General features: G+C 39.7%; 11 protein-coding genes, 3 non-coding genes and 1 pseudogene across 35 annotated transcripts in view; 3 read left to right on the top strand and 12 right to left on the bottom strand.

The window, feature by feature from the left end:
- Window positions 1-1,956: 1,956 nt before the first annotated feature.
- Window positions 1,957-9,610, bottom strand: mrpl52 (mitochondrial ribosomal protein L52). Of its 2 annotated transcripts, XM_053629505.1 has the most exons (6): window positions 8,467-9,610; window positions 5,264-5,333; window positions 5,081-5,148; window positions 4,741-4,805; window positions 2,659-2,827; window positions 1,964-2,493 (listed from the first exon to the last, which is right to left on the bottom strand). In XM_053629505.1, exons 1-5 carry the CDS (start codon window positions 8,498-8,500, stop codon window positions 2,678-2,680), a joined length of 387 nt encoding a protein of 128 aa, XP_053485480.1. In that variant the 5' UTR covers window positions 8,501-9,610; the 3' UTR covers window positions 1,964-2,493; window positions 2,659-2,677. The 2 variants fall into 2 exon arrangements, with proteins under 2 accessions (XP_053485479.1, XP_053485480.1); XM_053629504.1 differs by having other exon boundaries at window positions 1,957-2,827.
- Window positions 9,611-9,985: 375 nt separating this feature from the next.
- On the top strand, window positions 9,986-19,488 carry ajuba (ajuba LIM protein). Its single transcript, XM_053629442.1, has 9 exons — window positions 9,986-10,493; window positions 10,577-12,770; window positions 13,837-13,938; window positions 14,124-14,191; window positions 14,329-14,391; window positions 15,614-15,744; window positions 15,977-16,028; window positions 16,267-16,335; window positions 18,780-19,488. Exons 2-9 carry the CDS (start codon window positions 11,243-11,245, stop codon window positions 18,909-18,911), a joined length of 2,145 nt encoding a protein of 714 aa, XP_053485417.1. The 5' UTR covers window positions 9,986-10,493; window positions 10,577-11,242; the 3' UTR covers window positions 18,912-19,488.
- A 39-nt stretch (window positions 19,489-19,527) lies between these two features.
- acin1b (apoptotic chromatin condensation inducer 1b) lies at window positions 19,528-47,906 on the bottom strand. Of its 4 annotated transcripts, XM_053629431.1 has the most exons (18): window positions 47,733-47,906; window positions 45,341-45,406; window positions 44,890-45,001; window positions 43,029-43,105; window positions 37,640-39,383; window positions 37,035-37,555; window positions 36,648-36,709; window positions 29,745-29,883; window positions 26,156-26,201; window positions 25,538-25,668; window positions 25,142-25,288; window positions 24,845-25,010; window positions 24,428-24,573; window positions 23,255-23,362; window positions 22,588-22,695; window positions 22,121-22,466; window positions 21,532-21,629; window positions 19,528-21,332 (listed from the first exon to the last, which is right to left on the bottom strand). In XM_053629431.1, the coding sequence occupies exons 1-18, from the start codon at window positions 47,868-47,870 to the stop codon at window positions 20,976-20,978; spliced, it is 4,512 nt and encodes a 1,503-aa protein (XP_053485406.1). In that variant the 5' UTR covers window positions 47,871-47,906; the 3' UTR covers window positions 19,528-20,975. The 4 variants fall into 4 exon arrangements, with proteins under 4 accessions (XP_053485406.1, XP_053485404.1, XP_053485407.1 ...); XM_053629429.1 differs by having other exon boundaries at window positions 37,035-39,383; window positions 47,733-47,905; XM_053629432.1 differs by lacking the exons at window positions 36,648-36,709; window positions 37,035-37,555; window positions 37,640-39,383; ... (2 more) ...; window positions 45,341-45,406; window positions 47,733-47,906 and adding an exon at window positions 31,922-32,650.
- Window positions 36,876-36,976, bottom strand: LOC128610835 (small nucleolar RNA U6-53/MBII-28). The gene has a single exon (XR_008386439.1). It is a non-coding gene; the product is annotated as a small nucleolar RNA U6-53/MBII-28 (small nucleolar RNA).
- Window positions 43,296-43,394, bottom strand: LOC128610833 (small nucleolar RNA U6-53/MBII-28). The gene has a single exon (XR_008386437.1). It is a non-coding gene; the product is annotated as a small nucleolar RNA U6-53/MBII-28 (small nucleolar RNA).
- Window positions 45,762-45,862, bottom strand: LOC128610834 (small nucleolar RNA U6-53/MBII-28). The gene has a single exon (XR_008386438.1). It is a non-coding gene; the product is annotated as a small nucleolar RNA U6-53/MBII-28 (small nucleolar RNA).
- A 602-nt stretch (window positions 47,907-48,508) lies between the features above and the next one.
- Window positions 48,509-63,178, bottom strand: efs (embryonal Fyn-associated substrate). Of its 3 annotated transcripts, none has more exons than XM_053629436.1 (8): window positions 62,792-63,178; window positions 61,839-62,118; window positions 58,881-60,155; window positions 58,165-58,281; window positions 56,407-57,327; window positions 53,253-53,327; window positions 52,595-52,810; window positions 48,509-51,349 (listed from the first exon to the last, which is right to left on the bottom strand). In XM_053629436.1, the coding sequence occupies exons 2-8, from the start codon at window positions 61,848-61,850 to the stop codon at window positions 51,167-51,169; spliced, it is 2,799 nt and encodes a 932-aa protein (XP_053485411.1). In that variant the 5' UTR covers window positions 61,851-62,118; window positions 62,792-63,178; the 3' UTR covers window positions 48,509-51,166. The 3 variants fall into 3 exon arrangements, with proteins under 3 accessions (XP_053485411.1, XP_053485409.1, XP_053485410.1); XM_053629434.1 differs by having other exon boundaries at window positions 52,595-52,852; window positions 62,792-63,177; XM_053629435.1 differs by lacking the exon at window positions 62,792-63,178 and having other exon boundaries at window positions 52,595-52,852; window positions 61,839-62,770.
- Window positions 63,179-66,708: 3,530 nt separating this feature from the next.
- On the bottom strand, window positions 66,709-71,872 carry LOC128610270 (E3 ubiquitin-protein ligase TRIM39-like). 11 transcript variants are annotated; one of them, XM_053629498.1, is made up of 10 exons: window positions 71,646-71,872; window positions 70,107-70,151; window positions 69,890-69,964; window positions 69,701-69,805; window positions 69,461-69,499; window positions 69,150-69,223; window positions 68,461-68,496; window positions 68,299-68,325; window positions 68,086-68,112; window positions 67,230-67,368 (listed from the first exon to the last, which is right to left on the bottom strand). In XM_053629498.1, the coding sequence occupies exons 2-9, from the start codon at window positions 70,147-70,149 to the stop codon at window positions 68,095-68,097; spliced, it is 417 nt and encodes a 138-aa protein (XP_053485473.1). In that variant the 5' UTR covers window positions 70,150-70,151; window positions 71,646-71,872; the 3' UTR covers window positions 67,230-67,368; window positions 68,086-68,094. The 11 variants fall into 11 exon arrangements, with proteins under 11 accessions (XP_053485468.1, XP_053485467.1, XP_053485466.1 ...); XM_053629497.1 differs by having other exon boundaries at window positions 67,253-67,391; window positions 71,646-71,871; XM_053629496.1 differs by lacking the exon at window positions 69,150-69,223 and adding an exon at window positions 67,689-67,800 and having other exon boundaries at window positions 67,266-67,368.
- Window positions 71,873-74,449: 2,577 nt separating this feature from the next.
- dhrs4 (dehydrogenase/reductase (SDR family) member 4) lies at window positions 74,450-79,114 on the top strand. Its single transcript, XM_053629501.1, has 9 exons — window positions 74,450-74,578; window positions 75,959-76,074; window positions 76,269-76,446; window positions 76,535-76,636; window positions 77,856-77,926; window positions 78,036-78,087; window positions 78,233-78,367; window positions 78,519-78,574; window positions 78,821-79,114. Exons 2-9 carry the CDS (start codon window positions 75,962-75,964, stop codon window positions 78,933-78,935), a joined length of 822 nt encoding a protein of 273 aa, XP_053485476.1. The 5' UTR covers window positions 74,450-74,578; window positions 75,959-75,961; the 3' UTR covers window positions 78,936-79,114.
- Window positions 79,115-79,154: 40 nt separating this feature from the next.
- On the bottom strand, window positions 79,155-88,404 carry tinf2 (TERF1 (TRF1)-interacting nuclear factor 2). Of its 2 annotated transcripts, none has more exons than XM_053629445.1 (11): window positions 88,122-88,404; window positions 87,223-87,425; window positions 85,806-85,904; window positions 85,248-85,349; window positions 84,966-85,076; window positions 82,846-82,969; window positions 81,840-82,701; window positions 81,602-81,660; window positions 79,782-79,864; window positions 79,539-79,659; window positions 79,155-79,445 (listed from the first exon to the last, which is right to left on the bottom strand). In XM_053629445.1, exons 1-10 carry the CDS (start codon window positions 88,171-88,173, stop codon window positions 79,540-79,542), a joined length of 1,815 nt encoding a protein of 604 aa, XP_053485420.1. In that variant the 5' UTR covers window positions 88,174-88,404; the 3' UTR covers window positions 79,155-79,445; window position 79,539. The 2 variants fall into 2 exon arrangements, with proteins under 2 accessions (XP_053485420.1, XP_053485418.1); XM_053629443.1 differs by having other exon boundaries at window positions 79,550-79,659.
- A 1,321-nt stretch (window positions 88,405-89,725) lies between these two features.
- On the bottom strand, window positions 89,726-95,469 carry LOC128610263 (E3 ubiquitin-protein ligase TRIM39-like). 3 transcript variants are annotated; one of them, XM_053629469.1, is made up of 7 exons: window positions 95,289-95,469; window positions 94,657-94,743; window positions 91,849-92,327; window positions 91,392-91,548; window positions 91,255-91,290; window positions 91,010-91,060; window positions 89,726-90,456 (listed from the first exon to the last, which is right to left on the bottom strand). In XM_053629469.1, the coding sequence occupies exons 2-7, from the start codon at window positions 94,718-94,720 to the stop codon at window positions 89,909-89,911; spliced, it is 1,335 nt and encodes a 444-aa protein (XP_053485444.1). In that variant the 5' UTR covers window positions 94,721-94,743; window positions 95,289-95,469; the 3' UTR covers window positions 89,726-89,908. The 3 variants fall into 3 exon arrangements, with proteins under 3 accessions (XP_053485444.1, XP_053485445.1, XP_053485446.1); XM_053629470.1 differs by lacking the exon at window positions 91,010-91,060; XM_053629471.1 differs by lacking the exons at window positions 94,657-94,743; window positions 95,289-95,469 and adding an exon at window positions 92,741-92,983.
- Window positions 95,470-100,682: 5,213 nt separating this feature from the next.
- On the bottom strand, window positions 100,683-106,774 carry LOC128610253 (E3 ubiquitin-protein ligase TRIM39-like; annotated as a pseudogene).
- A 3,326-nt stretch (window positions 106,775-110,100) lies between these two features.
- On the top strand, window positions 110,101-112,826 carry cideb (cell death inducing DFFA like effector b). The gene is made up of 5 exons (XM_053629503.1): window positions 110,101-110,241; window positions 110,614-110,728; window positions 111,092-111,241; window positions 111,485-111,681; window positions 112,173-112,826. The coding sequence occupies exons 1-5, from the start codon at window positions 110,216-110,218 to the stop codon at window positions 112,318-112,320; spliced, it is 636 nt and encodes a 211-aa protein (XP_053485478.1). The 5' UTR covers window positions 110,101-110,215; the 3' UTR covers window positions 112,321-112,826.
- Window positions 112,827-113,326: 500 nt separating this feature from the next.
- On the bottom strand, window positions 113,327-119,001 carry homezb (homeobox and leucine zipper encoding b). 2 transcript variants are annotated; one of them, XM_053629440.1, is made up of 3 exons: window positions 118,930-119,001; window positions 117,746-118,036; window positions 113,327-115,618 (listed from the first exon to the last, which is right to left on the bottom strand). In XM_053629440.1, exons 2-3 carry the CDS (start codon window positions 118,025-118,027, stop codon window positions 113,747-113,749), a joined length of 2,154 nt encoding a protein of 717 aa, XP_053485415.1. In that variant the 5' UTR covers window positions 118,028-118,036; window positions 118,930-119,001; the 3' UTR covers window positions 113,327-113,746. The 2 variants fall into 2 exon arrangements, with proteins under 2 accessions (XP_053485415.1, XP_053485416.1); XM_053629441.1 differs by lacking the exon at window positions 118,930-119,001 and adding an exon at window positions 118,371-118,923.
- Window positions 119,002-120,085: 1,084 nt separating this feature from the next.
- Window positions 120,086-121,896, bottom strand: part of LOC128610252 (E3 ubiquitin-protein ligase TRIM39-like) — a 12,709-nt gene continuing 10,898 nt past the window's right edge. For both annotated transcript variants that reach the window (XM_053629450.1, XM_053629451.1), the window contains one exon: window positions 120,086-121,896. This exon is cut by the window's right edge and continues 21 nt beyond it. In XM_053629450.1, the coding sequence (XP_053485425.1) occupies window positions 121,370-121,896 (527 nt within the window). In that variant the 3' untranslated portion in view covers window positions 120,086-121,369.

The following is a 121,896-nucleotide window of genomic DNA, read 5'->3' as shown; positions in this document are numbered from 1 at the left end:
AACCTCAACACTAATGTGTGTTGATTGGCACTCCTGTAGACCCACACCCACAAACACATACATACACACACATGGCAGGAAGCACTTTGCTGAATCAGAACTTTTAGCCCAAACCATGACACCATAACCTTGGCTGAGTCATATCCTCTCCATGCACGTGGTATAAGAGTACGAGGCTGGGGGTGTATTGGCATCACAAGCCTTAAAGTTAACTAAAAAAAGCTAGAATACCACATCAGAGACACAGGGGTCTCACACTCTCTCACTCATACAGACACACACTTAGGATTTTACACTGCACTCTGGTTTTACTCACTCCTTTTTTCTTTCTTCCTGTCCCTCTTGCATGTGTGTCTTAATGGACTGGTCTCTTTCCTCTCTAGCTCTCGTCCATCCCCCCAACCCCTCCTTAACCTTCCCTTCTGCACAATAAGCAACATCTGGGTCTCGTTGTGAACAGACCAAAACAACAGGAGGGCAGAGGAAAGGGGGGGGGGGGGTGGAAGGGGTTGACTATAGTAGCCAAAACGTTTCAGTCCAGGAAACATAAAGAAGATAAATATAAATTCAGAGCTACAGCTTCAAAGATCTTGTGTTTTTGTGTCTGGGTCACAGACCAACCAGATACTGAATGCTGAGTGAGTCTGGAGTTCAATCATAAAGGGTCGAATGGGTTTTGGTGGTCAGTTCAGCTTTTATGCGGAGGACATATGAGCAGGTGTGAAAACATTTTTTGTAGGTCTGTGTGAAGAGAGGAAGAACGATTGCATGTAGGTGAGCTGAGAGTGAGTTCAATGTCAGCTTTTTTTTTTTTTTGGGGGGGGGGGTCTTTTGTGTCAGACCCACCCTCTAAAAGTAAACAGTCCCATAGTGCTGACACAAAGTGGTGAAGCCAGATCCCGAGTCCAGTAAAACAGAGAAAAAATTCTGCGATTCAGCGACTAAAGCTATAATTATGGAGAAAGGCTGCTGAAATCAGCAGGAGGACGTCGGAGGTTGAGAGAGAGAGAGAGAGAGAGAGAGAGAGAGAGCGCACTAAGCGAGACAATCACAGACAATGCTCATAAGCAAAACTGTATGTCTGAGAAGTTTACTCACAGTGCTGTCTATGGAGATGATGATAACTCACAGCCTTCTCCAAATATAAACCTCAAGACTATAAACACTTCAAAATTCCATGATGCTCAATCCATTAAAGAACTCTCTCTCAGAAAACTAATCATAAATGTACAAGTTTTTAGTTATAGAAACAGTAACTGCTATTATACTGTATTATACTGTAACACATTTTCAGATTTAGACACTCAGCTTGGGCCACGGTTCTGAGTTTGCGTCCTCAGATGATACAAATCCTGTCACCACAGAAACATCTTAATGACTTTCTCAGGCAAGAGGCAATATGGCAGACTCTAAAAACATTCCTTTCCTTAGAGCACACATGAGAGCTAAATATATATATGTGTGTGTGTGTGTGTGTGTGTGTGTATATATATATATATATATATATATATATATATATATATATATATATAAAATATATAATATATATATATATATATATATATATAAAATATATAATATATATATATATATATAATATATATTATAATATATATATATATAATATATATTATAATATATATATAATATATATATATTATAATATATATTATATATATATTATAATATATATTATATATATATTATAATATATATTATATATATATATAATATATATTATATATATATATATAATATATATATATACACACACACATACACACACACATACACACACACACACATAATTAAATGTTTTTAAACCTGTAATAATCATATGACTAAGCAACGACAGGTTTACAAAACTGAGATTTGCAATGTTACTATACACTGGATCTGGCTGATTTCTTCATTTCAGGGTTCTGTTTAAAAAAAATTTCTGGCCCAGAAAGTAAGCTCTCCCCAAGAGGGGTTGTTGGAGAGTTTGTCAGTGTTTTCATTGCAAATGCAATTCATATTATAAGCAACAAATGCATCTAAAAATTACAAACTGCTCATTTAAAAAGTTTATTTAGTTCAGCACTTTTTAAAATTGGATTAGAGTTCTTGCGTCTGCTTTTCGTGAAGCCGTGGTTTAATGGGTCCTGGCACACGTGTGACAAACGTGTTTTCATCACCGGTGGCTCCGGGAGAGGAATTCCTTGTTACAAAATAGAAATAAATCTTAAAAGTGATTTTTAGACTGTGTTGAATGGCTGTTGTATTTTGCGGTCTAGACAAATGTAATTCAACTGTGCATTTCACATGGAATATGGACGACAACCAGAAGCAGTTCCTCAAGAAAATCACATGAAAGGTGACTCGACCAGATGGAGATTTTCTTTCCCCCCCTTACTGCTGGCATTTTTGCTCCTGTCTCAGTGAGGGAGAAGGCAGGAGGCTAAAATGGCGGCTTTGGGGGGATTTTACAGCAGAATGGTGAAACACTGCAGCCTGCTGGATAAAAGAAGTCCATCAGAAACTTGCTACTACATACACATGATGGTTGGATAAAGTCACATAGAAATCTCTTAGCAGGGTTAGATATTATAATTACATATTATCATACAAATAGCTCACTTTCATTTAATAAATGTTAGTAACAATGAAGTACTTAACATTTGTCATTTTTCAGTGTTTATTTGTTTTTGCTCTTTAATAACAGTTTTCCTTTAGGTTTAAGCATAGAAGATTTTAGCTGCTCCCTCGCACTCTCCTGCTCCTCCTTTTCTGCCCTCCATGTCCTTATCCCCTGGTCCACCTCTGCACTCAGGTTCACTGCTCTCCTCTGTAAAGTGAAAGACACATCGACCAGCCCTTTGCTTATTTCCTTCTGAATAACTGAGGAGTAAAATCAAACAGTTGTGTTTAACAGCTCTTATAAAATTTTTAAAAAAAAATCAACAATAGGGTGGTGTGATGCTAATACCTCCCTTAAGTTAATTATTTACCAAATACAAGCACAACACAAAGTTTCTCATATACCAAAGCAGATTTTATTCATCAATGAATGTCGTTTTTTTTTTAAAAGAAGTTTATAGTTATGTTTAATTTTGTTAAATGTCTCCGAAATAAGTTAGTTCCTGTCATCACAACTATCTCACGTTACAGCAGCTATAAACAGTCGTTCCTTTATGAGCCCCTACTCAAGATTTATCGTGAAGTTAGTAAGTCAAAAAAACAACAAAGAAATGCAGCTTTTCATGTTACCAAGAAGCCGTAAACTCTGACCTCTCTGACTGTTACAAAGTGCTGACACTGGAGACTCCTTCCATTAATGTTAAATAAACATCTCCTTACAGAAAAGCTCACCATATCAATTATTTAACAAAGAAAGACGTGTATCATAACAACACATTATTCATCAGTTTATTATTAGCCTTAGATTATGTTTCTTTTCTGCCATACAAGTCCCTGTAAATGAGCTGTTACTATAGAAACAATAACTGAGATTTGCCTTGCAGCCAGCACAGCTGCTGTTATGGAACATTTGAGAATTCAACAGTGCTTTGGTACAAATACATACACTATCAAACTGATCATTTATGCACATTGTACACAGCAAAACAGGGCATGGACTAATGATTTGTTACACATTACATAACTAAAAATGCTGCTGGCATTTCTTATTAGGGACAGTATTTATGGACTAATCTACTAGTCACCATTCTTCCTGTTCTGTCTTCTCTCATGGTTTAGAACATTTATTTAAAAGAAACCATGAGACATTTTCAAATATTAAAGGCAAAGTCAATAAAGTCGTGCTTTTGCATGTCTATTGCTTTGAGGTGATGTGCTCCACCTTCCTACTAGAAAGCATGAATCATTTTTAAATACTCTTTTAACTTGATCAAAATGCCTTGAGGAAAAAAAAACTAAGTCCTAAACCTATATTAAGTATTTAAATAGGATTTTACATAATAATTATAATAAGAGGTACTGACAGCCTTGTTGAAATATCAATTCTCATTATTTATCAGCTATACTACAGATTCTATTTGGCTGGAAGCTGTGCGTTCAGACTGTATAATGCACAGGTTTTTCCAGTCTGTTTAATCACCGTTGTAAATGAATGCACTGTCTATAAACAGTTGTAACCATAGTAACACACAGTCATAGCTTCATACAGTAGTTAAACTCACAGATTCATTATTAGTAGAGATGCGGCACAGACATAATCTCTCTCATTCTCTCTTTCTCTCTCACTAATAACTATTTATTATAATTCAGTCAAATAAATGTAATCTTACCACACTACTTTAACAGGTAGAATTCTAAATCTAACGACCCGTATATAAAATAACTAACTGTTATTTTTTATCCTATCAGTCAAATTTTGCACTGCAAACATCAATGACAGCTTTAACTTGTCAATGCTGGCAAGTGACCATGCTGTAAGTGGGATAATCCATGGCTAGGTGTGCGTTACACTATTTAAATGCACTCAGGTGGTTCTTTGCCTCCATGTCGTGCATTAAAATTGTATAACACACCCCAAGTCATGGATTATGCCTTACAGCATAAATACATGTTTTTATTTAATATAAATTTCCTATCATTATTTCAGTTCACTTTCAGTATTCACATAAGCCATTGAACAGCTGACACTAGGCTCACTGCACAAAGTTATAATGGAAAAACTACTGCAAAGGATTATTTTTGAAAAAAGAACACAAGGACACAATCTGTCAAAAAACTCACTGCAAAGTCCTCCCTCTGCTTCTGCCTCCTGACTTGTCCTTTCAGTGGAGGTGCAGGTCTGCCATCTACGGAGAAAGACAGATACACAAACCAGCCGAATAATTGCAAATGTACTGCCTCGGCTCTATTTTCCCAGAGACAAAGCAGCACAAGTTTACGCACGAATACAGATAAGGCTGCATCGTGCAAATGACAAAAGCATTTAGCAAAACCATCATACATTTTTCAATGTGCTTAAAATACATGCGTGTATACACACATGTTTTTAAATCAATCATGTGACCTATTACAATATCAACCAGCACAAGTTAAATCTAAACAATGTAAAATCTAAACTCACCTGCGAATGACCAGTCGGGCAGATCTGTTAATGGACCGTACTCTGATCCAGTCCAGGCCAAGCCGTTCCTGTAGATATGACACACGGAAAGTCATTCTCTGTAATCTTACTCTAAGGTGAACTCATCAGATAAGGACGCAGAAAGAAACAGAAACAAATCACAAGGGACTTTTGATTACTTACTCCAGTCTCCACTTCTTCCCTGCATGAACCACACACGTAGATGAAAATGGGCGCACAGTCTGCCTTAAGACTTTAAATAAAAGAACAAAATGCACCTTTTTTAAAAAAATAATAAAGGTCATAAAAATGTAGTAAGAGATTTTAATAGAAACGTAAGTTTATGCTCACAAAGTCCAGTACCGCATCCATATAACAGTACACATGAAATGTGCTACAAAACGCTTTCAATCTATTCTAACACAATGTGTGTTTAACATTCGAATAGTTGGATTTTATTAAGGCTTTCTGTAATATAATGTAATGACCTGAGCTGTAATTACTCTATAAGGAGGATCCATAGATTTTTCCCCACTGATTGCAAAATGTGTGAGAATCCTCACTTATATGTCTTGTGTAAAGTGTTCCTTGAATGTATGATGCTCAGGAATATTACTGGGTCTACTTATCCTGCTAGGTAGATAGATACTTTATTCATTCAATGAGGGAAATTTCTTTGTTACAGCAGCCATACAAAACAAAATGCACCAATGAAGAGCATGAAGAATACAAACCAGATACAGAGCAGGAGCATTAAAATAGAAATATGTATAGAAATATAATGTGTAAGATATAGATGCACAAAAATAAATAGCCTAGAACAAGCTAATTTCACATTCTCGGATGATTTTTTTTTTCTTTTTTCTTTTTAAATTCATAGTTGTCCGTGGGGGTTGGGGGGAAACAAACGACAAAACAAAACAGCCTTTAATGATTTTCACAAAGTTTTCATTGCTGTAGCTACAGGGTGAGCTCCTCATTTTAAATCCTACCGTCTGCTTCACTACACATCAGCCAAGACATGAACTGAAGATAGAGTATTTTTTACTAGGTGGATTAATTACCATACACACATGACAGACTTTACACATGCATGTAAATACACTGAGGGAATCATAGAAAAATTCAGAAAAGTCCAGCGCAGAGCTCTGATTTAGCACAACACACAGTCACCTCATGGTTTTAAATATATGAAGATAGTAAGACTATCCATCCATCCATCCATCCATCCATCCATCTTCTGTACTGCTTATCCTACACAGGGTCAGGGGGAGCCTGGAGCATATCCCAGGGAACTCGGGGAGGAATTTTAGCCTAGTCATTAGTCAGGTTTTCAAGCAACAAAAACATGGGACTAGGCAGCACACAGGAGCTTTGTATCCTGGTCAACTAGGTACAACTTTCATCATCTGTCCACCCAGGCTGAATCAGCCTGTTACTGAAGGTACTTCTCAAACTCATAATTACACTGTGAAGAGGATAGTAACTACTGTCCACCACTGTCCTCTCTACTACCACCGTCCTGTCCTGTCCACCACCATCACCGTCCTGTCCTGTCCACCACCATCACCGTCCTGTCCTCTCCACCACCACCACTGTCCTGTCCTCTCCACCACCACCACTGTCCTGTCCTCTCCTCTCCACCACCACCACTGTCCTGTCCTCTCCTCTCCACCACCACCACTGTCCTGTCCTCTCCTCTCCACCACCACCACTGTCCTGTCCTGTCCTCTCCACCACCACCACTGTCCTGTCCTGTCCTCTCCACCACCACCACTGTCCTGTCCTCTCCTCTCCACCACCACCACTGCCCTGTCCTCTCCATCACCACCACTGTCCTGTCCTCTCCATCACCACCACTGTCCTGTCCTGTCCTCTCCACCACCACTACCACCACAGTCCTGTCCTCTCCACGACCACCACGGTCCTGTCCTCTCCACCACCACCATGGTCCTGTCCACTCCACCACCACCACGGTCCTGTCCTCTCCACCACCACCACAGTCCTGTCCTCTCCACCACCACCACAGTCCTGTCCTCTCCACCACCACGGTCCTGTCCTCTCCATCACCACCACAGTCCTGTCCTGTCCTCTCCACCACTACTGTCCTGTCCTCTCCACCACTACTGTCCTCTCTACCACCACAGTCCGCTCTATCACCACTGTCCTGTCCTCTTCGTCACCACTGTCCTGTCCTCTTCGTCACCACTGTCCTCTCCGCCAACACAGTCCTCTCCGCCATCACTTTTAGAGGGTCAAGATTTATCCTTATGACAGAACTTGCATTCTTGATGAGTGTATTCAGAATGTAGGACTTTTTCTTTACGCCTCCACACCAAAAAAAGGCATTTGTTGCAACACACTGAGAGAACATGTAGAGCAACTTTACACAAACACACACACAGGCTGAAGGACCTGAGCATCTTTAAAAAGTAGAGTTGGCTCTGGTCCTTCCTTCAGAAAGCCTCAGTGTTCACTGTCAATTCCTGTTTAAGGCAGCAGACTACAGATACATAATGTGCTGGATCTCAGTTAAGAGATTATCACTGCATAATTCATACACAGTTCAACACCCAACAGTTAGTGTGGAAACCTAATAAGGTGTAATCCAATCCAATTCAATTTGTATAGCACATTTAAGAACAGACATTATAACAAGGCAGCTTTATAGAAATCTGGATGTAAATTTAGATCCATTATGAGCAAACCAGAGGTGACAGGTGCCATGAAAATCTCCCTGAGTGATATAAAGTGTAAATCTTCAGAGGAACCAGATTCAAAAGGGAACCCATCCTCTTCTGAGTGAAGAGTGTCCTATTTAGGTTTAAAAATTATCTCAGTGATCACCAGCGCTCTTTCTGGAGATCTGCTTTCTTATTGAGTTCAACTGTAGCACTAATTCAGCTGAGCTGATCTGGCTAATCAAGCGGACTGATTGTCTGGATTCAGGAGAGTGGTAACTCTAACCTCAAATCCCATCTCTGACAGGTCAGTTATTCCTGTGCAAACATCCACCTCAGTTTAATTTGAATCATCCATAGAGCTTTTTCAGTCATTTGACCACATCGCTTACTATAAGGAACCGTACAGCAGCCATAAAACAGACCGCTGTAGAAAGTGATCTCGAGGATCACTGCTGATCAAACTGAATCACCCAGTATGCGGTTTTGGATCAAGCCTCTACCATGTAGCTTGTATCCTGAGCAGCCAGTGCTAGCTCACTAGCTTGCTAACATGCGCACCATTTAACACGCGAAAATATCAGGCCATAATGAATATAAACTTAGAGTTAAAATTCACTTCTAAAACACATCATCACCTTCATGAATGTGCAGTCCAGGAGCTGCTCTAAAGCGTATATACTTTCTGAATAACATCTCTCTCACCTGAAGTACAGAACAGCTTCAAGGGCGCCGCCATTTTGGATTCTGAAGGATCCCCCTGACAACAATTACGGCAAGCCAGAAAAGTCAAACTGGTTTAGTACTACAACTTGCTTCTGTGGAGAAAGTTAAATTATTCTTCTACCACTAGATGGCGTAATATCCACAAAAAAATAATACCGCACTCATTCACTATTTGCATTTTGAATTAAACTGTAACTAATTGAATTGTTTTGCTTTTCTAATTTCTAATTTGTTCCGGATGACCTTACTGCAAAGTGTTTAAATAGAATTGTGCGTATTTGTTTGGGAATAATATTTCACGATCAACATTCCTCGCTGTTCTATTACAAAGCTCTGTCCAAGTGCCATTGTATAATAATGTACATGCAAAATGGAAGAAGTATAATTTTTTGTTTTGTGAATTGTAAAAGTCGGCTGTAGATGTACACGGTCTCAATCTAATTAGTTTCATTAAGAATTGCTTTTGCAATCTCTCTCTCTCACTCACACACACACACACAGAGCAGAGACTTGTTTTCTCCCGACAGCTTGTACTCTTCCTCTCGCATTCTTGCTGTGTATCTAGCCGTGCAGTGCTGACTGAAACATCCCCTGTGTATGTGTGTGTTCTCTCTAACAAGTCCCCACTCGCTGATAACGCGCCTAGCGAGGGAGAGGCACACACACACTTCTGTTAGCCTGAGGAAAAAAGCAGACACACACAAGACAAGAAGAAGGGGGCTTCGGGGTAGGGAAAATGTCTTTTTTATAAAAACACCACTGTAGTTTATGTTTGAGAAGCTGAATAAAAGTGTCCGTGTGGTAACCGGTTTACTGCCATCGGAATTTATGCCACTGGTAACTATGGAGCAGAGACTGGCATTTTTAGAACACACACACACACACACACAGTTACATTGTTACGAGCCCGCAAAAGCACATACACACAAGCGACCGAATCACAACGTTCCCGGGCACTCGGATGTATCCCTCCGCACATTCCACAGACGAAAGGCACGATTAACTAGGCCTTAGGGTCGGAATAACAACAACAAGAAGTAGACTAGAAACTGGTCTGCTTTCCTTTCGGGTTTCTCGAGATCTCTCACACATTCACTCTTTATCAGGCTCGTGAAACTTTCACGCCACATCACACAGAAACACCGACATCTCCACATGACTCCAGAATGTGAATGCACGTTTTTGCCAAACGACTTATTTTTAAACAATGAATCCGCATTGCTTCTTCTCCACTTTCGTCTCTTGCAACTACCAGCCGTTCATACAAACAAATCGTGTTTTTTTTCACATTAATAGCGGTTGTATTCAGAATTCATTATTATTATTATTATTATTATTATTATTATGATGATGATGATGATTATTTTTAAATCCGCACTAACAGGCGACATCAATCTGAGAAGTTTAGATGTGTGACGAAATTGTGGGATGCTTAAATCCCTCCGCGCTGCCCCGAAGAAAGATGTTCCGGTCTGAATAAAAAAAAAAAAAAAAAACGCTACAGAAGAAGAAAGAAGGGGGAGGTAGAGAGAAATTGCAGCAAAGAAAGAAAGTTAATCGGCGTTGTTTCATTTTCAGATTTTTTTTTCCTATTTAAACAAAAAAGACACGCTCGTTTTCCTCCCAGAAGGTTTGGATAAGTGCTCCGACGCGTCTGCGACTCTTTCGCACATTTCTTTTTGTCCCTCTTGTTTGAGGTTTTCCACTATTTTTTTATTTTTTGGAGTTCATTTTCTCTCCAGCAGGATTGGAAATAGTGGGAAAGCGCCGAGGAAGCGGGTCAGTGTTCAGGTACACGTTATTTGTTGGTTTACAGCGTATATAAGGCTACTGTGTTACTGCTGAAAACGAAGCCTTTTCTCTTAAAAAGGAAAAAAACAAAGCAAAAAAGCTGAGGAGAAAACGACATTTTTTTCCTGCCTTCCCCGTGTTTGGAGTCAGTTAGCTGAGACGGAGCGGGTTGAAAACTTTTTGACCAGAGAAGTAGCTTGTGAGCTGACTTAAAGGTATCATATACTACCAACAACACTTCTCTGAAACTATGGACTAAGTGGCAATTATTAGGAGACTTTTTATTTTTCTTTTCCAGCTGCATCAAGAAAAACAAATCCGACCCGAGAGCAGCCTGAGTGTGACCCGCTACATTCATCGCGCTTCAGTCAACAACTACACACGAAATAACTTCGTTAGTTTTAAAGACTAGTGTGCTTTTAAAAGCTCGGACGTCTGGCCTTGGGACGCACGTAAAACGTGTCGTTTTATTATATGTGAGCAGAGGCATCATTAACCCGCTACCAAATGGATGTGCATGCTTCCCTTCTCTCAGGCAGAAGCATGAGATTCGCGACGTGGAAACTTTCAGGCCACATCAAACATCTCTTCAAGTCTCATTAATCCGAGATGTAGCCCACATGCCAGAACGTGTTTTTTCCCCTTTAACTTATCTTTATTTTATCTGAGATATTTATTGTTAGTTGAACATACAAGACAGGTCTTGAACTGTTAATTTTATTATTATTTTTATTATTATTATTATTATTATTATTATTATTATCATAATCCTTTTTTTATTGTCATTTCACCTGCTGTAGATCTAGAAAGACTTGAACATTGTTCGCTTTGTGTTTACACTGTATTTATGATCCTGTATTTAAGCTGTAGTCTTTCAGGTGTCATTTCGGAAGTGTTTGATTAAGATTGATTGATTGATTGATTAACACTTATTCAGGCTATTTATTAGATATTTGGAGAGATCATGGAGAAAATCGGCAGCAAACTGAAGCAAAAGTTTAAACTGGCCGATTCGGGCAGCGTCAAGTTTAGCAAAAAGAAAACAGACCTCTCAAACACAAATAACAACAGTAATAGTGTAAATAGTACAGCGCAGGTCGTGACACACTTGAACCCAGTGGCGAGCCCGTCACCTGCAAGTACGTCTCAGTTCAGCCTCACCTGCTCACCCTCCATTGAGACGTGTTCAGGTGCCAGATCGGCAAAGGTGGTCAACTCTCAGAGGGTGTCGTCCTGTGTTGCCTCCGCCACCTCACCAACTGTACCGGAAGAATCTGGGCCTTCGCTCGAACACCACCCAGTGACGCTTGCACCTTTGCGGCGACGCTCGCCTCAGCAGCGTGCGTCTTGCTACCTGCCGGACACCGTGGAAGGCCGAGGTTCCTGTGATCAGTCCAGGCGTACAGATTTGCTTCAAGGTGAACATGCCGACCCACAAGGTGCTTACAGCCCGAATACACGAGCCGCCCTGAACCAGCGCCGGTATTCCCTGGAGCTTCAGCAGCTTGTGAGACGGCAGCAACTCCTTGCCCAGCCTCCACTGTCTTCCATGCCACCTCCGTACCCGACACCTGGCCCAGTCAGCCGCTCAGGCTCTGCCGAACCAAGCTTTCTGCCTGAACCAGAACGCCACAAGCGCTTCTCCCTGCAGGAGGCGCTGTTCTACAAGCGCTGGAGCTCTGGTGGGGAGCCGTGGGACAGCGGCAGGCCGGCGTCGCTTTCGCACCCTCCAACAAGGAGCCATGAAGGTGCTGGGGCTACCTGCCTCTTTCCTTCCGGACCAGCATTGAGCCCCTGCTCTTCCTTTAGCCTGCAGGAGTCAGTGTTAGCCAGCCCACGCTCAAGCTTCGCCAGCAGCACAGCTAGTGGAGGTGGAGGTGGTGGTGGTGGAGGAGGAGGGGGCGGCGGCGGCACAAGCGGAAGTCCTATCGGAAGTCCGTGCAGCAGTAACCGCACCAGCGGCATTAGCTTGGGCTACGACAGTCGCCACGTGTCTGGCCCTGCCCAGCCGCTGCACTTCTCCTCCACACAGCTAGGTGGTGCCACCACTGGGCATGTGTACACAACATCTGGCCCTGGGAAAGCAGGAGCACCCCCGATAGAGGTGTGGAGGGACTATCTAGAACGAACATCAGGGATCGGAGGAGGTTTTCAAGATGGCCGTCATTCGTACCCGCCAGCGGGCAGTTCCCCAGCAGCAACAGAGTGGTGGAGTGGCGCAGAGCAACGGGGGCCGAGGACTGAGAGCACAGGGGAGCGGATGAGGCACTCAGACCTGCCAGGTACCCACTACCAACAGGAGCTGACACGCCTCCTACTGAGGGACATGACACTGGAGGGAGAGGAGCAGCTGGGAGGACTAACCTTGAGGGAGCAGCCTCTGTCCACCTCTGCACCTCCTGCAGCCAGTGTATCTGTGGCTGCGAAACCTCAGGAGGAACAAGTGTCTCTGAGGGAACCACCGTCAGCCTTGGACAGACAAGAATTTTTTGGTGAGGATGTTTAACCTTTTCCCACTTCTGCTATTCAGTCTAGTGAAGGTTTAAGGTGTGAGTTGCATGAAGCAGCAGTGTAGTGAATGAAAATGATAGTCAGGCTTGCAGTGACTTGTACAGGCCTCTACACACTGACTGGGAGCAAAAAAATTACCGCCAGTGTTAAGGCAAGTCTAACCACGGAACTGAGTCAATCCAACGAAGATCCCAGTTTAGAGCAGCGCAGAAAAGAGCAAACATATCTATTATGGCTGTGCCCTCCGCCCAGGCCTCTAACCAGCCTACATACCTCACTCATATGCCCATGAGCAAATCTACCGCTCCTCTGCCCAAAGCTACACACAGGCATTTCTGAATAGACTACACACAGTCAAAAATATCTCCTACGACCACACATAATGACTATGCATGGGCCTAATTACAGACTGCATGTTCATTGGGTCAGAGCAGAGTGCTAGGAGAGGCACGGTAGTTTGGGTAGGGGAAGTGAGCACGAACGTGTGTGTTCGCTGCATGTAATGGCATGCACAGGCGTGTGTTCCTGCAGTTCAGGTATTTGAGTCCTGAGGGAAGGCTCTCTCACTCTATATCAACAGGGTTGGGTGTGTGTTTGATTCCATTGTTATGAGAAATAATCCCCCTTGAAGTCGTTAAAGAATCCGTGTAAAAGTGTGACTGTGTTTGTGCTCTGAATCCATTTTAGATGATAGGGAGTCTAATAGGTTACCTAACAGAAGGGCATTATTAGCCCAGATTTTGCTCCTTTTTTTGGGGCTGTGTTTAAACACTAAACAAACACACTGGTCGTTATTCAGCCTGAAGAATGCATGACTCACATGCCACAGAAATGCCATTTGAATCCAGATAGGATTTTGTGTTGTGTTATATGAGTAGGCCATTGTTTGGCTGATGCCCTAATGTTCCAATTTAGAGAAGTGTGTGTGTGTGTGGGGAGGGGTGTTACTTTGAAGTACAAAACACTTTTTTTGTGTGTGTGTTTGAACTGAATCAAAGGGTATCATGTACTGTTTGTGCTAAATATATTGTTCTTGCTCTGTTTTAGGAACGTGTGTGAAGTGTGGAAGAGGTGTGTATGGTGCAGATAATGCTTGCCAGGCTCTGGACAGTCTCTATCACACTCGCTGCTTTACCTGTGTGTCCTGCGGTGAGTCAGCCATCAGCCCTCACGCCATTTTTATATATATAAATATATACTATATCAGCTCAGACTCTAGCCTCTGACACTAGCTTAAGTAATCATGAAGATGTAAATCTGAGTCAAAGACAGCGAGGGAGAACAAATCCACCTGTCCATGTTGACATGGTTTTGCCTCTGTGTCCGTCTCTCAGGTCGCACACTTCGAAACAAGGATTTCTACAATGTCGGTGGATCAGTGTATTGTAAGGAGGATTACATGGTAAGGAAGATTGGAACTGAAGACTTGTTATTGTCGAGTTGCACAACACGTTAGCGTGATTCATCATACATGCAGTCAAATTAGTTTAGTACAACCTTTTATAGTTACTCACCTTTGTATTTCCCCTCTTCTATCAGTTTTCTGGCTTCCAGGCAGCAGCAGAAAAATGCTGTGTGTGTGGCCACCTGATCCTGGAGCAGGTACGCATCTCTCCGTGTGTGTGTGTGTGTGTGTGTGGATTTGGACCATTTGACTATAACGCTGGTGAACTTCACCATTCCACTGACACGTAGCTGATAAGATGCTAATTTTTGGACTGATTATTTAGTTTTTGCTCCTTTTCCCATTAAGCAGTTTACCTTGCACCACAGTGCTGAAATTCATTTATGGAAGGCGTATTTGTAACAGTCGGTAAAGTTTCTGCCTCAGTTAAACACCTTCAGGGACAGAGGACTTCACACTTTCTGGTTTCTCTGTAACATAACAAGCTCTGTTTTTATTCCTTTTTTTGTGTTTTTAACATGGAGAGAGAAATAGATAGTGTAGTGACGGAACAGTTATGTTTGGGCTAACTGCTATCGTATAAGTGATAACAGGAATGAATTTTCCACAACATGAAGTGTAATTTCTCATTTGTAAGTCGCTTTGGATAAAAGCGTCTGCTAAATGAATAAATGTAAATGCAATTATACATCGTGAAAGTATAACGTGTCGTTCTCGCCGTGCTTCCAGGGGGTTTCCTCCGGGAACTCCGTTTTCCTCCCCCAGTCCAAAGACATTCGCTGTAGGCTATTTGCATCTCTAAATTGTCCTTAGTGTGTGAATGTGTGTGTGATTGTACCCGGCAATGGGTTGGCACCCAGTCCAGGGCCTATCACAGGGGACTCCCCACAACTTGTGCCCCGAATCCCCTATAATAGGTTTCAGGCTCCCTGTGACCCTGTATAAGATAAGCGGTACAGAAAATGGATGGATGATGCGTCATTCTTGAATAAATGAGTAATTGTTGGCAAATCACTGTGGTGTAAGAGGAATAAAACACTTCTGGGCGAGCTGATGTTGGAAAATCAAATTCGGGGTGGTAACAGTAACTCAGGCCACATCACACTTCCAGACTGTTGATTATATTTCTAGAACAGCATGTCCTGAAGTGTTTTTATTCATTACTTACTCACGAACGCTAAGCAAAAAAAAAGCATGTAAATCATAATTCAAATTAGAATTAAAATCGCATCATGCTGTATACTGCAATGTGTTAATATCATGAGTTGATATTTTGCCATATCTCCCACCTCTAGTTTATTCACAAATATTAAGTCATCACAAGGATATCAAGATGAGCTACATATGTGTGTGTGTGTGTGTGTGTGTGTGTGTGTGTGTGTGTGTGTGTGTGTGTGCATGTGTGTGCATGTGTGTTAGATTCTGCAGGCCTTGGGGAACTCGTATCACCCGGGTTGTTTCCGCTGCACGGTCTGCTCGAAGACTCTGGACGGCGTGCCTTTCACAGTGGACTACCTCAATAACGTCTACTGCGTTGCAGACTACAACAGGTGAGCACAGGAGCTACGTGACTGACTTTAGATGCGTACAAACGTTTAATGTGCTGATTACATTCATACAAACGTAGAAGAGAACGAGTCTGACTATACCATGCCACAGTAACGATGATGCACTTTGAGGCGTGAGTAAAGGAAGCGGTCTAGACATCTGGTTTCAGCCTTTTTCAAATAAAACCGTATGCACTCGTGGTCTTTCTGTTGAGGTCATTATTTTGTGTTCCAGGACATTCGCTCCTAAGTGCGCTGCCTGTTTACAACCGATTTTACCTGCTGAGGTAAGTAATGGCTCCTTGGCGAGGGATTCTTTGCTTTTACACCAAGTGTATGCTGTCGAGTATTTGTATAGAAATGGTTCCCAGGTCGAGTTTAAATTTGCACGAGCCTGCACAGCTGTATTTTTGTGTTTTTCTTGCTTTGACTCATCAGGTGAATCAGGGGTGATGGCATGTGACACTGGGATTACACACTACTGTCTCAGAAAGCTGTTCTGACCGTGTTGGTCTTGTGTTTCAGGGCAGTGAGGAGATTCTCAGGGTGGTATCCATGAACAAAGACTATCACTTTGAGTGCTATCACTGTGAGGTGAGTTGTATGTTATGCTTTTATTCAGTCCCTCCAGGATTTCACGGTTTTCTGATCACAGAAACAAACGCAAAAATCAAGCAAACTCCACAATGTTTGGAGGACTTTGCAATTTTTTTTTTCCGAAAATTACCGCAGATTTGGACCAACGTGACATCACAACATCGCACGTTTAGCAAAAGCCCTCTTCAAGCATGAGTACAGCTAAAAAGGTCTTAATTACCAACAAGCATCACTGGGGAAAGACCACGCAACACAGTTTCATGTGATTGTAATTTTGCCAATTCCAATAGTATTCCACAAAAAAAAATCAAGCATTTTTGGCCGCAGCAATCACAAAAACATCCTGCACTAACTTATTTATTATATACTCTTGTTTGGAGTTGTAACCTGAATTTGAAGCTCTCTAGTATAACAAGCAATCAGGTGATGAGTTATAAATTAGATCTGAGCTGAGGCTTCATGATGACCGCTGAATTATTCAGCCAATATAGGAACAAAGAAAATCTGATTTTGTCATTTCAGATAAGCTTTTAAAGTATTTCTGTTGTTGTCATGTCGTACATTACAGCTCTAGATTTTTTCTCTTTCTTTCAAATGTATGCATATATGAATCAAATCAGCCTGCCTCATAGTCGTGACTGGATCTTATTAAAATACTAAATATAAACAAATAAACATCATCGCTCCATTATTAATTTACCATCACAGCATGCATAAATACCATATAAATAGGGAACTTGTGATTTAAATGTACCAGAGGTCATAAAACTGGCCAATTATCTAACTTTAGTTAAGCTCGCAGATGTTACAGCTGATTATATGCTATTAATTGTGGTAATACTGATAAAAATGTTAGGCACACGGTGTCAGTGGTTAGCACGTTCGCCTCACACCTCCAGGGTCGGGGGTTCGATTCCCACCGTGACCCTGTGTGTGTGGAGTTTGCATGTTCTCCCCATGCTGCAGGGGTTTCCTTACATGAATGTAAATGTAATTATACGTTGTGAAAGTATAACGTGTCGTTCTCGCTGTGCTTCCGGGGGGTTTCCTCCCCCAGTCCAAAGACATGCATGGTAGGCTGATTGCCATGTCCAAAAGTGTCCGTAGTGTATGAATGGGTGTGTGAGTGTGCCCTGTGATGGATTGGCACCCTGTGTACCCCGCCTTGTGCCCGATGCTCCCTGGGATAGGTTCCAGGTTGCCCCGTGACCCTGAAAAGGATAAAGCGGTATAGAAGATGGATGGATGGATGGATGGATGGATGTTGAATAAAGTTTCCAGTTTAAGACAAATAAACAGAAGAGCCTATCCCAGGAAGCATCGGGCACAAGGTGGGGTACACAGGGTGCCAATCCATCACAGGGCACACTCACACACCCATTTATACACTACGGACACTTTTGGACATGCCAATCAGCCTACCATGCATGTATTTGGACTGGGGGAGGAAACCGGAGTACCCAGAGGAAACCCCCGCAGCACGGGGAGATGCTTGTGCAGCACAAGCATTAGAGTTTTAAAAAAATATTTATTATTATTATTTTAATTTATGAAACAAAACCAAAGTACGTTCTTTATTCTTGAGCAGTATTTTTGTATACAATCTAGGAGCTGTGTTATGTCATCAGTTCTCCTGTATATTTGGGCGTGTTCCCCCTAATGTGAAGGAACGGCCTCAAGCCATTTTGACCCACTGACACAAGCTTGAAGTCTTTCTTTGGATTTCTCGTTCTCAGTATTGTCTTTCAGCAACTCATCTTCTTTTGAAAAGTCAGAACACACTCACATCGAGGGCCTTGCTCACTCGAATGCTCATCTTTCTTTCTCATTAACTTTATGGGTACATGCATGCATTAGCCTTTTTCCTGATGATTCTTACACATCATGTTAATGACCGTCATTAAAGACCAGCGAAGTATTTCCTGAGGCAGCCGTGCATGCAGAAACTCTCAGATGAGTTAAGCATGCTTAAGATGATTTTAGTACCTCGCTTTATCTTCCCACCTACTTTCAACAGCACACTCATACAGCACACTGTTGTTGAGTCTTCCTGTTTGTGTTCGAGATCAAATTGCACGTTTATCCTCACTTCCTCAGTTTTGTGTTTTATAATGAGTTATTCATGATTCAAACTATTAGCTTTAAACTCCTTTTTTTTTCCATTAGTCACTCTTCTAGTTGTTTTTTTGTATGGTTATGTCTTAAACAGCAAACAGATGCATAAAACAGCTGTACACATTTATAGCACTTTCACCTAAAATAACCCAAGTAATTAATTTGTTGCTGATGGCCCAATAATTATTCTGAAGCCAGAAATAAGTTCGACTCTCTTTTTTTGTTAAGCCCCCTAACAAGTGTTTAATATAACCATGAACCAAAAACAACTTTTACTTCACAGCTTCTCACTGTATGTTGTTTTCTCTCCGTGTGTGTGCGTGCAGGAGTGTGGGAAGCAGCTCTCTGATAAACCAGGCTCGCAGTGCTTCCCCCTGGACTCCCACCTCCTCTGCCACTCCTGTCACATGAGCAGGGTGTGCGCCTCTCACAGCCTTCCCTCACACAACACACACTGAATGGGGGAGAGACCGGTGTTCCGTTGGACCAACCTACACTGCTTTGTGATTACATATGCATATTTGTGACCCAAGATTATTTGTCACTGTGTTTTTAAAGTATTTGCTCTTTCCTTGTGTTTTTTTCCCCCACCACCACCTGCACACACATGCTGCAGATTGCAACACTGAAAAGAGGTGGTGTGATGCTATTGACTGATTTCTCAAATTTGAGGTCCTACATTTCAAGTGTGGAACTAGACGGAGGCATGTGTCCCTCTAGTGGCCAGTAAGATCATGATTCACAGAATCCTGCTGATTTTTAAACTTTGGGTGCAAGGTTGGAGCAACCTTACTAAGTTATTAGGGAGAATGAAACATCATGTTGAGCTACTGTTTATATTCTCATATCTGCTGTAGAAAAAAAATTACAAGGGATTATTCTTAACTTTTTTTAAAAAATATTTAATATCACTAGCAAAGATTTTGCACTTAAATGAACATGTTTACCTTAAGAGATTTTTTTTTAAAGAAATGTTTCTGCAAAAGAGTAAAAACATTCCTGTATCTGTCTTTATTAATAAACTTCTTTCTATCTCAGAATCAAGTCTTTTTGCTGTGATATGTAACAGTTTGCAAGGCATTTTAATTTATGAATGTAGCACACTGATTATTTTTTAAGGCCATTTATCTTTTTTAACCTGGGCTGTTAAAGTATTTCACCAGACTTGTCATATCCACTGTTGCATTACTGAATCACTACTTGTTAAAGGAGAATTAACATGCTGTCTTCTTTGTTTTTAAATAAACCCATGTCAGACCAGTCACCAAACTGTTGTACATACTGATATAGTGCAGTTAAGCATTCTAGAAGGACACACCATCTGTCCACTTCCATACACACACTCAAAACCTCCAGAACAGACTAGTGTCACTTAGATCAACAAGGCAGAGAGAAATGACAAGATCTTAATTGGCTGCTCACCTTAAAAAGATTAAGAATCATCCAAGTCCAAATACTTTAAAAAAATAAATAAAATAATATTCACCAACCACCTTTCCTTTAGTCACTTTTTTATTCTTTGTACATTCGGCATACTCAGAAAAAAAATAATCAAAAAGCAAATAGGAATTTCTCTTTTTCAAACTTAAAAAAAAAAAAAAAAAAAGTTAAAACATCATTAAAACATGTATCGTTCCTCTCATCTATAACTGTTAGTTTCCTCCCTTATCTCAAACTCTGAGTACAACACTAAAGAACTGAGAGGACTACAGACTCCCAAACAGGAGAACATGGGGAGAGACAGGGCGATGCGGAGGGAGGTGGCAGTAGGACAGGGAGAGACGAGATGTGTTAAACACCTGTTATCCTTCATAACAGCACCGTTCTAGAGTTAACACCGGACAGATACGCGGGTAGTCAGTGTACTGTTCAGTGCAGCAGGGCCTGAAAGGATGAAGCCATGGTCCAAAACACACAATTAGCCCGACTCCATGGCCAAAATGTTTTGCTTAGGGGGATCTTTCGGTCAACCAAAGTTAATTAAAAGACTCAGAAAGAATAAAATAATTCTTTGATATAAGGAAGTACGCCACAACTGACTCCAATTAGAATTTATAAATAAAAATAATCAAGGGCTTTAAAAAAAAGACAGAGAAAATGATGCGTTAAAATAAAAATCACCCTGCTGAAAGGTGTAACCTTGTCCGTGTGTGTGAATGCGTAACTACGAGGAAATGAATCTGCACGAGCCCTTGATACGAATCCGTTTAAGACCAGAGAAACAGTAATCAACTGCAAAATCACAAAAGGGGAAAGATTTCTACAACACAAAAAAGGAACTAATAATAAAAAATGTCCTGAAACAAGGATATACAGCAGATGTGACTGAATGTGTGAGATGCTACCAAAAAAGTGTATGCATATGAAACAATGAAGATTTTCAGGGTTGGAACTTTCGCTTCATAATTTGGGGCGCAGTCGGCAAGAACGGGTGTCCATCTTCCTCCAAGTACCACACACACACACGCTTGTATTTGCGCTCGCTCGCTCTCTCTCTCTCTCTCACACACACACATACACACTCAACGCCTTCTGTCCCTGGAGGGATTGCTGTGGCTTCGTGAGCGTCTGCTGCCCCCCGCTGGCTTGGAGTCGTTGCCTCGGCCTCTGTTGCTGTCTCTCCTTTTCTCTCCCTCTTTCTCTCTACCCCGTTCCCGCTCCCTGTCTCTTTCCCTCTCCCTCTCTTTGTCCTTCTCTCCTTCAGATGGACGGCTTGAGCCTCCCCCACTGCTCACCGCGTTCCCCCCGTCTCTCTCTCGGCCTCGTGCCCTTTCCTTCCTCTCCTCCTCGCGCTTCTTGTCCTCCTCCTCCTGGAGCTCCTTCCTCCTCTTCTCCCGCTCCTTCATCCTCTCCGCTCGTTCCAGGCTCTTCTGAGTCGCCTGTGGAGAGAGAGAGAGAGAGAGAGAGAGAGAGAGAGAGAGAGAGAGAGAGAGAGAGAGAGAGAGAGAGGGGGGGGGGAGTGTGTCAAGGGCGTGCGAAAGCACGTAAATGTGAAGCTGTGTATGTTTTAAGGTTGTGTGCGTGAGTGAGAGAGAGAGACAGAGAATGTGCACAAGTGTGTGTGTGTGAGAGTCTGACCTGTTCTTCAGTAAGTGGCAGCCAGTAAATACATGGAGCTGCTTTGGTTTTGCGGAACAGATCATCCAGAAGTTTGGCAGGAGGCTCCTCTGGTTTATCTACAGCAGATAAGAGAGAAAAATTCAAACTCGGAACACAACAGGCAGAAAATGTATGTATTTTAAAGTGGAACTTCTCACAATGTGAACCAAGACATTTAGCCAGGATTTGTACATATTTTCTAACTCTAAAACGCTAGATGTTTTATGATCTTTTATCATGTTTGGAATCTGCATTAACAGTATATCTATTCAGCAATCAAAGAAAAAAAAAACCCTCAAATGGCTCCTGCTAATAATTATTATACAGATTTTTTAAGCCACTGGCTTAAATTATAGGAACAATTTGACTATATACACATCAACAGTAACACACACACACACACACACACACACACACACACACATATACATATTATATATATACACATATACACACATACACACACACACACACACACACATATATATAAATATAAAATAATAAAAAAACACCTCATTCACTCACAACTACAGCAAACATTAATGAAAGAATGAATTTTAAACCCTACCCTTTTTCTCAGACTTCTTCTCTTTGCTCTTTCCTCGCTCCTTGCGTCTCCTCTCCCGGTCACGCGATCGTGATCTCCTGGCTGCTTCCCTTTCCTCCCTGGTGAAGTCTCGCACCTTGTCTCTGTCCCACTCCCTCTCCGATCGTGTCCTTTCTCTGCGCTCCATCTCTCGCTCCCTCTCGGCCCACTGGTCCCTCACGTTCGTAGTTGCTCCGTCTCTCTCGCGCTCACGCTCGCGCTCTTTCTCCCGTGTCGGGGGCATGAGTGGAGGAGGGGCTGCGGGGCGGTTAGGGGCTGGAACAGCTCGTGGATCTTCACCAGTCAGCAGCCCTTTATGGAAGTCCAGCTGGAGGGTGAGAGGGATGTGTGAGAGAACAGCAAGGGGAGAGAAAAAGAGAAACAGCGGTCGATCGGACTGTTGATTAAAATAGTTTCCTCTGTATCTCTTGAAACAGAACTGTGCGTACCTCCTTCTGCTCACAGAAGTCCACACGGAGCACTTTGGGGTTGCTAGAGGGCCATTTCACGCCGTGGAGAGCTTCACGTGTCGCAACAGCCTCCTCTGTACTGGCATACTAAACCACAGAGATCAGAACATTACATCAGACAGCCAAGTAAGAGAAATGGTGCAAACCACAAACGTTACGTATTGTTCTCAATTTGTGGTGAGCTTTTTTGTCATTTTATAGAAGACTACTCAATCCCGTTACTTACTAGCCATGTTCAGTGTTAATAGAGTAGACAGGTGACATTGGAAGGGGAAATAAGCTGATACATAAACAGATCTATCACACAAGGTTTAGGAAGTCTTCTACTATCCAATTATAGATGATCACAATCACATAAGTATGTGATTAGTCGACTACCTGCATCATTAAGTCATGTTTATTAATCTCAGATTTGTTAATGAGATTTGTAGAAAACAATCCTATAATAATGAGTACAAAGGTGAAAACAATAGCATCAGCCATCTTGAACCAGGAAGTACTTTCTTTCACAATATTTTGGGTGACAGATTCGATTCAATTTGTAGTTTTGAACACGCCGTTGAGATCTGTTCAGATCCCCGTACAGAACCAAACGCCGCCAATGTCCTGGAACGCAACTGTAAGATTAGAGAGAAATCAGACTTACGGTGACGTAGCAGTGGGATTTGATTTTATCGATCCAGAAGCCGTCCTCCACAACCGCACCGGTCCGATTCAACAGCTCCTTCAGCTGGCCTAAAGTAAAGGGGCGAACCTACACGCACACAAACAGATGTGGAGTCGAACCTGAACGTGTTTTAAAACACTTACACACCTCCTTTCATTTCATAATGATGCATTCCAGTACAATGACATACAATGCACTCCTTCAGCAGAATCCTCCTGATCTGAGATTACAATATTTCCTAATTTGAGTTTTACATTTTAAATCTTGCTTGTAATTAAAAATAAATAAATAAAGTTGTTTCAATATCTCAAAAAGCAGAGTTGAAGTGATTTTGGTGATGGTGTAGTTGGATGTGTGGCTGACTGCTTGTAGAAGGCCCGCGCTACATATTTTGCTATGGCAAAGCTGGATTGTTGAACAAGTAGAAGTAGACAGGGATGCCTCTACCATCAACAACTCTAGTCCTTGTTATCCGTATGCCAGAAATACCCTTCAAATATACTTAAAACAAGAAGGAAGCTACTACAGAAAAATTATTTTGGATCAACACTAAAATCTAATCAGTTCATCAGCTGGTTACCATAATAATAATAATAATAATAATAATAATAATAATAATAATAATAATTTAAAACCTGGTTCTCGAGATTTCACGCTAACGTGAATCTCGGACAGACAGTGCAAAAATTTTTTAGACAGCCAGAAAACGGACTCAATTTCTGTAAGCAAGATCACAGGGGCGATGTTTAAAAAAAAAAACAAAACCAGGAAGCAAGCTACTGGGGGAAAAAAACTATTTAAAAAAAACATTTGACCCTGCTGTGACCTTGACTATGTTTGGATCAATTCCAAAATATAGATCAGTTCATCCACTGATTGTGGCAATTATACCATAGAAATACTACAAACATTAAACCGTTGTTTGAGATATCGCACTAAATCTCATGTCACACGGACAGACAGACACACAAATGAACAACCTGAAAACGACCACCTAGTGGTGAAGGCATAAAAATATATACTCTAAACATGAAGATCTAAGCAATGTACACAATGTTTCTGAAACTAATCAATTCCCCTCTACAGCACAAACAGTACGCATTTATGTTAAACATCTATGGGCTTATTTCTTACACACATACACACACTCACCAGGTTGCAGACGTGGATGATGTTGGATGTTTTGCCACGGGGAGGTGAGAGCTGACGGCCTGTGCGCACCGGGTCATCGATGGTGATGGACACAGCCACTTTCTGCTGACTGATGGAGCGCCGCACCACTGAGTCGTTAGGGGTCACTGGTGAAAAAATGTAAGCAGGGGGTGGGAAGAAAAAAAAAAAAGATTCAGCCAAACCATTCATTAGAAGCAAATACCAACTTTGAACAGATTCTTGAACAGATGGAAGACTCCTCCTCCCGGAACAGTCTGAACAGCATGGATATTAAGATCTGATACCAACAAGATTGCTAAACCATTAATGTCATTAACTGCACATATAAAACAAAAGTTGAAAGGAACAGCCATTAACCAAAAAAAAACAACAAACAAATAAACAAACTAAAAATACCCTTCTTAGTGTCACCCTCCTGTGTTTCCATGGCAACCTCTGATGAGCTCTCCCTCCTTGGTTTCTTTGGGGGTTTCTCTTTCTCTCCTTCTGGCTGCTCTTCCTCCTCGTCTTCATCCTCCTCCTTTTCTTTCTGCCCATTCTCTTGACTTTCAGATGGAACCACCTGGGTACAGAACAAAAGCTAAAAACCTAAAGGACATATTCTATACATAATACCATATTTAGTGACACAGTGCCTGGGTTTTCCTGACAGCGGATAGGTACTGTGTGAGATCTGTCAGACCGATAGTGTACCTGTGTTACAGTACGTCTGATCTGAAGCCCCTGGTCCTCATCACGCTCAGGCTGCTGACTTGAGTCCTCGTCCCCGGAGAAACGACCCTCGTCTGGGTGCAGGTCCACGACGGCCTCTTGCAGCGGCTTAAGGTCTGGGATTAAAGACTGGAAACACACACGACTATACATCACACCGTCATAGAGCTACACTTAATGTTAATCTGCAAGTAATCACTGATGCAGACATGCACAATGTTTTTATTCTCATAACACTTCTGTAATACAGTAGCAGATTATTTATATTCTAGGTGTCACAAATGCTCGGACCAAGTCAACAACTGCATGATTTTATGCGAATCAACTGACTGATTACAGATGGTTCTGTAATAATGATCAACTAGTAATATCTCCTACCTTCAGTGATTCAGTGGTGATGCTGATTGAGGGCTTTTTGGCAGTGACTGCTGTACTAGAGCCCCACCGCCTCTTCCTGCCAGCCCCGCCCCCAGACTCCGCCTCCACTGCTGCTCCCTCTGGCTTAGCAGCTACAGCATAAAAACAGCGGCAAAATTAACGTGCGTGTAAAACACAGAGAGAAAAGACCCCAAAGCATCCCTCTATCTGGGGGCCTCATACATGGTGTCTGCAGTATCAAAGACTTTCCTCAATGCTACTACAAATATAATTTAAGACCTAATTTGTAGTACTGACAAAAAAAAACTAATAGACATTCTACATCGAATAGAATAAAACCATCATCATTTATGTCACACCATCAAAGTGTACAAACTTTACAGCATAGTCTCCAGAATGTCTGATGACAGACAGATTTTAAGCACCCAGAGGATTTGGTTTTCTCCAACCACTTTTCCTGGATTTGCCCATATTAGCACCTCTGTGTATGCTAGATAAGTTATGAGCAGGTAGCTGTGATTGACCATGTATTATTCCAACAAATTAAGACTTAATGACACAGATGCACCCTGTCACAGAAGACGTTTCTTTTAATTAAAATAAAAATAAATAACTTACTCGTAAGTGAAATCTTGCGTGCAGCAAAGGCTTTTGGAGTGGTGCTCTGAAAAGACAGAGGACGACAAACAAAAAAAAAAGACCCAAGTGGGTTCAGGGAGGGGCGAGACAGAGAGAGGGAGGGAGGGAGGGGGAGGACGACGACACAAACACCGGGCAGGAGGAACAGTGGGAAAGAGGGGAGGGTGATAGAAGAGAAGGAAAAAGAACAGACATAACGCTATCAATAAACCAACATTAGATGAACGAATCATGTGACAGACAAGAGGCTGTCCAATAAACTGCCACACTGTCTGTCAAATAAACACTAAGTTCCTTCAAATATAGGAACTTACAGGCTATGAAATTCATGCTTGACCCATACTTTCTAGTCCTATCCCTGTATAGTGCCAATAAGGCTATAAAACCTCAACACCCCCAACTTAATCTACTGTCCTTCACACACAAAATAAAACATCAACCCTCAATTTTAACCAAAAAGGCACTATGATATCTGTTTATAAAAGATAAATACATCTTGGGTTTTTTTTTTTTTTTTTAAAAGAAAAGGGTATTTCCTGGTACCATTGACACCTGATTCGTCTCTGGCTTGGCTATGGCCCAACCGCACGGCAGTGTGCACTGTATCTAGGAAACAACGGTCCAATCGGAAGAGGCTGAGGAGTGAGGACGAGAAATGCTCACAAACCGAGCGTGCTGATTGGCCGGCTGATTTGGAACTGCCTCTGGACTTTTACTTTTGGTGGGAGTGATTTTTCAATGTGTGGCTTTTTTTTTTTTTTTAACTGTGATTTCTGAATCATGACAAAGTCTTTGACGCAATAGTGATTTCTTATGAATCAGAAACAGTCTTTGATGGTTTCAGAAGGAGATGATTCAGAGAGCATCCTTCTATCTGGGGCCCTCATACATGAGGTGTGGTGCATTCATGCAACCGTGTAAATACAGTCTCTGGGATCCGTGGTGTCCACACAGAACAGCTCTCCCATTTCTTTTTACACAGCATGCGAGAGCAATCAGTGTAACGGTACAGTCTAAAAGAATTGCTTTAATAAAGCAAAACTAGTCCATAATCCATTTGGCAGACAGTGTACACCACAGTGGCATTTTTAAGCTCCAAGCTGATGCCGATTAAAGTCCTTAGTTATTTCCCTTCAGGCAGACACTAATCCACTGAGACAGCATTACGTCACAGGCTGATGAGTGGACTGGCCACATACTTCCTGAACATATGCAAGCTTGGGCTTTGAAACGGGCCACGTCCAGACACCACCTTGATTAACCTTGAGCTTGTGATGGTTACTGGTATTCCGGAAAGTTCATTTGTGGTGTGGTTCCTCAAAAAACGTCAGTGCCCTCTGGCAGACTGCTCACATGTAAATCACAGCAGCTCTCAATCTCTCGGGAAACAGCGAACGAGTCCGTGGTTAATTCTTAGCCCTGGAGCCTTGTTCATGTGTTCTAGCAGAGCAGAGTCATGTGCAGCTCGACTCATTAAACCGCTGCAGATCGGTCTGTATGGGGTGTGAGAGAGCAGAGCAGAGTAGAGCAGAGCTGATGCTCAGAAGGTGTCGGAGTTCATTAAAGTCCATTCATGAAGACATGCTGTTCAGCGAGCAGGACAAACACAGGTGGCCATAGCGCTTAAACCACTGTGTGCCTATCAGGCTGCGTAGAAAAGTCCATTCGGCATGTGAGCTGACTCTGGATCTGTAGGTGGATCACAGGGGGTGGGACTAGAGGAGGAGTCTTGGCAAAATGGCTGCCACCTCGACCCACCCAATCAACTCTCTAGCCTTCTCCCAAGCAGTCCTATCAGGGGCCACATCAGTTTGAGCAGTGAGCAGCGGGGCCAATCATCCGCCAGGATTCCATCAGGTGAAGGCTAAGTGTGCGGTGGCGACTCTGCCTGAGGGGGCTAGCTCATAGCTCGGCACGTGATGGAGGTAGAGGAGGAGAGGTGGCGGTAGTAACGCAGGTACCAGTATGAGCAATGGAAGAAGGGAGGGCACCTTCATAACAAAGCAATCAGTGGGTTTTTAAAAAACACAACAGTTCATACCACTAGATTAAGACAGAGGAGCAGCAGAGAGAAAGAGAAGAACAACAGAAAATGTGTGAGACAGAAGAAATGAAAGGATAACAGGAAAAAAATATGATAAATGGAAGGAATGATAGAGAGAAAGCTAGTGAGAATAAAAGAGAAAAAAAAAGAAAATAGAGAAAGGAGGTAGAGGAGAGTCTGGCTATCTCTCTCAATACATTGTGTCAGGCTTTTTTTTCTTCCCTTTTCTACATTTAAAGCACTCTCTCACTCACACTCCCTCTTCCTCCCTCTCTCACCCACACACATGGGCTGCTCAACAACTTCATGATGACCCTATTTTGAAACTATTTAAAACACCAACAAAATATGACACCTGCGCTTTGATCCCTTTCCAGCTTATTAGTTTCTGACTCTAGGTCTGCATTTCTAAACCCATAAAGTCCTGGCTGATCATTTAGTTATTCATCTAAAGCCCTATTCAGATTTGATTAGTTTATCAGGGATTTTGTGCATTACCTTATTACTCCTCACTATGATATTCACAAAATGGCATCCAAGTGGTTGAAGAGGCAGCAAAGTAGAAAAGACATGCTGGCACTCACTTCAGCTTGGGGCAAACCAAAGTTCCAGCCACAGCTTGAAAACATTTCGCGATGAGGGAAGTGTTTATTATTTGGTGGGAGGGTCACTGAAACGTGAGCTACGAGACTAAATAGGGCAAGTAGTAGCAGTCAAACATCTTTTATTTCCAACGTGAGGCGATACCTGCAAGGAAAATCATGGACATGTATCTGGACGAGACTAAAAGTATCAGGCGGGTTTTGAGAAAAACGGTAGGTAAATCTGGCCTGTCATTTTCTTCAAAAAGAAATTACCCCAGGACCCCATGTAAATTTAATCACGTCTGAATGGGGCTTCAAAAATGATGTTAACTAATAACTAATTAAATAATAAAATTTTAAAAAGCGTATTTAATAGTTATGAGAGGAATGCAGTTTAGAAGACATTCCACACAACTGTACGCGTCTGTAAACATACTCAACACTGTGTACACACACGGGCCGGCCTGCTTCAAGAGTGCATCGAGCTCTTTTAAGCTCTTCTGTTGACACACATCTTTCTTCATCACACACACTCACACAGCATCTAACCTAACTGTAGACTGCATCTAATTTCACACACAGTTAGCCAGCCTCAACCCCTGACAATATAATAACAGCTACAGAAAGGGAGGGAAAGAGCGAGGGAGGAAAGCTTGCTCTGAGAGAGATACTTTTACAGCTTTAAAAAAACAACCAAAAAAAAAAAAAGTAAAAAAAAAAAAAACAACCAAAAAAAATAATCATTTTATTCATCTTGGCTGTTTTAATTCTGCCCATAACTCTTCAGCTAATAAAGTTTAGATTTATGTTTGCCAAGTACTACTTATCTCTTAACTAAATAAAATAATAAGCACTTGTAAATGCCAATTTGAATACATTTAATAATGTAGCCATACACCCTGCCCCTGCTCCTTCGCGTCTTTCCAGAAGGTCTCATTACCTCATCGGGACGGGACTCGCTGGTCTCAGGCGCCTCCTGTGAGGCAGGATGAGCCAGTGCACTCTCGGACTCAGGTTGTTCCTGGAGCTCCATAGAGACGGGACCTGTGGGCTCGGCAACCGTGGCCTGCTTTACATCCCTAGAGAGAGAGAGAGACAAAGATGCAGAGAAAGGGAGAGAGAAATGTGACAATGACTGCACCAAGTGTTATATCATCACAAGGGGAGTGAGGAAAATATGAAAAAAGTGGGAGGTAGGAGAAGACAGACAGAATTAAAAAAAAGGCACAGAGACATAGACAAGAAATACAAAGCTAGAGAGGACTCTCACTACGACCAGCGGTTTCCCCGAAGCTCAAGTTAAACAAAGCACTGAGATTTGATTGACCTCGCATATCAGCTGAGAATTACACGAAGTGAGAGATGTGAAAAAGAAAAACAAGAAGAGAGAGAGAGAGATAAAGTGACTGAGGATAGTGATCTGGGTTACTATAACTATAAATAACTCAGCAGCTAAATGATACCCAGGCATGTCAGGGTCAAACACACATACACATTCACAAAGACAGATTACACACACACACGTCAAACAACCGTAACAGACGGATGTCACAGCAGACCAAAAAAAAATAAAAATAAAAATTCAGCCTTGTCAATGAAAAATTCATCCAACCTCACCAACAACCAAACATGTCCAACTATGGTATAACGACTGGACAGAAGGCATCCAGCACAGGCAGACAACAGATGTTAGCGCGAAATGGATGCCAGGGACAATAGAACAAATCAATAAACAGTAGCATACACCATTAGGGGAAGAACATCAAACCTCATTTAGCCATTATGTCACACTATCAGCTGGAGATCTGCTGGCCAAGGTAATCGCATTTAATCGCCCCTTTAAGCAGCCTCTGCCATGACCACTCACGCATTTGCTCTACTCTTTCTAACACTAACACACACACACACACACACACACACACACACCCCTCCTGCTGTTCACCTCAATACCATGAACAGGTGTGCAAGTGAGTGCAGTCCCTCTGAGACGACAGCACTGACTGATTAGTCTCCAGAAGACAGGGGCCCCGTCCCATTACATTTTCATCTTTACATTCAAAAAGTGGACCTAAGGCCATGTGCTCATAGCTGGAAGATAGAAGACGAAGGGTCTTGAAGTAAATCAGACACAGTAAGAAAAATTACCACATCAATAAGGCATCATTAATCACTAGCGCTGAACTAAAGCTGAATCTACCGTTCCCATAACAGGGGGACTAATTTGTAAAAGCATGACACGTAGATAAAATAGTGCCACAAAGGAACATTTCCCTAGAAAGCAGTGCGGCTGTGTATTTTATATTAGTGCAGAACACACATTTGTGGGGATTTGCTACCAGCGCCAGCAACTAATCTTTTCTCCCTGGGGGGCTGCACCCCAAACCGTCTCCTTAACAACCGAGGGGCTGTGTTAGGGATCTGCTCCTTCGCTCTCAGGGGCAGAATCTAGTAACAAAGCCCATTAAATCTGATATTACACTCGTGTACATATGTCCATCAGCTAAAACAGAAACATTTACACCTTGCAGCTGATCGGACAACTTGTTTCAGACGACTGTAAAGGGGGGAAGATTAGGTAGTCATGCGAGACGCTGTGCCACTTAGGAGGAACATTCCCGAAAGTCTCACGATTTCCTTCATATCAAAGTTGAGAAGTAACAAAGCCGGGAAGCGCAGAGCAGGCGCTGTTTTATTAGGAAAGCCGAGACGCAGCACGGCGATAAAGACGACATTAACAAGACGATCTTTATTACCGATTCACGGCTTCACGCCACTCGGATCGCTTGATCAGAGATGTTCACATTACCATCCGGACGCTAATGGCTACAAATCCCCCTTCCCCCATCGCCAAGGCCACGCTCTTCCTTCCCACCCGCAGCAAACCGCGACAAAAACAAGAAATAAATAAATAAATTAAACCCTCCGCCGGTTTTAAAACGCGACACCACCCACCCGCTCCGCGTGCCGGAAGATCAGATTATTGTAAACGCTCGGACTTGACTCGGATTATGTGGGGGAAAAGCGCCCTATACAGTCTCACTGCTACTGTGTAGCAACCGCGCTAGGACATTTCAGCCTTCTCCCCTCTCCGTGTCTCTGTCTCTCTCTCTCCCTTACCCTCCTTTATTTCCGTCGGACAGCATGTCGACGGGCTACAACTCGATGCGCTACGGTCTTGCGTCTGTATCTGCCGCTCACGGCCGCGTGCGAACGACTCGAAACCTTAGGCGCGCTGAGAGACGGCCGTTTTGTGCAATGCGTCGGTCTACGCGCAGCAGCGTTCACTTAGCGGCCATGTTGAACAGAGCTCGGGGGAGTGGGAGGGGCCAGTGAGAGGGCGGGGCCACACTTCCGACTCAGCCACGCACGCCGGGTCGGGAGCTGGCCGCGCTGAATGCCTGATCAAAAAGTACAACCGACAAGGTTTCTTTTCATTACTGTAAAAGCACGCGGGTGTGTTTCCGATTTTTTTAATAGACAAATATACACAATAGAACTAAAGATATCTGCGCAAAAAATACCACTTAAAAAAAAGCACAATATATCTCCAATCTATCAAAAGGTCATCAACAGAAATGCAGATGAATCAGTCATTCAGTCGCTTCCGCATATCCGGATCCCCTCCGAACGTCATGAAACCTTACTGACTGACTACTGACTGACTACTGACTGACTACTGACTGACTACTGACTGACTACTGACTGACTACTGACTGACTACTGACTGACTACTGACTTCCATCAGCTCGGTTTTCATCATCTACACTCTCAGAAAAAGGCACTAAATTGTACATTTCCTTGTCTCTGAAGTAGTACCCTCAAGTATACACTGTTTACTCAAGAATGTGACTATGCACTGTGTTACTCATCAGGTACAGGCCGAGAGCCACTATAATAATAATAATAATAATAATAATAATAATAATAATAATAATAATTATTATTATTATTATTATTATTAACAACTCAGGGACTTCTATGCTGCTAGTGGTGATAATGTCCTACTCACCACACACTACACCACTGTGGTGTTATATTTAATGTCCTGTGTTGTATTGTTCCCATTGTTTGTATGTATTATTGTCCACTTTACTGTATGTATTGTGTAGTCTATTGTGCACGGCCACTTTGTCTCCCTCAGTTTTTACACAAGTTGGCGATTGTGTACACTGCTGTGTGCGATTTCTCAAACGTTGCCATGGAGAGCATTATTTCTTTCTACTGTTCACTTCTCTAATGTCCTCTCTACTTTTGTACTTTTAATGTTTATCTTTTACCTAGAAAAGTGCATGCCAGTTTACTCTAAAAGGTGATTACAATCCTATAACGTGCCTTAATTTAAAAAAAAAAAAAAGGTTAAGTTGCACAATATCCATATTTTCAAGTGAAAGATACCCATTAAAAGATACAAAAGATAAAAAAGGTACCACTTCAGTGAAAAGCAATAGGTACAGTTTATTACCATTTCCTCCCCCTAAAACCTAATTGCGGTCATAGCTGGATATACAATAAGTGTATCTATTCCTCATCACCAACCACTAAGTTACATAAACGATCATTCACAGCATATCTGATGTAAAAATAACTCATGATTCATAGTGCTGGCCAGAGGAGGATTGACTCCCCCACCCCGCTGAGTCTTTGTTCCGCCCAGCTCCATCTTGTACACTGTCACTATTGGCTTGCTCACTAACAGTGAATGCACAAATATCTGTAAAGAAACTGTGAGACTTTAGAACACACAAAGAAAATAGTATATACACTGTGCTTATACACTCCACTTCCTGTTTCTTCTTACATGACATTTGAGCTTCATAACATGAACGACTCTTGAGATTTGTGTGGTGATTAGACCCTGCAGGTGTAATAGCTAAAATATAAAGCAGAAGCACATTTACAACAGTATACACCTGCTGTAATCGTTATAATAATTTGCATACACGCCCTATGATTAAATATGCCAATCAGTACCTGTCAAAAAAAATTGACAGAATTCATGGCTCAACTCTGAAGTACTGTTATTTTTGCACAGGCACAACGATTAGTCAGCGCTCAACTCTATAGCTCATCTCTGCTTTTATCCTTCCACCAAGTGTTTATGTGCTGCCACTTTCAGCCTGGTGTGCTGCTGGAGAGATTATTATTTTAGACAAGATGAAATAATTAAATTAAATCGTTATTACAATGCTCAGCAGGAAAATGCAGATTAGGATTTTTCTTAAAAATTTTATTGCCCTACCTCAACGTCCCCTACATTTTATCTCAAACTCCTAAAACTTATTTTCTGTATGACAGGACAGACTGTACCAGTTTCAGTTCTGGTGAAATATGAACTGCAAATTGTTTGTACAACCCCTAACAGGAATTTTCAGACCCGGATTTCTTCAGCTTTAGCTGATATAGAGTAGCATAAATACACAAAACATATGACTGGCTGTTGAAATTCCTGCATCAGTATATAAACCCGATACAGAGCAAAATATTCTGATTCAGTGCAACATATCGCTGTTTAGACAATGAAAAGATATGTAGGATATGATGCATATGGAAAACATCATCATCAAAACCCTAGGCAAACTGCACGGTGGCACTCGGCCTCATATATCGAACTGGATCCGAAAGAATTTATTCATAAATTGTTTGCAAGAGCATTTACACAACCTGGTACCATTAATGTTTATGTACCCAGAGCCGCTAGTATATTATATACACACTTTGCAACTACACTTGTTGATTTACCGAGTAAACCTACTAATACTTTAAATAATACCATCCTTACTTATGACTGTGTGTGTGTGTGTGTCAGGGGTCATTTTAATGTGTCTTTCTGCACATATTAAATGTGGTTCGATTTAATAGTTACCAAATTCTATTCATTCATAAAAAATATATATAAAAAAACAGATTTGCATAATTTTGCTTACAGTAATTTTTGTGTTTGGATATTTTAGAAATGCAGGTTTCAACAAGAGACTGGATTGGTTGACTAAGAGGGCAAAACCACCCCTGTGCATTATGTTTGCTGTCTTAACCATGAGGATGACATTACTCTCCCCCCTGTCAATTAGCCAACTGTGGGCATAAGTTAGCTCATGTATAGAGATAGTACGTGTGCCCAGTGATGTTGCACGGGCAGAATTTCCAAATGATATGGTTTGCTTTTAAGCTCCCACACTTGGATAAAGGTCATTTAAATCTGCAGGGTGTCCCAAAAGTCTCCATACATAGGGGACCATCTTTGCCAGCACCACATCGGATGGTCTGAAACACTTCCAATCTTTTCGAATTTGCTAACAAGTTTGGCAACGGTGTTATGTGTGACATGCTCACCATGTTTCCTGTTAAAGTCCATCGCAACCTCGCGACAGCTTCCCGTTCTCAATACGTTCTTCTTTTATCAAAGGCATCCTTAATAATATATATAATTTAAATTGTATGAAAAATGATGGAAGAGAGTTAATTTCCCCTATCTATGGACACTTTTGAGATACCCTGTATATCAATAGCTTGTTCTCAATGATGCATAGTGACACTTTCAGCAGCCTCAGACTGTTTCTAACTGACCTGTGCTTGAGCGTTTAGTGAGGAGAGGCTCAGGCACATGCCATTCATTCTTCTCTTTATGAGAAGCCGAAAACACGCTCAAATTTCATCAAGAATATATCTTGGTTGAGATGCCTGTATGATTCAAGCTCCAAGCTATGAAGGTAGCGCTGCCTCTTCTAGTGATCAGTGTGAGCTAAATTAACATTACTAGCCATTCAAATCAGATATGCTATGCTTATTTATTCAAGGCTTGAAGTTTTTGAAGTTATCCAGGTCAATCATATGACCAGAAGTCTAAAAATATAATGTAATGCAGAAATGTATAACAAGAATTAACAAATTAATAATTGTTTTGATGAAGTGGTATCTAGTATCCCTTCACCCAGGTATTATTCGTATCTGTGGGGAAACACTGAATAAGTGTTGGCTCTCATCCTCCTATACTGGGTGAGTAAACAAGTGTGCATATTCATGCTGGGACCCTTGCGATGTCCCTCTCAGTCAGTCAATACAGAGAGGTAATAGAGGACACCAGTTAGGTCATGGAGACACAGTGGAGCATTCAAAGCTAAGAGCGTGAACACAAATTAGCCCTCAAACTCACAGGCTGGAGCAGGGAGTGAGCATTTGCAATAATACTGTGAGAAATTATCACTACCTGTTGTATTAAGTGAGCATTTACAGTGGTGCTTGAAGGTTGGTTAAAACTTTCTATATTTCTTTATAAATATGACCTAAAACATCATCAGATTTGCACAAAAGTCCTAAGAAATAGACAAAGAGAAGCCAATTAAACAAATGAGAAAATTATTATACTTGGTAATTTATTTATTGAGGAAAATGATCCAATCTGACATATCTGTGAGTGGCATAAATATGTGGGTAGGTCCTCAGAAATCTCCATTGTTCGTGCCATGATACACTTCCACAAACATGTGTTGTGAAGATCAGACTTCGATAGATCCCTGTTCTTTAAATAAAACAGTCATTTCATTGACTGACTACTCTAATTTCACCTTCAAATTAACTGCTAATCCTAGAGGTTCACAGATGTTATATTGGATCATTTTCCTCAATAAATAAATGACCAAGTATAATATTTGTCTCTCATTTGTTTAATTGGGTTCTCTTTGTCTACTTTTAGGACTTGTGTGAAAATCTGATGTTTTAGGTCATATTTATATAGATATATAAAAAGTTCTAAAAGGTTCAGAAACTTTTAAGCACCTCAGTAGACATATTTGGAGAACATGTTTGTGTAAGAGAAACATGTGTGTGACTAGCTGTAGCAGCTAACCTCAAAGGTTTTTCCTTCTCCTCTGCTGGATCATCTGGGCTGCTTGCTTTCTTCTCTTCATCCTGTTTCAAAGAAACACAAAAAACACTAGCAGAGCAAAACCAGAAAACAGCTAATTCCAGTCTTCCATGACACGTTTCCTTACAGAATGAAGGAATATACTACAGTCCCTAAGGAAACAAATGAAAATGTCTTCACTATTTCTCTAAAAATAATCTGATCTGTGTATTCCGTCAGAGCACACTGCGAGTGTGAGAAGCTGAGTTGAACTCACTTACGCCCAGTCAATCTGGCGCATCGGTATTAGCATGGCAAACTCATCACAGGAAACACAATCAAAGGAAAACCAATACTATCAAAATACCAATACACAAGCCAATCACATACCTTATTCTGACTGGGTGGCCTGGGTTTGTCCTGTGGGGAGGAGCCTGAGGAACTGGAGGAAGAGGATTCTGAATCAGAGTCAGAGGATGAAGACTGGCTGGAGGAGGATGAGTGTCGTGCACGTGATTTTTCCCTCTCTGCGGATCTCTCTCCTTCTCTGTCTGTGGACCTCTGCCTTTCACTCACTGCGGACCTCTGCCGTCCTCTCTCTGTGGACCTCTGCCTTCCTCTCTCTGCGGATCTCCGCCTTTCACTCACTGCGGACCTCCGCCTTCCTCTCTCTGCGGACCTCTGCCTTCCTCTCTCTGCGGACCTCTGCCTTCCTCTCTCTGCGGACCTCTGCCTTCCTCTCTCTGCGGACCTCTGCCTTCCTCTCTCTGCGGACCTCTGCCTTTCGCTCGCAGCAGATCTCTGCCTTCCTCTCTCTGCAGGCCTCTGCCTTCCTCTCTCTGCGGGTATCTCTCTTTCTTTGTCTGATGGTATCTCTTTCTCTGCGGGTATCTCTCTTTCTTTCTCTGCTGGTATCTCTTTCTCTGCAGGTATCTCTCTTTCTTTCTCTGCGGGTATCTCTCTTTCTTTCTCTGTTGGTATCTCTTTCTCTGCAGGAATCTCTCTTTCTTTATCTGCTGGTATCTCTTTCTCTGCGGGCACCTCTCTTTCTTTCTCTGCAGCTATCTCGCTTTCTTTCTCTACGGGTATCTCGCTTTCTCTCACTGCAGGTATCTCGCTTTCTCTCTCTGCAGGTATCTCGCTTTCTCTCTCTGCAGAGTCCTCTCTTTTGCTCTCTGTAGATCTCTCTCTTTCGTGCTCAGCTTCCACTTCCTCTGGTGGTGGAGATGGAGGAAGTGACGAAGGAGGCTTACTTATGTCTTCTGCTGCTTCATGTGCCTCTGCAGGTTCCTGCTCCTCTGCTTTCACCTCCTTCATCTCCTTGTCGTGCTCCTTTATGGGTGAGGACTGAAGAACTCCAGCGGGAGCTTCAGTCTCCATTTCAACATCTGCATCTGCATGCTGCGGCCCTGACACAAGGACTGACACCTGCTCCGGTTTGGAAGGAGACATGAGGCATTCGGGTGGGGGAACTTCAGAGAAGATACGTGCTCGTTTTGCAGGAGCAGGCGGGGAAGGGGGAGGCGATGTGTGACGGAAGTCGGCGGAATCCCTAGGCGGTGATTCCTCTCGCTCACGTTTCCATGATGATACATTAAAGCTCTCCTCAGCCTCCTTCTCCTTTTCCTTCTGCTCACTACAGCCCTCCTGGTCATCTTGCTTCTCTTCCTCGTCTGGCTGAGAACTTTTTGCTTGTTCCCCCTCGGCTTCTTTCATCTCCACTGACCCCTGAGGGCTGTTTTCAGTGATAGAGGGCATAGTGGGCAGAGACTCAGGCTCCCCAGGCAGCTGCTCTTGAGGTGAATCTTGATGATCAGGAACCACCTCAGAATCACAGCTGGTGTGAACATCATTTGCTCCTCTAGAAAATACAAGCACCCCAGGTCCAGCCTCAACCTGTTCTCCTGTTGCCACAGTGGTGTCTCCCTCTTCCTCATCATCCTTCTTCTGCCCACCATCAAAAGCTCCCTCAGATTCCATTTTGCGCACCAGCAGGCTGAGTGGCCCAGGCCTGCGCTGGGATGGAGGCTCAGGACTGCTGGATCTGGAGCTGGAGCTTGATTCTTGTCTCTGCAAGGAAGCTGGAGAGGACACAGCAGCCCCTTCTGGGGCTTCGGGTTCATCCTGCTCTGGGGGACTCTGTTTTGGGGTGTCAGGCAGGGGGAAGGAGAGCTCTGGAGGGGGAGAAGGAGGAGGAGTGGGCTGTCGGAGCTGCAGTGGAGAATGACGGGGTGGAATGTGTTGAGGGGGCTGAAGCTTGCGCCGCGAGCGCTGCGCTGGAGGTGTGTGGATGTTCTTTCTTCCACGAGCTGAAGGACCCCAGTCGTCATCTTCATCGCTGTCATCATCATCGTCGTCATCATCTTCATCGCTGTCCTCTTGAGTGCGAGCAGACTGGCTGAGCTGCGGCATCGGATGGGCAGGGCCTGCTTCTACAGGGGCGGTTCCTTCTCTTTGTTGTGGGCGGGGTACAATCAGGGGTACGCCCTGTCGCTCTGGCTGACCAACCACACGCACAGAAAGAGAGGCAACTGCACGGGGAGGTGAGGGAGTGGCAACCTCCTCCTGGGAGAACGAGGGGCGCCAGATCTTGGCTGTGGGTACATCAGTGGAATCGTGCGATGCTGAGGCATCACTTGTGTCCATCCTGTGGCCTCCCAGAGCAACTGGATCCGGTGGACCCAGCTGATCACCTCCTCCATCCTCTGGCACAGAGGGCCGAGATGCTACAACGTGATGCTGATGGGGAGACAGAAACCAGGGGATGAAAAATGATAAAATATTAAAAGGCACACAATGGCGAGACTATGCCTGAAAACACAGTAAAGAAAGATATATCTTATATAGGTATATGAAGATGTCTACGATAGAGATAAGCTTTTGTGTAATTATCGATATTTAGCCTATATTCTACCTTTAGATGAACATCAGCGGAACCTTTCTTGTGAGTCATCATGCGCCAAAGGGACCGCTATTGCGGTTGCAACGCCTCCTCGTTTATTACATCATATCAAGGGAAACGCATTTAGCGGTTGTCCCGAGAGCAAGTGCCTCAGTCCGAACCCCCTTAGGTTGCATATATACCCGTGTTGCGTATTTTCCCCGCACGTGAGTGGACATGGTATGCTGCATAAGTTTACTTTTCTCCCTTCTAACTTTAACTTATTCATCGGCATGTTACAAGCCTTTCATAACAAACAAGAGATTATTTGTTCAAATTGTGTGAAAATTATTCAGAGATACCATGGATGACAAGGAAAGACAAGTAAAATTACTATAGTAATAGATAGCCATGTCCTTCTCTCTTTAAGGAAAATATAAAAATGGCCCACTCAAGCTTTTCTAAATTTTCTCTCCCAGGGTATCCGTAGGTATCAGCACTTCAAATTTAATACTTTTTTAATACCATATTCAAGACATTTCCAAAAATGTTTAAGACCTGCACTTTACTTCAATCGTGCTACACGATACATCAGCTATAATGGATTGTGTTCATGCATATACATCCATTTCTGGGTTTAAGTAAACTATAACAGGGTAAACTTCTATAGAGGTCTATGGAAGATCAGAGGGGAAAATATATATATATATATATATATATATATATATATATATATATATATATATATATATATATATATATATATATATATATATACATATACACACACACACACACACACACACACACACATACATACATTATTTATATATTTATTTTACACACATACCTTTGCTATCTTGTAATATTACTATTGCAATGAATAATACTTAATAAATTTTTATTTAAGGTACAAATAGTAATTAAGCAATAGTAATATATTTCTGACTTAATTCACTTTTATGTGTTAGAACTTGTGCTTTTATTTTGGCGGAAAACCGCAGGAAGATCTCTGTTTAGGTGGCAACAGCTTTTTTTTAAATTCACTTCTCATTACCAGTCGAGTGAAATGCTGCACGTCTCTCCCCACAAAAATGTTTGAGATTACTTTAATGTAAAGCCAAAGTGAACGTGGTGTGTACTGTGTCTAAATGCAGGTTAAAAGCCTCAAACTCACAGCAGAGACCGAGATGAAAATGGTGTGGAGCGGCGTTTACTGTGAACTGAGTCACTCTAAAACACTGCTGAACGCGACAGTCACACGGATTTACCATCTCAAAATGCAAGGAGCGAAAATAAAATCTAAATCTGCTTTACGGTGTCGGTTCGGTTGAATTTTCAAGTCTTTTGAAACGTGTATTTAAGATATTTCAATGGTAATTAAGGCCTTATTTTTACATTAAGGAATTTAACATCAATATAGTATCATTCCTTAGTCATGAGGCCTCCTTTGACCCCATTCTTATATCTGAATGTAAATATATCTGAAAACATAAAAAAGACTGTTCTTATTACGCTTTAAAACGATGATCTCATCTTTTAATATTCAGATCACTCGATTGATGAACTCTATAAAATATTTTAACCATATGATACACTTCAAACCCTATTGCTGTGACTGTCTCTGGGCCCACGATGCAGTTTTGAAGAGACTATTCTGACTGTTTAGGATTTATCTTTCTTTCTTTTCAAAGTACTACAGCTGGCAACTTGGAAATTCCCCAAAAAATGTGTAATGTACAAATGTGAATGTATATCGTGATAAATATTGATATGGAATTATATTGTTCTTCATAGCGTGATAATATTTTTGGCTAATCACCCAGTCCTATGAAGATCGGTTAATTAAATTTGTGTACTTCCATATTTTAGTGAATTTTTTATTTATTATATATCTTTGATGATAATGTTTAGACTGACATGATGCACTCTGGATCTCTATAAAGCTAGAAGTATCCATTACCCCGATGATTACCATAACCTTCCTAGTATCCTTTCTAATAGGGCTGTATGATACAGACAAAAAAAAAATAAGTAAGTGGGCTATGTTTATACTTTATAAAACAACTTAATGTTCTGTCCCTTCCACTTTACCAGGATTATATTCATTGACTTATTTCTGTCAATAAATATGCATTTTGTTCTCTGTTAAATAAATAACAAAACCGAACTTCACATTTATATTGTCCTTTAGATTACATTTTTTTTAAAAAACATCCCAACCACTCCGACACTGAATGAATCATGTGGATGTAAAACTAAATAGCGGGCTTTGTTTTATGAATGAAAATAAACATCCTGTTTTGCATTGTTCGTGGTGCATACTAACACCTCCTCCTTCATCCTCTCTGCAGATGAGTGAAATCTGCTCTTTATTTTAATCAGGAACGACCACAAGTCAATAATAGCAGGCAGCTCCAATGCTGTTCATTTTTCTTGTTTCTAAAAGAACATGGCCATCTTTACTAACCACATGTTACAATGTATTTAGGAAAATAAAGTTGTACAACTTATATTTTATAGATACAATCATGAGTATGGTGTAATATCTGATGCTGAGCTTCATTAAAAGTGATTTTTTATCTCACCAGCAACTAGTGCAGACACAGAGCATCGACTATACACGTCAATAGCTTTTCCCCCCCTCAATACAAATACATTTGAATCATTTTGTCTCCGTAACACCTCATCACATTAATTCGCTTACAGGCCGACCAATGACAGCACTGCAGAAGTTGGAGTAGAGGAGTGAAATGTGGCTGAAAGATAGACGGCATGTTATTTCCAGGTATTGAGTGACATATCTGTGTGTAAACGATTTAACAAATTCCATTCAAACCTCTAATGCTATAGTTAATTGCATTATCAAAATCACAAATGCCAATAACGCAGGAACGACTAATAAAAGCAATATAGAGATATTCTAGTTGTGTTTTTCCCCCAGGTGTTCATTTAAATTTAATTAAATCATTATCTGAAAACTAAATCCGACTGAACGGCTCAGGTTTTATTTTCTGATACTTATTCTTACTTACTTACTTTAAATACTTAGTCAATACTTATCAGAAAGCAAGAATTGTTGCCTTCTGTTTTGTTACAATCTGCAGAAACACGCCGACCAAACCATAAAATTTTCCACTGTGCCCACTTGACCATTCACCTGCACGACTTTAATTTAATTCCACAAACAGCAACTAAGCACACTGGTTTGCTACAAATGATCATTTAGCAGGCTTTTGAGTCTTGAGTACAGATTTTTGTGACCAACAACTCAAATGAAACTTTATGGAGTATAAAAATGGGTGAAGTCCGGCTACCTGATACTTTGATAAAGTGCAAGATAAACAAGCTATGCTGGCGTCCTTGAAACAGAGGAAGAAGGAGAGATAAAAAAAAAAAAGAAAAAAAAAAGAAGCACAAATGCACATAATAAGGATGCGGGTTCCGGCGTGTGAGTACATTTTCATTGCAGGTGCGATTGCTTAGAAAATACGTTTGCAAACCTTGTCTGGCGTGTAAGAGGTGCTGTCGTTGGCAGCTGTGTGATCGTCCTCCTCAGGGCCTGCGGGGCTGTCTGTATCTAAAAATCATATAACACAGGGGTCAGAGGTCACAGCAAGTCACACAAGTTTCAACATAGAGCCCCCTTTACTAGCCTTGAAATGTCTGTAAAACAGACAAGACTTGGCAGATACGGAATAAACAATAATAATACACAGAAAAGCCAACTGTCAACTGACTCAAAGAAAGAAGCAGACGGGTGTCCCAGGTTTCCTCAGAGCACACTGAGTGTGAGAAGTTGAGTTGAACTCATTTACACCCAGTCAGTCTGGTGCATCGTTATTAGCATGGTAAGCTCATCATAGGAAACACATGAGGGGCAAAAGTGACCAATATGACAAATGACTGTCCATGTGAACACGCCAGTCACAGGGCTTTATTTTGATAGAGAGATGTATTTATGGGTCAAAGATTTATAACAAAATTCTGTCATACAGAAAAACTATCATACGATACGAGTAGTACTTAATAGTAAAATAAAACCAGGGCTGCAACTAACGATTATTTTCATAATCGATTAGTTGGCGGATTATGTTTCCGATTAATCGGGGGGAGGGGGGGGTAAACTTTCAGTGCCATTTTTTGTTTATTTAAAATAAATTCCACAAACTCAATGTTACAAATATAAACTTCAGACTAAAACTTTACACAACTATTTGTCCAATTAAATAAGACTGAAAAGAACCCAATATACACACACACACCAAAATACATATTACCTTAGGACTGTAGTTTAATTCAGTGCTTTTTGTACATCCATAAAAACAATGCGTAAATACTTATATACACAATATAAACTAATATATAAGTTTATATTATATAATAGTATTTATGCATTACTTTCAACAGTAAATGCAAACAGTAAAGTGAAGAAAGTCACTGTCGGTGACTCTGGGCATCTGCTAAAGCTAGCGGCGTCACGTTACGTGCGTACGACGTCACGCGTGATAGACTAGGAAGCAGCAGGATATTACCTTTCTAAAATTCATACACTAGACGCATAGTGCAAGTGTATAGTACGTCATTTGAGACACAAGTTTAGTAATTACTCTCCGAAGCGCGTTTTCGGAACAGAAGTAACGTAGTGAGTAAACCTGTCCTGTACCGCACGCAGACCAACTAATCCATAATGAGATTCGTTCACAGTGATTTTCATAATTGATTATTTTTGAATAGTTGTTGCAGCTCTAAATAAAACAAATTGTGGTATTGAATTAAAAGTATTAAAAAAATGCAGGAAAAATGTTAATGGTAAATACAATTCACATCCTTACAAGAACTTGTTATCGGGAGAGAAAAAAAAAAAAAGAGAGAACAAAGTAGGACTTGCTACTAAACACAGTACAGAGATTTGCAAAATACACTCAATAGTTTTTGGTGATGTATATAAACTTAAGTGGTTGAACAAGGAGCTGCTATGCTGAATAACATTAATGTTCTGACATTATTGCTATTAAAATGTATTTTTAGAATCATTCTTGAATAAAAATAATATATCAGATAGAAGAACATCACAATGTCTAGCATAAAGCTGAAGTAATTTGCTTTCTTGTTATTGTCTTTGACCCTTTGTTGTATATAAGCACGACCCACATTCAAAGCTGAAATACTCTATAAAAAAGCACTCTCTATATAAACAGACTGTAGTGAAACGCGTAATATCCAGATTTATATTTATTCATTTAGCAGACACTTTTATCCAAAGCAAAAGAGGATACAGACACAGCCTTGTTTATTTTCTGGTCTATTGTACTTGGTTTTGCCGTCAGGATCTTTTGAACCGTTTGTTTACTTGTGTCTTACCATCTGCCTCAGCTGCCTCACGTGCCTCTCTCTCCATTCTCTGACGCAGGAGCTCTTGCTGTTTGGCCAGGTACTGTTTAATAAAACTGTTCTGGCTCATCTCCTCCCCTATCTGAAGTACATGTAAAAAAGTGCACAAGTCAGTTGAATACCATGCATCCTACTTTCTTAAAGTTTTGAAACTAATTTACTTGTAGGACTACAGTCTCCAACTCCAACAACTCTGTAAACAAATGCTCAGCCACTTAAGCAGGACATCTCTGTAGTTACTCTATGGTGGATTAAAAAAATCTGCAAAGATGAACGGTGCAATGAGCTGCTGGTGTGATGTGTAGTTTCATATTTAGCCAGGCCTTACTATTTGCATCTATCTACTACACCTAAATTGGAAAAAACAAAAACACACACGTACACTAAGAACCAGATCATTTCAGGAGCAAATTATTCTGACCTGCGAGTTGGGCTGCAGGCCGGGATGAGAGGTGGAGGTTCGCTGCAGGCTCTCCAACATGAGTGCCTGCAATACAAACAGCAATCATACAGAGCCTGGGTTAAAAATGATATATCACAGCAAAGTTGCACATTAGTTTTCATACTTGCGGAAATCAATGCAAAATCAAGGAAACTCCGCAATATTCCGAGGACCTTGAAATTTCTCATTTACCAACAAACATCACTTCGAAAGACAGTGCAAAAAACAAATTAGTGCAAGTTCGCCGATCCAAGCAGTTTTCTGCTAATTTTTTTTTTTTTTGGGGGGGGGGGGGGGGGGATATCGAGCATTTTTGGCCGCAACGATCACAAAACGACTCCGCAAAATCCTCATATAGAGAACCATACACAGCCTGTGAATATGACCGGTTGTTGATCCGTTTCCTCAGAGCACACTGCGAGTGTGAGAAGGTGAGATGAACTCATTTACACCCAGTCAGTCTGGCACATCGGTATTAGCATGGCAATCTCATCATAGGAAACGCGATAAACAAGGAGAGGGAACGGGAGAAGAGAAAAAACAAAAGAGTAGGCTTTGATGAATGTGTAACAGCACTTACAATGCAAACCGTCAGCAAAAATTATTCACGTATAACTAAAAATTGGTCTGTCTGAGGACCTAAAGCCTTCCTCTGTTTTCAAAGTGAAGTGAAGGGGATTGTGATCTTGTAAAAAATTGTTAGTGTTGAAAAATCACAACGCACCACAATGCTATTTATTACAATTTATAGTTAACTTTTAGAGTTATTAGCATGTGAGCCAGGGCACTTGAGGAAAATAGGTTTAGCCCAAACCTATAAACAACAACAACAACAAGTACCTAAACAATATTTTAAAATTCATTAAGTTAGTGAGAAATTCAGGAATAAAAGTGCTAAACAACTCCAATAAATAGACAAAATATTATTGTGCATATTATTTATGAGCATAAGATTTGAATAGTTGAATTGAAGTAGCCCAATAGCATTTATTTTTACGGTTTCCCTGGCAACAAAAAAGTTTGAGAACCCACTGAAACAAAGCAGCTCTAGGTAGGACTCTTCCTACTTTAGAGAGCATTCAACCACCAAAAACTGTTAGAAAAATCTTTAAACCCAAAGCAACACAGACGAACATTTTCTTTATAACGAGAAAAAAAGTACAGTGTGTAGGTAAACACCTTCGATCTCCACAAAGTAAACAAACATTACTGCGGTCAATTCCTGCATTGTGTACACCACATCTTAACTGTAAAAGCGTGTTATTTACATACCGCTTAAGTAAATCCACCAGGAAACCTTTTACTGAAGACTGCATGGCTATGTCCAAAACTGTACCAGCACTATCCTGTAGAAAACATTACTCCACCTAGTTTTAAATGTGCCTCATGGACAGTTTTATTGCGGTCTCGGCCTGTATTTATACTGCATATGTGTGTGTGGCGCCAGTCCATGTGTTTATTCATGCAGTTTTCACCCACTCGGCACAGGACTGGTGTGAAGTGAACAATTCACCGGTCGTTGACCAAAAAAAAGAAAAGCTCTGGCGATACCGAGGACAAAAGAATTGCGCTTTGTGTCCCTCTGTAAACACCGTTTACAACTGTAAAATAAATGCGAAGTGAATAAAACGGCTAGCAACGCGTCGTGTTACGGTGTTTAAATTATTTAAACAATGTGGTCTAAACACTGTGTCCCTAATTTTATGATATGAAGAAAAAAAACATCAATTATCTACTATAAAACGGAGCAAATCTCTACAATTTACCTGTAAAACGCACGATTTAAAAGCTCGGACACACACATACACAGTCTGATAAGCCTGCACGGATTAGTGAGGACAAACTGGATTTAATCTCCACCAAGACAACTCCGCGTGCGCCTCGAAATTTATTTGCTTTGCTGGCCATTTTGTTTCGAAACCGCAAACTTAAAAAAAAACCTGATTATTACTTTTATTCTCGGTCAATCTGGTGTTTACCAGAGCAAATGTCAGCCACTCATCCATCAGCACAGAGCTGTGCGCGCCCCCGATCCGCGCGCCTCCCCCCACTACAGAGAGAGAGAGAGCGAGGGCGCGGGCACGAACTCAACTCACAAACCTTAGGATCACACGACCCACCGACCGCATTTCCGTGCCCAAAAACACAAAGGCCTTGCAAAAAATCAACAAATCTTAAGTCGTAAAGGTAACCAAGCATCTACTAAGTAGCGTAGTGATGCCGTTGGCGGTTTAAAGAGTGCACAGGCACTAAATGCGCATTCCCGCTTCCGAGGCAGCGATACTTGGCCTGCCACTCAGCTCTCGTCTACGAGTGAACTTGATAGTAGCAGACATTTTTTTTTTTAGCCAAACCCTTCGTCCAAACTCACCCCTTTTAGTCGCTTGATGAGCGCATTTTTCTGCCCGCTTTTAGCCAGGCCTCGTTGCTCCAAGGCAGCTTTTAAATCCGCCACACGAAGCGAATGAAGCGGTTTCCCATCTAGCGTAACATCTTCGAGTTCCGCCATTTTGCTTCCCCCTTTGGCTCGGTCGCTCAAACTTCGGGCTGTCGCCGCGACGCTGGCAACGTGCTGACGTCACACTACGGACATTTCCGAAAAAAGCCGAACGGCGCGCAAACAACAACAGCGTGGCCAATCGTATGCGTCCGCCATTCATTCACAAAGGAAAACAGTTTCGTTTCTTCTACTAAATAAGAGTTTAACGCGTGGATTTCGGAACGGGATGCATTTAAGTTCATAAATCTAAATACTAATATAATATATAAATCATATATTAAAATAAATATAAAACAGCAATCTGGCGAACAAAAGTGTCTTAAAAATCACCAGCTACTTAAAATAGGAATTCGTCACTATAACAGCGCCCAGCTACAACCACTTATATTTACTTTACAGTTTATTGAGGGACTTGCGATCTCTTCGAGTAATTCAAGTTGGATTGATTAATTCTTCACGTATGTAGCGGCTTTCAGGCCATTATTAGTCGACTGGAAGAACGTTGTAATAATGTTGAACACATCATAGTGTCTGCGTTTCTTGAATGCACCCTGATTACCAAGTGTTAAAACAGATATCGTTTTAGAAAATCCCGCTGCTCTCACAACAAAGGCACGTATGAAGCAATAAAGATTTCTAGACAAATGCATTGTAACAAAAACTGTATTTGAAATAAAATTTGCATTATGACAAGTACCGGAGGAGGTCAAGCTCCGTTAAGCACCCAGGAAGTTGTAAAGTAAGAAAACAAATGAGTGTAAAAAATACATTCTGGTACAAAAAAGGGGGGAAATCTCCACATTGTTACAGTAATGTTTGAATACTAATCAGTTGTATGGAGACATCCCTGGTTACATGTGCATATATATATATTTTATTTGTGTTTTTAAAGGAAAAAAAGTCATGCATACATTTGGTAAAATCAAAACAATTAGAATGATTTCTTTAAGACCATCTCAGCTAAGCACAACACAGTTTTCAATAGTTTTTGAGCATTTATGATTGACATAGAAGCTTTTGAATATATTACTCAGTAGAATAGATACAATCAAACAAACAGGTGTAAAGTCGTTAAACTTTAAACCAGAGATTATTATTTTTTGCTTCAAACTGTAATGTCGGGCCGTGCAGTGACTGTAATACTGATCTGGTCCACTTGGGGGCGCTGTGAGACAAAGCAGAAAGTGATGCAAGGAGAAAAACTGAGCTTTGTACAGCCTTTGTGTGTTTACGACTACCCTTGCACTACAATACTGCTTTTAGCAATCACTTGCCAACTTTCCCATCGCCATTTTCAACTGGAAGACTCCTTCCACATTTGTGAATTACCATCTATTCAATACACAGTGCACTATTTTTTTATGTATGAATATTTATCTACTCATACCATGTAAGTTATTAATGTCCAAAAGACATCCAGAGAGAACTGAATGAATCCACATAATTCACATTACTGCTTGCTGGATAAAGGAAGTAGGGCACCATTTTTGCACAGCTTCAATCATCACCTCATGGCCAAATTCAACATTGTATTAGTGTAAATAAATCGAAATAAACATTTAACGGGTTAAAGGAACAAAACGTCCCTAGTTGACACGAAATCTGATGCACTTTGCTTTTTCAAAACAGTGAGTTCACATTTGTATGTAGACCTAAACGAAATCATTTCTGTTTTAAATATAAACATTTAATTTAAATTTAGATTGGGTTATATAAAGCCAGCTAGTCCATCCGTACATGACTGAAATTATAAACTGATATATGCCTGTACAGAGGTTAAAGGAAATCAAATGTGTCATGTACATTGCTATTATGTTGTGCTCCTTGCACAGCCTTCTTCTTTTTGACCTGCAAGTGGCCACTTATTTGTTATAGCCCTGACTCATATGCAGGAATATTGATTATTGCATGTCTATATTCATACGTTCAAGCTGCACTATTCTAGGTTACTAAATGGCAACAGATACAATGGTAATAACAAGTATGTTGCCGTCTTTGAACTCAACCAGCATGTCTGTACATGAGTTTAATGATAACACTGAGAAGGTGGTGAGAACAATATGCAGGGCGTTTTTCATCACATTGCTGGGAAAAGCGAATCTTAAACATTGAGATCAAGAGATTAAAACATATGTAAGATATGTAAAGATGTCCTAGTATTGTGGACTGTGTTTATCAGCCATGGGGGACAGGTGTGTAACCATGAGGGAGCAGGACAGACAAGCAACAAGCTCATGTCTGGACTTGTGGATGCACCATAGAAAGTGAAGTTAAGTAAAACACATGCTTATGAATTGTTCCTGACGACATTATTACACACACACCGGTATTTCTGAATATAAACTGATTGATTATATATTGTCTGAATTCCAGTTAAAGGCATGGCGCATGCCTATGAGAAAATATTACAACCTTGCACATAGAGTATATCTGCTTCTGTCTTCTTTTTTTTTTTTTTAATGTTATGGTTTATTGATTAATATAGTGGAGAGTATTTTCCCAGAACTGCATTCACACAGACATGCTTTTGTCTTCACATGCAGAACTGGTGCTTAAGGAAGTAAAATGAGAGAAAATGGGGATAAAAAAAAGTAAGAAACGCAAGGCTGTGAAAAATCGACAGGAAAGAAGGAACGAAACCCGCTAAACTGGTTCCAGACTTAGTCAACGTCGTGGGAAAGGACAAAATTACAAATGATCACAGGAAAAAAAAGCAATCCCTTTGAAATAGTCCCTTCTTGCCTCCGTGCATAAACACGTGTTCCAGGCAGTACTAAATATGAATTGTGTATGAAAGCGCTTGTGTGACATGTGACGTGAGATTTAAGGCATAAACTGAAGCAGGTGAAACTGAGGCTACGTATAAAAAGAAAAAAAATATCCCCAGTAGCCTTTTGTTTCGTAAATGTAAAAAAAAGAAAAGAACTGCACCTGACGGCAGTACAATGACCGCTTCAGTAAACCAAACCAACACAAAAATGAAACCACTACAAAACGTGCAACACGTGTCCTCACACCAAAACAAACACCCATCAATAAGTTATTAAGACACACAGACGTGTGCTAGGCACACAAAAAAAAGATCAACAAATCACAAACCGGTATATTCCCACTTAGATACACACACAATCGCACATAAACCATCTCGACACTCCACCATCAAATCACTAAGTACCGGTGCGATGAATCAGACACAATCATGATACCCTTCTGCATAAGAACAAAACAAAATGTAATAATAATGCACTACAAATAAGGCATTGTCATGAAAAAAAGGCATTGTCATAAAAAAAAGACAGACGACATCAAGATATTTCTGCTAGTCGCTGAAGGAGCCCAGAGAAGCCAGCGGCATGCTGGGATAGCTCGGCCACTCTGTCCACCATTTCCTGTGTTGCCTGGACTGATGGGTAATTCTGAGCTGCATCTTTGGTGGCGACGACAACAGACTTCAGGGCCTGACAGAGACGTCCACTGGAGGTGGTGACCTGGAGAGACAGAGGACAGTGTGTGTGTGTGTGTGTGTGTGTGTGAGTTATGTCGAGACACGGGTGGTGTGTGAGGTTTGTTTCTTTTTGGAATGGAAGCTCATAGTACAGTGGCCCATAACTGCAAAATGTTACAAAACCAAAAACGCACCACAAGAAACGAGAAAGCACACCAGCAAATTCGGAAACACAGCAACATTAACTCAAAACAGAAAGGGTAAGTCCTTATTGACCATCACATGCTCATTTCTGATTGGCTACGGGAAACCGAGGAAAGCTGGAGGATGTTTACAGTAAGAGGAAATACGAGCCTGAATTAATCTGATGCCTTTATTGGTGCTTATTTTTTATCAAGGGCATTCATATGGTTATTATTTTATATGCTGTAACGGCAATGATATGAGAATGCGAATGCTGAAAACCCGTCTAAAGGAAGTCAGATTATGCAGCAGAAAGAAACGCTCCCCACTATAATAAGTAACTTTGGATTAAATAGTTTTCACTAGATAAACAGAAGCTGAAAATGTGCAAGTCTTTTTCTTTGTCATAGCCGTACACCATGCTCCATCAGCAACACGTATGTGATGCTCAATAAGCACATACCCTTTCCTTTTTGAGTTAATGTTGACGTGTTTCCAAATTTGCTGTTGTGTTTTTTAACTTTTTTTTTTAATTGTTAATCTGTTTTTGGACTTATGGGCCACCATATTATAGCCTCCAGTTCATCACTGTACAAACTGAATGGCTAAATAATCACACATTTGCCTCAAAAGAGAGTGACTGCCTCAGTAATATCATTTTGTACATAAACAGTTTAAAAATGCCTAAAATCACGGAATAAAAGTTTTATAACTCCAGAACAAAACTGAAGAAGCAAACTTGCTGACTGACTAGAACTGGGGTAAGAAAAAAATGGCTAGAGGTTTATTCCTGGCTGAAGTACTCCTTTAAGAAAAGCATTATGCTGCTTACTCAATTCTTGTGGACGCACACAAACACACATACTCGCAAAACTATTCACAGATGGCTGAAGTCAGTCATGCTTTGGCCGTCATCCATTAAGTAAATCTGCCCCGCCTCACAATAACAATTATCTATCATGACTATTCAAAACCCAACTACAAGTAAACAACAGACACTGAACACCTAATGTTTTTACAGCTAACAGTTATTCAGTCATTCATTAACACCTCTGAAATCTGGCATTACTCTCCCTAAACACTGTGACTCTACATGTAGGCCCACCTTCGCCCTGAGGTCGGTGGAGCTCAGGAGACGAGCGAGCGTGTCTCCAATAAAAACAAGCTTATGCGCCGTCACGATGAGATTCTTCCCCCTGGAAACAAAGATCCGCGGCGGCTGGTTCCCCTGAACGCTACTGAACAGGGAGTCGATGGCGTCCGCCAGGCAGGAGAGGTGAGACAGGCTTTGGGATGAGTAGAAGGAGAGAAGCTCGGAGTCCTCAAGAGACAGAGAGACGGGAAGAGGAGGAGAGGGACTCAACTACAGAGGAAAAGGGAGCAATCATTATATAAATCGCCTAATCATGATTAATTGAGGAAACTACTATTGTGGGCAGATTCCACAGTCATTTGTTTCAGTATGTAAATATAAGTGGTCTGCAAACGATTTCTGCAAACACGATGGTTTCGTAATATAATTAAATTGTCAATGATATGAAATCAACAATATAGGCAATTAAATGGTTAATTATAATTATGTGTATGACAATTTAATCTTCAGCCGATATTTCATCGTTTGTCAGAACAACCCAGAGAACTAAAAGAGAGGAAAAAGAGTCACTGTAAATCATTCACAACTGAACTGGGTACTGCAAACACAAAAACGTCACTAGGGAAATGTGTGTGTGTGTGTGTGTGTGTGTGTGTGTGTTGTTGCTCACTCTGATATCATTTGTAGAGATGACCTGCGAAGTGCCAGTTTCAACCTGTAAGTCAGGAGGCGGCTCGGGCTTTCCCTGGATTAGTACACAGAATCAGAGATCAGTTACCATAACACAAACTACACAACCCGAGCATGACAAACAGCCATGTAATTAACTCTCATGTTCTATTCCATATTTAGCAATACATGTTTCGTTACCACCAATCACCAATCAGCACAAATACAACTGTAACATGTATTTTACATCACCCAATATATCTTAACTTTTTCCTAATTATTAGAAACATAAACAACATTTACAGGAAAGGACACACAAAATCTTTCTCACCCTGTACTATGCTAACAACTTCATAATCCCACATCCCACATTTTGTCATTATTTCCATTGCTAAGTGAGTCGTACTGTAAGTTCCTGGGCTGAATGCTGTTATTCTTATCAGGGCACTATAAGGACTGAACAGCTATCATATACATGGAGCTTAAAATAGTGAAGGTCATTGATTGGTGAAATGCAATCCTCACAGCTTCATCACATGTCCTCACTGACTCAAGTCAGGCAACTGCCATTCTGAGTTGGAAAAAAAAAAGAACTGTTTTTCAAAAATGACATTTCTACTGAACTATATGACATTCTGGAAACAGTGTCACCATGTACGATGGAAAACATTGCATCAGATGCCAAGTAAAAGATAAATCAGACTTCTAACACTAATATCACATGGGAAATGATGTCACAGAAACTCCACCAGGACAGTTCTAGATTTGTAGTAATCAGTCCTTGCAGGATTTCGTGGAGGGGTTTTTTTGTGATTGTTGCAGCCAAAATTGCTCGCTTTTGCTGCGGCTATTTAAAAAAATTTGAGATGCAACTTGCAGAGTGTTTTGTGTTTTTTTTTGTTGCGGAAAACTACTTGAATTGGCGAAATCGCAACTGCGCGAATGTGTTTTGCACGGTCTTTCACAGTGATGTTTGTTGGTACGTGAAACCTTTTAGCTGTACTCATGTTCGACGCACTAGGGATGAAACGGTTACCGGTTTCACGATATAAACCACGATAAAATTCCCAGACGTCACATTTAATTATCATTAAAACCGTGCGCAATTATTGTGATTTTGTAAAACTCACGGTAAATGCTGTCCACACACACCCAGCACGAGTCTGACGCAGGCGCAGCATGCAACATTGTTGAAAACATGGCGGAAGGCAGTGACGGCGCTCGGGAGATTTTCCAACCTTCCAAGAGGACCAAATCTAAAGTGTGGTCCGAAACGTTGAGGGAAACTTAATAGAAGATGGTAACCCTGTCTACAGAGCTTGCCAGAAGAAAGTCGCTGCGAAAGGGGGCGACGCGTCCAATCTGCTGAGTCATCTTCGTGATAACCATCCGTCACTTTATAGTGAACGCAAGGTAAGTTAACTTTTAGCTCAATGCATGAGTTGGGGAAAAGTATGAGGAAAAGTAAATAGTTGGACACAAAATATTGAATTGGGTTGAAATCATTTCTTATTTCACTTGTAATAAACGCAAGCTTCCGCGAAGAAAAAAAGTTCCTAGCAAGTGCACGGCTTTGAGCCAAGACAAAGGAACAAGTTCAAACAAGACAGTAACAAATAACAAATAAATGTGACATTTAAGGGATAATGTACATTCGTACCACTAATACACGGCTTTTCAAATAATTATGATGTTGTATAGTCGTACATGCAGGTTGCTTTACTTGTTTTTATATGCACAGTTAGGGTTGTGTTCATTAAAACCTGCACTGGGGAAAACTTTTACCTCTCATGGCTACATGGTGCCAACTTTAATGCTAACGTTATTATGTTTACGCGGCTAATTTTATTTGTTGTTTGTTGATTTTCAAATATAAAACCTATTTAACTGATTTCAGTGTGTGTACCAGTACTTTTTGTACATTTGAACAAGACCGTGATAATACTGATAACCGTGATAGTTTTAGTCACGATACTCGTGATGTGAAATTTTCATACCGTTACATCTCTACAATGCATGTGACTCGAAGAGGGCTTTGGCTGAATGTGCATTGTGAGGACGTCACATGATCCAAATGGTCTTTGCCCAGTGCAAGTCTGCGGAAGATCCGAGGTCATTTTGAAAAATTGCGAAATCCTACAGGGACTGATTAGTAGCTATACGCGTATCACACTGTCTCGTGGATATGTGACACAAGACATGAACTGAAATCACATCTGTGTTTTAGATTTACAAAAATTTATTTTTCAACACGCACTCATAACTGCCACATTCCCACATACAGTACATCCTCGAGGAACAAATCACTGTGAGAAAGTTTTACCTTAATAAAGGTAGATATCATTGATAGTTGACTGTAGTTAGTCAAAGAGTATGACTGAACTGTTGATTTTGCGTCAAAAATACAGATTAAAATTCTATTTCCATCTATTAATGTTTGCCTGTTTTGGTTCCCTGCTTTTGTGTCCAGCTGCAACTCCCCAAAAATTTCACAACCCCCTTTGGACTATAGAGAGTTCAGTTTCTCTGCACTGGGGATGCAACTGCACTGAAAACACTTCGGCTGTGTAATCTACTACTGCTGTAAACATATTTCACTGCTACCTCTGCTGTCACGCATAGCATGACTTTATCATGCGCTCTGGCTCTCAATCACACAGAAGAACATGCCATTGCTGACCACAACTGAAGAAAACATAGACAGAATAGAAATAAAATAGAATGATCTATTTCGGCCTAAGCAGCGCTGCACACAGCCACATGAGGTAGATTTTTTTGGCTCCGTCTTTCAGTGTGCTGTCTTTCCTTGCAGCCACTCTCATTTTCAGTTTCTAATGACATCTTATAATTTCATCCCAAGAAAGAAGAAGAATTTGAACAGTTTTGATGTTTTTGGTTTTTGTTCTACATACAAAAGAGACTTCTGTACAAAGATTTTTCTCCACCAGCTTGTGTGGTTTTAAACGGTTGATTAATACCATGGTATTGTGAAATCATGACATGATAATTAATACTAATAATGAAATTTCAAGGAGTAACACCCATAGTCACGATAGAGACAAAACAGGATTTCGGTGACTGAGATAGATGAAACTATAGTGACACAGGATTTAGGAATGTGACATGAGAGTGACACAATAAGGCCAGGTCCTAACCTGCAGCTTGACGTATCCTACACTGTCTCCTGCAGGGTACAATGGAGGTGCAGGAGTTAGCCCGATCCCTGCGTACTCGTTCCCTTGCTCATCCTCACTCATCTGTCCGGCAAGGGGAAGACATGCAGGTGCTGGAGGCAACGGAAACGCAGGAACAGGAGGAGGGGGGAGTGGGCGCTCCTGGATCCAGCTGCCCTTGCGAGATCCCATTCCCCCCGCCATGGGTTTCACCTCGGCAACTGGCAGCGCAGGAAGTGGCCTCCGTGACAGAGACTCCTGAGAGGGCAGACGGGGTCTTGTTTGACTCTGCAAAAAAACGGCGGAGTCTTCAAGAGCTCGGCGGACCATCGTGAGGAGACCGTCTGCTGGAGGGGAGGGACCGCACACCGAGAGGGCAGGAAGGAGGTCTGCAAGACGAGACCATGCCTGCTGAAGAGAAGGCGGGACTTCACCCGAGTGACCTGCTTTCCACACTGACAAGATCTCAGCCAGCGACGCGGCCAGGTCCCGGGAAGGTGTGGCGGCGACCGAGGCGGAGCTTAGAGCTGACTGGACAAGAGATGAGAGAGAACTTTTCCACTGGATGTCACCTGACCCAGTGCTGGACGCAGAAAGACGGCATGCAGGAATGTCCAACGAGAGAGCGGGCATGTCGTAAATGCCGCCATCTGCTTCAGAGAAATCCTCAGACGCCAAGTCTGACTTTCCAGGACTGGGGATGGAGTAAACCTCAGCGTTTCCTCTTGCTTCGCCCACGGGTCCAGGCATTTCACCTGAGTCTAATGGCAGACCTGGAAGACTTGGAACACTGTACACGTCTTCTTCTATGTCTTCATTCAGTGGAAGTGATGCCGGGACATTGTAGGTCTGCTGCTGGAGGTCTGAGGGTGGATTCAGGGCATGGGTGGGAACGTCGTAAATCTGACACACAGTGAAGGAGCAGGAAAGAGAGAGAGAGCGAGAGAAAGAGAGAGACAAAGAGAGAGAGAGAGCGAGAGAGGATGTTATTCACATGCACTACAGAATTGCTCTTATTATACACCCCCCTCTCCCATGAATCTATCACTTGCAGCTACTGTTGAGCTTAAAACAGACAATAGCCTTCTTCACGAAGTCACTGTTTTAGAGTTGAACTTTCTCCATCTTTCTAACACTGGGGGCTGTGTGTCAAGCCTAAACCGTGCTCCATTTCTTCACGGCTGTGATTTCTTAACAGACAGCCGGCTCTATGTCCTTTCCCTACAATGACGCAGGCTCTCAGTGGCCTTGTTGAGAGCTCTTGTGGCTTAATGTTGGCTCGGAATAAGAGCACGGACATGGAGGCTGTACTTTCCACTGCCTTATTAAAGAAATCTCTGGATTAGGGGTGTGTGTCATTAAACTTCTGTAAGCAGTAATTACATATTTATAGATGTAATTATACTTCTGTCAGAGATAGGTAAAAAAAAAAAGGGGGTAACTCCACAAGCATGTCTGTGGTAACTGTAATCATTAATAGAGTATAGAGAATAGAGTGTCACACCAGCTAGACCTCCTAAGACAGACGGGTGTGACCAGCTGAGCGAGAGGAAGGCGACAGACAGAAGGGATTAGCTCGCAGCAGTGAAAAACAGGTGTGGCCCTTAAACGGAGGAATGAGAATTTTTCGTTCGTGAGAGAGACATAACTGCCGTTGAGAAGTGATTGTATGAACAATGGCTGAGATTCTGATACATTAAGAATATGTTGTATGGAGACTGTGTCATGTCGCTCTTTTACCTCTGATCCCTGTTCAGTGTGTAAGGGGACGGCACGAGGGGTGTTATAGATACTCTCACTCTCCTCAGATACTGGAACTGGCTGCTGCCATCTGTTTGTAGGAGGAGTGTCATACACCTGTATGAAGGACAAAGGTATTACAAATCCATCTAATGCAAAAGTTAAACTATTAAAAAATAATAAAAACTAATACAAAAATTTTTTTAAAAAAGATATCCACTCAGTCGGCCAAACAAAGTAAGCACGCAAATCAACCCGATAGTGGTTAAAATTGGCTAGCAAGCAGCTAGCTAGTTTTTTCTTTTTTTGGTACTGTGAGAGACAATCAAAATAGTGACGCAAATGTCTCGTGCTCAATTACCAGTTCCACCATTTTGTTTTCGTAATGCCAAAATAACAACTTAGCATCTTGTTACACTTTCAAGGTTTGTAAATTTGCAAGGCTCTAGTTCACCTAGATAAACTCAACCAGAGTCGATTGTCTATTTCTTTTTAGGCTCTTGCTGTTAAGACTACTTGTTCATGAAAAACAACACGGCATCCAATGAGTGCAAGCCTTTTTTTTTTTTTTTTTTTTTTTAAATATCAACCATCCCTTCAAATGCACAGTTCATTGTAATCTACAAGTATTACTCTTTGTAAACTATTCATAACATTTGGTGCAAAACTGAAACAGCATGGTTTCCTCAGTTTCCTCGTTCCATCTTTGTTTTTACCTGATCACCATGTTTTCCGTCATCAGAAGCCATGCACTCTTTCTTCATCATCTGCATGTCCTTCCCTCCATCTTTACTTATCTGTCTTTGTTTCTCCTCTTTAACAGTCTCTGCTGGAGGACCTGCCTGCATAGTGGGTTTTGCGGCCGGTGAAGGTGCCTGACCCTGAGGTAAATCCTTCCGGGTCACACTTCTAACCGGCGGAGCCGGTGGAGGAGGCTTCCGGAGGAAGTTAGGAGACCCTGGCAGCACGGATTTCCCAGTTCGCACAAGAAGAGGGGATCCCTTCACGGTAGCCTGTGATGTTTTTCCACGACCCACCGGGGGAGTGGTACACTGACCCTGCGGTCTAGAGGATGGCCTGCTTGCAGGGGGTGTGTTTACGTTTTGTCCTGAGGCAGAAGATACCACGGCAGATCCGACAGATAGTTTGCGCTCGGCTTGTGGAGTCCTTGTCATGGCTGTCCCTGGCGCACTTGGAGTTTGGTACATTCCTGGAGGTTCCTGACCTGCTTTAACTTGGATGGTTACCACGTCTTGAAGCACTGGCACTGGAGCGGTGTTCACGGGACTCTGATAAAAATCCTCACCAGGTAAAGCTGCCACAGTTGGCCGAGGAACCAAATAGCAGGCGTCTGAATGGCCTGTGATGCTCGACTCTCTCGGGCTCAGATAAGCAGCCTCACCGCCTGAGTCGGCTGTAGATCTGGGCACAGCACTGGGAGACAGGTACACTGACTCAGAGGCACCCTGAGATCTGTACTGTGTGCCTAGTGGTGCCATTGTGGCAGGGGTCTGATACACTGAGCCCACTTCTCCTGCCCGTACTCTGAGAGAAGGTGAGCGTGGACGTCCTTCAACTCCAATATCTGCCCATTCGGGCCGTGGCCTGGCACCAGAGCTGGAATGGGAGCGTGGGCGACTGCCTGGTCCTGAAGCCCCTCCAGGACTCTGGTACACCCCTTCAGCCAGGCTCGGAGGAGAGAGATACACTCCATCACCATCTTCCATGCGATGCCCGTTAACGTGACCCTGCTGAACAGGAGAGAGATAAACCGAGTCCACGCTGGGAGCACGGCGGGCATCCGGTGCTGTCTGGAGGAGCCGTAAGCGGTTAGCAGGGGCGATGCCTTGGCGCCCGTGGAGGGAGCAGAGCCACCAGCCCGGCCCGCCAGCTTGCTCCTGCTCCAGCACCATCAAGATGTCGCCTTTCCGGAAAGCCAGCTCCTCCGGACTCTCGGCTGCATTATCATACAACGCCTTTGCTAGCACAGTCTGAGAAAAAAAGAAAAAGAAGGAAAAATGGAATTAGATAAGCATGGCACTCAGCATCTAGAAAAACTGGCAAGAGTGACAAAGAACAAGAATGAGAAAATGGAAGAAGGGAGTATATTGTACAGTGTATTTCCTATCACTGTCTGAGAAAAAGAAAAGCAATGGGAAAACTACACTGGAGTGGATCCAGAATTAAATAAGGAATCAAATTTAGGTTAAAGTAGATACAGTAAAAGAAAAAATGGAAGCAATCAATGGAACGAAACAGAGAGACCGCTTAATAGAAAATTGAAGGGATGGAGAGAACGAGTTTAAATGTTAAAAAAATTTGCCTGCTTTGCTTTCATGCAAAAGCAAAACAGGCCTTGCTTATACATGTGGATATTCAGCGCATATGACAGGACAGTCAGCCGTATCACGCCACACCAGCGTACCAGAAATGCCACTCCTAACACAATTTGGCGAAGTGAATCCAATGTGTTCGGATTTTAAAAAGTCTTAAATCAATTTAGCCAAGCTCACTTTGCAGAAATCCACCTCGAGTGAATACTGCTCTGGTTAGACTTGCACAAGTTCTACTGGCTGGACAGCTTCTACTGGCTGAAACCAAGCCAAACATAAGGCTTATTATAAAGAACACCACTCCAGTTTACATCAGTTCAGCAGATTACACAAACAACTACCCATGAGATAAAATGACCTTGTTTTTCTGCTTGCTTAACAAACAGAAACTGACAGAAGCAAAAGACTGATGAAAATCAGAAAGACACTGGCTTTCCGTTTTTTTTCTCTCGCTACAGAAGGTAGCTTCGTTTGAATAAGAAGGTGTGCAAATTAAAATCAGCCCTTTCTTTCAAACGAGAAATAAAACAGAGGTTTTTATTCTCTGAGGCTGTTTAATAAACCCGATCCATTTCTAGGAAAGAGACGATGTGTTAACGCTCTATGCACGAAAGCCATTTCCCACTAAAGCCTCATTCAATTAGCTCATATCTGCTCAGAGTACTGATACTAACAATTCAGTCGAAAAATTCAGGTGTGTATGTGTCAGATGAGTCTCCATTAGATGTGCAGCATTACGGCTATGCAGAAAAGTCCTATGCAAATAGCGTCATCGTTCGAACGCAGATTCAAATGAGCTGTTCCGAGGTTGCAGGTTGTTAGAGATGACTTTTATTCATTAGCTTACTTTACTACAGCCACTGTTAGATCAGCATTGTCTCGACTGACTGACAACTGGTTACTAGCCCTATACATATGGTAAGTGTGACTGCACTGGCTGCCTTTATTAAAGCACAATAGAGTCAATAAGTAAATGAGAGAAAGAGAAAGGGAACAGATGATAACGAGAGGAATGAGCGGGGGAGGGGATTCCACATCTGTCTCCTGGTTTTAGGGGTCCTTTTGTCATCCGTTCAGCCTGTACCTCTCTCATTTTCACCGTCTTTCTCTTTCTTTCTCCCTCGGGGGCGAACTACCTACTCTGGGACAAGCTGAGCCCCGATCGCTTCTCCTCCTCTCTCCCAGAGGGATTTCAAATGATTGGTCCCAACAGCAGTGGATTTAACGGCGGTGAATGTTAAATACCAAAGTTTGCATGTCAGGCTGGCACGTCTTTTTATGGGCTTTTGATTTACAAAAAAAAAGAAAAGAAAAGAAAAGAAAAAAGACACACACACTTACAGAGAGGGACATGACTGCCACTGATGTCTGTGTCGAAGCTCGGCCCGGGTGTGTGCTGGTTCTGGTCGAGCCTTTTATCCTAGTCACTCACAGAGCGTGTAACCCATGTGTACATCTGTCAGAGCCAGGCGTTGACTCAGATGTCCCAGTGGCGTAGACTGGCGTGTTGTCAAAAACACTCTTTTGCTTGCATCAAGAAGAGTCGATCACACACTTCACTTCAGACAGTCTTCCTCGCTGTTTCACATGCTCTTCCATAACTTTACCCCCTGATCTGAGCCTGAAGGTTAAAAAAAAACACTGTTTTCACACTTTCACACATGTAAAATTTGTGGTAATATGTCATTCAAATAAAAATAATCCCATGAGTGCTTAAAAAAAAACAAAAACCCTGAGCTGTAGACATGTGTTCACAATTACAGCATTTACAACCTCAAGCATTTAATGAGCTCCTATTAGCTGTCAATAACTTGGTAATAAACAGTCTGCAGTCTATAGGCTTATAAAATGGAAATGGTTACTTTAATCCTGAATGAAAGCCCGTTTATGTCTTGTTGGACATTTAGAAATGAACCTTTCATTAAATTAGTATCAAAACCTACACCAGTTCTGGCAACGACCTCACGTTTAATTATGTTTCAGGATTTTATCAGTGATGAAAATAAAGCAGAGGTGAATATTCAGTCAATCTTCTCGGCCACGTTTCCTTTCCAGCCCGCAAACCCTCGTTAAAGACACAGACTACCAACGCTCTCATCTCACGTTCACAACAAAAGGACTCTGATGAACAGCTGAAATGTAGATTTTTAGGAAGATTAGTCGAGAATATTCGATTTGCAGAGAAGAAACTGCATTCGCGTTTCAACAAAGAGGCGCTTTAAAATAAGCTCGAGTGAGAATGAGTGCGAAATAAATAAATAAATGAATATAAACGTGGAGAAAAGACGTCTTACCGTCACTCCGGAGATCAGACATCACGGAAAGGAGGGACGAGGAAAGACAGGCGGAATTACATTCCTGGAAAACGGGGCTGTGTTTGGGATTCTTTGCTATTTTTCGTGCTTCATTTGCGTTGCTCCATTTGCTCGGCCCTACCCCCGGCCTTCTGCACGGGCCACTCGGGTTTGGGATTACACACACACACACACACACACACACACACATACACATATATACGCACACACAGTCACCCAGGCGAAGTGCTCCCCCTTTACTACATAAACACTCTGGCGCTCTGCCCCCTGCTGGACAACTGCAGTATCTACCATAAACTCAAATCCCACTGGAACTAAAATCAATCTTTTTTTTTCTTTCTTCATATATACAATATTTCACACTTCATAATATAAGACCTAAACAGCACACATTAGGAGCCACTGTCTACATTTATTTTCAAAATGCTGTCATAAGTATTGGCACCTCTGGGGTTGTTTTTTTTTTTCTTTTCTTTTAACAGTGTGTGTTGTGTTATGTAGCATTCAACTGAAACAAATACTACTGCATAGTACATTTATTAGTATGTAAAAATAAATAAATAAAAATTAAATAAAATAGTGGACACAGACATGTTTGGTTGTTTTTTTCGGTCCTCATATTTTTCCTTTCTCAGCTACTCAGACTACACCTGTTACACTGAATTTAATTTTGGAACTTGGTGTGTGTGTGGTGTGTGTGGTGGTGGGGGTTGGTCTTGGGGCATGTTTTTATATCTTGGTAAGGACCGTTTGTCCCCACAAAGATAGGAATATCTCACAGTTTTTGTACACACACACACACACACACACACACACACACACACAAATCTGTATCTCAAGGTTAAGTTTAAGGTTAGATTTTAGTGTAGGCATAGCATTAATTAACTGTATTAATATTTATGTTAGTGAAAGGTCCCCACAAGGATGATAAGAGAAACGTGTGTAGGGGTAGGGAACATATATGTTTCACACTGAAGGGACCAAATGTTCTTTGATGATAGGAATACTGTGATAGATTTGAATTTATGGCTCAGACCGGCTAGTCCCTATAATGAAAGTTGCCTTTTTCTTGAAAATAATTTAATACATATTAAGAAAGTAAAGATCAAAATAGCTTTTATTTGAAAAAGTGCCAAAGGATCACCTTTTAAATTTTGAAGTTAAGACTATATAAATGGTGGTGTATTATATACAGTGTCCTCCACTAATATTGGCACCCTTGGTAAATATGAGCAAAGAAGGCTGTGAAAAGTTGTATTTCTTGATTAAACTTTTGATCTTTTGTTAAAAAAAATTCACAAAAATACTCTGCTCCCATGGATATCAAGTAATTGCAAACACAACACAGGCTGATTAAAAAAAACTTTGTTAAATATATGTGTGGCACAATTATTGACACCCGTTTGGTCAAGATAACAGCTCTGAGTCTTCTCCTATAATGCCTGATGAGGTTGGAGAATACATGGCGAGGGATCTGAGACCGTTCGTCCATACAGAATCTCTCCAGATCCTTCCCATTTCAAGGTCCATGCTGTTGGACTCTCCTCTTCAGTTCACCCCACAGGTTTTCTATGGGGTTCAAGTCAGGGGACTGGGATAGCCATGGCAGGACCTTGATTTTGTGCTCAGTAAACCATTTCTGTGTTGATTTTGATGTATGTTTTGGATCATTGTCCTGCTGGAAGATTTAATCACGGCCCATTTTAAGCTTTCTGGCAGAGACAGTCAGGTTTTCATTTAATATCTGTTGATATTTGATAGAGTCCATGACGCCATGTATCCTAACAATATGTCCAGGTCCTCTGGCAGAAAAACAGCCTCAAAACATTAAATCCTGATCCCATTTGAAGTTCCAGTAGTGTCTGGCAATCTGAAGATGCTTGAGTTTGTTTTTGGATGAGAGTAAAGGCTTTTTTTCTTAAAACCCTTTGTAGGTGACTTCAGATTGTAGTTTTGGAGACTTTCTGACCCCAAGGCACAACTAACTTCTGCAATTCTCCAGCTGTGAACCTTGAGATCCTTGGAGATTTTTTGGCCACTCGAACCATCCTCTTCACAGTGCATTGAGATAATATAGACGTCCACACGTCCAATTCCAGGTTGATTCATATCATTTAACTTCTTAATTATTGCCCTGATGGTGGAAATGGGCATTTTCAATCCATCCATCTTCTACCGCTTACTCCTTTTCAGGGAACCTGGAGCCTATCCCAGGGAGCATCGGGCACAAGGACAGGGTGCCAGGATCCCAGGGAGCATCGGGGTACACCCTGGACAGGGTGCCAGTCCATCGCAGGGCACAATCACATACACACTCACACACCCATTCATACACTATGGGCACTTTAGACACGCCAATCAGCCTACCATGCATGTCTTTGGACTGGGGGAGGAAACCAGCGCACCCTACCCCTAAACCCCATGCTGTGTTTCCATGCAAACTCTGCACACATGGCCCCGGCGGGACTCGAACCCCAGACCCTGGAGGTGTGAGTTGAACATGCTAACCAATAAGCCTTTTGCAGCACATCACAGCTATATTCCTTGGTCTTACGCATTGTTAGGAATGACTAAGGGAAATTGGCCTATGTGTTACCTCATATTTATACCACTGTGAAACAGGAAGCCATGGTTAAACAAATTCCTGTTCCTAGTCACCCAGGTGTACTAAAAAAAAAAAAAAGAAATAAAATATAAATGGGAATGTACTTCAAATATATTTTTCTCATATGAATTCGTAGGGGTGCCAATAAGCATGCCACACATATATTCAACAAAGATTTTTTTAATAAACCTGTGTTGTGTTTGCAATTGTTTGATATCCATGAGAGCAGAGTATTTTTGTGATTTTTTTTTAACAAAAGATCAAAAGATTAAACAATATAGACCATTTTCACAGCCTTCTTTGCTCATATTTACCAAAGGTGCCAATATAAGTGGAGGTCAATGTAGCTACAGTAATAAACAAGTTAATGCAGTAATTATGGTAGTGGTTCTCCAATCTCAGAAGAAAACACATGTTCTGAATATATTCAACATGCTCTACAGCTCATTAGTTTATTACATATATTATAGTAGAAGTAAAGGAAGTAAAATCTGTTCCACATACTGCACACATGCTTCATGTGCTGGCTGAGGAACACTGCTGCTAAATGTTTACTTTTGCAGCCCACCATGTTTGAATCCATGATCTTATTTGTGCACACATTAGATCAGTAGTTTCTGTCCCACTGCTGGATGTTCTGCTTGCTCTGATTCACCTGACTCAGCTGCTGAAAATGACCTCATTAGTTGAATCAGAAGAGAAAAAGCACAAACGTTTCGTGTGTGGTTTCTGGGACTGGGATGGATTCAAGTGAAATACTTGGTATTTAGTCACAAATGTCCTGCACTGAACATTCAAACCACATTTAGTTAACCATTCTTTGTTCTTTAGGATTACAGTGTACAATGTGAACTGGGAAACTGGCACTGTTTGTCTGTCCTTGCAGTGTGGAATGAATAATGAACCTCTTTCAGTATTTGAAATGTTTTGATCTTCAATTATATTTTTTTGTGCTATGGCACAGATAAGACAATATTATTGTTTAATGTGCTTGTGCCCACAAAGTAATTAAAAAATTTGAGAGATACTGTACACACCTTTAGAAACATAATAAATTAATACATACATCTATTCTTTAAATTTATTTGGGTTGCAGTTTAAAATGACCTGCTATCAGTGCTTATTAGTTCATTTTAATTTATTAGTTCAAGTTTATGTTCATCATTACAATATTCATACAAAAAAGGAAGGCATGTCTAGTATGTATCTTACACATATGAAACAATCACTGTGTGTGTGTGTGACTGATATTTCATGCACTTTATGTATTAATAGATTTTGAGTTGTAGCATGCAGGTTAAAATACAGCTTTATTTCATTCTGCTTGGGGTTATTTTCCATAGTAGAAGTTCAAAATAAGAAAGAAAACACATTAGAGGCAATAAGGCAGCTTTGATTTAAAATGAAGGTACATTAATAATCCACCCGAACCTAACCTACTCAAATATCAGAATTAAACAAATGAAATTAACGCTTCTTGGGTCTCATTTATCCCAACCCGAACAGCAGCATAGAAACGAAGTTTTTCTTTAAAGCTGGTAAGATAAGTGTGCAGGTGAAGTCTAGCCACCGAATTGTAGAAGGACACCTGACCTCGAGCATAGTCCAAATACAGCCCGAGCTTAGCCGGTGTGGCGTACGGCGTTGGAGTGGCTTTACCATCATTGATTATTATTTTACTCTCTGCTGATCTTATCGTCCAGATGCCACGTTCAGGATGTGTATCAGGGGTGTTGTCTGCATTGAAAGACTCAGTATGCAGCCCCAGAGTCCACGGCACACTCTGCGTCACCTCAAGTTCAAAATAAGCCCTGGTATTCAGCAGGTTCTTAGATGCAACACAGAGACACCAAACGTATGTCTCAGTCGTGCTGACACGGGGAGGACTGCTTGAGGACGCTTGGTAGAGTCTTTTACCATCGCTGCTCACGCTGAGAAGCTCGTGAGCCGACTGAGGGTTAAGAGTCATAGCAGCTGTTGACAAATTGCAGTAAAATATGAAAAAAAGTATTTCAGCAACAATGAGGAAAATTTTATAGAATTGAATACAAAACTATTTGTTAGGATGTTCAGCATGGGGTTGTGTTTTACAGGAAACTAAACAATTAAAGGAAAATATGTGATGTCATAGCAACATACTGGTGACTGACTGAATGAGTGTATTCAATCTAAATCCAACATCCAGCACATTCACGGATACACAGCTGTCATTGAGAAATCATTTGACTTCTTAAAGCTATTTAGACCTATCAATCCATCCATTTTCCATACCGCTTATCCTACACAGGGTCGCAGGGAGACTGGAGCCTAACTTGGGGTACACGAGGCAGGGGACACCCTGGACCAACCAATCGCAGGGCACAATGTCTTTTGACCGGAGTACCTGGAGGAAACCACCAAGGTACGAGAAGGGCAGGATTCAAACCCCCAACCCTGGAGGTACGAGGCAAACATGCTCCCCAGCCACTCAACTCTACTGTGTTTCAGCTGAACGAAGCTCACAAATGTAGCTTTAAGAGACGTGGTGCTCAGTTGTGGCGAGTGGATATCATGTCAGTCTTTTTGTTGTAATTGTAATTTGCCGCACTGGCAGCAAAGGACTATATAAATTGCACACTGCTGATTTCATTTTGTAATTTACATAGCAGTAAAAGTTCTGTTACTGTACCTTTAGCTGCTACAATCCAACGCCACACTGCAAACAAGCAGAGAGCATCACTACACCTCAGAGATTGAACCTAATCTATGATTAAGCTGCAGCTGACATTTAAAAAATTGTTTAAAGTCAGACACTTGCAAAAAACAAAGAAAAACATGGGCACAATGGAAGAAGGATGAATTTGAATACAAAGCAGGCAAGTGTAAGGGTACATGTTCTCACCTTCCTCTGGAACAATCCCTTCTTTTCCTGGTGGGAACACAAACAGGGAAAAAGAACAACAATATTCTGTACATGTTAGAAAAGAAATACACTCATGCATTTTCACATGGCTGAAATGCCAAGCTAACATGTTTATTACAACAATGCAAAGACAATACTCACTTGACAGACTTGGAAACTCCTTAGTAACATCTGACACTAATAAAGGAGGAGAAAAAATACAATATGCTCAACATATGCATAAGCTACTGTTTAAAGAAATGAAGGCTGTTTCCCCGGAGCACATTCATATCTCTCTCCAGTACCATGGATGTACATTGGATATTAAAAAGTCTTCACACCCCTGCAACTTTTTGTGATGCACAAAATGAAACCAAGATAAGTCATGTCACATCTTTTTCACCTTTAATGTAATATAGCAACCAACAAAAAATTAAAGTGAAAAACAAAAAAGAAACTCTGGTTAACCTGGTTGCATAAATATGGATGTGACTGTGTTCAGAATGAACCAATCACATTCAAAATCATGTTATTTATCAGACAGCTGTCATCAATGTAGTGATTCTGATTAACCCCCGATAAAGACGAGCTGTTTCTGTAGGATTGTACTGACATCTTTTTGGTTTCATCCGACTACGGAATCCATGGTGAACAAACAGCTTGCAAAGCATGTACAGGATCTCACTTGTCGAAAGGTATTGATCAAGAGATGGATATCAAAGAATTTCTAAAACATTAGATGTATCATGGAGACCATCATCAACAAGTGGAGAAAATGGGGCATCACGGTGATATCACCAAAAACAGGACATCCATTCAAAATTTATAAAAAGGACAAGACAAAAACTTACCAGGGAGGTTGCCAAGAGACCAACGGTACACTCTGTATGCGACAACAATCTCTCCTTTTCTTCACATGTCTGGGCTATGGGGTAGAGTGGCTAGATGGAGGCCCCTTTTCTTACATTTATCTCATTTATACAACTGAGCAGTTGAGGGTTAAGGGCCTTGCTCAAGGGCCCAGCAGTGGCAGCTTGGTGATACTGGGATTTGACCGATTAGAACTCCAACATCTTACCCACTGAGCTACCACTTTTAGTGACATATTTATGCGTTATGGAAGTTAATAAATCAATGATCATTATTTGAAAATCACATTTACCTGTATTAAGCTGGTCGAGCACTTCCATTAATCTATGAGCTATCACAGTGAGAAAGCCATTAGTGTTGTGTTGTTAATCAACACAATGTGAAATCATCAACATGGAACAAAAATTATATAAAGATTCAGACAGATTTTCAAGACTAGAACTGAAGCTTGTTGGTTAAACAACAAATTAGCTAAACTAAATCTTTTATATGAACATCCTGGGGGAAAAAACCAAAACTATTCTCCTCTCACCAGTGATAACGATTCCACCGAGGAGAGCGAGAATAATGAGGGCGCTCACTGTGACTGCCCCTATCAGAGTCCTCCTCCGCAGAGTGACCCAGTCTGCAGCGCTAACTGTCCGAATCAAAAAACAGAACACCATCTACTATAGATTAAATGTATGCAGTCTGTCTATAGTAATTATATTAAAGCTTTTACCTTCTGTATTCTGTACTTGTGCAGTTGTGGACTTGTACTTGTCCTGTGAAAATGCGTCATTTTGCTGGTTGCCACCTGGACATCATAATCAAACAACAGGGGTAATATGTATTTAAAAACATTTAAATAACCTGAAATTTAATATATATGTTTATTTATTTATTTATTTATTTATTTATAATACAAAAGCTGTACTTTATAATAAAAAATTATTTACCCTCCTTAGCCGCATGGTTGAGGTCTGAGCATCTGCCAAGCATGTCTAGAAGAACAGATGAACGGATAAGTGAAACATATCCAAGGTTATCACATCGGTGTAGTTTTCTGGACAGGGATTAAGTGTAGTCATAGATTAAAAGACCTTTTAAATAGGAGTAACACTAATCACTTTCTGAGTCAGGTATAGAAATAGTCTTAGATTTAGCACGATCCAACAAACCATCCAAGTGTAAAGTGTTACTTACAGAGGCAATGAGATTTTAAATGAAATTTCAGAAAAGGCAAATTAACTTTAGTTTACTGTTGAAGAAAAGATGTTGATCACTTTGACTACCTTATAGATTAGTAATCAGCATTCATGATCACTTTGACTAACTTATAGATTAGTAATCAACCCCCGAAGCATGGGGAGAACATGCAAACTCCACACACATGGCAAAGGAGTTATTCGAACCTCCAATCCTGGACGTGTGAGGCAAATGTGCCAACCACTAAGCCACTGTAGCCAGCACCAGACAGCTAAATATACTAATGGCTTTTACATGATTTAGATCAGAGGTTATCAAAGTGGGATCCTGGAAGCACACCCCCAGTCCCTGTTTGTTACAGTGGTAGAAATATAACCCACCATTATTACAGCTAATATATTTATTATTACGTTCTTATTGTTATTAGCTTATTAGTCTAAGGTATCATTTTATTACTATGGAAACATCCCAGAAATGCCAGGCTATCATTTCCAAACATTCTCTCTGCACGCTCAGTTTGAAAGAGGAATTTATGATTAGATTTTGTCACTGGTGACAGTGATTATGCTCATGATTACAACCAGCAACTCTTAGGTACCCGAACTACAACTAGACTCTCCAGATATTTTCACAAATTATGTACTCTTCTAAGGATGCACTTGGAAGAGGCAATCAGAAGGTAAGTTCTCCAAAGATTGCTGCCTCTCAAGTATTTCTCTCAGGATGTCAAGTGGATTTTATTTGCAAATGCTTCACTGGCTTTATATTTCTTCCTTCCTTTCTCCCTGCTTATCGTCACTAAATTCGTTACAAACTGGTGTCCATGTGAATGTGGCGCTCTTCATCTTCAACACTAAGGTACTTTGAAATTATTTCCTTGTGGTCTTAATATACAAGACACAATGACTGTTTTGCTACTGAACTAGTTGTTATGAATTGTGAGGGAAATTATTCATTTTTACTTTGTAATAATTTTGTTCTTGTTCTGTTCACGTTCATCAGAGGATAACGCCTAAGAAGGCCACGTCACGTCACTGCGATCAGTACAGAATGTTTATCTACTTACAGAGACACAAACATGTTCTTCTGTTCAAGGTTCATCTGTACCCTAAAACACAGCCTGTTTGAATTGCCTCAAACTGCTTCTTATCGGTACACAGAAGTGTGTCATGCTCTGCGTTTCATATATATAGTAGTGGTTCAGCACAAGCGCTTTAGATCGCTCTCATTATTCTATCCTGCTTTCTTCTATCCTGTATTAACCATCTTTCTGTAATAAACCTTTTTACCTTCAGAGGACGAGTCTGCGAGTGTTGTCTAATTTCCACGACAATTTGGCATCTCCTGACTGGGCTTTTCAGCTTTTCTGGACAACAAGCAAACCGGAGGATGCTTGTGGAAAAGTTTCACCCTGAAGTCTGTGTTGACGTGAAGGCGGTTTGCCCGTTGTTATGCAGAGTGAAAGACCGATGCAGACTTACCACTGACTAGTAGGAATCTTCAAGAATTTAGAATTAGAATTTAGGAAGTCATTGTGTATTGCTGTCTCTATGGAAGGGAGTCAATGATATAAGAAATGAACGTATTACATTGAGAGAAGTATTACATGGAGCGATTTCTTATAAGAAGTTCCAGGAACTTTGCCTCTGCGATGGCAGAGATATCGGTGTTTCTTAGATCACAGCTTCAAAACTAAGATATATACCGACGGGTATATATATATATATATATATATACAGAGAGAGAGAGAGAGAGAGAGAGAGAGAGAGAGAGATAATAACGGTAAAATATTTGCTAACGGAAAGAGTCCGGTTCGAGCAATAAATAACTAAAGAGAATACTTATTAAGAAGCGCATTATTTTTGCTTTGGGTTATTATCAAGTGGCATGTCCCATTGAGTCATTCCATCATACTAGTGGTACATGATACATATGGCAACTTTAATGCACAAGTAAATTTTACTGAGATTAAAAAGGAGTAAGCGGTATAGAAGATGGATGGATAAAAAATAATAATCATTATTCTATCCTGTATTAACCATCTTTCTGTAAAAAGAAATTGTTGTCTAATTTCCACGACAGAATTTATTACGCTTGTTAACGTGTTCTTTAATAAAAGTTACTTGGAATTATTTAATGAACGTTTTTTTTTTTTTAACGAACTCGACTAAGTAATAGCTTTCTAACCGATATATACTTGGTAGTTAAAACAGGTGAGGCAGTTAGCTGCTTAGCAAGCTAGCTCAACAGCTCACATGAAAGTACACATTTTCTTAGCAATACCACGCCTTGATGAATTCTAAGAGCAGTTTATGTGAAACTGAGTTTATACATACTCAGGCACTAGTTAAAAAAAAGTCGATATGGATAATAAACTCGAGGAAAATGATGAAGGAGCTGAAGCGATATCGCTTCAGGGTTGCCAGATTGAGACGCTTCCTTGCATACATGAGCCAGGTGGCCTGTGATATGTTTTGTTATGTATATTAAATTATCATGCATAATTACATCGAGTTGGTGGATAGTGTATACCAAATTGAGCGAATTGTTTTTGTTTATTTATTTATTTAAAAAAATGTCGTGGTTTATGGAGTTTCCTCAATCTGGCAACCCCAACGCAGCTACGAGAGGAGTAATTTAATTAGCTAAAGTAGAAAACGTCAGACTAGCAAACGTTTATATTTGAGAGCTCAGTTTGTTCTCCAGATAATCGTAAAATGAAAAGTAAAATCCTAACTGATTTAGTGTACATTAGATTTCATGTAGCTCGTGATGCAGTGTTATTTGTGATTATAATGTTTTTGGTGAACTTTGCTCTGCTGTCTGTTTGCAGCAGCTCCTTCTAGTGGACGAGAGGAGAAATTACATTCTCCTGATTTTTTCTAAACTGGTAAAATAAATATTCTGTGATAAATTTTCGAATTAATTTAGCTGAAGTCGGATGACTTACTGGTGGCAGATAACCAAAAATGGGTCTATGTAATTGGTTAAAAACAACAAGAACAACAACAACCACCAAAGTTTAAGTAGCATCAGGTCAATTGTAAAGGAGGTACACAGTTTACACAATCCAGAAAAGAATATCAGATATCTTTAAATAAACAGTTAGGAATATTTTTTATCATTATTGCTGTCATTATATATGATAAGTGAGTGAAATATATAAATAAACATGAAGCACACACCTTAGTATTCTTTGTAGACTTTCTGCGCCAATATAATATAAAACGCACAATCCATTTATACTTTGGGAATAATACGTATAAATGATTAATGTAGGGACTTAGATGTCATATCTAAATATTTCATATGAAAAAAAGTCATGTTGTGTAGATTTTGGGCTAGTCTTTTTATTTGTTTATTATCTCGTTTGTACAGTGGCTAATTGGTTAGCACGTTTGTTTCACACCTCTAGGATTGGGGGTTTGATTCCCGGCTCCGCTCTGTGTGTGCAGAGTTTGCATGTTCTCCCCGGTTTCCTCCGGGTGCTCTGGTTTCCTCCCCCAGTCCAAAGACATGCGTTGTAGGCTGATTGGCATTTACAAATTGTCCATAGTGTGTGAATGTATGTGATTGTACCCTGCAGTGAGTTGGCACCCTGTCCAGGATGTCCCCTGCCTCGTGCCCTGAGTCCCCTGGGACAGGCTCCACGCTCCCCACAACCCTCTGTAGCTAAAGCGGTATAGTGGATGGATGGAAAAACGTTTTTATTCTACCAAATAAATATAAGTGTACTGGTTGTTACGTTGACCAGTAAAATGCACTGTGAATAATATAAACCCATTCGTATAATTTTAAAACAAAAACATAATATTGAAAATAAATATTTTCACAGCTTAAAAGATTTTGTGTGATTTACTTTTTAAAATAGTTTTCATTTCGCCAGGTAAATCTCTAACATAAAACTCTAAAATTGGTTGTTATTTTAACCAATAATAATAATTAAAAAAAAGCCAAATTGAGGTGCAGCCAATCAGGTACAGTTATAATCCGAATAACTTCCGCAAACATGGCCGCCCAAGAAAAGGCACAAGGATGAATACTAAATACCTCCCTACTCCCTTTGCAAGTGCACTATGTACGATAGAGAATAACGGCTTCTATGCACTATGTAGTGCACTAAATTTCTAACACACCGCTATTTAGAATTCAGCCATGTTGATAAATAAAACAACCAGCTCAAAACAAATACTGTTGAGAAAACTTTGACCCTGCCACAGAGGTAAATCTAACAGCGATAGCGCTTATGTTTTTCTCTCTAACAACAAGCGGAAAAATATTGTATCATTCGTTCACTAGTGATATGTTTATGTTTCAATGCTAAGTGAACGACAAGGCGTTTAATGTTCAAGTAATCAGTTGAGGTAGTGCATAAATGGGGGGAATAAAAACCTCCAACTGGAGTGCAATAATGCATTGTAATATAATACAGTAATGTAATACAGTGTGTTGTGTAATTTATTTAACGTGTGTTAGCAGTCCTACAGTAATGACTAAACGTTGTAGCCTTTAACCCAGATGAACTCTCACCCAGTAAGCAGTGTTTCCTCTACTGTCCACTGCATAAAGATAATAATCAGCCTCAAATACCAATCCAGGAAACTTTGCACACAGCAAATGCTTTATTAAGAACTGCACTCTTTGGTCATTATGAGGTTCATCAGTCATGTAATTGTAGTGTTGTAGGTATACAATTACTAACTGTAGCCCATCTTTTGTTCAACAATTTCCCAGCCCCACTACTCTAGCTATCAGTTTGAAAGGGACCACCACTGCTATTATTTGGGAAAGGGATCATCCTTAGCAGTGACACTGACACAGTAGTGTGTGTGTGTGTGTAATGAGTGTATCTAGGTGCAGCTGTGTTGCTGAGATTTTTTAAACACTTCTGTATCACTTCTGGGCTGAGAAACAGTCCATCATCCAAAAGCGCCCAAGGCCAGAGTTTGATTAACACACTAAAATTCAATTCAATGTTATTTGTATAGCGCTTTTTACAACGGTCATTGTCTCAAAGCAGCTTTACAGAAATATATAAACACAGGATACAGATTTTAAGTGTGTGGATTAATACCAATTGAGCAAGCTGTTGGCAACGGTGGTGAGGAAAAACTCCCTAAGAGATTAAGAGGAAGAAACCTTCAGAGGAACCAGACTCAGAAGGGAACCCATCTTCATCTGGGTAACAACGGATAGTGTGGAAAAAAAGTAAAGTGAGCTGTAGTCTGTAACTCGGGCATGTGTAATAAATTAAGGCGCAAATCCATGTTTAAACCCCAATGCCGCGGCTGTCATGATACACTCCTTACACACCAGTACAACACACTTCCGTGACACGAACGTCAAATCATATGAGTATTGACATGTTTGGAAAGGTCATAAAACATTTTGTATTGACTCAACATGTCTAACGTGATGTTTGGACATTTGATCCAAGCAGCAATGTTGGTGAATTTGTTTATCATATATATATATATATATATATATATATATATATATATATATATATATATATATATATATATTTTAACAAAAGAAATAATGTGACATTGAGTATTATTGTAATAGGACACTCCACTAACACTCTTGTCATTATTCATAGGTAATGTTAAGGGCTGTGACCAAGTGCCTTCTGACCAACCCTGTTGCTGGTGGAAGAATGATGTCACACGGCAGTTTCGCTGGAAAAGTTGCCATAGTTACTGCGTCCACTGATGGGTATACGTACTATAGTTGCCATAGTTACAGCACCCACAGATAATGTCACGTTGGTGCAGCACTCACTGTAATTTTCTCCAGTCACGGATCTTAATTTTAGATTCAGCAACATAAGTGGTGGTCATGGCTAGACAAGCTACAGACAAAGTATTAATCCACAGTTGTTAATAACCATGCACTGTCTGTGTTTTCAGGATTGGCTTGGCAGCTGCACAGGCGCTGGGGAGAAGCGGGGCTCACGTTGTCGTGAGCAGCCGTCGACAGGCCAACGTGGACAAGGCTGTGTCGCTGTTACGCAGCGAAAACATCCAAGTTACCGGCACTACTTGTAACGTGGGAAACAAAGAGGAAAGAGAAAAACTGATCGACATGGTGAGCGCTCTGCGTGTTTCTCACGAAACAATACAACCCTTCATATTTTTAGAGAAGATATGTACCGCTTGTTTTTTTTTCCTCGCAGACTGTGGAGCAGTGTGGTGGTATTGACATACTGGTCTCTAACGCAGCTGTGAACCCGTTCTTTGGAAACATCTTAGAATCCACAGACGAGGTCTGGACTAAGGTGAGGCTCGGAGTTCTTGTAGATTTTCTATACATATACACTCACCAGCCTCTTTAATAGGAACATCTTGACCCCTGTTTATTCATGCAATTATCCAGTCAGCCAGTCATGTTTCAGCAGTGCAGTTTATACAATAAGGCAGAAACAGGTTCACATCATAATCAGACATCAGAATGGGAGGAAAGTATGATCTCTGTGACTTTGGTCATGGCGTGGTTTGAGAATTTCAGAAACTGCTCAATCCGCTTCAAGGTGTGCATTCTGAGATGCTTTTCTGCTCACCACATGGAAATAGTATAATAATAAATAATAAACTTTATTTTTATATAACGCCTTTAAAGCAGCTTCTCAAGGCACTTTACATAATAAGAAAATATCAAGAAAAAACACAGATAACACAAAGCATACAAAAACAAAAAACAAACTTGAATACAAAATGGTTAAAACCATTAAGAAAAAGCTAACCTAAAAAAAATTGTTTTTAGGTTAGATTTAAAAATGCTCAAATTCTGTCCATCTCTAATATGAGCAAGGAGCACATTCCAGAGTCTAGGACCATAGGACGAGAAAGCCCTTTCCCCTACAGATCGCAACCGTGTCTGTGGGACAGCCAGTAAACCAGCTTGAGAGGAGCGTAAATGACGCTTGGGAGTATATAAAGTTAAACATGGTGGTTATTAGCGTTACTGTAGCCTTTCCTGCCAGCTTGAACCAGTCATCAACAAGGCGGTTCGACCTACAGATCTGCCTCTCACTGGAATTTTTTTTTTGCACCATTCTGTGTAAACTCGAGAGTCTGTTGTGTGTGAAAATCCCAAATCAGCACCAACAACCATGCCATGGCCAAAGACATTAAGGTCATATTATTTCCTCATTCTGATGTTTGATGTGAACATTAACCGAAGCTCTTGACCTGTGTATGCACGGTTTTATGCACTGCAATGCCGACACGTTTGGCTGATTGATTAACTGTGTAAATGCCCATAGTTGCAGGTGTTCCTATTAAAGAACAAGGTGCTTTTAACAATAGCATTGTTTTTTTAAAAGGAGCATGTTAATTATGCCTAGTAGTTTAACTGGAAATAGGGAAATGATATGAGGCAATATCACATAGCAGGATTTTATTCATACTATCTCACCTGCTGCTTCACTGTTATTTAACCTGTTTCTTAAACCTTCATGTGTCACCTGTTTGCATTCTTGTGGTCTTGTTTTTCAGATATTAGATGTGAATGTGAAGAGTTCTTTCCTTCTGACCAAACTTGTCGTGCCTCACATGCAGAAAAGAGGGTGAGAGAATTTTTTTTTTTTAAAGGAATAAAGAATCCCTTGAGGACTAAACAGTTGTTTCAGCAGTCGTTCCTCTGATTGTGATATTGACTAGTGTTCTCCTTTTCAGAGGAGGCTCAGTGGTGTTTGTATCTTCAATAGGAGGCTACCAGCCAATGGCGGTGAGAGCTATATGTACTGTAAAGTGATACAAGAAATAATATTAAGATAAATGACTCACTTCACTGAATGAGTCATGTATCCATCACGTACGTCTTGCACGAATCATGTTTGTTTTTTGGGACAACTTTGTGGCGTGTGTATTAGGGTCTGGGTCCGTACTGTGTGAGTAAGACAGCACTGTTGGGTCTAACTCGAGCTCTCGCTCCTGAACTCGCTCACAGTAACATCAGGGTCAACTGTGTGGCTCCAGGAATCATCAAGACACGCTTCAGTTCTGCTGTGAGAATTTATACACTCTTTATGAATTACTTTCTAGATCTTGAATACTTTTATTATTTTTTTAAAACAACAAATTGAGTAGTAGTTATTTCTGTCTCATCTCGAACATTAGAAAGCATGTATTTGTTTTAAACCCGCTATGTTGTTGCAGATTTGGCAGAGTGAAGAAATCACCTCAGAGTTTCTGAAGATGCTATGCATTAAAAGGTATCTGAACTTTGCTGGAAGAGCAAAAAACTAGTGACATCACCCTTTATACTGAAGTTGTAAAGCATGTGGCAAAAAAAAAAAAAAAAAAAAAAAAACACTGCATTGTTGCTTCATTCTGCCATAATCATCTGATCAAACACTAAAACAAAGTGTGAAGTTTAGTGGCATAGCTGTAAATATAATTGAAAATTTTAAACGGATGTAATATTGTATATAAAAATGATGTGAATGATTTGCTCTTAGGTTGGGGAAACCAGAGGACATCGGAGGAGTGATTGCTTTCTTGTGTTCAGACGAGGCCTCATACATCACCGGAGAGACTATTACTGTCACAGGTGGCATCAACTGCAGACTATAAAGGGGACGATGTGTCAGGACAGGCGCAGGACATAGAAAAATGACTTGATAAGCAATTAGAAAATAATCACACATTTTTGTATAAAATTGTTCTACAGATATTCAAATGTATAATTTAGTATTATTAGGGGCATATGAAATTGTGCACCTTTTAATAATAATAAAAAAAAATTAACCATTTCCCCCTTGAGCTTCTGATTTTGTTTTTAAAGAGTGAGTTTTTAAATGTGAAAATTAACAAATTTTATTTTCAGCTATAAAACACACCATAAAAACACTTTCTGGTTTTACTTTATAAAAGTATATTTATTAATTAATAATAATACAATTTTTACATAGGTAGTATTCAACATGATTATACAAAAAATATATATAAAAACTATACTAAATCATGCATAATTATAGCTAGTCTCACAAAGGATTCGGCATTTATTTAGTAATACGAAGCAAAATTATTAATGTACCTACTGTACAAATTAAAAAACCTCAGAAAAGTTGACCTTGGGAATGCCTACATGTATGGACAAAAAAAAAGAAAATAGAAAGCTACATTAGGGTAGTAAACAGCCGTTTATAATCCAGCCAAATGGTCGTTAAACCGAACCTCATCTATACCCGTTTCCTGGAGAGAGGTGGTCACGGCGGAAGAAGGCAGGAGTCCAGAACTCGTGTAAAGTGGGAATATACGTGTCACTCTTTGTCTTGCAATATCGCTGTGTAAACAGCTGCAAAAAAGCAAATGTTATCGCTCGTATTAATCTAATATTAGTAGGTCTCTTAGAGATTTTTTTTTATACCAAAGTTTTATCACACATTTAGTATAAGTTTATACAGCAAATGTACCAACCCTTCCTTTAACTTTCTCAGTGGCTTCATCTTCCGAATCTACAACAATGTCATCTGTGGATTTAGTTACAGGAGAGGCCGTGTCTGAAAGAAACAGAAAGGTTTATTAAACAGTGGAGATACAGTACCATGAACCTGCATTAAAATTTATATATATAAAAAACAATATTTTTAATATATAATATACATACATATACACACACAATATATAATAAAAATGATATATAAATAAATTTTATATACACATATATCTAATGTATTTATATATAATAATTTTTATTATATATTGTGTGTATATATATATATATATATATATATATAAATAAAACACACACACATACATATATATATTTTGTAATGTTTTCAAGTATTTACTAAACTATAATAATATACTTTACGGTTAGCTTGAAGTTATCTTAATAGAAACTGTTTATGGAGTATTGCCTTGCAATGGACCTTTCTTTGTTTCAGGTTGTTTGAGTCTCTGGCCTTTAAATTAGCTCCACCCCCAGATGTGCTCAGCCCTGCCCCTTTTTTTCCTCAAACTTGCATCTTATAAGTAGTTTTATAGTTGATTCATAGTTCCAGGCAGTGGGGTCAGTGGAAGGGAAAAGGAAGACTGGTCCAAGTTTTTCTCTTACAATTCGCCACACAAACAACATGAACGGAGAAGTTGGTCAAAATATCACTGGTCAACCCAAGCATAACCGGAGTGAGCAGATATGCGAGTTGACAGATATTCACAGACTTCTGCACAACTGATAATTTGTGCCGACAAAGCTATCGTTAATTATAATTACAGGGAAAAGACATGCAAGTTGATTGTGAGGTATTCAATACTGCAACAGAGAAAAACACTGGGAGGTGAAAGACTTTCAGAGAGGACGATGCAACCTAACAATAACGTTCAAGAAAATAGTAGACAAAATAAAAATCCACTTTGAATGACTTGCATATCAAAATGTATAATTAAGATGATCTCTTCAACTATGCAAAATATTAATTTTATGATTCAGTTTGAGTTGTTCTATTGTCATTTTGGGTTTCCTGGATTACCCACAATGCCACTGACTGTACGCTGATAGTGGCGCCAGTGGGAATTCATCTCTACCTAAAGAGAGCGGTGCGGCAGAGCTTTAGTCTTTAGACTGTGCTGAAGAGATTTTACCATTCAGGGACACTATAATTAGGTGGTGATCTAGAAACTTCCGGATCTTACCAATTAGTAAGTGGAGTTAAGTGTTCCCATATTCCTGATCGCTCACCTCCTCATCTGTACACTCTGCTCAAACAGATCAGCTTCTACAAGCTTCAACTGTCATGCTAATATCACTGTCAGCACCGACCATTGTGCTCGTCATTGTAGACTAGCCGAGCCGAGTCTCTGCTGTAACATCACGCAGCTGATTGCGTTATGTAACTTTGAGTCCAATGTTTGCTGTCTCTAATATTTACACTCTGGATTTCTCATTAATGACACTGAATGTAGCTGGAAAACGGCAAGTAAGAAAAGAAGCTGTTGCGCTTTTGTTTGTAGGAGCTAACGGCGAAATCTGCCCGTTATCTGTTAGCCATCACCAACAAACTGGCACCAGAATCACTAAACACATCTCAAATATTTCAATATAAATTGTGGTGTTTCAGGACTTTTCCCATACGAGTACGTTCGAATTACTTTCTGTACCATTTCAGTAGTTCTTACATTTACTCATTTAGCAGACGCTTTTATTCAAAGCGACTTACAAATGAGTTCTTAAAGATTCATTTCCAAAACTGTGGATTCTAAATGATGTTTAACTCATAACTACACATTTACATTACCTGAACTTTCCGTCCTTAAAGGCATGAGTGTAGGGATGCAGGGAGAGCCAGCATATACTCTACATGAAAAGAAAACCCAAATATTATTGAAATATACCAGACAATGTTTATTTAATACCACTATAGAAACATTACTACACTTGTATTAGACATGAGTCCTCTATTTCTCTTCATCTCTGACTTTAGAGAATATTCGACATCTATTTCATTGCATTAATATTTAAGGAGCCTCCCTCACTGCTTATCAATACTGCCGGTCAGGTTCTTCTCAGGGGTTGCGAAGACACAGAGTTTCCTCTTTCGGTTCATGGCATCGACATTTCTTCCAGCAGACACGCCCTCGATGGCAGGTCGTCTTGGAGACACTGTAGTATGCTCCTCATTGGTCGTGGACTTCAGCAACACTGTTTGAGACGAATCTTTCATTTCCAGTCTTGGGATGATGACTCTAAGCGGTTTCATACAGGAAGCAAGGTCAGCACGCAGGCCCTGCTCTTCCTGTGGCTTTGTGTCCTGGGAATTTCTCTGAGATGTCTTGCTGCTACCTTCTCTTTTCCTCTTCCTTCCCAAATCCAGCGTTTTGTCACCGCTTCTCAATCTTCGTTTATCATTTACACCACTCTTCCCGTTACTTCTTGTCACTGGTCTGATTTGAGATTCATCCTCTTCATCGACTTCACTGCTCGTAGGTGTAGGTGTTTGATTGATCACTGTAATCAGCACTTTCCCTACACAGTGTTCCTGGTTTGGAACTTTCTCTAAAATCTCACTCTTCTGACAAGACCTTGTTTTGAACCTCGTGTAATTAGGAACCTTTGTAACTACTTCTTCGCTGTCCTTTTCTGAAATGGATTCTACATTCGGATCGGTTGAAGCTTCACATGGGATGTCTGCCGTTGATATTGAGCCAATAACCGGTTTGATGGGTGACGCGGTTCTTCTCGTTTGCCTCTTATTGGATTTTTGTGTCGACGAGGTGGGACTTTGGATCATGTTCAGTGAGGGAGTAGATCCTGATTGGTTGCTGTCTCGCACTTTGCCTGAGAGAGGGAGGGAAAGTGAAGAGAGGACGGAGTCCCCAATGGAGGACGGAACAGATGCTGGAAAGAGAAAAAGAGAAAGATAGAGGAGAGATAGTATGAGAGAAAAAAAAGAAGGTGGAAGTGCGAAACATCAAGGTTACAAATATTAATCAAACTTTTAGATACTGTCATGACTATTTGATATGTTGTCACCATTCTTACCTGCAGAGCCCAGATGTCCAAGGCATTTCTCGTGCTGGAGTAGAGTCCTGAGGAGTTGTGGTTGTGACGCAGAGCGTGCACACTCCTCCAGAACAGTCGGAGCTGCAGTGAGCCATGAGACAGTCTGAAACATGCAAGAGGTCAACAGTAGGTTTAATTGTAGGATACTCAAGCTGTGATACTAGGTAATACCAAGTGCTGATCAAATACCATATCAGCTTAACTTTTTGTTACAGCGAAGGCCTGAGGGATCAAATCACTACTATAAATACATAAAACTATATACTTTATATATACTTATTTATATTTACAACTTATTTAATCTAATTCAATGTCTTTCTTCACAATGGCAGATACAGCCCCCTCCAAATCTATTGGAACCGAGGCCAATTCATTTGTTTGTGCTATACACCAAAGACATTTGGGTTTGAGATCAAAAAGATGGACACAAGATGAAAATTCAGGATTTCAGTTCATTTACATTGAGATGTGTTAGACAACATAAAACATAGAACCTTTTGTATCAGACCACCTAATTTTTAGGTGAGCAAAAGTATAGGAATAGATCAGTCTTGAAGTAAATTAAATTAAATAACGCTTAATATTTGGTTGCATATCCCTTGCTTGTAATAACTGCATCAAGCTAGCAACCCATTGACATCCCAAAATTGGCTTCTTGTTTTGTGCAGCTTTTCCAGACTTTTACCGCAGCCTCTTTCAGTTGTTATTTGTTTTGAGGGGTTTCTCCCTTCAAGCTCCTCTTCAGGAGGTGAAAAGCTGCTCATTTGGGTTAAGGTCTGGTGATTCACTGGTGAAGTCCTTTGTTGAGTTGGCAGTGTGTTTTGGATCATTGTCTTTTTGCATGATGAAGTTCCTCACGATTTTTGATACATTTCTCTGTAAATCTGTCTTACAATTGTTTCTGTACACTTCTGAATTCATTCTGCTGCTGAGTTACATCATCAATAACAATTAGTGAGCCTGTTCCAGAAGCAGCCATGCAAACCCAAGCTATGACACTACCTCCACCATGTTTCACAGATGAGCTTGTATCATGAGATGGTAAATGGTGCACTTATATAGCGCTTTTATCCAAAGCGCTTTACACTGTCTCATATTCACCCATTCACACACACTCCCACACCAATGGTAGCAGAGCTGCCATGCAAGGCGCGAACTTGCCATCGGGAGCAACTTGGGGTTCAGTGTCTTGCTCAAGGACACTTCGGCTTGTGGAGTCATGCAGGCCGGGAATCGAACCACCAACCCTACGATTAGTGGACAACCTGCTTTACCAACTGAGCCACAGCCGCCCTTTCTTTCTCCACAATTTGGCCTTTCCATCACTTTGGTAGAGGTTAATCTTGTTTCCAGAACTTTTGTGGCTCATCTCAGAATTCCAATCTGACTTTTCAATTATTACTGCTGATGAGTGGTTTGCATCTTGTGGTATGTCCTCTATATTTCTGCTCTCAAAGTCTTCTTCAAATGGTGGATTGTGATACCTTCACCCATGCACTGTGGAGGTTCTTGGTGATGTCACCGACTGTTGTTTTTGAGTTTTTCTTCATAACTCTCACAATGCTTCTGCCATCAGCTGTTGTTATTTTCCTTGGCCGACCCATCCGGTGTCTGTTGCTCAGTACAGCAATGGTTTCTTTCTTTTTCAGGACATTGCAAATTGCTGTACTGACCATACCCAATGTTTGTGCATTGCCTCGGATTGATTTTCCCCCTTTTCTCAGTTTCAAAATGGCTTGCTTTTCTCCCATAGACAACTCTCTAATTTTCATGTTGGCTTATCATTTTTAACAACAAATGCAGTCTTTCAGGTGAAACTGAAGGCTAAAACCAAGAGTAGATATTCAGAGCTATTTATTGTTTAAACAATCTAACAGGTCACACCTGGGTAACAAAGGGAGATAAATACCAGGAGATAAAAGCTAAAATTCTAAACTGTCTTCTCATCTTCATCTTTTGATTTCAAACCCAAATGTCTACAGCAGCCATGCCATTCCAATAGTTTTGGAGGGCAATGTAACTGGAACAATGATTTTCAGGAACAATAAAATAGTTCATATTTCAATATGCGACATCCGATTTGTTGCACAAAGACTAACCTGAGCCAGATCTGGGACTGGAAGCAGCTGGTCCAGTCGGGTCAGAAACTCCCACAGCAGCTTCTCCAGAGCCAAGTCATACTGAGGCCCATACTGAGAGTCAAACTCTTTCTGAGGTACCAATGTGTTTAAAAAAATAAATTAAGTCAGACCTGTGTAAGTACATGCTTGTATGAGAGAGAGAAAAAATGCTACAAAGAAAGACAAGAATGACAAGAGAGAGTAAATCAGTAAATGCTGATTTGACTCCATCAATATTCAACCTTTTATCCAGAGTCTCACCTTGAAGAACTGCTCTCTCTCTGCTGGGTTCTCCAGCAGAGTCTGCACATGTGTGTGGAAGTTCTTCACAGCCATCTCCACTTTCTGATCAAGTCTCGTTCTCTACAAATGGCAGATACAGAAGGGAGAGTCATCATCAATGCATTTGCATCATCAATTCATTCGAGCTGCACTGGTTTCTTCTTTGAAAATCTTTTCAAAATCTTTCAAATCATGCAGAAGCTTTTTATACAAGTAATTTAAAAAAAGGAAAACAACCTTGCTCACATGGTCATGACCACCTTCTTAGTAGCATCATGGTGTTATTATAAAGTGGCATTGTTGTGGAATACAGTGGTTCTCAAAATAATGAGCCTAATCTTTGAAATGAAAATGGGGGTGGGGTGCTGGAATTTTAATTTAAACAGTTTCTGGCTGCAAAATATTTGAGAACCGTGGTGTAATGGAGTGAGTGTAAAAAAAAATAAAAAATAAGCAAGAAGCCAGAGAGAGAGACACACACACAGAGAGCACGCACGAGAGAGAGAGAGAGCACGAGAGGGGTTAATGGCCACTCACTGTACTGCTAGGCAGGGCGGGAGCACGCAGTCTGTCTAGCTGGGAAAGAATGAGCTCAGGGTCAGGAGACTGGGCCACACGGAACTGCTCCAGGATCAGCTACACAAAGAACACAAACAACAAACTTACTAATGCAACCCTATTAAATACAAAAGCTCAACTAGAGAAGTAATCCCTAAGATTAGACCCGCTACTTCGATCCCTGTAAATATTAGAAATCGAACCGATCCGACAGTATCAGGCTGAGAACCACAACAAAAAGAAAAAGATGGCTCATAAATGGAATTGGATTCAGAATTGTTTTTGTTAGGACTGACTTTTATTTTAGTCATACTTTACTATATTTGCAGAGTAAATGATTTTTTGTGTGAAATCTGCAGTTTTGTCCAGGTCATGTTTTAGTTATGTATTTTGTTCCTGTACTTTTTATTTAACCCTGTCCAGGGTGTACCCCGCCTTGTGCCCCATGCTCCCTGGGATAGGCTCCAGGTTCCACCGCGATCCTGAAAAGGATAAGCGGTATAGATGATGGATGGATGGACTTTTTATTTATATACATATTAAATGTTTTGTTTTGTTTTAAATATTAGTAAAACATTATTGAATAGGTAGTGATATCAGCTGATTCTCAAGCAATTTCTAGATACTGTTCAAAAATAAATAATTTCCACAACAGCATTAAATATCACTGATTAATGGATACTGTGATTATGGGCCTGAATTATTTGCTCTTTTTTCACCATTCTCGACTGAATTAAATGTGAACCAAGTTGTGAATAGTACAATAGAGTGGTTTGTGTTCATTGTTTAGTCATTATTTATTCATTTAAATTATTTAGGCAGATTTTTAATGTAGCATGTATGCACAGCTTTTGCAAACATGTCATGGTTATATTGCATTAAAAATGACAGCTGTTGAGTTAATATATGTTTTGAAAGTTGCTTCCCTCACACAGTTAACTGATGGTTAAAAACAACACAAATGTAGCTTATATGAACTAATAAGAATGTTTATGTAATGAATAGAGCATACATTACATCAACATTCTTATCATGTTGTGCTGTGACTGCTAACTCATAACTGAGGAATAAAACACAACAGTGTGTGGTGATATAAGACAATATTCCTCTTAATCTAAAGGAATTTGCCAACAATTACTTGACAAGTTGTATATTTATTTGTTTATAGTTACAGTTAATGTTGTGGAACACCTACAAAACAAATACGACCTCTTATCACTTACAATACAGGTCTGAATTATGGAGCTGAACCAAGCATGACTAGGAAAAACACCCAATGTCTAACAGAAATACACTGACGTGACTAACAGACACAAGTGTAGTTTGGTGTCTCAGCACGCTGAGCTGTTATATTCCTTACATGCGATCCAACTCCATGACTCATCTTAAATCTCACCCGTGCCCGCAGACCCACGCTCAGCTTGGCCTGGTGTCTATAACTCAGCAACCCAGGTACAGTCTCTGAGACAGATGTCACAAACTCTTCCAGCTTTCCGTAGTGCATCACGTCCCTCTGCTGCATCACTTTCCACATGGCCGCCGAGACCAATCTCAGAGGAGGAGCCAAAAGCCGAAGGGAATCGATAGGTAAAGCTTCGTCTATTCGGAAGAGGAAATTACAGAGAACTGATATGAGAACTCTGATCTGATGATGTTACCCTCATGAGCCAGGTCTCCATAAACTTCTGCTCCTTTTAATTTATTTGAAACATAAGGTTATATAAATAGATCAATGGACAAGACGGGAAAATGTCTAGACTAATTACGTCATTTTGGCTTTGGTAATTCGGTCAGGAAGTGGACTAGAATTTTGACTTCTGGTGTTAATGATCTAAGGTGAGATCACCAACTAGTCCTAATACACACATTAACATGACTGTTACACAAACCATCTGATTTCAACTACACCCAAGATAATAAAGACGAGCAAACCGGTATTAAACATTAACCTAGAAGAATCTGTTAAAGGGCAGTGTAAACAATCTTAAATGACTTCTATCAAAAATACACTTATTATAACATTTATTTTTATTTGATTCTTTTTAAATTTGAGCGCTTACTAAAGCTTGCATACCTAATGTGATATTTATCTGTTCTTAACTGACATAACCTTATCTCATGAGATATAGAAATTTCATTATTAACAAAGGTTCCTGTGTTTGTTTCTGTAAAGCTGCTTTGAGACAATGTCCACTGTAAAAAGCGCTATACAAATAAAATATAATAAAATTGAATTGAATAGTAATAAGCGGTTATATTCTTCGTCTATTCCAGCCCATTTACAAGACCACATACCTTTGTTGTTGTTGTTGTTGTTGTTTTTACTGCGTGTTGTTCCTGACCTCATTTCGCGGCTGTCAAATATCTAACGCTTTCCAAATATTTACTGATGTATTAAAATAAAATCTAACGTTTTAGTTTTCCTAAAGTCAAATTATCATATCCAACTCGAATGACAACCGATCACAAACAACTATTCAATTACAATGTATTCATTTAAAGCATAACAAGACAAATGTAAACAACAGGAATCCTCTACAGGTTTTTGGCTCCTATTTTTCGCGCCGCGCCACGCCAAATTGCCGAGGCAACTGTTTCCGGTTAAAAGGTCACGCGTCCGGTCGCGTTTCAAGTAGCGTGTTCAATACTGTAGTCCTCTATTATTTTTGGAATTCAGCTGATTGACTACATTTCCGGTCTCTGTTTTATATTTGTGATTCACAAATATACAGTGAGATCCACAAATAAATAAAACGAGATGCACAAATATCTTGCAGTTGGCAAATATACAGGAAGAATTCCAGTAAACTGGCCCAGTTAAACTTAGAAGCATTTATTTACTGGTCTGTGAAAATCAAACAGAAAATCAAACAAAGCAACAAACAGAAAACTGAGACCAGAAAGCTTTAGGTAGGAAATAAGACATGCTTTGGTATATTCAGTACTGAATTCAACCCCCAATCCTGGCAGTACGAGGCAAATGTGCCAACCTTTTAGTATAGTGAAAAGAAATTATTTTACAAGAGTGCTGAGTAAATGCATTTCCACACATGAAGTGATCAAGCGAAACAGTACTGTAGTATAAAAGCATGAAATAAGAATTCAAATTCACTAAATTTACCAGTGAAATAGTAAAACAGATATTCTGCACAAGCATAAGACTTTTATCACAATTTTTTAACTAAAATTTTAAATCAAAGAGAGGCCAGTTAAATCTGTTCCCCTGTTGCATTCTCCCTGGGACAACATGCACTATGAGTCACAGTTACTGGGAGAACTCATAAAACTGAGACATGTTGAGATCACAGTAGTCCATCCATCCATCTTCTATACCACTTTATCCTTTTCAGGGTCACGGGGAAACCTGGAGCCTACCCCAGGGAGAATCGGGCACGTGGACAGGGTGCTAATCCATCGCAGGGCACAATCATACACACATTCACACACCTATTCATACACTATGGACACTTTGGACATGCCAATCAACCTACCATGCATGTCTTTGGACTGGGGAGGAAACCAGAGTACCCAGCAGTAACCCCCGCAACACGGGGAGAACATGCAAACTCCACACACACAGGGCCACGGTGGGAATCGAACCCCCGACCCTAGAGGTGTGAGGCGAACGTGCTAACCACTAAGGTTGATAGGAGCGCTGATAAATCACTTCCCCATGTGCTCTCATTGTGAAAGCATGCAGTAAAGCCGAAACTTGCAGAGTTCAGAGGAGAAAGAGAGACAGATTACCATCATCACTGTTGAAGTTCAAAGCAATTTCAGCTGTAATATACTGTAATATATAGAGGAAAACTTCCTTTCTACAAGCACCAGGTAACCCAGTTCTCTCTGTGGTCTAGTGTGAAAGAATGAAGTACGAATGAAACTTGCTGAAAACATCATGATTTCGCACTGTAAATGATCTTTATTCATATTTGATTTGTAATGACAAAGTTCCACAATCATAATGTGTAAAAAACAAAACTGCGAAAGGGAACATGTATTTCTGAAATTTGCCAGAAAAAGTCAAATATTTATTTTTATTCTCACCATTTAATAAATGATTAAATCTGTGAGGTGAAAATTCATTCAGTGTTAAATACAGGAGAGATGATCAGTGGTGCTGAATTTTTACCCCCTTCATTTAAACAAGGACTGAAGTAAGGATAGAGTTTCTCAGTGAAAGACTGAGCAGTGAAAGAGTAGATATGAGAGCTGGACTTCACATCATAAAAGGAGACCAGACCCTCCTCATAATCCACAAACACTCCCACTGTCTCCACCTTCTCTCTCAGTGTGAGGGGGACAGGGGGACCAGCACAAGCTGTATACCGATTCTCATTCCTCAGTATCACAGTCCAGAATCCATTCTGAGGTCTCAGTGTAATCTTCCCCTTCCTGTTAATGTTCTCTCTCGCGACTCCTAATGTCCAGTCAGTTTTCCCTCTGACCTGCACCTCATAATACAATCTCCCTGAGGAGAAACTCTGCTTTCCCAGAACACAGACACATTCATCGAACCTCTGTGGTGTATCAGGGAGATCCTGTTCTGTGTCTCCAAGTGTTACTTGTTTTCCATCAGCAGACAGGATGAGATATGGATGAGCTGTATCAGGATCCAGAGTCACATCCACTGAGAGAAACACACAGAGTGAGATGTGAGTTTGCAGATAAAAAATATTAAATCATCATCAGTGGATCAGATTCATTAGGATTTATAAGAGGATTTGTAGAAGATTAAATAATTAAATGTTTTTAAATTATCCCTTGTAAAAAGGAAAAAACTTGTACAGTTGATGGTAGGAGCCTGTCAAAGATGAGAAATATAAAATGTTTTCCTTCTGAAACTTTACTTTAGTCATTTATTTGTATTTGTAAGTTTTGTTCTTCAGGAAAAACATAGAGTCACAGAACATGACAGAAACACACACACACACACACACGCACACGCACGCACACACACACACACACACACACGCACACACACATGCACACACACATAAGCAAACACGTGAAGTCAATGATTGAGACACTGAAATTTAAAAAATATATTTCTAATTGCATGAGAATAAAACTCTTTTGTTTGCCTTGCACGAAAACATTTACCTTTGATAGTCTAAGAACTTAAAGTTTTATCAAGCAGTTAAAAAAACAAAACAATAAAGTTAATCTCTATCCAAACATACATGTTTCCTGCATGACTTTCTTAGTGAAATGTAAGAAGAAGATCAGTCTTTCTAAAGTAGAAAAGGGTTTAAGGGCTTTAGTGCATGGCAGTAATAGGGAGCTATAGTGAGGAGGATAATGAGAGACACTTTAAGACTTCCTTTTAGCTGGAGAGATCTACAGATGAAAATAAGTCTGATGATGCAGTGGTGTAATGCTGATATGTACATTTTAATATGAGAGGAAATCAGAAACCTCACTGTACCTGCATACTGCTGAATCCTCTTCAGTTCTGTGGAAACTAATCACAACAAAACATCACTTTCATTAGATTTAAGATCATTTTAATGAAATACGTTTTAGACTTATGTCTAAAAATTGTTAAATATGAAAGTTTCTCACCTGTTTCCTTAAACTTGTCATTGAGTGTTTTAGGGAGTTTTGCAAAATATATCCTACACAATTTGCTGAGCTGTACTGAGTGTTTCATCTCTTGGATCTTCTTCAGTCGGTCCTGAATCATCTGCTGCACATCTCTGAGTGTTTTCTCCAGCTGTGTCTGAGGACAGAGCAGAAGACAAATAGTTTTGTTAAAAAAAGTGATTTGTCTTAATTTCTCCTCATATGTGGTGTAAGATATAAGTCTTAGTATAGTAAATAATTTCCTCATAATGATTTATTAACGTAAATAATTTTGCATTTTAGAAGTGAAGCCGAATCAGATCATATAGCTGAACAGTGAAGGTTAAAAAGTCCCGGAAATTGAATTCAAAACTTTCCAATCTGATCTACTACTGGATAAATTAGTTCACTTTATCTATAAGAATATACAAAGCTGATGTTAATCATTGTTTCTCACCTTCCTCTCTCTGCTCTCCTCCTCTATAGGAACTACATATGGAACATTCTGGCATATGTAGTCCTCCACGTTCTCCACAGGGTTTATTAGTTTGCGTTTCTTAAGTCTTGGAACATGATTATGAGGTTCTAGATGAGTTTCACACAAACTCAGAACACAATCCAGACAGGATTTCAGGGCCTTCAGCTTCTCTCCAGTGCAGACATCACAAAGAACCTCAGGTTTGTCAGGACCACTTTTCTTCTTGAAGTTATCTGCAATCTCTCTCAGTGTTGTATTTATCTTCAGTTCAGGTCTCTTGGTGAATTTCTCTTTACATAATGGACAGTGACAGTGTTGACTCTTCTCCCACCACTGTGTAAGGCAGCTCTTGCAGAAGTTGTGTCCACATGGAGTGGTGACTGGATCAGTGAACACATCCAGACATATCGAACACTGCAGCTGATCTTCAGACAGGAGACTGCTGGAGTCACAAGAAACTAGGTTTGATAGAACAAAAAAGTTACACATTGTTTATAAATAGTGTAGAAATACTGTAATTAGTTTCAACCTTGTCTCTATACAGTAAACTGCATCTGTAGTGAAGGTGTGAAAATCACAGACCAGAATTTCTACACGTTTTCCTGTACTGATATGAAAAAAGGCTTTTTAATTTAAACTGAAGATTAAAGGCACTTGTTGGGGTTTCATTTAATGTTTGTGTTAAAACATTTTTGTAGAATATCTTTATGAATTTTACAGTCAAGTGTATTTACAAGTGTAGTGTATCTCTTATATAAGACATATGTTACGTTATCCAATGTATTTCTGTTTGCTCTATGTCTGTTTTGTGTGTCTATGTCGGGGGTGGGCTGGGTTTTCTTTTGTCTCCTCCCCTTTCTCTAGGCCCCACCTACTGCATGCATCACGTTCCGGCTTGCTACTGGAAGATCACGTCTTGTCCACGTCGGCTCCGGCCTTGTGCGACAGGATTGGTGCCTGCACGCTTCCGGAAGTGTACTTAAGCCTCGTCAGTCTCCATCCCAGGGCAGATCATTGCCATTGTGTGTACAGAGAGAAGTGCTTTTCGCCTCTGGATCAGTATTTTGCTTGTGTGTGACCATATGTCTGTTTTGACTTTGTTTATGCTCTGCCCCATTACGATTCACGTGATACCCTTATGTATATATATATATATATATATATATATATATATATATATATATATATATATATTGTTAATTAACACACTAATAGTTACCTTTGTAAATAGTGCATGGTTAAGAGTGGTTAGTAGGAAGTCGGCACCATTTATGTTGATTCTTCTTTTCTGTAGTTATTTTAAATGTCGTGGAGCATATGCAAAAAAAAAAAAAAAATTCAAAACCTTTATGTTCATTTCCAGATTCCCAGATTTTTAATGTGCTCTCAGACTTTTTGACCTTACTTTATAATTTACTTTTTTTATTTAATTTAAAAAATAAGACAGGGTTCTATGTTACTGTGGAACTGATTTTGTTTTATATTCATTGTATTTTATTTTTGCATATTTCATTATGGACTTTTATTTTGGTGTTGTCTCCTCATAGACAGGATATTGAGTACATAATATGGGGAGAGTTGTATTGTGGAGAAGAAGAGCGTGGGGACGGAGTGGAGTTGATCCTCTCCCTAGTTTTTCACTCTGTTCACAATAAAAAAGTTCAATGTACTCGATATTTCAAGTCCATCATCATTATTTAAATTGCAGAGTTATAATAGAACCCCTGAACCCTCGATCACCTAAACCCCACACCTTAAATTACATTATATATGTTTATCTTTAAAAGTATGTAACAATCATTAAATTAAAGTCTAATTACAACAATTTCAGCATGATTATTTGAGCTGATCACAATTAATAATTATATTTCATAATCATATGTTTTAATTTAGCTACATATATTCAGTTATATATAAATTACTGGCAAACATAAGATTTAATCAAAACATTTTTTGTGAAAAGAATCAATAAAGTATTTGTAACTTTGATTTGTGGAATTAAACAGTAATATTTAGTGGAGCTGTAGCTTAGCCATAGTACATTATTCAATTACAGATTTTGCTAAAGAATAGTGTATATTATTAGGTAACTTCTGTGTATATGTCATTAACAGGTTCGATATATAATTGTTATTATTTGTATCTTTTCTTTTCAGTTTGTAAAGAAATTTAGTTGAGTTACATATGGAGGGTTTTTTCAGACTTTATTAATTATGGACGAACGTGACAGATTTCAGCGAGTATTTCATCGTGCTCATTATTATGATTTATTTAATGTCATTGTGTATGGCTGCAGAGCATCACTGAAATGAATCAATATTTAAGTATTTAAATAATAAACAAAACATTTTGAGTCACATTTAACTATTTTGCCCCAATTTTATTTCAGTATTATTAATTTATTGTCACTTTTAACTACATATCCAATTATTGAATTATTTAATTATATCAATAAATATTTAAACAATAAAGTTAAAATATTCCTCCATAGTTACACGATCTGTGTCAATAGATTGCTTTATAAGATGTTTGTGTTTTAGTGCACAAGAGTTATTTTTATATGAAAAGAGACGCATAAAGTCAACTGAAAAGACAAACCATTCACTGAGATTATTTGTATAATTTCAGCCCAAATTCTATAATAGTGACAGTCCTTCATTAAATGATGTAGAACATCCACCATGCAGCACAAGCACTTGTGAATTGTTACTATAGAAACAGTAACTTACAACTATGTAACTATTTAATAAATAGAAATTAAAATCACATATAAGCTATATAACTTACATGATTCTAGCTTATCCATGCTCCTCTTTCTTCTGCCTTTTGTTGGTGATGAAGATTCAGCCATTTCCTTCCTCCTGTGTTTTGAATCTTTTCAGTAAGAAATCACATGATTCAGTTCACACATGTAACAGTATGAGGTGATACTGATTAGTCTGTTTGACTCAGCATGCCTGTCTGCAGTGTTAAACATAAGCAGTGACACTGGAAGCATTTAGACTGTGATATAAAACACACGTAAACATTCTTCATCTTCATTAGATTGTAATAAACACAGAATTTCACTGATCATTCTCACAGCTCTCAGCTCACTAACTGTATCATTCAGTTTCTCACTTCCTGATATGTTTGTAGAAGTGTTTATGTTTCACCCAGTGCTCACCTCTGTACTTCTAACACACACACACACACACACACACACACACACACATTTACACCTTTAATCCAGTTAAAGGTAAAATTGTATTTTAACTTGTATTTAAGTGTTCATGCTGGAATCAGTTCAACACTCCACTTTTGAGCAGTTAATAAAATTGTGTCTCTGGTGTCTGATATTGTTAACATATGCAGTTTATCCTGATAAATCACACACTGACAAAACCAGTGAACTATAAAACATTCACTGAAGTACATACCTTTATTTTACTTGCCACTTTTCAGGGATTGAGAATTGTCTGTATTTATATTCCAGAGTCAGTGAATATCCTGCAGTTAATTTCAGAAATTAATGTGAAAATAAGGGTTTCTTCTCGATGGGAGCTAACTGCTTTACACTTTCCGTTTAGTACTGGAATAAAGTTGGTTTGACGTTGGACGTTCGATATTCGGATATACGGAAATTAAGGGACCGTCTCTAAAGTTACATAGTACATTGTTAAACACGTTTCAACTTCAATAGCATTTGAAGGGAATGACTTACAGTCATATAACCAACTGTAAAGTGTTCATCATGTGCGTCATACCTGACACCTAGATGAACACTTTACAGTTGGCTATATGACTGTAAGTCATTCGCTTCAAATGCTATTGAAGTTAGAAACGTGTTTAACAATGTAGTATGTAACTTTAGAGACGGTCCCTTAATTTCCGTATATCCGCGAATATCGAACGTCCACCGTCAAACCAACTTTATGCCAGTCACTTACGTCACTTCCTTGTTCACTTCGTAGTGGTTGATGAAGGGGCAGTTCCACATATGATCACAAGATTATTGTAATTATCGGATAAGATCGTTTTCTCCTGGGCTACGTCATTTCATCTCTGTACCAGAAGATGGCAGCATTTAAAGCAAATGGAGGATTCATTCATTTATTAACTCATGATCACATGGATCACATGCTGGAATTATTTTATTAGTGATTAACAATATTTGGTGATCTTGTATTGTATTGTTGTTGTTGCTTTTGTAATGTTTACTTCTAAATAAATATTCTAAATAAGTATTTTTGTTTTAAGGAGAAACACATTTTTGTTCAGTCGTATCACACAGATCAGCAGATGCTTTTAATACATTTTATTGATCACATTAAATTCTGCAGTTAAAAAAACATTGTGAACTGAATGATGATTTTTGTTAATATTTGAATTGTAATGACAAAGGTCTACAATCACAATGTTAAAAAAACAGACTGTAGAAATGTCAGTATTATAGCTCATGTGCTGGTAGACACCATGGAAAACTCATTTTTGGATTAAAAAAACACCGGATTGCTTTAAACTCTTCCAATGTTGTGCCTAGATGTTAATATGCTATATGCCTTGGGTCTATAAGAAGCACATATTTTAGCCGGGTCACATGACTTTAAGGCTTTAGAAGACACAATAGTTAAATAAAAGTATTTTGACTCATTGTGATCTACATTTCGTGTGAAATGATCAGTATTTATACATTAATACCAAAAGCATGAGCTTATAAAAAAAGATAATAAATGTCTGTCTCATGAATATTCTGGTGTAAAGTGGAGTCCACTGTTGTCTCAATGACTGCAAGTTTCCCAGGTCCTGTGGCTGAAAAACAAGTAAACAACATTTACTTTTTAGAGATGGTTCTTTTCTTCTAGACATCGTTCCATATAAACACGTGCAAAAAAAGAAAAGGTTCTAGGTCCTTCGTCAAAATGTCCAAGAAACATTCTGGGGGAGGTTTTGCTGTGGTGTTTATGTTTGTTTGATAAGAAAAATAAAAATAAAAGAGCAGCCTATCACCTTCTTCAATAAATCAGAAAAGTTAATGTATTAACACTACATGTCTTTCTGGAAGAACTAGTTTAATCTCCTCAGGATGACTTTTAACAACAGTCATAAAACAGTCACATACAGCAACATGAAACATCAGAGCTGAAATGTTTCACCGGCCAAACTTCAGTAAGCTCTATCCTGATCAGGGTGGAGACACACAGACACACACACACACACACACACACACACACACACACACACACTCAATACACTCCTTACACACCAGCAAAACACACTTCCATGACACGAACGTCAAATCATATGAGTATTGACAAAGGTTATTGTTAGATTTCCACGTTACAGGGATCCCAGATACTGCCTTATGCCCGTCAGATCGTCCGTCATGCCTTCCAGCCTGTTTTACCATTAACATCTATTAACTTCTATTAACTTTTAGAAAGTGTGGTTTACCGTGGAGCGTTCAGGCCTGGGGGGTCTAAAATGAACACACACTGACTTCTTGCATGCTCATAAAGACACCCCACTTTATTCATGCAAACCAAAAGTATTTATACACTGATAACAGCAGTGTGTGGACGGTTTCTACTAGTCCAGGTGTCAGACAGATTTAAACAAAACACACAGCACATAGTCATAATACAAAATAAGTCCTGTGTCATGTTGACACAGAAATACATAATAATATAATCAAGGATAGCAGTTGATCAGCTTATTTAAAGAGGTAATTAAATTAATACAAGGTAATTAAATGATTACATTTATCATAGGTATTTGATAGCAGTTCATAATATAAGAGGGTACATTATATAAGAGAATTTCCTTTCAGTCATAAAACACTTTGTATTGACTCAACATGTCTAACGTGATGTTTGGACATTTGATCCAAGCGGCAATGCTGGTGAATTTGTTTATTACATTTCTTTTTATTTTTTACAAAAGTAATAATGTGACAGTTAGTCTTATTGTATTAGGACACTCCACTAACACTCTTGTAATTATTCATAAGTAATGTTATGGGCTGTGACCAATTGCCTTCTGACCAACCCTGTTGCTGGTGGAAGAATGATGTCACACGGCAGTTTCGCTGGAAAAGTTGCCATAGCTACTGCATCCACTGATGGGTGTACGTACTGTAGTTGCCATAGTTACAACCTATTTGCTTTCCAAATATTTAGTGATGTATTAAAATAAAGTTTAACATTTTAAATTGACTAAAGTCAAATTATCATATCCAACTCGAATGACAACCGATCACAAACAACTGTTAAATTACTGATTGTATTGATTTAAATCACAACAAGATGGGAATCCTCTGCAGGTTGTTGGCTCCTTCTTCGTGCCGTGCCACGCCAAATTGCAGAGGGAACTGTTTCCAGTTAAAAGGTCACATATCTTAGAGGACACTCAAAAAAGTAAAGCTTGTTTATTTGATAGAATTGAACAAAATATATATGTATTTTTGTTGCATAATTTGCAAACAAATCAGACGAGTTCCACAAAAATAAAAACAAGCAGCACAAATCAGCAGTAAGTGATTCACAAATATACAGTGAGATCCACAAATAAATAAAACGAGATGCACAAATATTTTGCAGTTGGCAAATATACAGGAAGAATTCCAGTAAACTGGCCCAGTTTATTTACTGGTCTGTGAAAATCAAACAGAAACTCAAACAAAGCAACAAACAGAAAACTGAGACCAGAAAGCTTTAGGTAGGAAACAGGATACGCTTTGGTATATTCAGTACTGAATTCAGTTTTATAAGGAAATGAGCTGTAAGTTTTATTGAGCATCTTGCAGAACGAGACACAGTTCTTCTGGAGATTTTGACTGTCGCTGTTGCGTTTTTTGCAGCAAAACCCAGCAGACATCATTGTGTTTTTTGTCTGAAACGTGTCTCTTATGTAATATGCTGCTTTCTTTACTGACATACAAACATTTTGCTGTAACATTTAATTTTCTGCTGGAAAAATAATGCTTGGAAATCTAAAATGTTTTTGTATTGACTCGATAATGGAGAAGTCATAAAATTAAAAAAAATCTATAACAACATTTATATTTTAAAAAATAGGGTGCCTACGACTTTTGCAGTTCTGTATAAACACTTACAATGGAATGAAATGTGCTATTATGTCAGTCATGTATCTGTGATTTTGTGAGCTTGTTTTATGCCTTAAATTAACAAAACCAAGGAGAAATCTTCTCTTCAAGTTTTAAATGATTGCAGTTGGAGTGCTTTATAATTAGATTCAGCACATGTTTTAGCCAGATCACATGACTTTAGCACTTCATAAGACATATGTTAAGGATTTCAAATGTATTGTGAAATAAGTTTCCTGTGAACGTAGCAATGCATAAATTTCAAAAGCATGACCTTCTAAAAAGAAAGTAAGGAAAATGTCATCAAAGTCTCTAGAGTGCTACTGTTAACCTACCTATAACCACATGCAAAAAAAAGAGAATAAAAATAGATTAGGTCCTTTATCCAAATGTCCAAGAAGCATTCTGAGGTTTTGCTGTTGTGTTTATGTTTGTTTAAAATCTGTATTTTCAGTTTGCAGTAAAAAACAGCCCATCACCTTTTTCCATCCCGCTTATCCTACACAGGGTCACGGGGAGCCTGGAGCCTATCCCAGGGAACTCGGGGCTCAAGGCGGGGACAACCTGGACATGGTGCCAAACCATCGCAGGGCACAATCACACATACATTCACACATAGCAGACAGTTTGGAAATGCCAATCAGTCTACAACATCAGACTACATGTCTGAGGACTGGGGAGGAAACCGGAATACCCGGAGGAAATCCCTGAAGCACAGGAAGACCATGCAAACTCCACACACACAGGGCAGAGGATGGTTTCCAACCCCCAATCCTGGCAGTACGAGGCAAATGTGCTACTGTTTTAGTATAGCGAAAAGAAATTATTTTACAGGAGTGCTGAGTAAATGCATTTCCACATGTGCAGTGATCCATAAAGAAACAGTACTGTAGTGTAAAAGCATGAAATAAGAATTCAAATTCACTAAATTTACCAGTGAAATAGTAAAACAGATATTCTGCACAAGCATAAGACTTTTATCACAATTTTTTAACTAAAATTTTAAATCAAAGAGAGGCCAGTTAAATCTGTTTCCCTGTTGCATTCTCACTGGGACAACATGCACTATGAGTCACAGTTACTGGGAGAACTCATAAAACAGAGACATGCTGAGATCACAGTAGTACTATAAATTGATCCTAACTGTTATATAATGAGGCAAACCACTTTTAAGAGCATTGATAAATCTGTTCCCCCATGTGCTCTCATTGTAAAAGCATGCAGGAGTAAAGCCTTTCAGGATTATTAAAAAAGAGAGATACAGTATAAATGCAGTGCATTCAATCTATAACAGCTATAATATACTGCTATAATATTTTTCCATGAGCACTGGGTAAGTCCTTTTGCAGTATGAGAGAAACAAGATGGAAAATGGATGAACCTCATATGTGATTATTAAGCAGAAATGCTTTAACAGTATAATTCCTGGTACTTTGGTTCTACACCAGTCATAATAAATCAGGGGGAAACTACTTATTTAAGGCACCAGTCACACCTGTTACCTGTGTGCTTCCTCTCTAAAAGTGCGTAGGGATTGAATAAATGTTGCTGCATGAAGAACATAATTATTGTACTTTAAACTCTTCTCTAGCTGTAATACACAGGGGGAACCACATTTCTCAGTGCTCCAGTTAAATCTGTTCCCCAGTGATGTCAGTGTAAACTAATTCTCTGGTGGTGAAGTGTGATGAATTATAAAAGCATGTGGATGAAACTTGTAAAGTTCGGAGGAGAAAGAGAGAGAGATTACCATAATCAATGTTGTAATTCAAAGCAATTTCAGTTGTAATATACTGTAATATATGGAGGAAAACCTCCTTTCTACAAGCACCAGGTAACCCAGTTCTCTCTGTGGTCTAGTGTGAAAGAATGAAGTACGAATGAAACTTGCTGAAAACATCATGATTTCGCACTGTAAATGATCTTTATTCATATTTGATTTGTAATGACAAAGTTCCACAATCATAATGTGTAAAAAAAAAAAACTGTGAAAGGGAACATGTATTTCTGAAATTTGCCAGAAAAAGTCAAACATTTATTTTTATTCTCACCATTTAATAAATGATTAAATCTGTGAGGTGAAAATTCATTCAGTGTTAAATACAGGAGAGATGATCAGTGGTGCTGAATTTTTACCCCCTTCATTTGTACAAGGACTGAAGTAAGGATAGAGTTTCTCAGTGAAAGACTGAGCAGTGCAAGAGTAGATATGAGAGCTGGACTTCACATCATAAATGGAGACCAGACCCTCCTCATAATCCACAAACACCCCCACCGTCTCTCTCAGTGTGAGGAGGACATGGAGACTATTAAAAGCCCATAACTCAGCCCCACAGTAGAGAATCCATCCTCAGGAGTCAGTGTAATCTTCCCCTTTCTGTTAATGTTCTCTCTTGCGACTCCAAGATCCCACGCAGTTTTCCCTCTGACCTGCACCTCATAATAAAATCTCCCTGAGGAGAAACTCTGATTTCCCAGAACACTAATAAAATAATTAAACCTCTGTGGTGTATCAAGGAGATCCTGTTGTTTGTCTCCACTTGTCACTTATTTTCCATCACAGACAGGATGAGATATGGATTTGCTGTATCAGTATACAGAGTCACATACACTGAGAGAAACACACAGAGTGAGATGTGAGTTTGCAGATAAAAAATATTAAATCATCATCAGTGGATCAGATTCATTAGGATTTATAAAAGGATTTGTAGAAGATTAAATAATTAAATATTTTTTAAATTATCCCTTGTAAAAAGGAAAAAACTTGTACAGTTGATGGTAGGAGCCTGTCAAAGATGAGAAATATAAAATGTTTTCTTTCTGAAACTTTACTTTAGTCATTTATTTGTGTTTGTAATTTTTGTTCTTCAGGAAAAACATAGAAAGAGTCACAGAAGAGTCACACACACAGATATGAGAAGACATGACTCTAAAGTCAATGATTGAGACACTGCAATATAAAAATATATAGATTTTCTAACTGCATGAGAATAAAAGTCTGACTTTTGTTTGCCTTGCACAAAAACATTTATCTTTGATAGTCAAAGAACTCAAAGTTTTATCAAGCCGTTTAAAAAAACAATAAGGTTAATCTCTGTCCAAACATACATGTTTCCTGCATGACTTTCTTAGTGAAATGTAAGAAGAAGATCAGTCTTTCTAAAGTAGAAAAGGGTTTAAGGGCTTTAGTGCATGGCAGTAATAGGGAGCTATAGTCAGGAGGATAATGAGAGACACTTTAAGACTTCCTTTTAGCTGGAGAGATCTACAGATGAAAATAAGTCTGATGATGCAGTGGTGTAATGCTGATATGTACATTTTAATATGAGAGGAAATCAGAAACCTCACTGTACCTGCATACTGCTGAATCCTCTTCAGTTCTGTTGAAACTAATCACAACAAAACATCACTTTCATTAGATTTAAGATCATTTTAATGCAACACATTTTAGACTCATGTCTAAAAATTGTTAAATATGAAAGTTTCTCACCTGTTTCCTTTAACTTGTCATTGAGTGTTTGAGTGAGTTTCTCATTCAGAGTCTTCTGAAGCTGAGACAGAGCTGTCCTCACAGTGTCCCCACTCAGATCAGTGTTAATACTGATCTCAGTCCAGTTCTTGGTGTGTGGAGGGCTGCACATGGAGGAGTAAATCTACAGTAGAGCAGGAGAGAGGAGAAATCCCTCAGCATGGTGAGTGTTGTTCTGTGATGTTCTGCATTGCCAGTGAGCAGAGAGAGGAACACTGACCTGTAGGAGGTGGAGATGCTCCTCAGTGTGTGAGAGCTGCTCCAGCTCATTGTCTCTCCTCTTTAGCACAGTGAGTTCCTGCTCCAGCTCTTTAATGAGTCCTTCAGCCTGCCTCTCTGCTGCTTTCTGCTTCTCCTCCATCACCTCGAGCAGCTCAGCCTGACTTCTCTCAATAGAGCGAATCAGAGCAGTGAAGACTTCAACACTGTCTGCTTTCTCTTTCTCTGTGCCTCTCTAAAGGAGGAACACATTTTCACTTCCATCAGATAACACTGAATAGTGAAACAAGTCGGTCCTGAATCATCTGCTGCACATCTGTCTGTGTTTTCTCCAGCTGTGTCTGAGGACAGAGCAGAAGAAAAATACTTTTGTTAAAGAAGACATTTGTCTTAATTTATCCCCATGTGTGGTGTAAGACATAAGTTTTAGTTTAGTAAATAATTTCCTCATAATGATTTATTAACGTGAATAATTTTGCATTTTAGAAGTGAAGCCAAATCAAATCATATAGCTGAACAGTGAAGGTTAAAGAAGTCCCGTAAATTAAATTCAAAACCTTCCAATCTGATCTACTACTGGATAAATTAAAATGTAATATCCATAAGAATAACCAAATCTGATTATAATCAGTGTTTCTCACCTTCCTCTCTCTGCTCTCCTCCTCTGTAGGAACAATGTTGTGATTCTTGTGATCTCCTTCAGTGCAGAACTTACACACACACGTCTGATCATCTCTACAGAACAGCTCCAGAGCTCTCTCATGTTTCTGGCATATGTAGTCCTCCAGGTTCTCCACTGGGTTTATTAGTTTGTGTTTCTTAAGTCTTGGAACATGATTATGAGGTTCTAGATGAGTTTCACACAAACTCAGAACACAATCCAGACAGGATTTCAGGGCCTTCAGCTTCTCTCCAGTGCAGGCATCACAAAGAACCTCAGGTTTGTCAGGACCACTTTTCTTCTTGAAGTGATCTGCCACCTATCTGAGTGTTGTATTTATCTTCAGTTCAGGTATCTTGGTGAATTTCTCTTTACATAATGGACAGTGACAGTGTTGACTCTTCTCCCAGCACTGTGTAAGGCAGCTCTTACAGAAGTTGTGTCCACATGGAGTGGTGACTGGATCAGAGAATACATCCAGACAGATCGAACACTGCAGCTGATCTTCAGACAGGAGACTGCTGGAGTCACAAGAAACTAGGTTTGATAGAACAAAAGTTACACATTGTTTATAAATAGAATGAATTTTACAGTCAAGTGTATTTACAAGTGTACTGTATCACTTATATAGGACATAAAACACAGAACAATGTGCATTAAAAATAATCACTGACAGGGTGGTGTGAAGTCGTTTTCATCCCAAAGCTGATTATTTTTATATAAAACTGTACATGCTTGAGTGTTTTATTTCTCTTATACAGTATCACTGCAAATCTCCAACAAAAACACTTTTTTCTTTAAGACCGTCACACTTTTATCAGTCTGTAGTTACTATAAATGTTGTGGAGCATATGCAAAAAGTTCAAAACCTTTATGTTCATTTCCAGATTCCCAGATTTTTAATGTGCTCTCAGACTTTTTGACCTTACTTTATAATTTACTTTATTTTTATTTAATTAAAAAATAAGACATGGTTCTATGTTACTGTGGAACTTAGTTTTATATTCATTGTATTTTATTTTTGCATATTTCATTATGGACTTTTATTTTGGTGTTGTCTCCTCATAGACAGGATATTGAGTACATAATATGGGGAGAGTTGTATTGTGGAGAAGAAGAGCGTGGGGACGGAGTGGAGTTGATCCTCTCCCTAGTTTTTCACTCTGAGCACAATAAAAAAGTTCAATGTCCTCAATATTTCAAGTCCATCATCATTATTGAAATTGCAGAGTTATAACAGAACTCCTGAACCCTCGATCACCTAAACCCCACGAGTTTAATTACATTATATATGTTTATCTTTAAAAGTCTGTAACAATCATTAAATTAAAGTCTAATTACAACAATTTTAGCATGATTATTTGAGCTGATCACAATTAATAATTATATTTCATAATCATATGTTTTAATTTAGCTACATATAATCAGTTATATATAAATTACTGGCAAACGTGATTTAATTACAACAATTTTTCTTTGTTAAAGCCATCGATTGATAACATATTTGTAACTTTGATTTGTGGAATTAAACAGTAATATTTAGTGGAGCTGTAGCTTAGCCATAGTACATTATTCAATTACAGATTTTGCTAAAGAATAGTGTATATTATTAGGTAACTTCTGTGTATATGTCATTAACAGGTTCTATATGTAATTGTTATTGTTTGTATCTTTTCTTTTCTTTTCAGTTTGTAAAGAAATTTAGTTGAGTTACATATGGAGGGTTTGTTCAGACTTTATTAATTATGGATGAACGTGACAGATTTCAGCGAATATTTCATGATGCTCATTTTTATGATTTATTTAATGTCACTGTGTATGGCTGCAGAGCATCACTGAAATAAATCAATATTTAAGTATTTAAATAATAAACAAAACATTGTGAGTCACATTTAATTATTTTTTCCCCAATTCCACTTCAGTATTATTCATTTATTGTCACTTTTAACTACATATCCAATTATTGAATTATTTAATTATATCAATAAATATTTCAACAATAAAGTTAAAATATTCCTCCATAGTTACACGATCTATGTAAATAAATTGCTTTCTAAGATGTTTGTGTTTTAGTGCACAAGTGTTATTCTTATATGAAAAGAGACGCATAAAGTCAACTGAAAAGACAAACCATTCACTGAGATCATTTGCATAATTTCAAATAAAATTCCATAATAGTGACAGTCCTTCATTAAATGATGTAGCACATCCACCATGCAGCACAAGCGCTTGTGACTTAGTTGTTACTATAGAAACAGTAACTTACAACTATGTAACAATTTAATAACTACAAATACAAATCATATATAAGCTGTATAACTTACAGGAAACTGGTTCATCCATGCTGCTCCTTCTTCCGCTTTTAGTTAGTGATGAGGATTCAGCCGTTTACTTCCTCCTGTGTTTTGAATCTTTGCAGTAAGCATTCACTGAAGTACATACCTTTATTTTACTCACCTCTTTTCAGGGAGTGGGAATTGTCTGTATTTATATTCCAGAGTCAGTGAATATCCTGCAGTTAATTTCAGAAATTAATGTTAAAATAAGGGCTTCTTCTGGATGGGAGCTAACTGCTTTACTCTTCCACTTTAGTCACTTCCTTGTTCACTTCGTAGTGTTTGACAGTTCCACATATGATCACAATGCAGTTTGTCTCCACCTCCCTAGCTTCACCTCTGCTCATGTGTATTTATAGTCAAACTGCACATGAAATAACAATGTTGTTTATTTCTCCTGCAGATTATCATGATTATCGGATAAGATCGTTTTCTCCTGGACCACGTCATTTCATCTTTGTACCAGCAGATGGCACTATTTAAAGCAAATGGAGGATTCATTCATTTATTAACTCATGATCACATGCTGGAATTATTTTATTGGTGATTAACACTTGTTGGTGAACTATTGTTTTATTTTTTGTTGTTTTCTGTTGTTGTTTTGCTCGTGTGCTGGTAGACACTTTGGTAAACTGATTTTCGGATAAAAAAAACGGATTGCTTTAAACTAGATGCTAGATGTGAATATGCTATATGCCTTGGGTTTATAAGTAGCACATATTTTAGACAGGTCAAATGACTTTAAGACTTCAGAAGACATAATAATTAAATAAAAGTATTTTGAATTATTGTGAACTATATTTCGTGTGAAATAATCAGTATTTATACATTAATACCAAAAGCATGAGCTTATAAAAAAGATAATAAATGTCTGTCTCATGAATATTCTGGTGTAAAGTGGAGTCCATTGTTGTCTCAATGACTGCAAGTTTCCCAGGTCCTGTGGCTGAAAAACAAACCCAAATCATCACCCCTTCACCAACCGTGCTTAACAGTTGGTTTGAGGTGTTTGTGGTGATATGCTTTGTTTGGATTTTGCCAAACATGGAGCTGTACATGAGGACCAAACATCTCCACCATGGTCTCATCAGTCCAAAGGATTTTGTGGTTAATTCAGATGCAGTTTTGAAAACCTAAATCATGCTTCATTTACTTTTGAGAGAACAGGGGCTTTTTTTTCTAGACACCCTTCCCTGAAAGCCATAGGTGTTCATTTTTTTCCTGATTGTGATGTCATGAACATAAAGTTTATGTTTGCTCTGCACCCTCCGTGTGTTCTTAATTTGCCATCACAATTCAACAATTCATACTCATTCAATACTAATGAAAGTATATACAGTCCACAACAAAAAGACAAATGTAGTTTTATTCTTTAAAATAACTTTTTTTCTTATCTTGTTATATATATATATATATTTTATTTATTATAAAAACAAAGGGCTGGTCTATTATTTTTGTCTTGGACTATACAGCAGTGTATGCATGGTCTTACCTTTACTTGTAAATGAAGTCTAGAAAACACATTGGGTGTCTCCAAATGTCTAGCTAACCCATCATCTTTCTCAGCTAAAGCATGTAATAGTTCTACAGAGCTGCCACGATTAGAAGAGGTTGTACTCTCATTGTTAGCACGAAATGCTAATTTCTGTTCGGCTAGGAAGCAAGTTGCGTTAATGAGGTCTTTCAAAATCTCTCGGTTTTCCTTTACCTTAGCATTGTGGATGCTAATATTTAGTCTCCGCTGTTTGTTCAAAACCAAATCTATCCTTGCGCTTTCAAAAGTTTTTAAAGCAATTTGGCTTTGAATGTGAATAGTTGAACTTTCATGTCTGCTGAAGCTTCTTGGTATATTTTTCAAGTCACAAAATCCTGTTGTAGTCCAGACATTGTCACTCGTTGAGAACAAAAGGCAGGGAAAGCAGAAAAGGCGGTTTCTCGTAGCACAACCACACAGCCAGTCTTTTCAGATGTACCACTCCGTTTGAAAAGAGCGTGTTATCTTCTGTCCCGTTGTTTGAAGCAAATCTTTTAGCTCCGGCATCGTCTTCCTTTATTTATCACTTCCAGTTTTGATTTGATTTGCTTATATATATAATCCAATTTTGCAGTCAGGGCAAAAAATAAAAATAAACGGACTGATGCGGTGCACTTGACATTCTCTACTTGACTTTTTTTAGCTAGCATATTACCCACAATGCCATTTGTCTGTAATACGTGAAGAACAATAGCAGAACAATCCCGTATGCTCACACACGCCCCCTTCAGTGAGGCAGAGATGCTGGCTGCCTCCCCTCCTGCTTTTTCACTGCAGTGTTATGTCAGATCTGCAAGACTAATAAACTATACACATACGTGAAATACATGAACTAGACTATGGAATGTGAGGACATATAATAAAAGTGTGTACAAACATTACATTGGTGACATACAGAGAGATCAATTGCACGTGCTCAAGTTGAGCGCAAAAAAAAAATTAAAAAATGAGCAGCTCAACCCAGTTTGTGAGGGATTGCGCAATCCGAGAGGAGGCTCAGCTCCTCACTGCCTCCCTTCGTGTCTTTCCCCGTATTTGAACAGGAAAATACACAAATTCAGCGATATTCACTATAAAAATCATTGGAATGATTGGATTCATACAATAATTACATTTCTATCACAGATCAGTGGACAAATATGTATTTATTTATTTTTAATCATTATCTGTTTTTTACATTTCATGATGACACAGGGGAGGCACTGCCTCCCCTGCCTCCCCTGACCGCATGTCATTGAAACATTTACTGTGTTTACGGCCTGTAGGTCACATCCCAGAGGAAAGAAAAATAAAAAATGAGATCTCTTTAACATCTCAAATGTTTCTCCATACCAGAAATGAGGTTACATGAACATCAAATGGAGACTTTTGTTTAATTCTCCTGCTTCTCAAATTTTTCTCCTGAGAAAAATAACATTGTCTCCCACATTCGTCTCCTCTTACGTTTCAGACTAGACCTCAACATCACACACTGTGCAAGTCAAATGTCTCAATATGAACTCAAACATTTCTTAAAATTACCATATAATATTAATTAATAATATTTATTAATAATCAATAATATTCCAGGATCGAGTCATAAGCCACATCATTGTCCATTTCAGCAAAAATCTCCATGGTGGGGTTTACAAGAGATACCTTTACATGTTAACAAAGAATAAAGGTTATGCAACAACCATGAAGCACACTGTACACTAGTGTTACATTTGTTAAACAAGAAAATCTTGATGTTATACTACATTTCATACACATATTTACTCCCTTTCTAGTGTGTTTGGAAAATGTGCTGCATATACATTGCCTGGCATTGAAGGCAAATTTAAGAACAGTAGTTTGCTCAGAATCAGATTTGGGAGGGTAATAATAGTGTTCAAAGTTTCAGAGTTTAATACACTGAAAAAAGACACACTATTAGCATCACATTAATATATATAAATAAAATTGGTTACACTTTGCCCATGTTTGAAATTTTTCCTACTTTCTGTTAAATATCCATGGAATAAAATAAAATATCAGATGGCATAATAATAATAATAATAATAATAATAATAATAATAATAATTATTATTATTATTATTAATAAATTTATAATTATTAAGTTAAATATTATTATCTTAAATATTATTAATAAATAATATTATTTATTGCGTATGAATGGGTGTGTGAGTGTGTATGTGATTGTGCCCTGCGATGGACTGGCACCCTGTCCAGGGTGTACGAAGCCTTGTGCCCGATGCTTCCTGGGGTAGGCTCCAGGTTCCCCTGCGACCCTGAAAAGGAGTAAGCGGTTGAAGATGGATGGATGGGATGGATTATTTATTGCTATTTATAAAATATCTTATTTATTAATATTGTCATTACTGTATATCATTGCTATTATTTATTCTACATCACAATTGTTCCACTCCTTTGAATTCACCCGGAACTGTATCCAGCTGCTATTTCTACCTCCACTGTAATGTAATTTACAACCAAGCCTACAATTTCCACTTAAGGTGTAATATTTGTATATTGGGCGCAATATTTGTATATTAGGATGGTAAATGTGTTGTGTTTACGATATGTGTGTGAGTTGAATGTATCGTGTTGTGACCAAAGACAAATTCCTAATACATGTAAATGTATGTGCGGACTATAATGATTCTGATTTAGTGATTTTTAGATTTATTCTCACTTTCTCTCAAAGCTATGGTTTGATCTACAATACTTTTGTTATAAAATAGTCTTAAATAAACGACCTAAACTACCTTAAACGAATTAATTAAAACCCTTTCCTAGATGTTTATATATTGTTTATGTATTTTAGACCTCCACTCTCAGCACACTATCAGCTACAGGACTTTGTCCAATTGCACCTCTGTATGATTCATTCAGTTAAGGACGAAGTCCATAGTGATAGAGCGGGCCTCAGGGCAGGTCAGCTAACACTTCCCTCTCAGAAAGGTATATACGTATAAAGGGAAAACCACCGGAGCAGTTCAAGATGGCAACAACATCCTCACTCATTAAGTAAGTATACTAATGACTTTGAATTCCTTTAGATAATTCACTATGTACATTTAATGTAAATAGTAACTACACTTTCTGTGAATTCTACACTTCCTTTTTATTAATCTTATTAATAATGAATAAAAAGAAACCTGTCTGTTGTCTAATAACTTTGTGTTAAAAGTCATGATCTAGATATAGAGTAATATTGTATGTTAAACCATTTCAGTCTACACAGCTGTACAGAATACACATGGATTACTTTCACATACTACAGTGTGTTCGGCTTGTTAAGTCTTACAGTACATTCTGAAGTGATTAGTTAATCATTTTCTATTTATTATAGAAATCATTTTCTGTGCCATTTTGATCATCTCCTCACCCGTGTGTTAGGTCTGTGTCTCGGCGTGTGTGGGCCGCACCTCAGAGGCCTTTTAGAGTTTGCTCGTGGAACAGAGAGATCAGGAAGGGGCTCACTGCATCCACCTTAGAGGAGCTGAAAGATAGGGTGAGTCGAGAGATAGACAAAAATGAATTGAAAAAAAAAGAAAATTAAAAAAAATAATGCATCGGGGCTCATAGTGGAAAAGGATGGCATAGGTGTAATGGTTTGTCAAACAAGAAACCATGACATTTTGGTTAAATTAGACAAAATTCAAGTAAATTGAAATTGGATGTAGCTATAAGAAAACTTTGTTAATCTACAGATTTCTGAGGATCTCACTGGAACGTTCTATGTTATGGAAATCCTCTGCTGCATGATTGTAGATAGGATCTTCCCTCAGACAGACAAAGTGAAACACCATAAAGGGCTGTATGTAATGTACTATTACACATTGTGTGTGTGTGTGTGTGTGTGTGTGTATGCTAGGCAGCCCACACTCTGCTCATTTCTACTCTGCTGTCTCTGGTGTGTGAGGAAGACGGCACTGAAGTGGACTCAGACGAGTTCCTCATGACCCTGCCAGACAACACTGTGCTCATGGCCTTGGAGCCGGGACAGACCTGGAGACCACATCCTGTATGTGTGTGTGTGTGTGTGTTTTACTGTGATGTCTACTGCTGACAGGAGTGTCTGAATATCAGTATCTGATAAATCCTCCCAGTAATCACCTGGGAAAAGAGTTTCAGAATATTTGTAGTCCACTGAATGTTTAGTTTGTGTGTGAGTGTGTGTGTGTGTGTGTGTGTGTGCATGTGTGTATGTGCATTTGACTTACTCAGTGTATGTACCGCCGCTTCTAAACAAACTTCTCATTGACAGTTAGGCCAGAGAGGCAGCAACATCACACCAGCTGACAAGAAACCCCGCACTGGTCGTGACATCGCTCGAGTGACCTTTGACCTTTATCGTCTGAACCCCAAGGATATTTTTGGCTCTCTAAGTGTGAAGGCAACATTCCAGGGTCTGTACTCAGTCAGCGCTGACTTCCAATGCCTGGGGCCGAAGAAGGTGCTCAGGTGAGACGGGCGGGAACTTTAGTCAACTCTTAAACTGTCTGTCGTGTGTGTGTGTGTGTTTTGTGTGCTCTGTTTTTCCTGATATTTGGCAGCTGCGGTTAGAAGGTGGTTAGCAGGCAGTTAAATGACGCAAACTTTGATTTAGCAACTGGTTGCAACATGGTGGCTAATTATTGAGGAAGGGTTGCTGTAATCTTGACACTGAGTAGCCTTATATCCATAATTTTACAAGCTGCAAAAATACATCTATTGTCCAGATAACATGAGAGTAAAAGAAAGTAGACATCGCCTGAGTATTTAAAAAAAAAACACACAATTTTTTGCATTGTAAAGAATGTACATTCAAATTATCAATGTTTTCTGACTCAACTTTCTGACCAGAAGATCCAAATATAACTGACACCGGACATGTCTGTCTATTGACTAGTGTTTCTGTACAGTCACATCTCATATTACTTCCATTGTGTTCTTTCCCTATTTCCTAACAACAGAGAAGCCCTCAGAATGATCTCCACCGTACTCCAAGCAGCAGGTCACATGTTAATCACATCTGCCACCGTGATTCGCCGAATCATACAGGGAGCGGATTTCCTGCAAGTTCACGGTGCTCGTGAGATTCAGACAGAATACTGGAACTGACTTACTGTGTAATCAGGAGGAAAAAAAACTGCTCTTGCTTTGGGAAATGCATGTCATTTTAACAATTATTACAGTGTTCCTTGTTTTCCATTTGTCTTCTCAGGGCCATTCAACCATGACAATATACAGAAATGCGTTATTAACAGTAAACAGGTGAATGTTTATTTAATCAGTGTGCAGATCTGTTAAATGAGACTCGGTAAATACCAATAATTGAAATAGTAATTATATGACTGTAGATGTCTGTAAATGATGGCTGCATAATATACTCCTGTGTTAAACATTATTATAATACTGGCTTGTGTAATACTGATATCAAAGAAGCCTGCAATATGTAAATGAGTTCTCGAACAAACCTTGATTTTCTTTAAAAAAATTGGTGTTTGTGGAGTGATATAAAAAATATTTATCAGCCAGTCCATAACATCACAGCTTCATTGGTTTGTTTTAATATATTGTAATGGCAATATACTGCAGAGCAATCAAACTATGCAATTTTTGTCCATTTCATACAGTCCTGTTGTAAATATGCACTGTATCTGTCTAGTTAAAATATACTAATAAGAAAAAATTTAAAAAGAAATCCTGAAGTCCACTTTATTGAGTTAAAATGTCATTGTAACCAAGGGAAAAACATTTTCTAGAAATAGGTACAAAAATCTTCAAAAGCAGTAAAGGAATTTTCTAGTCGACTAAATAATAATTAAATGCATAGAATATCAAATGCATCATTCAAGCTTTTTCTGTTGGATTATGGTCCTGGGTCTAAATAAATTATAACTGAAATAAGCAATAATTGACATACAAGAACAGGATGTAAAATATTTAGCTTAGAACCATTCAAAATTATTTTTCACAAGGACTGTTCTTTTAGAAGCAATACTTTAAAGGATTCATGGTCTGGAAGATCTGAACCATGTTAATACACTAAAAGTCAGTTTTTAAAATAAACATCTGAAAATGTGCATCAAAAAAAGACCTGAAACTAATTTCTACTCACGCTCCTATCCTGTTGAACACTGAAATGCTACACATGAAAACAGCAGTTTCACCCAGTGCTTGTATTCTGCTAATCGCTCTGAATATCTTCCTTTGCTTTTTTTTGTTTTGTTTTGTTTTTAGTGTTATCATAAATAATTTCAGCTTAAATGAAACTGCTCAGATAGACAAAACTAAATACATAAATATGTTGTGTATTAAAGGTCCTGACGAGGCACTGGATTATATCAATGCAACAATCCATTAGTGGTGAGAAACACTGGACATGAGAACATGAGACAGAAAACAAAATAAGACAAAACAAAACAAACAAAACAAAAAAACACTTCTTTATGAAATACAGCATTTGGCAGCAATGTAGAGTCCAGCCTCTACTTTCCTGCTATTCTAAATACTCTTTAACATTTAATCTAAAAATTCCCCAGGGTCAAAGTTCACCCCCGGGCAGTACTGAGGAAGCTGTCTTGTATAATTCGTCCCATGACTTCGCCTCACTCCCACCTGTCCCGTTACTGGGTTGCGGCTCCCTAAACCTGAAGCTGGAATCTGTGCTCTGTGTCCATCTCCTGCTCCTGGGGCCCTTCCCTGCTCTCTTCTGCTGCTTCAGGACACCTGTGCGTACACGCTCTCTGTCGTCCGGGTGAATCCAGCGCAGGTTGGAGTGTTTAATGTGGTAGCGCGTGTCTCCGTACCACTGCACAATCTCAGTCCGCGTCAGGCCTGTCTTCTGCTGCAAGAGTGTGTAGTCTTCGCTGGTGGGCCACTGACAATGCAGGAAGCTCTGCCTTAGCATGTTCAACTGCTCCCATGTCTTCTTCCGGAGGTTGGGTTCGGGACCCATGCTGGGGTTCCAGCCTTGCAGGAGTGACGGAGACGGAGAAGAGGAGGCAGGAGACGGAGAAGGGACAATAGCGATCTCCCGCCGCTCCTGTTTAACGGAAGCTTGGCTGCCTTTGCGTGACGGCTCTTCACTCTGTTCCTCTTTCCTCGTCTCCGATTCGCTGACTCCATCTTCTACAAGGCCCTGTTGATCATCCATGTCCACATCAAACTCAAAGTCAAGCCCCGCCCCTGAGGCCTCGCCATCCTCCTGAAACTCATCGCTGTTCAGTTGTTGTTGAAATCTACCCGGGGGCTCTGGTGATTGATTCGGCTTGCTCAGTTCAGCCAGCCAGGACCGACCGCTCCTGCGAAGCTGGTAGCGACTGTCAGCGAACCACTTCCGGATCTCGTGCCGTCCGAGCCCGGTGACACGCTGTAGCCGCTGCACCTCAATCTCAGACGGCCAGTTCTTTTGGACGAAACTACGACGGAGCGCCATCAGCTGGGCTTTGGACTTCTTCCGCTGCTGGGTTATGGGGGGGCCACAAACCACGGCTGATTTTGATAGGGACCGATAAGTGCTGGAACTCTCAGCCTTGGGCTCGTGAGGAGGTAAATGATTCAGATCTCTGGGCAACTGAGTATGGTCTTTGTCCACAGACGCATTTTGAAAATCACCCACATGCTGGTTTTCAGTTTGCTGCTGAACAAATGGGTCTAGACCATTGCTGTACTGAGGAATGATGCTGTTTTGCCTGCTGTTGTAGTCATTGGCTTCGTATTGGGAGAAAACTGGTTGTGGTGTGTAGTGTGCATAACCCGTATAGACGTCTGTCACTGGCGCCTGTTTAACACCCTGCTGTAGCGTCTCAGGTGTCCTCTCTTCACCTGCTAAATAATCCTCTTCTTCTTCTTCTTCACCTTCCTCCCCGAGCGACATTCTTTGCAGACGCCGCATCTTAAGCCGCGTCTGCCGGATATCGTCGTCTGCCCAGCTGATTCCATAGCGGACGCGCTGCATCATAAACCACACTTTGACGCGCTCGGGTGACAAGGAGCAGCGGCGTGCCAGAGCACTGGCCTCCTGCTCAGTGGGGTAGGGAAAGGCATTAAATGCTTCTACCAGCTCTGAAACTGCATCCAGCTCATTAATCTGCTCAGAGCGCACCCACACCAGCTTCAGTCCCTCAGACACCAGAGGAAGACACACCAAGTGCGCCTGGTTGAGGCCGGACGTGCCAGAGGAGGCCACGTCCTCGCTTTGGCTTCCTTTTGTAGACTCTGATGAGGATGAGGCTTTCCTCTGAGGCAAAATGGAGGCAGGAGAAATGCTTTGGCTGTCTTTGGCAGCAGGTGTGTTTTTCACAGTCTCTTTTTGCTCTGCTGCTGGTACCTGGTTCTCTGCATTGCATGCACTTATGCTGGTCTCTTCTGAGTCCATGGGTGAGGAAGACATGGACCCCTCAGAAAATTCAGACTGTAAAGAAAAAGGGGAAATAATGTGAATATAAGTTACATAAACTCATGCAGCACTGAAGTTCTGTAGACGAGGCTCACAAGACACAAGCATGAACTTATATCTGTGTAACTCGATGTAATCAAGTTAGCTTTTATTCTCCTCCCATCCAAATAGTGAATACACCCTGCAAACTGTCTTAAAGCCCACTGCCATCATGTGTGTGGTGTTTTGCATCACTTCGCAACAAACCTATACACAAAACTGACCTGTTATTAAGGGGATGTTCTATTAAATGATATGTATTTATATAGCAATGTTAACAACAGACATTGCAACAAAGCAGCTCTTTGGAAATCCAGGCAGAGCACTAATGGGCAAACTATAAGTGACAATGACAGAAAACAAAACAAAACAAAACACATGAAACAGTATAACTTAAAAAAAAAAAAACCTTGTGATAAACTGAAATCTTATTTGCCCAACACCAGACAATATGATTATAAATCATTATGGTTACAATAATTGAGGACGATGCCCGAAGGGAAACCAGTGTCAAATAGAGGAAAGGAAATGAGGACTGTATGTATTGAGAATTATACAGGATGCTCCACATAATCTAAACCTATCACTAACCAGATCTAAGAAAACAACAACAAACTGATATTTAACAAAGAAAATCATTGATTGGGGAGGTTTTCTGTTAGGAGATGTTTATTTAACATTTATGGAATGAGTCTCCTGTATCAGAGCTTTGTAACAGTCAGTGTTTTTGCCACAGCAATGTCTTCAGGAGGGAGGACGTTGTGTTTATTGCTGCTATAATATAGTAAGTGATAATAGGAACTTGCTTCACAGACTTTCCACAACATTAAAACGTAACTAAAAACGGCTGAATGTATGATGTCTTGTTCTTTAAAGTGCCCCTATTATGCTTTTTTTTCCAGATATTACTTTTCATTAAGTGTGTTATATAGCTGTTTGTGAATGTAAAAAATCAAAGTGCAAGACAAATGGAGTTATTGACTCCCAAAAGAAAGAACTGATTCTGAACAGCTGAAACGAGTCATCAGTAATTCCAGACTTACTTCACATACAGACCTACGCAGGTTTGTAACAAAAGACTCCGCCTCTGGTCTTCACTGGCTGCTCGCAAACAACATGTACTTTGACCTGCCCTCAAACACTACAGTTATAATGTTTGACTTTGCATGGACTCCCAAAAAGGATGAGTATGTAAAGCGTCAGTGGTTAGAATTCATTTTAAAACGATACCACAGCAGTTCAATTTCGACCGTCGTTTGTGTTCCCGTCATTTCACTGACCACTGCTTCTCAAATCTAGCTGAAGTCAACGTGGGATTTGCAAAATGATTATTCATAAAAGATGGAGCCATAACTTTATATGGAGCATCTTGCGCCTTTGGATCGCAACCTGTAAGTATGATTAATTATTTATGTATATATTTTCTACCGAGTGTTCCAAATGTGTAGTTTTGTATTGTATACGTGTAAAGCCAGTGCACAGCTGTAGGCCTCTGCCTACGGCCTCTCGTCATGCTTGCGATGTTGGTTCGGGTTGATCTTCTGACGTATCACTATCAGACTTGGGCTCAAATTGATAAGGTAAAACCGACGACATTATTATGTAAGCGGTAAACTAATCACAACAGACTGGGACATCTGACCAATCAGAGCAGAGTAGGCTCTCTGAAAGGAGTTTAGAGTGAACCGATCCTTGAGCAAGTCGTTTGTAACACTAAGAAAAAGAGGTGATGCTGCAATGTAAATTATGAGAAAGTCAAAGTGTTTTTTGACCTTGGATGCATGTAAACCTACTATATGAGACCTCTAAAACAAAATCAGGCACTTTTAACATAGCATAATAGGGGCACTTTAACAAATTAAAAACTGTAATTGTTAGCAAATTGTGTTGTGTGGTATAAGAGGAATAAAACACGTCAGGATATGCTGTTATAATCTGTTAAAAAATAATCATCTTCAGGGCGGTAATGTTACCACACCACACCAGCCTCGATTCCTTTCCTATATCAGCATACCCAGATGTGAATTTCTCAGAAAGCAAACAAACATAAACAACACCTTTATGTCACAAAACAGAGGTATGTGTATACGTGCACTAGCTCACATTTCCTGCAGGTGGGCTCTTCTGTGCCTCTGAGGTTTGGTCTTGTGCTCCTTTACTCTCCTCATCTTTTTCTGAGCTCGGGCCGGGCAGAGCAGTAACAGGGTGGACAGAGTGCAGATGCTGACTGAAAGAGCAGACATCCGCTGTTTTGTAACCGCAGATCCGACACTCATAAGAATCACTCGCCTCGCTGTCCCCTGTTTCCGCCTCCGCGCTCACTCGCGCCTCCAACTTCCGGTTTTCCTCGCGCTGCTGCTGCTGCGGGGGTTCACACTGCTGCATGGCGACCTGCTAAAGGAGGAAAAAACCCCAGGATAACCCAAGTCACAACAAAACAAACTGGGCATACAGCAGCATCATAATTAAACAATAAATAGAAATAAGCTACAGGTAGCACAAGCGTTAGATAGAGTGTGTATTTCCGAGAGGAGACTCACTAGGTAAAAATAACTAGTCGAGACATTCCCATAGTTATTGTGATATTTCACTGGGGTTTTTATTACACAGAAATTAGTCTTTAGAGTCAAAAATGCAAACTGAAAATGAGAAAATGTCAGACAGTATTTAACCTGAGAAATAAACACACACACACACACACACACACACACACACACACATGTATTACCAGGTAATAAAGTGATACCGCTAAGCTAGCTGGTGTTTATTTCTCACTGGATGAACAGGAAACAAACCCGTGTTTATTAAACCAAAAATAAAACAAGCAACAGTTTCATGGCGATGGTCATGTTGGTAAACAATGGACATTTTAATACTGAAACACCCCAAGCTTCGGTAATTCACTAATATGAAGAGCTAAATCGTGTTCAATCTCCTATTATTGTTTGCGGGTTTGAGGCTCTTGTCTATAATACACCGCCATGACAGTTGTGGAGCTGTAACTGTTCACAGTGGCGTTTCCTCATGGCGATGCTGCGGGACAGTCCAGCTACATTTCATATTCCTTCTCTGGCTAAAAGCTAACATTATCGATCTGCTAGTCGGAACAAAGGCTTTTAGCTCTGTGGCTAGCTAACCCGCTGTAACAAAATGGCTAGACATCTGAATGGAGCCGCATGAAAGCAGGACAGCTGACGATTTTAGGCAAAACACTCCACTGTTCCGGGATAACAAAGATGGCCCGCGATAACGAGGCTGTAATGAGCTGCCAATGTAGGTAGACTTGCCTCAGATCGTTGTTGTCAATCTGTCACAGTTTGGTTTGTCGCATCTTCGATGTGTGAAATCAGAAACGGTGAAGATTTTTTTTTAGGGGGGTTCAAAATAAAAGCCCCGGGACATTATCGGTTTTCATACATTCTAACTGGACCAGAGTGTATTACACATCCAGAGTCAATATAAATAAAGAAACATTTTTCTTTATAGTTATTGAATAATAATGCTGCCTTCGTGTACTAAAATGAGTCCTAAAAGTTGCACAGGAGCATCACTTCAAGTCATAATTACAGGTTGAACTGGAAATAAACCTGATTTTCTAGCTGCTCAGTGATGGACTGGCATCTCATCCAGGGAGTTTTCCTCCTGCCTTACAGCTAGTGTACTCAGGTTCAGGATCCATCGCTCACTGACCAGGATAACATGATTACTGAAGATGAATGAATGGATGTGTTTACAGATTGTTACTACATGTTACCCATCATGGGACATTTCTATCGAATTAGACGTGTGTCGTCAGAAATGTGAATTTAAATGCAAAAATCTGAAAATATTATAATTTAGAATTTGTATTGTGCCTCAAGAAATTGAAGTTTGAACTGTAATTAAATTTTATGTTTTGCAAAAGAGCAATATAAAATTAATTTCATGTTTATTCCCACCTCATGCCCTGTGAAACGGTCTAGCCTCTGGGTTATGATTGAAATTGTGTATGTGTATCTCACACAAGTGGTTGATCCAACTGTCCAGGTCAGATGTTGGTATTTATACCTCACAGTTTCTGAGACAAACCAGACAGCACACTATGACCTGTTTTCGATCAGTGAGCTCTCACATGAGGGAAGTTTTTTCCATAACTGATATATATTAATGTTTGTTATTATGCTAATCTGCTTTTGTTTCATGTTATAGGAACTATGTTGTTGGATGTGAATTTCTAATTTTAACTAAATGGGGTTGGAAATTTGTTTAAAATATCTTAAAACAGATTTTTTCTCATCCCAAATAATAATAAAAAAAACAATCACATTGTCCAACTGTTTATAAGCTGTGTGTTTGGCAGAGAGCTGCTTCTGGGCTCTTATCCCTGTACTGCTCAGCTAGATTCTTGGATTTGTTTTTGATTTCATTTTTAATTCTCCTAGAAATGTCAGCTAAATGTCCAGAGACCAGAGCTTCTAATCTAAATGTGAACATGCCACATCCTAATGCACAGTTTCAGATTAAAACAATCACTTAGCAGTGGTAACAAGGAGAAGCATTCCAAGAGACTAGACTTTGCTTTTACTAACTAAAAAAAACAACTATTGTCATCTTCTAGACACACACACACACAAAAATCATTGTCTTTTAGGTTCTGCCCATAAATAACATCTTGACAAACATTAAATGCTATGTCTCATTAGTTCCTTCAAAATATTACACAATTAACAGGGGTAATCAGGACAAGCTTTATTTTAATATATAAGGGAAGGGAAACAAATCAAAAATACAAATGATTGAAAGAGTTGAGAAAGTAATTTCCCCAATGTAACAGTCACATTCTCTTATACAATCTCACTTTAAAAACAGTGCCTTTAAACCAGGTGAGAATAACAAGGACGGAGGCAAAATCTTTTCACTAAAATAGTATACGAAGGTTAATAGCACTCAAAATAAAAGCATAGTATTATGTGGAGAATATTCAAAATCTCAGTGTGAATATTTTTAGGCAATAGAAACTGGTTGGCCACTTGTGGTTCTTATTTTTTGGTACAATATTATTTTTGGTGCATGTGTGGCTTGATTGTGGTGTGTTTTCTTTTCTAATCATCAATAATTCTCATATGCATCAGTGTAATTGCTTGACATATCTGTTCATGCTAATTCACTTTCTCATCTTAAGACTACTGAGCTAAAGTAACTGAGCTAAAGACAGAGCTAAAAGTATCACAAAGTATCACAATGTCACAGAGTTACACTGCTCTCTTCCTCTGTATGGTAACTATTCAATTCTTGTAATGACAAAGTTTCACAAGCCTGAAGTGAGTGTGATAATTAAAGTTGGATAAAAGTTGTGATAATAAGCACAGACTCTATACTTAACAATATATTAGATTTTTGCATAAGATCATACGATTTTGATTTTATTAATTAATCAGAATTTTAATTTAGTGTAGCCTAAAATGTTATGTATATATTTTAATTGGATATTTGTATGTACTGTAGTGATACACAATTTATAGTAGAAATTTCACTTCTGAATATCTGAAAAAAAAAGTGAAAATAGAATTGTCACATCAATTTAGGTTTTCATCTTTAAAAAGATTTATTATTTTTTTCTTATTTAATCACTACTATTATTTTTAGATTGTATTACATTGTTGTTCTGTGGTTTTCAAATTGTGCACCAGAAAAATGTTTCAAAATCCATTTTTAAGCTTACCATTTTATGTGAGATTTAAAAAAAAATCATTCAGTCTTAATTACAGGAGAGATGATCAATGGTGCTGAATTTTTACCTCCTTCTTTTAAATAAGGACAGAAGTAAGGATAGAGTTTCTCAGTGAAAGACTGACCAGTGAAAGAGTAGATATGAGAGCTGGCCTTCACATCATAAAAGGAGACCAGACCCTCCTCATAATCCACAAACACCCCCACCTTCTCCACCTTCTCTCTCAGTGTGAGAGGGACAGCGGGACCAGCATTAGCCGTATACTGATTCTCATTCCTCAGCCACACAGTCCAGAATCCATGATGAGGTCTCAGTGTAATCTTCCCCTTCCTGTTAATGGACTCTTTAGCCACTCCCAAATCCCACGCAGTTTTCCCTCTGACCTGCACCTCATAATAAAATCTCCCTGAGGAGAAACACTGCTTTCCCAGAACACAGACACATTTATTAAACCTCTGTGGTGTATCAGGGAGATCCTGTCGTGTGTCTCCATGTGTCACTTGTTTTCCATCAGCAGACAGGATGAGTTCAGGATAAGCTGTAT

This window comes from Ictalurus furcatus, chromosome 7 (assembly GCF_023375685.1).
Source record: "Ictalurus furcatus strain D&B chromosome 7, Billie_1.0, whole genome shotgun sequence".
In the NCBI taxonomy this organism is placed as follows: Eukaryota; Metazoa; Chordata; class Actinopteri; order Siluriformes; family Ictaluridae; genus Ictalurus; species Ictalurus furcatus.
The sequence above is the reverse complement of the archived record's forward strand: the minus strand, read 5'-3'. Positions and strand labels throughout refer to the sequence as shown.

Bases quoted from the DNA above. Each gene is read 5' to 3' on its own strand.
- mrpl52 (XM_053629504.1), bottom strand. From the start codon at position 8,500: ATGGCGGCGCCCTTGAAGCTGTTCTGTACTTCAG. The intron at 5,334-8,466 runs GTGAGAGAGATG...TTTTATTTAAAG, and splicing joins GAAGCTGTTCTGTACTTCAG to TCTTAAGGCAGACTGTGCGC. The intron at 2,828-4,740 runs GTGAGTTTTTTG...TTCACTTTACAG, and splicing joins AGCAGAGGGAGGACTTTGCA to AGGAGAGCAGTGAACCTGAG.
- ajuba (XM_053629442.1), top strand. From the start codon at position 11,243: ATGGAGAAAATCGGCAGCAAACTGAAGCAAAAGTTTAAACTGGCCGAT. The intron at 13,939-14,123 runs GTGAGTCAGCCA...TCCGTCTCTCAG, and splicing joins CTTTACCTGTGTGTCCTGCG to GTCGCACACTTCGAAACAAG. The intron at 16,336-18,779 runs GTGAGTTGTATG...GTGTGCGTGCAG, and splicing joins TTGAGTGCTATCACTGTGAG to GAGTGTGGGAAGCAGCTCTC.
- acin1b (XM_053629429.1), bottom strand. From the start codon at position 47,870: ATGGCGGAACTCGAAGATGTTACGCTAGATGGGAAACCGCTTCATTCG. The intron at 26,202-29,744 runs GTAATGAGACCT...CTGTCTTTTCAG, and splicing joins GCGAGTCCCGTCCCGATGAG to AGCACCACTCCAAAAGCCTT. The intron at 23,363-24,427 runs GTGAGTGTGTGT...GTGTGCGTGTAG, and splicing joins TCATCCACGTCTGCAACCTG to GTTCGCCCCTTTACTTTAGG.
- efs (XM_053629434.1), bottom strand. The intron at 52,853-53,252 runs GTGAGCAACAAC...TTTCCTCTGTAG, and splicing joins TCTCTACAAATGATATCAGA to TTGAGTCCCTCTCCTCCTCT. The intron at 51,350-52,594 runs GTGGGCCTACAT...CTGTCTCTCCAG, and splicing joins CCACCGACCTCAGGGCGAAG to GTCACCACCTCCAGTGGACG.
- LOC128610270 (XM_053629493.1), bottom strand. The intron at 69,500-69,700 runs GTGAGAGGAGAA...TCACTGTGATAG, and splicing joins CGGTGGAATCGTTATCACTG to CTCATAGATTAATGGAAGTG. The intron at 68,497-69,460 runs GTAAATGTGATT...CTCCTTTATTAG, and splicing joins GCTCGACCAGCTTAATACAG to TGTCAGATGTTACTAAGGAG.
- dhrs4 (XM_053629501.1), top strand. From the start codon at position 75,962: ATGTTAAGGGCTGTGACCAAGTGCCTTCTGACCAACCCTGTTGCTGGT. The intron at 77,927-78,035 runs GTGAGAGAATTT...TCTCCTTTTCAG, and splicing joins CCTCACATGCAGAAAAGAGG to AGGAGGCTCAGTGGTGTTTG. The intron at 78,088-78,232 runs GTGAGAGCTATA...CGTGTGTATTAG, and splicing joins GAGGCTACCAGCCAATGGCG to GGTCTGGGTCCGTACTGTGT.
- tinf2 (XM_053629443.1), bottom strand. From the start codon at position 88,173: ATGAGGTCAGGAACAACACGCAGTAAAAACAACAACAACAACAACAAC. The intron at 85,077-85,247 runs GTGAGACTCTGG...TTGGTACCTCAG, and splicing joins AGAGAGAGCAGTTCTTCAAG to AAAGAGTTTGACTCTCAGTA. The intron at 82,702-82,845 runs GTAAGAATGGTG...TTCTCTTTCCAG, and splicing joins TGGACATCTGGGCTCTGCAG to CATCTGTTCCGTCCTCCATT.
- LOC128610263 (XM_053629469.1), bottom strand. From the start codon at position 94,720: ATGGCTGAATCTTCATCACCAACAAAAGGCAGAAGAAAGAGGAGCATG. The intron at 91,549-91,848 runs GTGAGAAACAAT...CTCTGTCCTCAG, and splicing joins AGGAGAGCAGAGAGAGGAAG to ACACAGCTGGAGAAAACACT. The intron at 91,291-91,391 runs GTGAGAAACTTT...TGTTGTGATTAG, and splicing joins TGACAAGTTTAAGGAAACAG to TTTCCACAGAACTGAAGAGG.
- cideb (XM_053629503.1), top strand. From the start codon at position 110,216: ATGGCAACAACATCCTCACTCATTAA. The intron at 110,242-110,613 runs GTAAGTATACTA...CCCGTGTGTTAG, and splicing joins ACAACATCCTCACTCATTAA to GTCTGTGTCTCGGCGTGTGT. The intron at 111,682-112,172 runs GTGAGACGGGCG...TCCTAACAACAG, and splicing joins GGGCCGAAGAAGGTGCTCAG to AGAAGCCCTCAGAATGATCT.
- homezb (XM_053629440.1), bottom strand. From the start codon at position 118,027: ATGCAGCAGTGTGAACCCCCGCAGCAGCAGCAGCGCGAGGAAAACCGG. The intron at 115,619-117,745 runs GTGAGCTAGTGC...TTTTCTTTACAG, and splicing joins AGAGCCCACCTGCAGGAAAT to TCTGAATTTTCTGAGGGGTC.